We start from the raw sequence: 143,867 nt of genomic DNA, 5'->3' as shown, positions 1-143,867 counted from the left end.
TTACTTTTGTCATGCATCAATTGCAACATGTCACGTTCTCACGTTACCAATTGAGAAAACAAAAGTAAAAATTTTGTTTCCTTATTGGACTACAAACAATCAAACCATCATTTGGGGATCCCTACGAAATACTCAATAAATAATTACAAACTATTAATGTGATCTTTGTCAAGGGAATGCATTTATTTATTTATTTGAGAAGTGTCATGGGAACGAACCTCTGAATATAGCTTTGTGAAGACAATCAAATTTACTAGTACCAGAAAGATAACAATATTACAAAATTTGTAAAGTCTCTTGTCAACTAGTAATAATATTACCAAAAAAATTCTAAATGAGAGTAAATTCCTATTAACTTAACTAGTAAAGTCTCTTGTCATCAAATAAGAGATATGAAGTTCGAACTCTGCTTACATTAAAAACCATTTGATGTCTTGATCAGATGATAAAGATCAATCATCATGGAGCGGATGCCATATGTTGAAATTCTATTCTATCTATTAAAAAAATATTTATTTTCTTAAAAGACTAAATATTTCCAACTTAATATTAACTGAAAAGAAATGTTTTTTTTTTGGAGGAAAAGTTGAAAAGAAAAGTTTTTATTTTATTTTATATTTTTTTATAGAGAGTTTCAACCTATGACGTTCGCTCATGATGATAGCTCTTTATCATTAGACTAAGACACGAATTGGTCTTTGGTGTAGGCAGGAATTGAACTTCTAATCTCTTATTTAACTATTAAAGATTTTATGAATTGAGTTTATTAGAAACAACAGTTGAAAAGAAAAGTTGAATACATAGCATATGCACAGTAGCCAAAAAAAATCTTAATATTATAGTTTGTCAAAGAATATTAATTTAGGGGCATAATTGTCACTTTAGAAAATAAAATTCTTCTAAGCCATAGAAATGTGGATGCCCATTTTTTAAAAAGGAAATTCATAAATTTCCAAATTGAGAATCCAATTGCCCATAGACATGGATTATCTTTACCTACAAAGATTGAAATCCTTGGAAATTTGAGAGGATTTACCCTAAAACAAAGGACTAGCAAGATAATATTAATTCTATTCCATTCCTCCAAAAAATGGGAGGAACACTCGTAAACAACGTTATAAATATCATTTCAAAGAGCAATGCGATTTGCATAAGGGAATAGAATGTTTTAGTAGTGTTTTACTACTCATTGATATCATGTACCTTTGGCATATATATTTGATAAAGCCCAAATAGCATTTTTTTTAAATTTTTTTTCTTGTATTAATCAAAATATCAATATTAGCTCAAACATTTGAAAAATCTTCAATACGGTTGTATAATTTATCTATAGGGAACATGCTCCCATTGATGTGTCAAGTACCTATTGGGAAAACTACATTTCAAACCAAGGTGGTTGATACCATACTAGTACCGGCCGTACTGATATTGAAATGCCAACGTTTCATACCGGTTTAAATAGAGGGCGTATCGGCCATGTACTGGGCGTATCAGCCGATTTCGGGTGTATCGGCTGGTATAGAAAAAAGATATATATTTTTTTTTAAATTTTATTTTAAGTTTTGTAATTTTTGAATTTTTGTGAGGGTAGAATGGTAACTTATTTGCATTAACATATTAGTATTATTTATTTTTTTAGTATGCAATGAACAATTAAGCTTTCTGTCTTTTATATTGTGTTTTTTTTTCTTTTCTTTTTGATGATGCTAAAGTTTTTTTTTTTTTGAGAGAGAGAGAGTTGATGCTAAAGTTTAAAACCATGAATTGAGGTAATGCTTTATGATAAAATTTTATATTTATTATAATATATATATATATATATATATATATATAAGGGGCTTCCCCTGTTTGGACCAGATTTATTTTTGTTCCAAAATACCCCTATAGCCTATGTTTAAGTAGGGGCAAAACTTTGTAAAAATGCTTCTTTAACTCCCACTAAAACTTTACCTATAAAAGAGGATCACTCTCCATTGTTTTCAAATTGCTTTATCCATTTATAAAAAAAAAATTAAAATTAAAATTAAAACAAACACACATTTCGTGTAATGAAAAAAAAAAAAAAAAAACACATATGCTGTTAATGCAAAAAAAAAAAAAAACTGTACACCCACATTTTAGTCACACACAACTCCAAACTTTTACTTAGCAATTTTAAATATTCCCATTATCATTAAGCAATTATTAAGCTGTTATGATGTTATCAAATTAAAATTAAAACAAACACACATTTTGTGTAATGATAAATTTTAAAAAAAAACACTGTACACTCACATTTTAGTCACACACAACTCCAAACTTTTACCCAGCAATTTTAAATATCCCCATTATCATTAAGCAATTATTAAGCCGTTATGATGTTATCAAATTACTTTCCATCTCCAACTCTCTACATATATCATGTTGCTATTTTTTTTTTTTTTTATGTGTATAATTCTCCCTATACCTGACTATCTAAAGAGTTCATTATCTACATTGACCATGGTCAATAATATTTCAAATCATTGGCTTCTTTCTCCTTCGGGTTTGTATCAGTTTATTTTATATTTTTCTTTTGTTTTTATGTAATTAATAGTGTACTTCATATATTGTAATTGTTTTCTTAATTTTATAATCACTATGAAATTAGAGGGTGGGAGAGAGTGACTTACTCTGGCTGTGATATAGGTCAATGATGGTGTTATCCTTAGAGAGAGCATGGAATTGAGCAACTTATCTCTATGTTGCTTCAAGTCTTTTCTCTTTCAGGTTTGCTTTCTTCTAAATTATCTTTATCTTTATCTTTCTTTTATAATTCTTTTGTTAGTATTGTAAAGATTTTCATTATTAACATAATAAAGCATTGTATTAAAGTTACCTAATATGTGTTAATACCTAATATATGTGTTAGATGAAGATGACATTGCCAATTTTATTTTTGTGCTGCAATTAGTTATATGATTTTATTCCAATGTCACAAATTTCATGTCTTTAATTATTAACTAGCCTCTGATCACGCGCTCACACGTGTGCTTAGACTCTTCTATTTTTTTTGGTAAAGATTAATAATTTACATCTATTATAAATTAAAATTACTACATTTTCCAATCACAAAAAAACCTAGGAGTGTGATAAATGTTATGTGTAGAGACATGTTAATAATTTTAATATTTGGTACAAATGCATAATATTTATCACACCTCCTAGGTATTTTGGTGATTGGAAAATGTAGTAATCCTAATTTATAATTGATGCAAATTATAAATCTTTAACAAAAAAATAGAAAAGCCTCTGAGCACGCGAATACGTGCTCATAGGCTAGTTAAAAACTTAAGATTTAATTTGTTACTTTCAAAACAACATGATTAAATTTGTTATTTTTTGAAATTTCAAAAAGCTTAATTTATTACTTCTAAAATTGTAAGATTTATTTTTTATTTTTTCTGAGTATTGTAAGATTTGGTTTGTTAAATCCTTTCTCAACCCAAAAAATGAAAAAAAAGAAAGAAAAAAAAAATTGTTACACCTCTAAAACTTCAAAGTTATATTAGCCATTGTCGACTTTAAACAGTAGTTTAGGACACTCATATGAGACGGCATATTGGGTTGCAGTTTATTTTTTTAGAACACAGCTGATTCCTCTTCTTCTTTTTAGACAGTCACAGACTCAGAGTTACAGTGCAAGACAAGGAGCAAAGTTACCGAGGCTTAGTTTTCCTTACACCGGTAGTCCCTGCTCCTTAATCGCCGATTGAAATTACTGCAAAACCGAAAGGTACCCTTTTGTCTTTTTTGGGGTTTAGCCCATATTTTGTTGCAATTTATTTTGTGATATATCTTATGAATGGTTGTAAAATTTTTGATGATTGATGATGGGCATGAGTGTTTGTGTTTCGTTATACATTGCTCTTCTCTAAAGTTTATAGAAACGTTTTAAGACGGTTTTAGATTTGCAATTTTTTTGGTCTCTCTGGTACTTGCAAACCAAATTTTTGTGGGTTCGAGTCAGGTTAATTGATAAAATCTCTTGTCGTCGAATAAAGAAAACCCGGGATCGAATCCGCCAGCACAAAAAAAGAAACTTATTGGTTTATTGACCTTGTAATGAGAAATCATGATAGAGCGGACGCCATGGGTTCAAATCCTTGTAGAATGATTTGTTATGCTTCACTAAGTCAATGTCCTTAAAACAGTTTAAAACCTTAAAAATTTAAACATGGCATTCGGTGTCTCGGTGAACTCCTCAATCATCTATACACTGTCAAGGTTTTGATTGTTTGCAGTTACAAACTTCTGGTTTAATCCCTTTGATAGATACAGTTCTATATATGATTTTAATCTTTTATTTTTTCAAACTTTGTATTCTTATAATCATATAGTGCCTGGTTTAACGGCAGGGAGTTTCTTTTAGTTGTATTTCTCTAGAAATATCATCTAGATTGCAATTTTGTGAGAAAAGTTGGGCCAATTCTCTGTTGTCTATAGGCTACTAACTTCTATTTCCGGTGCATAAAACAAGTGGATTACCCATTTTAGTCCTCCTAGTTTCAAAATCCCTTGGTTTCCTCATTGAATATATATGATTTATTACAATTTCTCATTCTGTTAGTCCTCCTAGTGGATTGTAAAGCAAATAATAAGCTATTCAAATAACCCAATAACAACCGTCTTATTGTTTAACAAACAATTATTGACCAATTGTGAGATATTATAATTCTCTCTTAATAACATTTTTTCTGTCCCCACCCCTACAAAATGTCTTGTAGCACAGATATCACCTGCTAGTTGCTACAAAGTACAAACTATAGAGCCTTGAAGCCAGCCTTCCTAAAAATCTTACATCTATTTCCAAAAGTGCCCTGGAACTTCCTAAAATTTGGTTTATGTTTATATATATATATATATATTTTTTTTTTTTTTTCTACGTTTATATTATATATATTTTAAAAAACCAAATTATGATCATATATGCAGAGAAATGAAGTTTCTGGATTGGTACTTAAAGATTGCGTTAGTGTCAGCTGGTATTGGAGCTTCAATGGAGTTTTTTATGATCAAAACCGGCTTCTGTGTGAGAACCCTCCTTTTCATTTAATTCTTTATGCACAATCTTATCCTTTTGTGTTCCTTTTTCATCTATGAACTTGATTGTATGATTTTAGCTAGAAAAATTCTTTAAGAAGCAAATTTGGTTTATGATTGTGTGAAACTTGGCCGCATTGAGTATTATACAGTCTTGGAAACTTACTTTGATTGATAAAGCAATCTGCTTTATTTTCCAATTTTGTTTGTACTGGTTTGCATCAAGTAACGAGAGACTTGTGGCTACAAAATGCCTGTTTCACTAATTAAAAAGATCGTATCCAGTGCATAAAGCTTCCACATTTGTGGGGTCTAGAAGAGGTGATTTGTAGGCAGCCTTATCCCCACTTATCTTTTGGCGCCTGTTTCAGTAATTACAATTTGAAAATTTCCAGAATCAGATTTTGAATATTTATATTGTCCAGATTATAGTTTGATTATAAATGACAAATCTTACTAATTATTAGAGTCGTATTGTCAAAGTGAAAACAGGTATTGTTTCCACTGAACCTCAGTCCTTGAAATTCACCTAGAACTAGTTGTATAACTAAAGTTAGGTGGCCTCATTGGCATATGGCATCACACTCGCATATTTTTTGTTACAGCATTCGATGATGGGTTGCTGGTTTCATGCTTGTGATGAAGCTTCATCTTTACCAATTGAATGAGTTTTCCACCCTATCCAACTGCCTTTTTATCAGAAAATTTAGTTATTGTTAGTGATATAGCTATTATTCTTGTCAAATGTCATTTGTTGTCATTAGTCTATTCCTTCAATGACCCATTCTGTAAAGATCATTTGTTACATTCTGTCAATTGATTCTTATTCTAACAATGTTATTATGTTATTGTGCAGATGACAAAGTGACTGTTCTAGAGTCAGAGAAGAGGGCTTGGGAGAATTCCCCAGAAGCTCAGGCTATCAGAGAAGCACTCGATCCTTGGAGAAATAATGATGCTCAAGCAAGAAAAAATTCGTAGCTTTCTGCTGTTGCAGTATGCTTTCCTCAGGTTTATTTCTTTGATGGTTTAACAGCATTTTAGGACCTTTCTTGTGGATACCGATGCATTTTCTCACAATAATTGAACAAAACTAGTCTGTCTGAGTTTCAATGTTTCAAGCATAATGGCCCAAATTGATATCTCCAGTGTAACCAAGTTTTCTAAGTTATGAGACTGCTCCACAAAACAAAATAAAAATAAGTATCGTTCAATACAGAAGGCTGTTTTTATCCTTTTCGTGGTGCTTTATTTTTTATAATTCCTGTATACCTTAAGAAAAAATTTGATCTTAGTGGTTTTCTCCCTTCACCTAAAATTAAAGACCCTGAGAAGTCCTTGCATTACAAAATCACAACCTAGGAACTACAAATAACAACTACAACTAGGAAACAGGTTACAGAACTTAGAGTGACTCTCTGCCTCAGTTACAAGCTAAGAACTAGCAGGGTAAAAAGGATTTGCAGAATAGAACCATCAATCTCAATTCTCAACTCTTATATTAGCTATAGAACAGGGCTTACTACATCGACTGCTGATGTATTTATTATAGATAATTTCCAAAGAGTAATGAGCAATGCTAGAGACTAGAAAAAAAATTCTTTAACTTGCTGAGGTGGGTACATGTGACTTAAGACAAGCAATAGGGTGGTGCTTTAGTTTTAGGACTAGTTGATGCTAAAAAAGTCAACTCAATTTGAAAAAAAGTAACTGTCTCTACCTTTGTTTTAATTGGTTGAACCTATGCAGAAGAGCCGAAATTGACCCCTCAAGATCAATGTAATTATCTGTAGATATCCAAATTAGATCTATAATTTTCTCTTTTTAATACATTTTAATCAAAATTTGGCATATGGTTAGTAAATCAATAATCAAAGTTATCAATTTGTAATGTTTAAAGATGATAGAGAAAGATTTGTAATATTGTTACCTTTCTGTTACAATCTGTCAAGATTTGTAATAATCAATGACCTTTCTGTAATATTTTTACCTGTCTGTAATATGGTGGTTATTTAAATTGATTGTCTTCACAAAGCTATATTTAGAGGTCATTACCTTGACAAAAATCACATTAATAGTTGAAATTATTTATTGAGAATTTCATATGGATCAACAAATGGTGGTTGATCATTTACAGTTTAATAAGGACACTAAATTTTTACATTTTTTTTAAACAATTGGTAACAGAATATGTTGCAATTGATGCCTAACAAAAGTGATGTTAGTGACTAGTATTTGTAAAAGCAATGTTACTCTCACAACTTGCTAGTGTTGTAAGTTGTGAAAAAGGGTTTTGAAAATAATTGTGTTCCTATCATTGCCTTCTACAGTCATGCATATTGATAGATTTGGTGTTAAAGTTAAACGACATATTCTCTTTACACAAATCTGACAAGACATGACATGTAAGCTTATTGTTGAGTTTGTTAATGATACTCGATGCCCCATCGTTATTAAAGAGAAATGAATGCACCTATCATTTGCAAGTATTAGTAAGATTTCCAACTGATTTTTCATTATATGTATGCATACAAAAGTAATACAACATTCACGTTTCACTCTTCCAAATCTCAAGAAAGCAGATGATGATCCCAAACCACAAACTCCTTTATTTGCAAACCTGAGGCAGTCTTGGCAAGCCATAAAACAAAATAAAACCCACAACCTTAACTCCTTATAGTCACGAATACAAAACACACACACACACACACACACACACACACACACACAAGGTTAGTTGTAGGCATCAGGGTGTGCCAAGAGGTAGGCCTCAATAGCCTTGAAAAGTCCTGCAGCCTTTTCTTTTCCAGCCTTAACTTGCTCTTCCTTGATTTCATGTTCTCCTTTTGTGTGGTACTTGCTGGTGCTCTTCAAGACGGATCCTCCATCAGGGCTTGCCACAATCTTGATCTCATATGAGATTTTCTCGAGTACTTCACTCAAAGCATCACCCTCAATCACACTGTAACCATATGTGAAGTTTGCGTGGTCAACCTCATCAATTCTATGCTTCACATACTTGAATTGACTGCCTGAAAAAATATAGTAAAAACACTTGTTACTTACCTCTTCTCTAGGATTCAAATCCAGGTTATCCATTTATAGGAGAATCAAATAATGCCATTGAATCACAAAACTCTTTAAAGAATTTTTTTTTAATTTTTAAGAATGAAAGATGATAGTAATGGCATTTTTTTTCGCCTTCTAAAAAACAAGATAAGTACTTTTAAATTGCTAAACAAATGATGTGTAGGAGATGAGAATAGAAACGAATTACCTTCGCCAAAGGTGATCTTCTTGATGGTTCCAGGGCCGCCATTTCCTTCAATGATTTCAGCACTCTTAATGGCATGAGGTGCAACCTTTGGGATGAGATTGTCAGCATCAAGGACAAAAGCCTTGAATAGCTTGGCTGGTGGGATAGCAGAGGTGGTCTCAGTCTCGTATGTGAAGACACCCATGATGACCTTGAGAGTTTGAAACTGGAAAGTGATGAAATGAAGATTGAAAGGAGGGTTGACTGAACTTGGGAGTGTTTGAGTTGGCAAGAAGTGAGAACTAGAGGGTGGTATTTATAACCTAAATGACGTCCTAATTATGACGAGGGTGATAATTTTCTAAGAAAAGCATTTATAATTTAGTCAAAGAAAGCACATTTGCAAATTGGTCTAATAAAATACACCCCATTTGATTCCAAATGCCGTCTTGACCACATTTTATTTCCGAGATATGTAACAAAAAGTCTCTAAAGACATGTGAAGAGAACAAACTTAGGATCTTGTGAGCTAACAGTAACAAGATAAAAAAACAAGATGAAGGAACCTAAGTAGTATTTGGATTTTTAGAACTTCATAAGTTCTTTCTGCCTTCTGGCATATAATTTATAGATTCATGATCATATTACAAATCATTCATTTAGAGTTACTTGAGATAGATAGATAGATGACACAAGCCAGAAGGTAAGATCATCGAAATACTTTTGGCCAGCTACATGTTGCAGCACCTCTTTATTATTATTATTTTTTTTATACAGGATATAAATTTTACTCTAACTTAATTTAAGTGTATATGTTGTGGGTTCCAGTTGGTTCAACTGGTAAAGTCTTTGATAGTTGTATAAGAGATCTGAGATTCAATCTCCGTCGAAACCAAAAATTGATTGGTGTCTTAGTTTGATGATAAAGAGTTATTATTAAGAGTGGATGCCATAGGTTGAAACTCTAAAAAAGAAAGTATATATGTATGCGAAACTTCCTCCTAGAGACTTAACCCTCGACCCTTGCCCTACCCACCTCACAAGAACTTTGTACTTGTGGAGTAACCATCACGGCAAGGATGCACGGTGATGATATTGCAGCATCTAAAAAAAAAGATATATATGTGTGTGAAACATTTTCTTGGAGACTTGACTCTTAACCCTTGTCCCATCCATCCTGTAAGAACTTTATATTTGTGGAGTGACCATCATGCCAAGGTTGCGCGGCAGTCATGTTGCAGCATCTCAAAGCAAGAGGAATGGTCAAAGTAAATTGACATCTCAGCAATCACGGCAAAAGTTTTGCAAGAATGATCAGACTTGAAAGAGAAACCATATATGAGGGTGTAGATGAATCATGAATGTATTTTTTTTTTTTTTTTTGGGAGCTAAGATGAATGTACTCTTAAAGTAAAAATGAGCTGAATTATATGTGTTGATAATGGTGAGAATTTATTTCAGTATTAAGATTTTTTAATTTAACAATATATATTATTACTATTACATCATTTAGAATTTTAATTGATTTGATTCTAAATACACTTTTAAATTTGTAAGATTTAATTTGAACATTAAATTTATCTATTTAAATGGTAGAGTATCAAGTTTTAAAAGTTAGTTAAATGTTAATAATTAATTTAAAATAGGAAGAATTAGAAATTTCTTTAAAAGATGAATGTTGTGTCGGAAATGGTAAGCAATATGCCGTAGAAAGTAAGCAATATGCCAATATCTAGAATGCCCAGCATTGAGGTTTTTCAAAGTCTTGCCCTCCTAAGAACGACTATTTTTTTTTTTTTTTTGAGAAACATCCTAAGAACGACTTGAAGCTTGACTTTCATTCAGCAATATATGGCTGGCACCGGTCAGTATTGGCCATCCTTATCCTATTGTTTTCACAATAGTATTTTTTGACAATTGAAATTTTAGCCAATATAATAATGAACCCATTCCCATTAAACGGCTTAAATTGACCAAGTGTAAAGAAATCTTCTATTTTCTCCGTTGATAGACTTATTTTTATTTTAAGGGAAATGTTAATAGATGCCTTAAGGACATTAATTTAGAAATTATTTTTAGAAATATTTTATGAAAAAACAATAAAGTAATTAGTATTTCTGACAGCTTTTTATAATTCTCATGAAAGTAGTATTAAAACTTTCCTAATATGATTTATTAACAATTATCTTAAAGGTATTTGTTAACATGACATTTATTTTAATTGTGAATGTAAGTTATTTTGTTTGGGACTTGAGAGTAACATAAAAGGACTGAAATAGAATCATTTTATAACATTATTACTATTATACTTTTTTTTTTTTTTTCAATTCATTTTTAATTTTTAAATTTAAATAAATGGTTAACGTTAATGCAAGAAAAATCAATAAGCCAATTGTCTGAATGTGGGTTCTAGAAGACCTACAAGAAAAATTGCTCATGGAGTGTATTAGTATGATATCTGTGAAGGACCTTCCAATACCCAAGTTAGAACTTCAAAGAGATCTTTTACAACTCTGAACATGCAAGAGTTGAAATATTTCACTTGTACCTTTGTAATTGGCAGTGTGATTTCACCCATTTTCCTTATAGGAGGCGTAGTGAGGGTGTGCAATAATTGGAAATGTGATCTTTGGAGATTATTTTTATAGGAAAATGCTAATGAGTGTCCTTAGGGCACTAGTTAAGAATCCAGTTAAAGAAAATTTTTATGGGAAAAGAAAAAAAAACAATTAATGTTTTGACAGTTTTTTTCATTTCCCATAAAAGTGATGTTAAAACTTTCCTAAAATGGATTGTTAACGAGTGCCCTTAGGGCACTCGTTAGCATGACCCATTTTTATATTCAGAGAAGCCAACAGAGCTGCGGATAAGCTTGCAAAGGAAGGATGTTCTTCCACTTTTGATTTTGTTATTTTAGATTATCCCAACTCTGATGAATTTATAATATTTTGGATTTTGATGTAAAGGGTTTGTACACTCTAAGGCGCTCTGCCAATACTTCTGCTGATTTGAATTGATAATGTAATGCTTCCTTTTAACCAAAAAAAAGATAAAAGATATGGGATGGTGGAGGATCTTTAGGCGTGGTGCTCAAGTATCGCTTTGGTCATGTGACTGTAGGGTAGTAGTTCTTGATGCCTAGATGGCTGAGACGTCCTTGGATGACCTTCCTAGATAGACATGGCCTTTTAGACAAGGTATATGTTGAAATTTATTCCCTATCATCATTAAATCTAAATCCATTTACTTAGATTCCTCTCAATATTGAAAGGAATGAAAATTTGAGTTTTTGATGAGGGAAAATGGAGAAATGGATGTCACCTCATATTCATTTCATTCTTTCTCACTTAGGGTCCATTTAAGAATCACTTATTTTGGTGGAACTGAAAACTTTTTGTTGAAAGTATGTAGAAAAAAGCTAAAAGCTAAGGGCAATGAGACCCACTTTAGGAGCAAAAATAAGCTAAAAAGTAAAATAAGCTAACATTTTCTCAAATTCCAAACGCAACCTTAAACTTCCAAATAAAATTAAAACTCCTAAATAAGGGAATGAAAGAAATATTTTAAAATTATTCATTTACCTCCTCCCAAATGAAGGTAAGTTTTTTGTGATTAAATCTAGATTTTTGATATTTAAATATAGAAAAGTTTAAATAAAGATTATATATATATATATATATATATTAAAATGATTCACAAGTTATAAAAGGAGAAAATTGTAGTTTAAAATATTAATGAAGCTTTAAGTCTGTTTTCCTCAATGTAAGGATTAATTACAATCACCCACTCTACACAATAGGAGTATCTGTAATTTGTACCATAAATTTCAAAATTTTGCATTCAATAACATAATTCATATTAAAAGTTGTAATGTCCATTCTAAGTTGACAGCTAATAAGTGTAAAAATTTTCAATTTAGTGGATAACTATCTACCTCAAACTATGATAGATATGGCAGACAGTTTTTATTACACTTAAGGTGTTACCCAAATAGTCAACACTGAAACCCAAAGAGAATCAAGAGAAATTTGGTAGGCTATGCTAGTGGGTGGTTGCCATTATTGAATGAAAGTTTTGGTTTTGAGATCTGAATGTAAGTTAATTTCTTAAAGGTTCTTTGTTTGACTAAATGACAAAATCTTTTCTAGAAAATTATGATTCTCTTTGGACGGTGGGAACATTCAAAAAGAAAAGCACGTTATCTACATTTTTTGATCAACGAGGTCACATTATTACAAACGAAACCCTTTATTCTCAGTCTATAAATACCACCCTCAGATACTCGAGCTTGCAAACTACCTAAAATTCAATAAACTCATCTACTCCTTTCATTCTTCATTTGATTACTTTCATACTTATCTCTAAGGCCAACATGGGTGTTTTCACTTATGAAACTGAGACCACCTCAATCATTGCACCCGCTAAACTATTCAAGGCTTTTGTTCTCGATGGTGACAACCTCATCCCAAAGGTTGCACCTCATGCCATTAAGAGTGCTGAAATCATTGAAGGGAATGGAGGTCCCGGAACCATAAAGAAGATCACCTTTGGTGAAGGTTCGTTTCTATATCCTAATCTCCAATGTGTTAATTTCCTCCTTCTCAATTACATAATCAAGGTACTAATTATTAATATGATATTTGGCTCTCAAAAATAAGAATTTTACCTCCAATGTAAAAAAAGGGATCAGATACAATTGCTATTTTATTTTTTTGGCTCTCATAGCAACATATGTAGATATTCTAAAGAAGTAACAAAATGTTTTCTCTAAAATTTTCAGGTAGCCAATTCAAGTATGTGAAGCACAGAATTGATGAGATTGACCATGTAAATTTCACATACTGCTACAGCGTGATTGAGGGTGATGCTTTGAGTGAAGTACTCGAGAAAATCTCATATGAGATCAAAATTGTGGCAAGCCCTGATGGAGGATCCATCTTGAAGAGCACCAGCAAGTACCACACAAAGGGTGAGCACGAGATCAAGGAAGAGCAAGTTAAGGCTGGCAAAGAAAAGGCTGCGGGACTTTTCAAGGCTATTGAGAGCTACCTCTCAGCACATCCTGATGCCTACAACTAAACCTTGTGTTGTGTATCTGTCCCCTCAATCATGAGCAAATCTTGTGGCTTTCATATTTTATTTTTAGCCAATATTAGTTTTGAGCTTGCTAATAAAGGAGTTTTTGGTTGTGATTCTTGTGATATTCGGGCTGGAAGGGCTAGAAGTGAATGTTATATTACACTTTAAATATATAAATGTAATTAAATCATCTTTAAATTAAAGTACTACTTCTTTCTCCAAAAAAAAAAAAAAAAAAAAAGGTACTACTTGCAGATGATGTGTGCATGACTCCCCCAACCCCACCATAAGTGTGTGAATGACGGATGCCCTAGGGGCATTCGTTAATGAACTATTAAAAATGTTTATGAAAAACGAAAAATAGTAATTAATTTTTTTGACAATTTTTTCAATTTTCCATAAAAATGGTATTAAAAAATTTCTAAAATAGTTTATTAGCAAATGAGTATTTGTTAACTGGACTCAAGTTATAATTAGGATTCTTCATAATTGTTACTGTGATCACGATTTACCTAGTAAATATTTGATGTGGGGCTTAATACACTTGTGCAACATATACAATTATTTAATCCTATCCAATATTTAATCCAGTTGGGGTACCAAGGTTAAGTCCATATTTTTATGAAAAAAAAATTTGTAAAATTAAACTTAAAATAAATAAAATCTTTTTGAAAAACCCCTATGCTTCACCCTCGTTCAAAAAGTAGCTTTGGTTCAAAATTTTGCAAAACCCCTTTTTAGATCCAAATTAAAATACAAGTGCTTCAAAATATATATGATGACGAACTGATTGTCAGTTCGTTATGATCGTCCAGATGGAAGCTGTCCCTCACCAATCCAATCTTCTGCAATTCGTGGACGAAAGAAAGGAAATAGTTCGCCGGCGTTGTGCCTGCAAAAAAGTCTCCGATGCCAAAGTCAGAAAGATTGACAAAGGAGAGCAATGAGAATAAAGTGTTAGAGTATTTTTTCTTACCCCACCCCTTTTGGGGTTCAGTCTTTATATATGTGTGCTTGCAGGTGATTTCTTCTAGCCGTTGGTGGAGTCTTGATGGAGGCTTTAATCTTGCCTAGTAACGCCCTTGCTGGGTGTTAATGATGAGCTGCCATTCCCAACGGTCTGAAGGTTGATTAAGGTCTTGTAACGGTTACGCGAAGAGTGGGAACGAGTGTTCATGTCTTTGAGCGACGACCTTTTCCCTCTGGACGGTTTTAGTAAGGTCGTCCCTGTCCTTCATTGTATGGATGATTACCATTTTGGTCGGGCGTATCATATATATATATATATATTGTGGTTTGGTGGGGGGGGGGGGGTAAAGGCAGTTTTCATTGTAACTTATTAATAATTTCTAAACTCATAAGTGCTAATGATGCAGCTCACAAACTTATTATATTACAACACTTACACATAGGATTGCCATGGGTATTTGGTGAAAAAGTACATTTAGTTGCACCAATCATTAATTAACGCTTAAGCATATTGTGGATTTGGATGTGTCTAGAGTTTTTCTTGTTATTTTGGGCTTTAGGATTGATACTATAGCTATTGAGTATTTTTTTTGTGAAAGTTTCAACTTATGGTATCTGTTCCTGATGATAGATTTTTTATTATTAGACCAAGATACTAATTGGTTGTTGGTGTAGGCGGGGATTGAATTTCAGATCTCTTATTCAACCATCAGAGATTTTACCAGTGAAGTTAACTAAAACCCATAGCTATTGAGTATGAATGTGTGAACTAAAGTTTCACAAGAAAGAAAAATAAAATTTTTTAGAAGTTAAAAAGGTATCTAATTGTTTTATATGAGAAACGTATGCATTAGTATTTTACATATAATTATTTTAAGCTAAATCATTATTACAAAGGGCGGTTTTTAAAGCATTAATCAAAAAGCGCAGAAAGTAGCACTCCTAAAGTTCAAGTAGAAAATGTTCTTATCGAAACGAGGGGCTCAACTTTTTTTTTTTTTTTTTTTTTTTGAGAATGAGGGGCTCAACTTTAATATGAAGAATGTTTAACTTTTGAATAAGAACTTAATCGAAATGGATGATGACCATTATTCTAACAGTCCCGACCATGTGCCCAGACTCTTGATAAGTGGAATATTTGTTTAGAAATTTTAAAGTAATTTTCTTATCCTTCTAGTATAGTTTTGGATTGTTTTGAAGTTCTTGTTATTACTGTTCTTGTTACATTGTTGTGTTTAATTAATTTTTCATTCATGAAAAAGTACTTATCTTAATTTTGAGAAACAATTATAACCTTGCTAAATATTTTTAACACATTAGTTACAACTACTTATTATTATTATTTTCATGTGGCATCATATAAAAAAAGTGACAAGTGCTTTTCCATGCAGGCAGCCAATTTCACTATGTGAAGCTAAGGATTGATGAGATTGACAATACAAACTTCACACATGGCTATAGCTTGATTGAAGGTGATGATTTTATTGACACACTCATGAAAATATTGTATGAGATCAAGCTAGCGGCATTCCCTGATGGAGGATCCATCTTGAAGAGCACTTAAGGGATTCAATTTTGTATTAGAGGCTGATGCGGGTTGGTTAAGGGAAAGAAATATTTCGCTATTGCTAACAACAATGGGGCATCATTAACAAACTCAAAAATTCACCCCCACCCCCCCCCCCCCCCACTTCAAAAAAAAAAAAAAAAACAATAAGCTTACATGTCATGTGTAAAGAGAATATGTCATTTAACTTTAACACCAAATCTATCAATATGCATGACTGTAGAAGGCAATGATAGGAACACAATTATTTTCAAAACCCTTTTCACTAAGCACATTTGCAAATTGGTCTAATAAAATACACCCCATTTGATTCCAAATGCCGTCTTGACCACATTTTATTTCCGAGATATGTAACAAAAAGTCTCTAAAGACATGTGAAGGGAACAAACTTATGGATCTTGAGAGCTCACAGTGACAAGATAATAAAACAAGGTGAAGGAACCTAAGTAGCATTTGGATTTTTTAGAACTTCATATTAGTGCTTTCTGCCTTCTGGAATATAATTTGTAGATTCATGATCAAATTACAAATCATTCATTTAGTGTTACTTTAGATAGAAAGATAGATGGATGACACAGGCCACAAGGTAAGATCATCGAAATACTTTTGGCCAGCTACATGTTGCAGCATCTCAAAACAGAGGAATGGTCAAAGTAAATTGACATCTCAGTAATCATGGCAAAATTTTTGCAAGAATGATCAGACTTGGAAGAGAATCCATATATGAGGGTGTAGATGAATTTTATTCATGAATCTATTTATTTTTATTTTTATTTTTTGGAGCTAAGAATATACTCTTAAAATAAATGAGCTGGATTATACGTGTGATATTGGTGAGAATTCGTTTTATTATTAAAATTTTTTTATTGAACAATAAATATTCTGTTGTGTCATTTAGAATTTTAATTGATTTGACTCTAAATATACTTTAAATTTGTAAGATTTAATCTGAACATTAAATTTATCTATTTAAAATGTAGTGTATCAATTTTCAAAAGTTAATTAAATGCTAATAATTAATTTAAAATAGGATTTTTTTTTGAGAGAGAGTTTCAATTTATGACATCCACTCTAGATAATAGCTCTTTATCATCAGACTAATATGATACTTGCTTGATTGTAGTCAGAGCTGGTACGGGGATTAGGCATCCCTGCTTCTTCCTCTCTTCTATCACTGGTGCCACCTAGGTGCCTCCGCTTCTTCTTCTCTTCCATCACTGGTGCCACCCAGTTGCCTCTGCTTCTTCTTCTCTTCCATCATTGGTGCCATCCTGACGTGCTTAGTTACTGTTAGGGCAAAATTTTGAAGGATTTATCGTTCCCCTGTATCTTTTTCTTTTTGCTTCTGTATTTAGCTTCTGGTATAGGCTTGTTTAAGCCCCTTATTGTACCCTGTACTGCTTCTTTGTCTAATAAAAGATGACCTTATCCCATTTTGCGTGTTCTTTCTTTTCTGCCATAATTGTTTTGTGAACGGATGTGTTGGTGTCCTTTTCTTTTGAATAATACTTAGGGCCGAAACCCTTGTTAACAAAGAGCTATTACTTTGAACTTATTAAAACTGACGGGCACAATAATGCCAACTTGAAGTAGGTTAGCCATACGAGACTGACCGAGATAACCGCTGAATGTTCTGTATTGCATATGGGGTGATCACCCGAGGATGGGTAACCTAAAATGAACTATCCGTGAGGGTCGCCGAGCACTAGGGTGCTTTGCCACGTTCCTGACAATATTCATAGCCTGAACCTTTTTTTTGGCATCCAGTCCGAGGACCGAGGTATGATTGTACCGGGTCTAAACACTCGGTTTATGTTAGTTTCCTTAGAGTTGGGGATCCGAGGGCCGTGCGGGATTTCCATTCTATCTAGGACTTAAGCCATTTTCTAGCGACTAGTTTCCCTATAGGTTTGAATTTGAGGACTATGCAAGATCTTGGTTCTGTCCAAAACTTAGATTTTTTCTTTAAGTAGTTGGTTTCCCCATAGGTTTGAGTTTGAGGACCATGCAATACCTTGGTTCTGTCCAAAACTTATAGTTTTTCTTTAAAGTAGTTGGTTTCCCCATAGGTTTGAGTCCGAGGACCATGCAAGACCTTGGTTCTGTCCAAAACCTTATAGTTTTTCTCTGAAGTAGTTGGTTTTTCCATAAGTTTGAGTCCGAGGACCATGCAATACCTTGGTTCTGTTCAAAACTTATAGTTTTTCTTTAAAATAGTTGGTTTCCCCATAGGTTTGAGTCCGAGGACCATGCAATACCTTGATTCTGTCCAAAACTTAGATTTTTTCTTTAAGTAGTTGGTTTCCCCATAGGTTTGAGTTTGAGGATCATGCAATACCTTGGTTCTGTCCAAAACTTATAGTTTTTCTTTAAAGTAGTTGGTTTCCCCATAGGTTTGAGTCCGAGGACCATGCAAGACCTTGGTTCTGTCCAAAACCTTATAGTTTTTCTTTGAAGTAGTTGGTTTCCCCATAGGTTTGAGTTCGAGGACCATGCAATACCTTGGTTCTGTCCAAAACTTATAGTTTTTCTTTAAAGTAGTTGGTTTCCCCATAGGTTTGAGTCCGAGGACCATGCAATAATTTGGTTCTGTCCAAAACTTAGATTTTTTCTTGGTGAAAAACACATTTTGGTTCCTACATTTTCGCACGATTCTTACTTTGGTCCCTAAATTTTATTTTTACCGCTTTTAGTCCCTGTTTAGAAAAACGCCTTCTATTTTAGTCCTTTCCGTTAGTGCCGTTAGGGCACTGACCTACGTGGCAAACGAAATTATTAAAATAATAATAAAAAATTTTATTTTGTCATTAAAAAATGCCAAGTCAGCATTTAAATTTAAAAAAATAATTTATTAAATTTAACTAAATAAAAAAAATAAAAAACAGAAAAAAAAAAATCACACTAATTAAGATTAAAGTGTTCTTGAAACCCAGAACAACAAGAACTCATACACAAACCCAGAAATTAAAATTCAAAAATTAAAATTTGGGTTCAAAATCATCACATACACATGAAAATTAAAATTTTCAAAATCATCACATACACATGAAAGTTTGGAAATGTTCCAATCGGGGCCACGTGAAAGACAAAATAAACCGTAAAAACAACCCAAACACACACTGTACATGACAAGAACATAGATTCAAACCCAGTAATGCTTTAAACTTTAAAAAGCAAACCCAGATATAGATTCAAAAAAAAAAAATTAAGTACCCATGGAAGAAGACTAGGGTTTGGTTGGGTACCGTAGGCGGCGGCGGTGGGCTTCCACTCCCTCTCGATCTCAACCTTCCCTCCTCCAACAGACTCGTACTCGGTGAGTTTTTACACACCGGCGTTCTCAAAGACATCAACTGTGTCGCCACCGAGTCTGACCCGTCTTCCTTGTATCAAGTTAAGCGAGAACCTCAAGCTTCCGCCTCTACTGTTACTGTCGCTTCCGCCGGACCCACACATCATGTCCCTGAGAGCTCCGCCACGGCGTCGTTTCTGGGTCTCGTGCGGCGTGGTTTGCCTGTTGATCTCAACGAGCCGCCTCCTTTGTGGCTTTTTTTTTTTGAAAAAACCTCCTTTGTGGCTTTGAATGACATGAATGAATGCTGGTTTGACCTATTTTATTATGACTGTGTTTTTCACCCCTTTAATTAGTTCCTTTGTCTTTATTTATTTTCTCTTTTTCTTGAGACTATCTGAGTCTAGTAGTATTAGACTATTAGTAACGTGAAAACAAAAAGTTTCAAGAAATGTATATTTTGAACCCAAATTTTAATTTTTGAATTTTAATTTCTGGGTTTGTGTATGAGTTCTTGTTGTTCTGGGTTTCAAGAACACTTTAATCTTAATTAGTGTGATTTTTTATTTTTATTTCTGTTTTTTATTTTTTTATTTAGTTAAATTTAATAAATTATTTTTTTAAATTTAAATGCTGACTTGGCATTTTTTAATGACAAAATAAAATTTTTTATTATTATTTTAATAATTCCGTTTGCCACATAGGTCAGTACCCTAACGTCACTGACGGAAAGGACTAAAACAGAAGGCGTTTTTCTAAACAAGGACTAAAAGCGGTAAAAATAAAATTTAGGGACCAAAGTAGGAATCGTGCGAAAATGTAGGGACCAAAATGTGTTTTTCGCCTTTTTTCTTTAAGTAGTTGGTTTCCCCATAGGTTTGAGTTCGAGGACCATGCAATACCTTGGTTCTGTCTAAAACTTATGGGTTTTTTTTTGTTTTTTTTTTTTTTTTTTTTTTTTTTTAAAATTAGTTGGTTTCCCCATAGGTTTGAGTCGAGGACCATGCAAGACCTTGGTTCTGTCCAAAACCTTATAGTTTTTCTTTGAAGTAGTTGGTTTCCCCATAGGTTTGAGTTCGAGGACCATGCAATACCTTGGTTCTGTCCAAAACTTATAGTTTTTCTTTAAAGTAATTGGTTTCCCCATAGTTTTGAGTCCGAGGACCATGCAATACCTTGGTTCTGTCCAAAACTTATAGTTTTTCTTTAAAGTAGTTGGTTTCCCCATAGGTTTGAGTCCGAGGACCATGCAATACCTTGGTTCTGTCCAAAACTTATAGTTTTTCTTTAAAGTAGTTGGTTTCCCCATAGGTTTGAGTCCGAGGACCATGCAATACCTTGGTTCTGTCCAAAACTTAGATTTTTTCTTTAAGTAGTTGGTTTCCCCATAGGTTTGAGTTCGAGGACCATGCAATACCTTGGTTCTGTCAAAAACTTAGATTTTCTTTAAATAGTTGGTTTCCCCATAGGTTTGAGTCCGATGACTCGAGGGTTAGCCCCTTGACAAAGGTGTGGGGCATTGACTTGATGTTGGAAGCCCCTAGAACTGCCCGTGCCACTGGCACTTCGAAGGGTAGCCCTGAGTGGGAGCTGAGTTAGGACAACAACTGCTGGAAATGATGGAGAGGCTTTCGCCTAGCTAGCCCCACCACCAAAACTACTTCTTTTGAGGGACCCTTGTCGACAAGGGCTTGATCCCACCATGACTAATTGCCGCCTGTGCCAACGCACAAGCCTTCCCACATACGGCGCCAATTGTAAGGACTCGATTTGTGACGACCCCAAATTGGTTTATTGAGTTCGAACGTTAAAGGCCTAAATAATAAAATTTGTAGAGAGTGGGCTAAAAGGCTAGGCCTTGATCACCGGACAGTGGTTAGTCATGATATTCGTGATAATCGCACAGAGGTGAACCATGTTTGCCTAAGAAGTCTTTCTCCTTGGCACGGCCTGGGAGGCTCTAGTTCTTGGCCTTTTTCCCCAGCCACTTTTTTGGATTGCTTCCTTCTCCTTTTATACTAGCCATTACCCTCCCCTTAACGTCCACGTGTAGGCTCAGCTTTCTGGGGCTGATACTTGTCCTATCAGCCCATACCCAAAGTGGTTGGGGGTGGTTGTAAAAGCTGAAAAACATTACTTTGTCAGGTGTAGAGTACTTAATTGCGGTAATGACAGCCTTTCCCTTGTCTTTTGTCGCCACATTGTTCAGGGGTCCTTTCCCCATCAATGCGGAGGTGTTTAGCTATTCCTTGAACCACTCCTATATCGTACTCGCCCTTTTTTCTAGGAGTGCTTTGGGATGCCAAGGACAGAATCGTCCTCGGCTGTATCTCTAGGCCATTTGGACTTTCGTTGCATGTCCTCGGCAACGCCTATCCTCGACGTGGGCCTTGGGCCCTAATGCAAAGTGGGCCGGGATTACAAATTCTTTGGCCTCACAGTTAATATGTAGAATGTTTAACTTTTGAATAAGAACTTAATCGAAATGGATGATGACCATTATTCTAACAGTCCCGACCATGTGCCCAGAGTCCTCTTGGTAAGTGGAATATTTGTTTAGAAATTTTAAAGTAATTTTCTTATCCTTCTAGTATAGTTTTGGGTTGTTTTGAAGTTTTTTGTTATTACTGTTCTTGTGTTCATTGTTGTGTTTAATTAATTTTTCATTCATGAAAAATACTTATCTTAATTTTGAGAAAAAATTACCATATGTGACCATGTAAAATATTTTTTTAACAAACTACTAACAATGTGCTACTTATTATTATTATTACTAGTGAGTTGCCCATGCGATGCACGGATAATTTTATGATGTTTTATGTAAGACAGTTTTGGATAATGTTGTACATATATTATATATATATATAAAAAAACTAAATCAGAGTAAAAGAAACATATACATTTTGAGATATTAAAAATTGGTTTAGTAGCTTCACTGCATATTTGTAGCATTTTTAAGGTAAGATTAATTTTTTTTAAAAGAAAAAATAATGAAACCAAAAAAAAAAAAAAATGCAGAAGAGTAACGGGACCATGAAAATCAACTAATTTGTGTTGTGTTCACATATTTCATACCATGAAATGAAAGTATGCCCAACTCTTTGACCATCTTTCATTCATTGATAGTGCGACATTAAGACATGGTGTGGGCAAGTGTATATGCATGTGTCTTATAGATGATTTAAAATTAAATCATGGTAGAATATGGCTTTACATTGCGCACCAAATATTCTCCCTAATATACCCAAAACAAAAACTATCCAACCAAGTTACCTAAACCTAAATCATATTTAACCCCTAATTTAAAAAGAAAAAAAGAAAAAAGGAAAATACCCGTAGGGGTTTCGGCATCTTGATGGTGGTGGGAGGCCAGTATAACGGAGGTGGTGACCCCTCAGATTCCTCCCTCTCTCTTTCAAATGTTTTGTTAGTATTTTATTTTGGTAATATATAGTGAAATAGTGCGTTTTATTTAACAATCCACAGTATTTTTGTGTCTCTCTATCTCTCTCTAGGGCCTTATTTGATTAGTTATTACTAATAGTCCTTACTTAAAAAAAAAAAAAAAACTAAAATAGTGAGTATGCTAAAAGACATTTAAAATAGAGAAATGTGTGGTGTAAGCTTAGGCAATTGATGAGATATTAATGAGATAACAGTAATATAAGTTAATGTGAACTTTTGGGTAATAGTAAAAAAAATTTTAATGAAAGAGGTAAAAAAGGTTAAATGCAAAATTAGAGTGCTACTTGGCAGGATATCATGCACTCCCGCATGAGGTTTCTGTTTATATATATATATATACACACACATATATTATTTTCATGGCATCATATAAAAAAAGTAGCAAGTGATTTTCCATGCAGGCAGCCAATTTAACTATGTGAAGCAAAATGAGATTGACAATGCAAACTTCACACATGGCTATAGTTTGATTGAAGGTGATGCTTTGACTGACACACTCAAAAAAATATTGTATGAGATCAAGCTAGTGGCCTGATGGAGGATCCATCTTGAAAAGCACTTAAGGAGTCAATTTTGTATTGAAGGTCGTTTTGGTTTAGTCAAGGGAATGAAATATTTCGCTACCAATTGATATTGGTGACCTATTTCGTGATTACAACTATTTATATATTTCTATACATATATATATGTTTGTATTTATTTATGTGATTATGAATTTATATATATTTAACAACATAAAATTTAAAATCCACATATTTTATAACCCAAAATATTAGTCTAAGTGCATTAACTAATATATTAGCTTTAATAAAAATAAAATTTTTAACATTTTTTTTATTGTACCATCTAAAACGTCAATACCGGCCGAAACACCTGAAATATGCTTGGTACGACCTGATATTTTTTCGGTACATTTTAAATGAGTACCAGTATCAAGTCAATGGCAAGTATGATTTATTTTCCTGGTATGGCCAGTACTGGTACAATATTGATTTCCTTGAAAGCACTTGTAAGTACCACACCAAAGGTGACAATGAGATTAGGGAGGAGCAAATTAAGGCCGGTAAAGAAAAGGCCATGAGACTTTTGAGGTTGTTGAGGGCTACCTCTTGGCAAATCCTGATGCCTATAACTAAAGCTTGTTTTTATTTCACCTTTTTTTTTTTTCTTCCAAAGGACGATTACTTAAGCTTAATAGCCATTACATTAACCCTTTTCATTAAAAATTGTAACTCTTGAGGCTCTACACCATAAAATAATCTGTATAAATAAAATTTTACATTAATAAGTGGCATTAGTAACTTTCCATTAATGTTCATATCCAATAAATGAAAAATATATTCTTAGTTATACTTTATATTAGAATCCCTAAATATATAACACTCGTCATTGTTATCCTCACACAAATCATAACCTCCTCTTTTGTTATTACATAACATACACTTTTTGTTATAGTCTTGTAACACAAAGAAGTAGTACTCCAATGGTGATGACATCTTCCAAGTGCTTCATCTTAGCTTTATCCATTGCAATGTCCATCTTGAGCATTGATGTTAGCTTTACAACTTGCCATATTTTACAATCTTCTCAATCCACTACTCAAACCTTGCCAATCATACCTACGTTGTCTAAGCCAACACTGCCACCTTTGCTTTCATTGCTTACATTGCCACCTTTGCCTTCATTGCTGACACTGCCAAAGCCAACATATCAACCTTTGCCTCAGTTGCCAAAGCCAATACTACCAGTACCACCTTTGTCTTCGTTGCGAAAACCCAGATTTTCTTCTATCCCTACCATTCCAACTCTGTCAAAACCAACATTGCCAACCATTCCCTCAATCACAAAAACCCCAAATACAAATGCTTAGTCTAAGTTCCTCAGGTAATTTAGATGAATTACAGGGTTTGCAATACTCAAAAATAAAAGAAAAAGCTATTGCATAGTACAAATGCATTACGATATTGAGGGATTCCTTGTTTCTAGTATATAATATATATCTCAAATGTTATGCGAAGATTTAATTTATGATTGTTTGTTATTTTATCGTGTTTATTATGTATCATCCTAGAGTTTGATTTTACGTTATCATCCTTAATAATCAATTTCTGCAATACCTTTTTAAAATTTACGATTACCATTTCTCCTAATTTTTATCGATGTTATTAAGAAATGAGAACGATGCCTATCCATTAATATTGATATTGGTTGTTCAATGTTGACTTATATAATATTAAAGTTTAAAGGCTCGAATAGGAGACAATTAAGAAATGTATACAAAGTTACAAATTTAGACAATAACATATGAAGAGCCAACATGAGAACAAAAGAAACTAGTCGTTAACCTGTGCGACACACAGGATAGTTAAATAGAAATTAAATATATTTATTTTGTTCAACGTATTGACTTGAAAATATATGAAACTAAAAACAATTTGTTCAAAATAAAAGTTCACATAAAAAAAAAAAAACATAGTACTTATAGAAACCTAAAACAACATAATTTCAAAAGATCACAAAAGTAATACATGTAAAATTTCATAAACTTAGAAGAGTAGGTGTTATCAATGCTAGTTGAACGTTACTTTTATGAACACCACCACAAGTTGAATATTTCTTTTATGAACACTTCTTAGCAAATCTATCATTGTACATGGACATTTGTCCATTTGCATATTCCATATTTCTATGGTTTATGAAATGGTTCTGCAATTGTGGATGTGAAACTTATGAGATATTTGTCTTCTTGTACTCATTTCCTCCATGAAAGCAGGATCATAATTGAATTGGGTTATCTACTTTTTGTCAATGCTAAATCAAACCTTTCATACCTCTAGGAAATATCAGCAACCCCTTGTTAAAAAAAACATTATATACAATACATTTTTAATTGATAAATAGTAATAAGAATCAAACATAGCTTACCTTGATTAGATCAACAATAGAGCATCACATTTCTTACCTATCTTTCTCCTTACAACTCTCCATGTATTATGGCTTCTAGAACTCATAAGAAATTTCATCAAACACCTTGTGTACATGTAAAAGAAACAACACTTAATGAAAGTGAACATTATTAAAAATGTCCATACTCAACTTTAAAATAGTAGCATAATAGTCATAAATCATTGCAAAACTATAAATGTAACAAGAAAAATCACTGTTCAATTCAAAGATTCAACTTAAATTAATCAAGGAAAACCCAAGAAAAATCACAAAATTAACACTAAATGTATTATGACTTTGAGAAAAAAAAAAATAGTAATGAATTGCTAATGGTGACAATTTGGGGGAAAAAAAAACTTTATAGGAAAAAAATAATATGAAGAATTAAACAAACTTCACAACTTTGTAGATAATTCTTGTCATCTTTAGAGATCTTAAACCAGCTATTTTCATTACAGAAACCAAAATACACACTCAATTGTTCCACTACTATAAACTATATAACAAACTGAGCTATAGCAAATGTTGGTAACACAAAATCTCATAAAGGATGTAAAAGCATATTCTAGAAGGTAAAAAACAACAAATTTTTAATAGATGTTTTCTTAAAGAATACAATCATATGAAACTTGAAAGCAAGTTCAAAGAATAGGTGTAGCACATAAAAGCCAATCATTCGTTTTAAGTTGGAGAAACAAAATCCATCCTGGTTCAATTGAAAAAGCATAAGAAAAATGAGTGGAGTTCTTTACACTATTTATATAAACCATTCATGCTATCCCTCATCCAAAATCATATATGGACCTTTTTTATGTCATACCTACATATCGGATCATAACAATTTTGTAACCAAGGGCCTATTATTAACATTCAATACTTTACCATCAAATCTGAAGCAAAAACCACAGCAACCAATTCCAAATCATGAGTTTGGGTAATTTTGTTGTTCAAAATTATTTAATCGTCTAGAGGCATATGCAACCTAGCCAGTCATTTTTTTACATCGCAAAAAATGACATTGAAAAAAGAAGGCCGACAAACACATCTCAACCTGATTAAATCAGCAACATAGCATTACATTCTTTACTTATCTTCTTCCTTACCAATCTCCAAGTAATATGACTCCTAGAATTACCAAAAAAAAAAAAAAAAAAATCACATAGCATTTTATCAAACAGCTTATGTACATGTAAGAGAGATGGGGATACTAAACACATCCAAAGAAATAGTTGTGTGCTTGAGGAGCTCTGGACACCCATGTTAGGAAGAAGTAGTAATATTAGTCTGTAAAGTTCCAAATTTCTAGTGCTTGTACTCACAATGTCAATCAAACATACTTGTTAAAATACCATGCTAGCTTCAAGAATATAGGCCTATTGTCAACATCACATCCACCTAGTGTCGGGGCAGTATAATTGTGCTTGATGGGGCAACTAGTCCACAGCTACCTAAAAAGAGAAAGTACCCACTCCAAGTGGTTACTAGCTCAGCAATTACTTCAAACCATCCCACTTGAGCTCAGAGAAGTTTAGGAGAAAATTGTCTTATAAGTTAAAGACATCTGTCATCTACTCAATTATAAATTTTGAGGCTCTATTTATTAACCATGGCTCTTTTTATTATTATTATTTTTTTAATTTTAGAAATTGGATTGAGAGCTTGAGTCAATTAAGGAAAAATCAATATCAGCCACAACAATCATCTGCATAAATGGGAGCATATCATCTGCAATTTGTAATATATAGTTAGCCTAATTGCATCTTGCTATTGGGAAATTAGGTTTTGAGCAAAAAAAAAAAAAAAGTGTAAAAATCATTGAAAAACAGAGAATTGAAGTTGGCTTAGAGCCATGATATGATTGTTAGTATGAACATAATATTGTAAGGTGATGGGCGTTGTTTGTAATGTTGGACTGCTTCCTACTGCACTAGGCTTAAGTTTTTTCTTGATAAGAGAGTTGGGACCGGTCCAATTGAAACCCACCTTGGTTCGACTTGTGCACAAACTACACCACATCTGCCAGGCTTTGGTTACATGCCCATGACAAGCAGAGCTGCTATAAAGAAGTTATGACAGCCAGATATAATATGGATAACACAAGAAAATATGGTCACTACTTTTAACTACAATAAATAAAAGTGAGCAACAAAAGGCTCTCCGTACACAGAATATGCTAAGTGAAGGATAAACAGAGTTAGCAAAATCAAAGTGTTAGTTTGCCATGCCAAGTAATACATGGGATTAAAACTAAGAAAGGGACGACCGTTCCCTCAACACGAGTAATCTTAGAGAAGAGATTAATTGTTTTGAGAGAACAGGCCTAAATGGTCTATGCCCAAATATAGATCTTTTGCCTTTTATAGAGAGCAAAGCTGTTGAGGGAGAGAGAAAATCAACCTATTGGAGCAAGCTTGCCGTTCTAAACTCTTTGTTTTTCTTTTCCTCTCCTTCCTACTTCTTAGTTTTCTTTTTCTTTTGTTTTACTCCCTTTTCTTTTCAATGTTTACTTCTGGGTTATGTTTTTCTCTAGAAATTCTTATTACTGTGATTTTTCAAATCTCTTTCTCAGTGCACAGCAAGGGGTCCTTTATAGAGCTTGCTGTGACTGGTATTTACTGTTTTAGCCCTTAACTGCCTTTGTTTGGTGTGGGTGTCCTTGCCGACCACTTACTGGTCATCAGTCGTTCAGCCACCACCACTTACCTATGCTGGCTATGCCGCTCCCCTCTACTAAACAAAGAAGGCTATTTTGTTCATTTGCTTGTTGTGGCTTTTCTACTCGATACAGTGTGTGTGCTCTCTCTCTCTATCCCTCATGGCATGTACTTGGTGGTTCCAACTCATCCTTGCTTCTTTTGGGTGGCATGTCATCCCAGCAGGACATTAGAACCTGAGCAAGAACCCTAGAATAGGTTTTTTCCCTCTCCCCACCGCCAGACCATGCCCTCTGACCCATGACCCACCACTTCTTATATTGGCTGGGTATAGGTTGGTGGTGCCTAGGTCTTGCGTGTGCTTCACCTTCTTCACCCACTGCTCATGCATTCGTCGTGTCTTGGAGATTGGTCTATACGTTCTGCCGTGCACTTTTGGCTTTTTATGGCGTGGGTTGTTTTCTGATCTGCCATTCTTTATGACTTACTTCTTTTGGGGATTAGGCCTTGTTGGATCATGGGCCTTCCTTACCCCGGCCTATTCTGTGTTCACTCCGTGGCCTTGTTAGCATTTTCCTGCCGTTCCATTCTGCTATTCCTACTGTAATGTTGTTTGATTCAATCCTGCTGGGCCTCTTTGGGCTTGCTGTTTATTTCCCTCCTAGTGACTCAGTGTGTTCACTAGGCCTTTTCTTACACTGTTTGCAGGCTCCTGTGTTCCATTTCCCTCTTGGGCATCCTTGGTCCATTTGCTTTCCTTGGGCTTCCTTGGCCATTTTCCAATCCTGCTTTCTCATGGGCCTTTACTAACTCTCTTGGGCTTCCCTGGCCCAATTACTTTATACTTCATCCTTGGGGCTGATGGGTCTTCCATTAGCCCCTTACTTTCTTTGCTTGCATTACTTTGGGCCTGCTGTGGCCCATTCTCGCTTTTCTACATATTACCCATGGGTTTGCTTCCTCTCTCTTTCTGGGCCCATTCAGGCTTGTTTGCTTCTTCAGGACCCACTTTATGAGCCCGTGAGCCATTCATTCTTGCCACTTGGGCTTAATGGCTTTTTCTTGCTTGCTAACTTTGGTCTACCCATGTTGTTGGGCCTTTTCTCTTACTGGGCTTGCCAAAAATGAGCCTTAACAAATATTTGCTAATATTTTGATTGAGTTTGCTAAAGGATTGCAAGCATTTGCAGATTTGCATGCACCATAATAACCAAATCATGTTGAAATAATAAACTTTGTCCTAGTATGCGGGGGTCATTACTCATTAGTTTATAGTCTCAATCTCCATGTTAAAAACATACTTGTTAAAAACCAATAAAAATTGCATACAAAGAAAAAGGGAAAAATAAAGTCCAATACTAGAAATCCAATCCAAAGGAAGAAGAAGAAGACATGGAAACTCTACAAAAAAAAAAAAAAAAAAAACTAAAATTACGACAAAAGAGAAAGAGGAATGATATGCAATGCTAGTTATGTAATACTAAAAATAGAGTATTACACAACCAATGATAAAAAAGAATTCTAACTAAATAGTTGAACTTTTTCTTTTTCCTGATAGCCATAGCAAATTCATGTTCATTTGTAAGTGAATTTAATATCAGGGTTTGAATTATAATTTGTGTGCTTGATTGAATAATTTAAAAATGGAAAATAAATTGAATATAAATTAAGTCAAATCAATGTCAAGACCATGTAAGAAAACATTTTTTTTTCACATTAAATTCAGTAAAGAAAATTGAGTATAGCAGATACACAGCAAACTGAATTAGTGAAAAAAACCTTCAACTGATCCAAGTTCAATCAAACATAAACTCTATCAATTTATTTAAAATAAAAATCAGACATAGTAACTTCATTTTTTGGCTTAGCATCAAGACAATAAAATTTACTATTTAATTCCCACGTTACTATCATAGTATCATCGTAAGAGAATCAGACTAAATGTTATAAAAGGATAACATGAGTAAGACCTGGTAGTTGAAGGAATTGAGTTTTATAAAAAATTTGTGAAAAAAAATCGGTTAGAAAATTATGAATATTATCCTGCACCCATTATAGATTAGCAAATCTGGCCTTAGTGTCATATAAATTAAGTACCAACACATAGTGAATAAGAGAAGGGAGGAATAATTTGTACTTTTTGACCAATCTGCTAGTGTCGGGTCCTCCCAAGCTTGGCTAGCAGCTTTGTGAGGAACTACTTTCTTCTTGGTTTCTGCATTGTGCTCAATCTCACTGCTTGCAAGGGTAGCCTTTACGTTCTCAAGTGCTTCTAGTGTAATCGTTTGTGCATGTATTTGAAACAATTGTTGTGCTTGTTCAAATACAACACTTTTAATTATAAAAATATAATATTTATTGATAAAGTAAAGAAAAACAAAGATCAGAAACCATTTAATTTGATTTTGGGTAGAAATAAACCCAAAGACCCATCTGCATGATTTAATTCTCCTTTTCCTTTGGTTATAGACAGATTGGTGCTCTTCCCAATCATTAAAAAAATTGATTTCATGTCACAAAGGTATGGTGGTTTGGGGAGTGGGTGTGGCCGTGGGTCTTTGTTTTGGATGAAGGAGAAGGGGAATGGTTGAGGAAGGTCAAAGGGTTTGCATTTTGTCTCTCAAAAGTGGAGATCGGTGGTTTGGGGAGCGGGTTTAGGCGTGAGTCTTTGTTTTGGAGGTAAAAAAACATCTATGACAATTAACAATATCAAAATTTTATTAATATATATATATATATATATATATATATATGAAACAGAATGACAGCCAGTGCAAATACACAACTAAAACTACAAATACAAAACAGAGTCAACAGACTCAGGAATACCCCCAAGTTTGAGATAACCAAGAAACTTAAATATGCAATCACATTCCAATTTCAAATTCTTTCTAGAAACATATTACCAATAAATATGCAAGAAACAAAATAGAATAAAGAAAAGGTAAATACCTGACTTTCCTCGACTTGTAGTACAAAGAATCATATGTAACCCCTCCTTAATCATGTTCAGCTACAAACATGAAAAAAAGAAAAAAGAAAATGCAAGCACCTGCAACAAAAGTGAAATAAAATAGAATACCATAGAAAAATCTTAGTAGAAATAACATAAAGTAATTCACAATTGGCAAATTAACAAAGCAAAATTCACAATTCACAAAAGTTCATTGTTTTTGTTTTCCTTAACACCTAAACAGATGCTCAATTTGGTTAAGTTTGTCTGATCGTGAAAATACTTTGGAAGCTTTATATCAAGCAAATGGTGTGCGTCTATGAAAAGTGAAACTATTTTGATTCTAGGAAAGTTAACTAACCTGGGTTGGAGGAGAAAGATGAAGAAGAAGAACATGATTTATCAACTACGAAATCAGAGAAAGAAATCAAATTAAAAAAAAATTAATTTAACAAATTCTTAGGTGTAAATTAATTGAAATCAACAATAATCAAATTGAAAGCAACTCAAACATTAACGAATTAGTAAAACTAAATAAAAGTTAAAACGTTTCACAGTTATCTGATGTGATTCGTACTAACAGATTTAATCGTAAAGAGAGAAAAGAGTTACCTTCTTTGGAAGAGTCGGCAATTTGGGATAATACCTTAGAGAGAATGATAGAGAGGATTAAACCCAGATTTTGAAAGAGGGAGTGTTTTACTTTTATTGGGGATGAAACCTAGAGGTCTGCGTTAGGAATGGGTGAAGTGGTTAGAGAGAAGAAGGTTTTGGATGAGTATACTTAATAGACAGAGGGCTGAAGAGATAATCAAATGGTGGGGCTTCAAAAATAGAATGTTTAGAAACAAAATGTTTATGGGTGGCCGACAAATATAAAGCTGGAGAAGGGTGGTGCCGGAGAAGGTGGAGCTGTTGAGTTGTGGGAGAGAAGGACTGATGGTGGCCTGCGTTTTGGATTGAAGGTGAAGCCGTTGAGCTGTGATTTGCGTGTGGGGAACGGTAGAGCATGGTTTGCGTTTTGGAGGAAGGAGAAGGTAGAGCGTGTTAGGGCTTCTCTGATTTTGCGTTTAAGTTTTTTTTTTTTTTTTTTTTTGTGTTTATGATTTTTTTTTTTTAAATATTGTGCTGGCATGGAAAATTGTGAGAGTTTTAGAGGTTTCAGTTGTATATATATAGATGGGCCAATAGACATAATATTTTTATAAATTATTAGTCTCTAACCCACATGATGGGCAGCAAAATTTACCTAAAGATAATAAATATAAGCATTATAATTCATAAATTTTTTTTTCATGATTAATGTTAGGGTCATAATTTATTATAATTGGCTAATTCTTTAACAAAATGCACTTTACTTGTAATTGGGTAGATCTAAGATAGGGTTAGTACTTCAAGAAACATGTTGTTCAAGTCAAGTATTAAAGACATGAAGATTGGTCCAAGAAACAAGTGAAGAAAAGTTGTTCATTAAGTCTCGATAGCAGTTCGATCTATCAAGAATTAAGATTTCAGAATTTCTAGATCTAAAATTCGGTCCAGTCTTGTATATTTGTTTAGAGTTTCTTTTTTCACAATCTTAGACATATATAAGGCTTATTTTTTAGAGCTTTCATACATGGATACAAAGACCAAGAGACATATGATATGTACTCAAATTCTCACTTCTGAAATAGCTAAATATTAACCTAAATTAAAATGAAACCTAAGTTGAGAGAGAGAGATTAACATTATTTAGCCTTAAAAACTTACATCTAGAGCATAAAACCCTTAATGTCTATATCTTTCTTTACTATCAAACATTTTGTATATTATAATTAACCCAAATAAAGGCTCAGGGCAGTTGTAGTAGGCATAAACCTAAACTAATAATAAACAAATTATGGTTACAATACTTGAACTACAAGTAGAGGATTAGTAAGGAATAAGGAATGAATGGGAAGATATTTCTATCAAGAATTAATAGAGAGACAAAGTAGACTGAAAAAATATTCATATTAATATTTGATGGCTCCTAATAATCTCCTCTTCCGTTGCTTCTTTTTATGCACCATGGAAGCATCTTTTTTAGGTCTGAAGCTTATATTGAAGAGAAAATTACACTAAATAGATCTTATTGTTGAATGAATAGAAAATTTATTGGTGGCCTTTGTTGGCTTGTGGTAGTCTGCAGCGAGCGAGCCAGCCATCCTTGAATATTGAAAGTCAATTTTCAATATTCAAGTTGTTGCACACTGTCAAGCTTTTTAACAAAAATGGGTATCTAATTGTTTTACACGCCAAATATGTGCTTTGGTTTTACTTATAAACACAGTAACTTATTACGTGATCACTCACAAAGGGTGGTTTCAACTTTCAAGTTAGGCATTAAGCATAAGTTAGGGTCCAAATTAAAGGACTAATTAATATACAAAGTTCAAATAATCCGAGTAGAAAAATTTACATCACCTTATTTTAATTTACCATTATGCTAATTATCCCTCATGATTCCTAATTATGTTCTCTTCACATGTTTATAAGAGCTTTTTTTGTTTATAGCTAGGAAATAATTTAGGATAGTACAGCATTCAGTTGGGTTATTTTATTGAACAATTTCCAAAGGTGCTTTCTTTGACTAACCACAAATGCTTTTCTTAAAAAATTGTAATCCAATTGTTATAGTGGGGACATCTAAAAAGGAGTATTTGAAAACTCCTAAAATTCTTTGATCTAGATGGTCATATATACTCCCATACATGCAAGCAAACCTTCAGTCTATAAATACCATCCTCTAGTTCCCAACTTCTCACATCTAACAAGCTCAAAAACTAGTTCACTTCCAAATTCTTTACTTCATCATGGGTGTTTTCACTTACGAAGCCGAAACCACCACCGTTATCCCATCAGCTAGGCTATTCAAGGCCTTTGTCCTTGATGCTGACAACCTCATCCCAAAGATTGCACCACAAGCCATTAAGAGTGCTGAAATCATTGAAGGAAATGGAGGGCCAGGAACTATCAAGAAGGTTAACTTTGGCGAAGGTAAGTTTATGATAAATTATCACTTGTCCAAAAGTTTATGTGGATTAGTAATGATGAATTATAATTACTTAACTCTTATTTTAATAATTTCAATTTCTAATGTCTAAGGTGATACTTGTTTATCATTTTAATTTTAGAAGTATTTATTATATTTATTGGTTCCTATATATTTTTCAAAAACAACTAAATTAGAATGCTACTTATCTTTGTCACTTTCATGGCATGATACAAAAGAAGTAACAAGTGTTTTTTTTTTTTTGTTATATATGCAGGCAGCCAATTCAACTATGTAAAGCACAGGATTGATGAGATTGACAATGCAAACTTCACATATGGCTATAGCTTGATTGAAGGTGATGCTTTAACTGACAAACTCGAGAAAATCTCATACGAGATTAAGCTAGTGGCATCCCCAGATGGGGGATCCATCTTGAAGAGCACCAGCAAGTACCACACCAAAGGTGATCATGAGATTAAGGAAGAGCAAATCAAGGCTGGTAAAGAAAAGGCTGCGGGACTTTTCAAGGCTGTTGAAGGCTACCTTTTGGCAAATCCTGATGCCTACAACTAAAGCATGTTTTCATTTTTGAGTGTTGCCTATATCTTTGAGTTAAAGTGAATTTTTTAATATCCAGCCATTATGGCCTTGGACTTGCTAATATATAATAATACGATTTCTGGAGTTGTAATTGTCTTTCTTTTGATGTTCTAGTTTGGAAAAGTGAAATGTCAATGTTGTATCACATTGAATACATAAAATAGAAGTCATCTCAAAATCTTGATGTTACTTGCAAACAGGCTTTTTCATTAGAGTAAATGCATAGTAGCTTTATAAAGGGGATTCAAGAGAGTAGGTTATGCCATTGAATTATAAGATTCTTGACAATCTTGTACTCTTGTACTATTAGAAATTAAATGGATTCCACTTGTTAAGTGTTATCTTTTAATGACCAAAATTACCTTATAGAAATTTCATATATAATATAAAAAAATCCAATTAAGGCTAAAATTGTTGCATAATAAATTAACAAATCCTCAAATTTTGCACATGATCTCCAACAGATTTCTAACTTATCTAAATTAATTTTCATTTTTTATTGACACAAATGAGAGTATCTAGACTTTTTCAAGTATCGAAGATTATTCTCTCGGGTATATACAATCCCCCATCCTATAAGCACCATATTATTACAAAGAGAAATCTCTTGAGTGGCCCCAAGATGTGGGAAAAAGGTTTCGAATCAAAGATCTTATGGATATTATAAGGTCTTAGAAACTACTTAGCCAACCTTTTGGAGTTTTCTTTCTCACATAGTTATTGATCTACATCTTTACACAATATTTAATCAATTTCAACATTAACTTCATGTTAATTTCAACAAATTCAATAATGCATTATTGCAAAACTTGAAACTTTTCCGATTCATTTTTAAAGATATTTTTAATGTGTGAAGAAGTTAATTTAAATGAATTTGAATTAAAAATATTAGGATCTTTTATTTCAACTTTCAAGTTAAAAAACTAGCATTAAATTCATGCTCATAGGCTTATAGAAATTACAAAAAAAAAAAAAATAAAATAAAAAATAGAAACTAATTTTTTGAGTGCAGGGGCATGGGATGATGGAACTCTTTGATTCTTTGAGGCGATCCAGTCACCTAAATATAGACCTTTGGTAAAGGTTTCAAGGTTTATTTATTAATATTTTGTTGTTGTTGAGGTTTTGAGACCTTTTAGGGAAATTTTAGATGAAAAAGTTCACTATGGTCAAATTTCTTACCATAAGCATTTAGTAAATTAAAAACTAGAAGAATGTGACACCGGAATGTCTCAAATTCCAGCAAGTCCAATTTGATGCTATCCAACAAACTATCATTCCGTATTATATTCCAGCCATCTAATATTCCCATATCGGATCAGGTTGGATTTCCTCTTACAAATTTGGTATCAGAATGCCCCCCCAAAAGTAAAAGGATGGAGAAATTCTTTTATTTGCTTCTTGTTAAGCCAACATTTTAGTTTGAAATTTTGACTCAAGCAACATAACTAGAATTTTCTTAACAGAGTAACCAATGTCGTTACCAAATAGTTTTCTTAAGTAGAGTGTTAGATCTGTAGAGACGATCTCAGCCGCCTTAATAGTTTTCAATGCAATATTATTGCACATTAGTTGAGAGGTCATAACTTTGCAGTTTTCACTACATTGTCTATCTGACATGAAGCTTTCTATAATCAAATCTACATTTTCAAGATCTACATGTAGAAAAGCTTTAAATAATGATTCACAAGGTGATTCAAGGAGAAAATTGTAGGTCAAAATATTAATGATGCTTTAAGTCTTAAATTTGTGTTCCTCTATGTAAGGGTTAAATACAATCATCCACTCTACACGATAGAAGTAAATGTAATACGTACCATAAATTTCAAAATTTTGCATTTAGATACATAATTTATGTAAATGGTTTGATTAACGAGTGCTCTTAGTCCATTTGTTAATGAACTAGTTTAGGAAAATTTTAATACTACTTTTATAAGAAATATATAAAATTATAAAATAAATCAATTACTTTTATCCTTTTCCAATAAAAAGTTTCTAATATTTTTTAAACTAATATCCTTAGGACATTCATTAGCTTTTCCCTTCATTTTTATTTGTAATGTCCATCTAACAGCTAAGAAGGGTAAAAATTATCAATTTAGTGGATAACTATCTACCTCAAAACTATGATAGATCTGGTAGACAATATTCATAACACTTCCAGAAGGTGTTATCCAAATAGTCTTGTAAGGCAACACTAAGAAGTGAAAACCAAAGAGAATGCAAGAGAAATTGGTAGGCTATGATGGTCGGTGGTTGCCATTATTGAATGAAAGTTTAGGTTTTGATATCTGAAAGTAAGTTAATTACTTAAAGGTTCTTTGTCTGACTAAATGACAAATTATTTTCTTAAAAAATTATGATTCTCTATTGACAGTGGGAACATTCAAAAAGAAAACCACGTACGTGGTCACATTTTTACAAAAGGTATCATTTATTCTCAGTCTATAAATACCACCCTCTGATACTCAAGCTTGCGAACTACCTAAAGTTCAATAAACTCATCTACTCCTTTCATTCTTCATTTGATCGCTTTCATACTACTCTATCTCTAAGGCCATCATGGGTGTTTTCACTTATGAAACTGAGACCACCTCAGTCATTGCACCTGCTAAACTATTCAAGGCCTTTGTCCTTGATGCTGACAACCTCATCCCAAAGGTTGCACCTCATGCCATTAAGAGTGCTGAAATCATTGAAGGAAATGGAGGTCCCGGAACCATCAAGAAGATCACCTTTGGTGAAGGTTAGTTTCTTTATCCTGATCTCCAATGTATCATATATTTAGTATTCTAAAAGTTTGGTCTTGTACATTTATTACTGTTTTGATTTGTCCTGTATATATTTATTTCTGTTATTTTCGTTCTTCTAAATTTCAAGATTAAGGTACCAAATTATTACTTTGATATTTGGCTCTCAAAAATAAGAACTTTACCCCCAAAGTAATAAAGCGGATCAGATACAATTGCTATTATTTTTTGGCTCTCATAGCAACATATGTAGATATTGTATAGAAGTAACAAAGTGTTTTCTCTAAAATTTTCAGGTAGCCAATTCAAGTATGTGAAGCACAGAATTGATGAGGTTGACCACGTAAACTTCACATACGGCTACAGCGTGATTGAGGGTGATGCTTTGAGTGAAGTACTCGAGAAAATATCATATGAGATCAAGATTATTTCAAGTCCTAATGGAGGATCCATCTTGAAGAGCACCAGCAAGTACCACACAAAGGGTGATCATGAGATCAAGGAAGAGCAAGTTAAGGCTGGCAAAGAAAAGGCTGCGGGACTTTTCAAGGCTATTGAGAACTACCTCTCGGCACACCCTGATGCCTACAACTAAAGTTGTGTTCTGTATTTGTCCCCGCAATCATGTAGCTTTCATGTTTTATTTTTAGCAAATACTGCCTTTGGGCTTGCTAATAAAGGACTTCGCTGTTATAAATTGTGATTCTTGTGATGTTCTAGCTGGAACAGTTAAGAGTGAATGTCTTTTTACCCTTTGAATACATAAATGTAATGAAATCATCTTGAAATCAAAGTATTGCTTGCAAATGATGGGTGCATGACTGTTTTTTTTGTTTATTGTTTTCCCTTTCAACAACTGGGTGTGAATTTTAGACTTTAGTGGGATTTGTATTTTATAATGGCCAAAGCCTTGTTGGAGTGTACAAACATTACAACGTTAGGAAGGACTAACCACATTATGCTATACTCCAAAAGAATTAATTAGGTTATAATTAGGATTTTTTGTAATCATTACTATAATCAATATCTACCTAATATTTTCTCCTCAAAAAAAAAAAAAAAAAAAAACCTACCTAATATATAAACATTTGATGTGATCAACACGCCCATGAAACACACTTATTTAACCCAATCTAATATTTAATCCATTTGGGGTATCAGTTTAACTTATATTTTTAAGAAAAAACGATTTGTAAAATTAAAAAAAAAAAAAAAAAGCATTTGAATAAACACTATGCTTCACCGTTGTCCAAAAATTACCTTTAGTTTAAAATTTTGCAAAAACCGCTTTTTGATATGATATACCAGGTGCTTCAATATATATATATTTTTTGGGCAAAGGAAGTTTTCTTTGTAACTTATAAATAATTTTGAAACTCATTGAGGTGCTACTCTGGTGGCTATTAATAGATTACAACACGTACACCTTGACATAGGACCATCGTTGGCGCTTGGGGAAAAGGTGAATTTAAATACACTATTCACAAGTTGATGCTTAAGCATGTTGTGAATTTAGGCATGTTGCTAGAGTTTTTCTTGCTATGCAGCAAATAACAATGTCATCAACGGTGTGTGCGCTTTTGGAGTGCGGTAAATGACAATGTCATCAAGGATGCATGCATTAGGAGCTGGGATAAGTGTTGCATTGCATCGCATAGGAAAACCCAAAAAAGCTATAAGGAAAGGGTGAAGCAAAACTCCCTTTTATTATGTTTATTAGTTGTGCTAGGGGAGGGGTGGGGGGTGGTGGACTTGTTACTAAAGTGTTGTTTAATTTCCACATATGGTTTGTTGCTTTTGTAGCTTTTCTTAGTGACTGCAAATTAAAAAAAAAAAAAAAGAAGAAGAAGAAGCTGGTTCTCCAATCATTTCTTCTTCGGCTGCTTCTTATTATATATGTATAATTAAAGAATCTTTTTAGGTTTGAAGATTTATGAAGTCATAGAAGAGAAAAATATAAAAATAAGACCTGTATTTGAATAAATAGAAGATTTATTAATTGGACAGGCCTTTTCTGGCTAGCGGCAGTCAGTAGCCATCATTGAATCAAAATTTTATTTTCCTTATAAAAAAAAATTATTTTCAAGTGTTAGAGAATTGCACAATAATGTACGGAATTGAGTCCAAATCTTCTATTTTACTTTTTATATATTACTTTATACTCCATTTATAAAAACTTACCGTATATCAGTCTATTTCATTAAATTTTATTATAATGACTTTTCCTATTTTAACTATCTAAAATAAAATGAAAAAGCCCAACACCTCCTGCCACCACGACCACTCCACCACGGCACCAGCCACTGACAACATCAATATCATCGGACATGTCACGGACAGCCACTGTTGCCTGGGTTAATTCGATAAATTGGTTTTTCTTTGTTGTTAGGATTTTATGATTTTTGCTTGGGTTTGAAAGATGGGTTTCGGCATGGGTCCGGTGGGTCGTTTTTGATTATCAATACTAAAAGCTAGTTTTTCCAAGAAAGACACTGGCTCCCTTGTTTGTTCTTTGCAGTAACTCCATTCCAGTACTTAAGGATGGAGGAATGGAGTTGTTTAGGTTAAGGCATGAAAATGAAAATGGTCTGTGTGGAAGTTTTATAAGCACTATTTCTTGAAGTCTCATTTGCTGGCATAACTCAGATACCTCCTAGTCCTTATTCTAGATTCTAGATTTTAGATATGGTGGATTTGGCGTTTGAGCGGGCCACGAGATGTGGATTTATAAACTTTATAATAGTAAAAACCAAACACTGATAGACTAGAAATCAGATCTAAGAATGAAAGGAATCAAACTCTCAATAAAACAAAAAATTAAATAAAAGGAGCGGCGAATCAGAAAGTCGTCCCTGAAAAAAGTGAAGTAGAGGAAATTCCAAAACGGTTCAGACCAGCGATATTGACGGGTCAGTGGCCGGCACCCGCAAAGATTGGTAGTGGGGTGGTGGTGGGGGAGGTGTTGCCTTTTTTATTATATTTTAGATAGTTAACATAGGAAAAGTCATAATAATAGAATTTAATCCTCTTTTGTGCATCAAGGAAGTGATGGTCTCATGTGGGTCTATTCCAATAATGGCTTATTCTCAATCCAAGCTGCCTATCTTCTTGCAAGGGGTTTAAACCCCCTGAACCTGGATACTTACTCATTTAAATGGGTTTGGAAGTCTGAGACTTTGCCAAAGATCCATTTCCTTATTTGGCTTTGTCTTCATGATAGTCTTCCTACAGCTCAAGTGCTGGGTTCAAGAGGTTTAAGCCTTGATCCTCTATGTAAATTGTGTTACAAGCATAATGAAACTATAGAGCACTTATTCAGGAGCTATGAGGTTGCTCACCAATTCTGGTCGCAGCTACAAGTGCCCCATTGCACCAAAAATTCATTCACTCTTCCCTTTAAAGCTTGGTTGGAAGTCAATTGTAATGATGGTATGAATGTCTCTGTTAAAGGAATTCCTTGGAAGGTGCTGTTTCCTATGGGATTGTGGCATTTATGGACTCACAGAAACAATTTCCTTTTTAGAACTGGTGTTGTGGATCCTCAGATATGGAGAAAATGCATTCAAGCCGGTGCTGAATTTTTCGCTATTGGGTTTGCTTCTAAGATCAAACAACAAAAATCCATTGTTCCTGTGGGTTGGGAGAAGCCACCGAGGGGTTGGTTGAAACTCAATACCGATGGTTCAGCTATGAGGAATCTAGAAAGAGCTGGTGGAGGGGGGTTAATTAGAGATCATGATGGGGCTTGGCTGAAAGGTTTTGCAAGAGGTCTTGGGTTCACTAATAGTGCCTTGGCTGAGCTATGGGCACTTAGAGATGGGCTGCTGCTAGCCAAGGAAATGGGCATTCAGCAACTTATAATAGAACTTGATGCTTTAAGCATTGTTATTCTAATGAACAATGAATCTGAAAACCTCTTAATGGAGCCTCTCTTTTCTGATTGCAGGAGCCTCTTGAAGGAAATTCCAAACAAGTGCGTGATCCATGCATTCCGGGAAGCAAACCAATGCGCTGATGCATTGGCTAAAATAGGAGCGTAATCTTTGTAAAGTTTTGTTACTTTTTATAACCTACCGCTGTGGTGGAGGATATATTAGCTTTTGACAAGGCTAATTTACGTTGTAATAGACTTGTGAATTCCTAAGTTAATGTTTAATCATGTTTTACCGAAAAAAAAAAAAGAAAAAGAATTTAATCAAATAGGTTAATGTGTGGTAAGTTTTTATAAGTGAAGTATAAAGTGACACATAAAAAGTAGGACATAAAATTTGGACTCGTACGGAACTTAGAATACAATTCAAGCTTTTTATTAACAAAATGGGTATCTTTTCCTTCTAAAAATAAAGGTATCTAATTGTTTAATATGACAAACATATGCATTAATTAGTACTTTTACATATAAACACCGAACGTGATAATAACAAAGGGCGATTTCACTCATTGCATTAATTATCAAGCGCAGAAAGTAGTACTCCTAAAGTTGAAGTAAATTTTATTTTATCCCTCATTTTATAATTTACTTGTATGGTCAATAGTTCATCAAAAAACTTGTATGGTCAATATTAACAACTGTACAGCATTTGGAATCAACTGGGTTATTTACTTATTTTATCAAACAATTTTTAAGGGTGCTTTCTTTGACTAAACTACAAATCCTTTTCCTAGATAATTTTGTCCTGTTGTCATAGTGGGAACATCCAAAAAGAGTGTTTGAAAACTCAAAAAATTCTTCAATCTAGAAGGGTAGACTAGACTCCCATACATTCAAGCTAACCTTGAGCCTCAGTCTATAAATACCATCCTCAAGTTCTTAACTTCTCACATCTAGCAAGCTCAAACTAGTACGACTAATCCTCATTATTCTTCCTTTGTTTACTTCCAAACTCTTTTAGGTCATCATGGGTGTTTTCACTTACGAAGCCGAGACCACCACTGGTATTTCACCCGCTAGGCTATTCAAGGCCTTTATTCTTGATGCTGACAACCTCATACCAAAGATTGCACCACAGGCCATTAAAAGTGCTGAAATCATTGAAGGAAATGGAGGACCAGGAACCATCAAGAAGATTACCTTTGGCGAAGGTTAGTTCCTATAATAATCTCTTAAGATAATATTAATTTGTTTAGCATCTTAGAAGTGCTAGTCTTATTGTTGAGAAAATTTTACTATGGAGTTGCTATATATACTTTTACAAGTACCAACAATATAATACTTGTATATTTTTCGCTTTGATAGCATCATATGACAGTAGAAGTAACACATATTTTTATATATTTTGCAGGTAGTCAATTCAACTATGTGAAGCACAGGATTGATGAGATTGACGATGTAAACTTCACATATAGCTACAGCTTGATTGAAGGTGATGCTTTGACTGACATAATTGAGAAAATCTTATATGAGATCAAGCTAGTGGCATCACCTGATGGAGGATCCACCTTGAAGAGCACCAGCAAGTACCATACCAAAGGTGACCACGACATCAAGGAAGAGCAAATCAAAGCTGGAAAAGAAAAGGCTGCAGGACTTTTCAAGGCTGTTGAAGGCTACCTCTTGGCAAATCCTGATGCCTATAACTAAAGCTTGTTTTCATTCTTGAGTGTTCCCTCTGTCATGAGTCATGACTTCATGAGTTGAAGTCCGCTTTATTTTTATTTATTTTTTCTTTTTTATGATATCCAGCAAATATGGTTTTGGGGTTGCAATTAAAAATAATACTGTTTTTGGTGTTGTAATCGTGTACTTGGAACTTGGAAGAGTGAAAAGTCAACGCTGTATTTTTTTTTTTTTTTTTGAGAAATAATGATGTATCATTTTGAATACATATTATGGAAGTCATTGGAAAATCATAACGGTGCTTGCAAAATATATAACGTGTTTTTTGAAAATTGTTGGTAGTGTTATCGACGTTGCAATTATTATTATTATTATTATTATTATTTTTATGAAATGCGATTATTATTATTTAAGCTTATATGTCATTTGTCTTCCAATTTGGCCAAACGAACATGTTAGAGCATCCACATCAGTGCTTCTAAAATCTTGTATAATAGAAAAAGACACAACTTTTACACATTTTGTCTCAAAATTGCTCCACATCAGTGCTTCTAAAATTATGTATAATCTTGTATATTTATCCACTAGCTATAGTAATCGTGTATATATACACGGTTACTGTAGTATGTGTATATAATATTTTAATAATTTCTACTTCGTTTTTATTTATTTATTTATTTTTATTTTTTATTTTTCTCTCTTCTCCATCTGCAAAACTAACTCTCCATCGTCATGTTCTTTCTTCCCCTGATACACACACTCCCACAGACACAAAATCAGAAATCAACTACAAACATCAAAAATCAACCACAAAATCGACAACAAAATTAACCATTAGAACAAAATCGTTGGATTGGTGATCGGTGATTGTGGATCGTGGATTGGAGAGGCGATTTGGATCGGTGATGTGGATCGATGTTAATGGAGATTGGTGATGGGTTGATGTGGATCAGTGTTGAGGGAGATCGGTGATGGGTTGACGGAGATTGGTGTTGATGGAGATCGGTTTTAATGGAGATCGGTGTTGATGGAGTGCTTGTGATGGGTTGATGGAGATCGATGTTGATGGAGATCAGTTTTGTGGATTGACGGAGATTGGTGTTGATGGAGTGCTTGTGATGGTGCTTCTGGGTTAACGGAGATCGGTGGATTGGAGAAGCGTTGTGGTGCTTGTGATGGCTGTAGTGTTGATGGAGTTCTTGCTCTGGTGCTTCTGGGTTTTGAATGTGAGAGAAAGAAGAAGAAAGAAGAGGAAGAAAAGAAAGAGGAAATGGCAAAGATAAGGAAAAAGAAAGAAGAAGAAAGAAAAGGAAGTATTGGAAAAAGAAACGGGTAGGTAAAATAATATTAAAAAAAGAATAAAAAAATATTATTTATATCAAATATAGTGTATAATAGATGGACTGATGTGGGTATTTTGTAAAATTGATTATGTAAAATAGAAAAAGTAGATTTTTGGTGTAAAATAGCCAGAATCTTTTGCATCCACTGATGTGGTTGCTCTTAGGTAAGATAATTTGATAAAATCAATAGTAAATCATGCTAGGGGTAGCAGTGCTTTTCAGAATATATCTTATATATATATATATTTATATTATTGTACATTTTAGCAATACACATTGGGAGTTGGGACTTGGGAGCATGGTCAAAATCATTTGGAAAACCATGTCATTTAAAAGGAAATGGTTGAATTCTAGTTTGGACCCACGCGTAATTAACTAAATAGCAGATATATTGATGGATTTCATGTAAATAATGGATTCTACGCACAAGCAAATATCAACCCCGGTTATGGGCTCACCAAATCGGAAGTAATAAATATGATAAACAATAAAATGAATTCGTGGTCAAGGTGAGAAAAAAGGTTTCCTCCATCTGAAATGAATCAATTTATGATTTATATTAAATATTATAAATCTAAAAATGTATCTACTATCTTAATATTTAAAATTTTTAAATGATGTGACACTTTACACATTATTATTTTTTGAGTAAACAATAATACTTATTAGAATACACATGAAAATTGTAATATTAGTATTTTAAACTGGGTTATAATACATTATAAAATCAGAGTACAACTACAATAGGGCATAACTACACTTTATACATTATTAGATTCAAGGGATGAAATATGAATCATGAAAATTCATCATGGTCGTCCACTTTAATGGAGAACCTTGTGTCATTAGTAGACCATCAAGGAAAAAGATGCAATCATTCAAGCACATTCAACACATTAATGATGACCATTACTTATCGACCTTAGACTCCAATCAAGACAGAAACCATTACACACCGGGAAATGACCACCTACAATTATGTATATGAAGACATTTATGAGCACAAAAGCTACCCAAGCTACCTATGAAAGGGGCAATCTGTCCATTTGCTAAGGTATGAGAAAAATACTACAAAATAATATCTGCATACATTATACATAGATGAAGACTAACTTAAGTATCGGAGGCTTTCTGTCGGGCACATCTTGGTGGTTTTTCTGATCAACTTACTTTTTCTTGTAGAATTTTATAGAATTCTAAAAGACATTCTAGAGCTCCAGATTTTGATGAGTAACCCAATTGGTGATTTTTTGGCATCAACAAAATAAATACACATTGACATAGAACCACCATGGGTACTTGGTGAAAAAGTGGATTTGAGTGTACTAATCACAAGTTAACGCTTAAGCATATGGTGGTTTCGGGCGTGTTGCTAGAATTTTTTCTTGTTATTTTGGGCTTTAAGGTTGACACTACAAGTTGTTGAGTATGAACATGTGCCAATATGTTGTACTACAACTTCAATTGAAATCTCCCCCAACAATCCATATCATAGTAGATGGTGGTCTTTCTGTCCAACTCTACACTATTTCCCTTTGCTCGCCCTCCCTCTCCCCTCATTCCAAAGGACCATAAATGACAATGTCATAAAAAATGCATGCATTAGGAGTTAGGATAAGTGCTGCATCGCATAGGCAAAGTTTAAAATGGAAAAAAAAATATATATGGTAAATTGTAATTTTTTTTTGAGAGATAATTACAACATACTACTAATCCTACAGCTTGAACCCTTTCCACCCTAAACCCCCAAGCACTTTGTACATGGAGAGGTGCCAATTCAGCTATAAGGCCTTTGGCATATGGTAAATTGTAATTTGTAGAACATAAAGTAGAATACAAAAAATAGTACAGAGGATTTGTATTCGTTTTAATTTTTTATACATCTTATGATATTTGGACACTGAGTTCAAGCCCCATTAGCCCCCTTTCCCCAATTTGCCTAGGGGGAAAAAACTTGCTACTAAGTGTTGTTTAATTTCCGCATATGGTTTGTTGCTTTTGTAGCTTTTCTAAGCATTTGGAAATTAAAATCATATATATGAAAAAATATTTTCATTAGGTGGCTCTCTAATCATTCGTTAATATATATATATATATATATATATTAGGCTCTCTAATAATTTCTTCTTCGGCTTCTTCTTTTTTATATATGTATTATTAAAGAATCTTTTTAGGTCTGAAAATTTGTGAAGTCATAGAAGCGAAAAAAATAAAAATAAAACCTGTATTTGAATAAATAGAAGATTTATTGGACCGGCCTTTTTTTGCTAGCGGCAGTCCGCAGCCATCGTTGAATCAAATTTTATTCTCAAGTGTAGGAGAATTGCACAGTGGTGTACGGTACTAGTCAAGCTTTTTAACAAAATGGGTATATTCCCTTAAAAAAAAAAAGTATATAATTGTTTTATGTGACAAACATATGCATTAGTACTTTTACATGTAAACACCGAACATGATAATACATGGATCTAAATCTATAATAACAAAGGGCGATTTCACTCATTAATTGCACTAATTATTTAGCGCAGAAAGTAGTACTCCTAAAGTTGTGGTGGAAAAAGTTTTGATCCCTCACTTTACACTCTATTGGTTTCGATGGAAAACCTTGTGTAAAGATAGTTTTCTGTGTTTTTCAGTATTTGGTAGCATAAAAAAAAGATGAGTTAAAGGAAAACTATCTTTGGTCAACATAAAAGTATGATTTATTTTTAGACATTGTTTTCCAATAATTTTTTTTGGAAAACAACTCTATCTCACAGCAAGCTAAATAAGGGAAGTTATGAGATTGTTTTTCAACTCATTTAAAGTTGCTACCAAATAATGATAAATGAGATAGTTTTATAGAAAATAATTTTTGAAAAATGACTCATTTTCTAGAAGACATCATTACTGAAACAAACAGAGCGTTATAATTTACTTGTAAGGTCAACATTAACGACTGTACAGCATTTGGAATCAATTGGGTTATTTACTTATTTTATCAAACAATTTTTGAGGGTGCTTTCTTTGACCAACTACAAATTCTTTTCCTAGATAATTTTGTCCTGTTGTCATAGTGGGAACATCCAAAAAGAGTGTTTGAAAACTCAAAAAATTCTTCAATCTAGAAGGGTAGACTCCCATACATGCAAGCTAACCTTGAGCCTCGATCAATCTATAAATACCATCCTCCAGTTCTTAACTTCTCACATCTAGCAAGCTCAGACTAGTACGACTAATCCTCATTATTCTTCCTTTGTTTACTTCCAAACTCTTTTAGGTCATCATGGGTGTTTTCACTTACGAAGCCGAGACCACCACTGGTATTTCACCAGCTAGGCTATTCAAGGCCTTTATTCTTGATGCTGACAACCTCATCCCAAAGATTGCACCACAGGCCATTAAGAGTGCTGAAATTATTGAAGGAAATGGAGGACCAGGAACCATCAAGAAGATTACCTTTGGCGAAGGCTAGTTCCTATAATAATCTCTTAAGATAATATTAATTTGTTTAGCATCTTAGAAGTGCTAGTCTTATTGTTGAGAAAATTTTACTATGGAGTTGCTATATATACTTTTACAAGTACCAACAATATAATACTTGTATATTTTTCGCTTTGATAGCATCATATGATAGTAGAAGTAACACATATTTTTATATATTTTGCAGGTAGTCAATTCAACTATGTGAAGCACAGAATTGATGAGATTGACCATGTAAACTTCACATATAGCTACAGCTTGATTGAAGGTGATGCTTTGACTGACATAATTGAGAAAATCTCATATGAGATCAAGCTAGTGGCATCACCTGATGGAGGATCCATCTTGAAGAGCACCAGCAAGTACCACACCAAAGGTGACCACGAGATCAAGGAAGAACAAATCAAAGCTGGAAAAGAAAAGGCTGCAGGACTTTTCAAGGCTGTTGAAGGCTACCTCTTGGCAAATCCTGATGCCTATAACTAAAGCTTGTTTTCATTCTTGAGTGTTCCCTCTGTCATGACTTCATGAGTTAAAGTTCACTTTATTTTTATTTATTTTTTCTTTTTTAAGATATCCAGCAAATATGGTTTTGGGGTTGCAATTAAAAATAATACTGTTTTTGGTGTTGTAATCGTGTACTTGGAAGAGTGAAATGTCAATGCTGTATCATTTTTTTTTATTGAGAAATAATGCTGTATCATTAATTTTGAATACATGTAATGGAAGTCATTGGAAAATCATAACGGTGCTTGCAAAAGATTGGTCGTTGGTGCATAAAAAATAACATATTTTTTGAAAATTGTTGGTAGTATTATCGACATTGCAATTATTATTATTATTATTTAAGCTTATATGTCATTTGTCTTCCAATTTGGCCAAACGAACATGTTAGGTAAGATAATTTGATAAAATCAATAGTAAATCGCAGTGCTTTTCAGAATATCTTTTTTTTTTTGTTTTTTTTGGATAGGAAATTCATGAATATCTTTATATATATATATATATATATATATATATATATATTATAGTACATTTTAGCAATACACATTGGGAGTTGGGAGCGTGGTCTAAATCATTTGGAAAAGCATGTCTTGTAAAAGGAAATGGTTGAATTCTAGTTTGGACGTAGTTAACTAAATAGCAGATATAGTGATGGATTTCGTGTATATAATGGATTCTACACAAAAGCAAAATATCAACGCCGGTTATGGGCATACCAAATCGGAACTAATAAATATGAAAAACAATAAAATGAATTTGTGGTTAAGGTGAGAAAAAATATTTCCTCCATCTAAAATGAATTAATTTTATGATTTAGATTAAATATTATAGATTTAAAAATGTATATAATATAGCATCATTCCAAATATGACATTTTATACCTTACTGAATTTAAGAGATGAAATATGAATCATAAAATGGATTCTTTTTATTTTATGTGAGATGGAGAGGATCATGTCAATAACGGTAGACATTCCACCCATTTCGTTGAATTTAAATGTTTAGTAGAATGTCTTGAAAAGAAAAGGAAAAAAAAAAGTCTGATATGGATGCTTCAAAGTTACTATGCTAATTTTTTGAAGAGATTAAGTTGAATACCACATTGGTTCAAACCTTACACCCAATGATTCATTGGTATGTATATTATTAAAGATATCAAGTCCAAATTTTAGTCAATGCCTAAATCTATTATATAAAACAAGACATGATTTTTGTATCGTATGAATACTATTAAATTTTTGTCTTAGAGATATCTAAACCTTAAAGGTTTGAATGTCCGATATCTAAACTAATGTATAAAACTAAAATATTGTTTCTAAGACATGATTTTTGTATAACTATAATTCTATTAAATTTTTGCGTTAAAAATATTCAAACTCTAAAGATTTAATTGGATGTCCGATATCCAAACTGAGATGTAGAATTGAAAATGTTTTCTTAAGACATATTTTCTAAACAACACGAAAAAGATTTACAATAGTGGGAGACCATTCAACATTGAGTCATTGACTAAGTCGAGATTTGGCCATGGATGTTAAAATCTGACCACAGGGGTTGAGATCTTCCTCACAGCCTCCCTTACCTACAAACCACTTTCTATAATCATTGACACGCCAACCGAGAATATAATGGATCCAACCATTAAACTTGTAGAGTCATTCAATTGATAACCTGATGATGATTGGTCAATGGTGGTTTGGGTTGGGAGTGAAAGGTTGAGATTCAACTTCAATCCATTCGAATTCTGATCAATGCTAACCAAAATCATTAGGGTTTCTTATATGAGAAAACCATCCAATAACTAAAATTTGCAAGAGATTTTTTCAAATATATTTCGTCCACATGATGTTAAAAAATCCTTTTGTTTAAGACATAAGGGTATCAACCTGTAAAAATAGAAATTTGAGTTTTGGGTATTTTGGGTTTTTTGAAAAGGAAATCAAAAGAGGGAAATATATATTGATGTGATGAAACAATCTTCTAATTTCACCCTCACTTTCCGCCAAGTATCTACATTGTTTACTATTTAGCTTTTGATGTCAAAGTTGCTCTAAGTTCTCTTTTTTGTTCGGAATTTTCTATTATTTCTAAGGATGTGATTTCATTTCTCACAATTTGGGCTCGTTAGGTTGCTCTTTGGGCTTTTTCTACAAAAAGATTGAGATGGGTTGGGTAACTTCTCTGCTATCTTTATAATTATCCTAATTTATTGAAAAAAAAAAAAGAAAAAAAAAAGAAGCAGCATCCAACCTAATACAATCCACTATGGCACGCTCTTGAGACAACCAGTGAAGTCACTCCTTCGATTCAGTTGCGTATCCAACTATGGCACGCTCTGATTACCAGTCCTAAATTCACCAGAATATTACTCTCTCAAAACCGCATGAACATGGTTGTTTTGACCAACGATTGCATTCCTCAAATCTTTGATTATGAAACACTATTATATCCTCCTCAAAACAACAACAGTGATGATGATGATGTTGTTTGTGACGAGGGATCTGAATTTGGAGCGATTGATGAGGCACTATCATATCCTCAAAACAACGACCAAGTTGTTTATGACGAGTATTCTGAATTTGGAGTTGACGTTGGTTTTCCATTGAGGGGTGCAAATAATGAAGATGTTTACACAAAGTTGTCTTCTTGCAATGGTTTGGTATGTGTTGAATTCTTCAACTGGAAACGAGAAATGACCGAAGTTTTGCTTTGGAAACCATCTACAAGAAGTTACAGGGAAATACCAAGATCAAGACCAACACCTCTTTCCTCTGAGTACTTCTCTTTTGGTTTCGGCTATGATTATTCCACTGATGATTACAAAATATTAAGGCCCTACCGCTTTTATCAGAATACTTTTCAAAAGAGGTTGAAATTCAACTTAACAGCAGATGATTTTCAGATCGAGATGTTTTCACTCAAGACCTTTAGTTGGAGGACTATCCAGGACAAGAACAATATCTGTACCCAGAAATTATCTCCTAGCCCATATAATAATATCAACCTAAATGGGGCTATTTATTGGATAGTTAAACCTCACAATAAGCCTTCGATCATTTATTTTGATTTAGCGGAGGAAATATTTCATGAATTGCCATGGCCATGCGCAGAGATTTTTGACTGTCACTATTCAGAGTTGGGGATTTTTGGACAGCATCTATGTCTATCTGTGACTGATGAAATTAACTTATGTGTTGAGCTATGGGTGATGGAGTCTAGCTGGACTAGATTGCTCACTATTCCATATTGGAGGAGTCTTAAATATTGTCCAAGGCAAAATCAGCACTCATTTTCCAAAGAGTGGATGTCAACTTCAGCTTTCCAAATTCTATTGGAAGTGATCTTTGCAATCAACTTCATTTTACGAACGCTCTCGAGAGAGGAAGAAGCAGAGTTGGTCAGGAGCAATAAGAAGGTTAAGGATAGTCAGCATGTCGAGTTCAGTGAGGGTCCCAGAGAGGAGTTTCCTTCGTCGGAGTACCATCGGTAAGACTCCAATACCGGAGTTTCTTTCAAGGACAAGTTAGTGGGTGTTTTACCAGGTGCGTACGTTAAAGCTTTTGATTTTGATAACCTTATGGAAGAGGATGAGGAGTCGGATGGTGATAGTGAAGCAGGGGAAGAGAAACTTCGAGAAGGTTGGGTCTCTGTCCAGCTGACGAAGGAAACGAAGCAACGCCTTAGGGGTACTTGGTCGAAGGCCATTATTGTTAAGCTTGTTGGAAGAACCATTGGTCTATCTTATATGCGCTCCAAACTAACCTACCTATGGAGGCCGACGGGTAGGATGGACTGTGTAGACCTTGGTTATGGGTTTTTTCTGGTAAGGTTCTTCTCCAAGGAAGACCTGGAAGCTGTACTAATGAGGGGACCGTGGTTTATAGGAGACCATTTCCTCTCCATTAGACCGTGGGAACCTTTCTTTAAACCTTCGACGGCGAATGTCTCTCTTATAGCTGTCTGGGTCAGGCTTTGCGAGCTTCCCTTTGAGCTCTATGAGACCGAGATGCTTAAACAGATTGGTGAATCAGTTGGTAAGGTCCTTAGGATTGATTCTCACACGGCTTTAGAGGCTCAAGGCCAATACGTGAGGTTATGCATTCAGATTGATATTAATAAACCTTTGGTGAACACAATCCTCATCGGTCGTTTCGAACAACCGGTGAGCTATGAAGGTATCCAAAACCTTTGTTTTTCCTGTGGTAGACTAGGACATAAAGTTGAAGCCTGTCCTTTCACCATTCGCAAGGGAGTAAAGCAAACGGCCTCTGTGGAGGAAATGCAGGTTGGTTTGGCGGACGCTCCACGCGAAGAGCATGCAGCTCAGTGTGCTTCGGCCAAGAGTGACACGCCTAATGTGTGTGAAGCAGCAGAGGAGGAGGGTGTGTACGGACCGCGGATGGTAGTGAAGAGGAGGGGGGTTAGTATTAATCGATTTTAATGAACCACTGATTGAAGAAGATAAATTTGGTGGCAGGGGGGTTAGTATTAATCGATCTTTGGCTTTCAAAGATTGTCTGGATTTTTGTAGTATGGTGGATATGGGGTTTTTCGGTCCAAGGTTCACCTGGAAAAATAAGAAAGATATCAATAATCTCATTTTAGAGAGAATTGATAGATTTTTTATAAACCCGGCTTGGTGTGTTCTCTACCCGGATGCTAAGGTTACTCATCTCCCACGCTGTCATTCTGACCACTGTTCGGTTCTTATGGAAGTTCTTCCTCACAGAGCAATGCACCTCAATAGGCCTTTCAGATTTCAAGATTTTTGGTTGTCGGATTTGTCTTTTCCCAATATTGTTTCAAATGCGTGGGGCAGTAATAGGAACCTGGCGGAGTCTATTGATATTTTCTCCAGGGAGGCAACTATTTGGAACAGAGACCACTTTGGGAATATTCATCAGAAAAAGAGGCGAATTATGGCTAGAATCTATGGCGCCCAAAAAGCCTTGTCCAACCATCCGTGCACCTTTCTTATTACTCTTGAGAACCAGCTGCAGCAAGAGCTTGAGACAGTTCTGGATCAAGAGAGAGATTTGTGGATGTTGAAGTCCAGGATTAACTGGATGGTTCAAGGGGACCGTAACACTTCCTTTTATCATGTGTCTGCTCTTGCGAGGAGGAAAAGGAATCATATTGCTTCAGTCAAGGATGAGGGGGGGAGTTGGATTACAGAGGAGAGAGATGTCATGGAGCATTTTAGAAGAGGCTTCATTTCCCTGTATTCCACATCTCTTGTGGAAGGCTTTCGGTCCCCAAATCATGATGTTCAATGGAGAGTGCAACTCTCTGATGAGGATAAGAATTCCATTGGTGCCTTGGTCACCCCTGAGGAAATTAAGAATGCCCTTTGGTCCATGAAGCCGTATAAGGCTCCGGGTCCAGATGGACTCCATGCGGGGTTTTTTCAACGTTTTTGGCTCTTGGTTGGGGATTCTGTAAGGGAAGAGGTCATGAGAGTCTTCACCTCTAGAAAGGTTCCTGCCTACCTTAATGAAACTCTTATTGCCCTAATTCCTAAAATCCAAGGTCCTGAAGTGATTGGAAATTATAGACCCATAAGTCTTTGCAACTCGGTTTATAAGATTGTATCTAAAATAATTGTTGCCCATCTGAGACCTCATTTGGAAAATCTTGTCTCTCCCTGCCAAGTTGCTTTTGTTCCGAGCTGAAGAGGAGCAGATAATGTCGTTATTGTCCAAGAGCTAATTCATACCATAGGGAGAGCTAAGGGAAGGAAAGGTTATATGGCCATCAAGATTGACTTAGAAAAGGCCTATGATAAGATTGAATGGAGTTTTATCCGAGATATGCTCATCTATTTCAATTTTCCAGACAACCTCATTGAGCTTATTATGAGTTGTGTTTCCACGGTGTCAACATCGTTACTCTTTAATGGTGGCTGTCTTGAGTCTTTCCACCCCTCAAGAGGTATTAGGCAAGGCGACCCCCTATCCCCGTATCTCTTTATTCTGTGTATGGAATTTTTGGGCCATCTTATTGAGGAGAAATGTGCTACTAAGCTTTGGTCTCCGGTGAAAGCTTCTAGGAGTGGACCCTCCTTTTCGCATCTTTTTTTCGCGAATGACCTGGTTCTATTTGCTAGTGCTGATCTGGAAAATTGTCATGCCATCAATGATGTTCTTCAAGATTTTTGTTCAAGTTCTGGGCAGAGTGTGAGTGAAGCTAAGTCGCGTGTTTTCTTCTCTCCAAATGTGGATCTTGACCAAAGAGATCTTTTTTCTGGTATTCTCGGGTTCAGATCAACTCCTAATCTTGGCAAATACTTGGGGTTTCCTTTAAAGCACCCAGGGGATCGTAGTCATGATTTTGGCTTCATTCTAGATAGAGTCAAGAAAAAACTTGCTGGTTGGAAAGCAAACCTTCTCTCTATGGCTGGCCGGGTGGTTCTCATCCACGCCTCCTCCTCTACCGTTCCTAACTATGCTATGCAGTATGTGAATCTCCCTAGTAAAATCCTTAACGGTATTGATAGAGTTAATAGAAACTTCCTTTGGGGTTCCTCAGAGCAAGTTAGGAAGATGCATTGGGTTAATTGGAAGGAAGTAACCAAACCCAAGGAGGCAGGTGGTTTGGGGTTGCAATCTGCTAGGGGAAGAAATACGGCGTTGCTGGCCAAGCTTAATTGGAGGCTTTACTTAGAAAATAATGCCCTTTGGGCTAAGGTGCTTAAGTTCAAATACTGCAATAGGCAGAGAGTTAGTTCAAGGAATGCTGCAAATCTCCCGTGTTCCCCTAATTGGAAGGGTATCAAGAGAGGGGAGGATACTTTCAAAAAAGGAGTCAAGTGGGTTCCGGGCCATGAAAGCAGCCTTAACTTCTGGACGGATTGCTGGATGAACCTTGGACCCATTAGATCACGCATCCAAGGTCCTCTCCCTCAAGAATTTGCTGATTTACAGATAAAAAATGTCTTGTCTTCGAATGGTTGGAATTGGAATGCTATTCCTTTTGATCTCCCCAAGGAAGTGATTTCTGATATCCTGGCTGTCCCCACTCCCCTTGTAGCTAGATGCAGTGATAAGATGGCTTGGAAATTCTCTCCTAAAGGGGGCTTTGATATGAAGAGTGCCTATTTACTTGCTACGGGCTTAATGGATGATGAATCTTTTTCAGGCTCCTGGATTTGGAAATTACCTGTTTTACCCAGAATCCAATTGTTCATTTGGAAATGTATGCATCACAGTATAAGTGTTAAGGATTGTCTAGCTAGTAGGGGGATCAATCTTGATACCACTTGCCCGGTTTGTCACTTAGATTCTGAATCTATCACTCACGCTCTCCGGGATTGCAGGATGATTAAACCTCTCTGGCTCAAGTTAGTTTCTCAATGCTTACAAGCCAACTTCTTCTCTCAGGGAATCAGAGATTGGCTAATAGCTAATGCTAATCTTAAATCCTCTCAAAATGCTACAGGTGTTCCTTGGAATATTTTATTCTCCTTTGCTCTCTGGTTGATCTGGAAACAGAGGAACGATATTGTCTTTGCCAACAAGAGAGTTAATCCTTACCTTTTCAAAACTATTTATTCGCAAGCTTCAGAGTTCTTTCTTTGTGCTGCGCAACCTGCTCGTAATAATCTTAAGGTGTTGAGACAGATCCGTTGGGAGAAGCCGGAAGTAGGCTGGGTGAAACTCAACACTGATGCTTCCTCCAACGCTACTCTTGGTTCGGCAGCAGGGGGAGGTTTGATAAGAGATGATAGGGGCAACTGGGTGGTTGGTTTCACTAGGAAATTGGGCAGGATTAATAGCTTTACCGCTGAGACCTGGGCGCTTCGTGATGGGTTGCTCCTTTGTTATCAATTGAAGCTCCCAGCTGTCATTGTTGAGCTGGATGCTAAGGCCCTGGTTGATGCTCTTAGCAACCCCTCCTATAGTAATTCAGTGATTTCTCCTCTCTTTGATGATTGTAAGCTCTTGGCTAGTCAAATTCCCCATATTCGATTTAGACATATCTATCACGAGGCGAACAAAAGTGCAGATAGATTAGCTTTTTCTGGCCTCACTCAACTTCAGGATTTTGTTGTCCATTCTACCCCGCCTGTGGATTTGGTTTCTTTTGTAACAGATGACTGTCTGGGTGTGGCTTCTAATAGGCTCTGCCCTGCTGTATTGGCTCCTTGCTAGTTTTTTCTTTAATAATACTTCCCTTTTACCAAAAAAAAAAAATATTGTCCAAGGCCAATATTTTTGTCAAACAGAAACAATATTGGTGAGCTGTTAATGCTAGATAGTAATCCTGATATTTATTTGGGTATGAACTTGACAATGTACAATTTGAAAGAAAACACCCGTAGAACAATATTCCGACCCTGTCAACCAAAAGAAGCCCCGTATGAGCCTCCAATAATTGCGGTAGCTACATATGTTGAAAGCCTTTACTCACTCGACGCCACCTGATGTGGAAGTATAAGAAGGCTGTAGCAGACTACAAAGTTATGATAGAAATTTCTTTCCTTTTTTTTGTTTTTGGTGTGGTGATTGTAAGAGGTTTTTAATGCATTTGATTTTGATATTATCCTCTGGTTTGAAGATGACAATCTGTGACTTTTATGCAAGTTATTGAACCATAGGATTTTCAGTTGTGCAACGTTCTGTGATGTTATCTTCTCATCTAATTTTTTGTCCGATTACTGTACATGTGGTTCAATTTCAGGTAGCATTAATTATGACAATCACTAAGTTGTGTGACATAGTTTGAATTGCTACTATTTATAGTTTCTTTTAGAACTTTTCTGCATGTGGAAACTTCTCCGTTTAATTCATTGGCCTAGTGTTGTTTTAGGATCTTGTATTGGAGGAGTGGGGGCATTTTGTTCAGATGCTGCTTCACCTCTTAGTTAGCAACTTGGGCAAGTTGGAAATTCTGGATAAGTAGGTTAAGGGCATCTTGGATGATAAGAGTCAACTCATATCTCTGTAAATATAAGTTTTTGAATGATAAATCAAGTCTTAATGCTTTGTATAAATTGGCTTTTGAAAGTTCTAAATTCTCGACTTAATTATATAGCTGAGTTGGCTGCAATTGTTTTTCTGGTACCAAGAGAATATACTTTATTGTGTTCTGTCACAAAGTAGAGCAAGTGCCCATAATTTTAGTTGGGCTTGGATGAGCTTTCTAAAATTTCATAGGTTTATTGTAAACTCAACAAACAAAAATATATTGGAATGACATATTACATATATTCTATATATATGCTTCTACATTATACTCTTCTTAAGTTTTTGTCTCACTGCAGTTTCTTTAGCAGCTACTCTAGTGATGCCAAAAGAGTTGAAAGGAGGCAGTACAAAATTAAACAAGTAATTGATGAGATAAACTGTAAGAGGCCCCCGTAGGACCAAAAATGTAAACAACTCATCATCTTAAGTGGGTAAGAGGGAGGGACCAAAGAACTCTAGTATATACTTATTGAATCATTGTATTTGGCAATATAAGATTTGTTTGGGATTAAGTTGGAGAGAAAATAATGATAACCTCAAACGATTCAACTTTAAAGCCAAACATATTAAAGAGAGGTTAAAACCAAGTTCAGATTTCGAGTCAATGACTTCCAAGGTTCAAATTTTTTCCCATTAGGTTGCTTTATTTTTGTAATCTTGAGTACAATGTATTATAGGACATTCAATAAACTCTTATAGATCAGTAGATTTTATTGTAAGTAGGTACTTTGACATAAGTAAGATTTCTTATACTTATAAACTCAATTTCCTGTTAGTAGATTCTTTGGGAGTGGTGACTTAAATATCACCCAGTGAGGTTTTGCCTATGAGGGTTTTCCCCATTGTGATCATATTTCCGTATCAAGCTTATTTTCATGTACCCTTAATTTATTTTGGTGATATGATTGTGCTTTAATATGATTTGTATGTAATTTGAATAACTAATCAACTTGGTTAATTGGTTTATTAATTGGGATCAATTTATAACTTAACAATAATAATACCAATTACTTGGAAGAGTGATATGTCAATGTTGTATCACTTTGAATACATATAATGAAAGTCATTTGAAAAACATAATGGTGCTTGCAAAGGAATTTTGCATAATTTTTTTTTTTTTTTTGGGGTCAATTGTTGGTTGTATTATATTATCGACATTACAAGTGTTATTATTATTTAAGCTTTTTTTTAGGGAATATTATTAATTAAGCTTATATGTCATTTTTCGTCCAAATTGGTCAAAAGAACATGTTAGGTAAAAATAATTTGATAAAATCAATAGTATATAGTGGTAGGGGTCTAATAAAGTCTAAACAGTGCTTTTCAGGATATCTTATATAATAAATTTTTGCAACACACATTGGGAGCATGGTCCGATTCATTTGGAAATACATACCAAGTAAAAGGAAATGGTTAAATTCTAGTTTGGACCCTTAGTTAACTAAATATCAGATTTATTGATAGATTGACATGTATATAATGGATTCTAAACATCAACCACAGTTATGGTCTGAAGTAATGAATATGAAGAACAATAAAATGAATTTGTGATCAAGGTGAGAAAAAAGGTTTCCCCCATCTAAAATGAATAAATTCATGATTTAAATTAAATATTATAAATCTAAAAATGTATCTATTATCCTAATATTTAATAATTTTAAATGACATGGCATTTTATACATTATTAGATTCAAGAGATGAAATATGAATCATGAAATGGACGCTTTTTATTTTACATGAGATGGAGAGGATTATGTTTAGTAATGGTGGACATTAAACCCATTTCACTAAATTTAAATGGTTGGTTGAATGACTTAAAAAAAAAAGGAAAAAAAAAAAAAATCTAATTTAGATGTCTTGAAAATTGTTAGTAGTTGGCATATCCTTTAACAAAATGCATTTTACTTAAAATTAATACTGAGATTGAAGCTTTTTGTGAGTAATAGGCTGTTTGTGTCTAGTTGGAGGAGATTTTTGAGCTGTGGTTGTGTAGAGGGGTGAGAAGAATATCTGGGATTAGATGAGTGTAGGCTGAAGATGATGAGTGGTGAGCTTAAGGAGAGTTGAATCACTAGCAAAAATGGCCAACGAATACAAAGTCTTAGAGGAGGGTAGCTAGGTTGTCTTTCTGATTAGTTGCTTATGTTTTTATAATGGAGATTAAGGAAGCATTTATTGACAAGAATCCAAAAATGTATGACTACCCAGAGGTACTGAATCAAGGTCAGGCTTTTTTTATCAGAAGTAGGAAAATTCATTTTAGGGGTTGCCTTGCTTCTTTGGGTAATGATGGGATTTTAGAGTGTTTTTGCATTAAATGCCAGGATTTGGGGCAAAGCTTAATTATTATGATTGAGGTATGTATCAAGAGCGAATCTTAATACTGCAACTGAGATTCGGACCCTTGAGAATTAAGATTTAACACCCCCAAGCCAGGTGTCAAGCTTTAGTCTACTTCAGGGGATTCCGCTAGAGATCCTTTTATGCCCTCCAAACCATATGTTCCCAATTTTTCCCCTTTAGGATTCATGAGCTTGGCATATGAATCACGTCTTGAATGTTTTTAACATTTATAGCATCAATTTGTTGAAGTTTGGTTTCAGCTCCCCTTCCGCTGGAGGTGCAGTCTTGAGGAAGATGATGGAGTCCCTTCATCCTTTTGACTTCAGCTGATATGACAGCCCTTGAGCACTATTCACGTCAGGCAGAAGGTGGCAGAAAATTGATGGGACAGCCCTTAGTCCATTTTCAAAGGCTTGGTTCCCTTGTATGAGTACCCAGTTGCTCTTTTTGGTTATGAATGAACAAGGGCTGTTTGTCCACTCTCCTTTGCTTGCTGTTGGTGTTTTTTGCTTGGGCTTGCTCACATGGGCTGGGTTGTGTGCACATGTTGCCATGGGCTTTCATTCCTCATAGACTTTTATTAGTAAATATTTTGGGGTTTTTCATAAATACTTGCAATGGGCTTTTGGGCAATTAGTTGTAATGTTTGAAACAATAGGACAAGTTTCAAAATACTTTTGTAAATAATATTTACTTTGATGAATTCCATGTTGCAATAATGTTCATGGTTTCTAATAATCGCATCATAACTTAAATGATGATCTTGTGGGTTTGAATGTTTACCATTAGTGTCGAAGGCGTTTATTATGGATGTTGCGATGCAAATGATGTCCATGTATTTCATGGGTTTATAACATGAAATAAATATATGTCATGGGTCTAACAATCATAACTTTTCATGGGCTTTTACAAGATGATTGTCATGGGTTTTGAGAATAGATAATTCATAAATTCCATGAGCTTGTAATATTATAATAATATGTTTAAGAATTTAAAGTATTGTTCATTATCAAATTTTTAAGTGAAATAATTATGATATAGTATTTTGTCAAGTATTAATAACCTTGGGCTTTTGATAGAATAGTGCCAAGTAGTTAGCTTGGGTTTTTAATAGTGCCAACGCAAGTTGGGCTTTTGATATTGCCAGTGAAAATTGGACTTTGATATTGCCAATGAGAATTAGGCTTTAAATTATACCAATGTAAGTTGGGCTTTTGATATTGCTAATGAGAATTGGGCTTTGATGTTGTCAATGAAAATTGGGCTTTAAATAGTGCCAACGTAAGTTGGGCTTTTAATATTGCCAATGAGAATTGAGCTTTGATGTTGCCAATGAAAATTGGGTTTTGGATAAATAAATTGCCATGGGTTTAAATCATGGGCTTTGATCATGGATTTGAATCCCATTGATAAAATTGTTTTGTCATGGACTTGAATCATGGGCTTCTCAAATATTGCATAAGTATTCTTGAGCTTTAAATAGAATATGATAATAAAATTGGATAAGATATGAGTTTTCGGGCTTTTTTTTTGTGATATTTTATATCATAACCCAATTTAGATAATGAGATATGAAACATTTGTGATTAACATAATAATAGAGCAAAAAATATTTGGGAAAACCCAATAACTTATTAGTGATGTTTGAAAATAAATAGGTGGTACCCAAATAAAATTAGGTGTAAAAAGAAAGTACCCTAACAATCACAAATTGGAGATTTGTGCAATTGAAGAAGTCTTTACAAAGTCAAGTCCAATTTGGGATTGGTGTAAGGATTCTACTATATGTAGGTACTTTGGGATAGACCAGGAGGGCAAGATTCCTTATATTTGTAATCACTTCATTAATTAGTGGATTTTTAGGAGTGATGACCTGAAATTCACCCGGTAGAGTTTTTGCCATGTAAAGGTTTTCTCTATTAGTCAACAAATTACTGTGTCAAATTTACTTTCTACTACACTCTAAATTATTTGGTGATTTGTTTGTGTCTCCACGTTATTTGCATGTAATTTAATCTAAATAATCAACTTGAGTAATTGAATTAATTAGCTGAGGTCAATATATAATTAAAGTTTATAAACTAGGGTTAAACATGTTAATTCCTTGCGCTCTCTATCTCCTTGTCATCTTGCACTTTATTATTATTATTATTATTATTATACACTTTTTTTATTTTTTGAGAAACAAACACACATAGGAGAGGGAAAGTTTTCTTATATACTTGATCATGGTATCAAAGTAATGTTCCACCTTTATTATTATTATTATATGGTATTAGAGTCATGTTTAATCTTCGCTAATATATACTTTTCTATTAAAACAAAGTATAGATGTAATTATAATTTTATCAAATTATGTTGACAATTATTATCTTAAAACATTACGTTATAAGTCATCTTTACTAAGAACAGAATGTTTATGGTTCTAATTGATAAAATAGGATTATCTCTAGTGATGTAGTCTGTCGAGTTAATTTGTTTGAGCTTTGGCTGATAGATTGTTCTGCGTTTGTTGGTGGACTGGTGGGTTCTTCAGTGTGAAACCTGATCCTTTTTGGTGTGAAACTGCTCGACCGCATCTTCCCCCTTTTCTCTTTGACGGTCACCAGAGTTTGCAGTTGTGGGAGACCATTTGATGCCAATTAAGCTGAGATCTTCCTTACCATTTGATATCACCATCTCCTTCGCCTCTCTATACCTTGCCATCATTGTTGACTCAATTCGACAAATTCGACTATCAAATTGGTTGACCCTTTCGATTAATAACACAATGATGATCAATTGGCAATGACTTGTTTTCTTCCAACCCAATATGGTCGAGTCGAGTGGCATGTTAAAGTTCAATTTGATCCCTTCGATAATTGATCAGCCCTACCTCAAATCCAGGGTTTAGTTTATGAGAAAATAATGACTGAAATTTATATATAAGAGCTTTTTCCACATAATATTCTGCATGAAGGAAAGTAATCTTTTATAACAAGTCTATTGTCACAAATTTCACAATTATTGAGGCAAGAAATTGTTTTTTTTTTGTAAGTAAAAAGTTTATGTTAGTGGTAAGCTTAAATAAAAACCAATAAAAACATGTCAACTTAATTATTATGAAAAACTAATCGCAAACCTAGGCGATATTTGGGTAAATGAAATATAATTTTATAAGAATATAATGTAAAATTTGTTAGTTAAATAGTACGTGTGTTATTTAAAATAGTTACTATTTTATAAGTTTTGTGTAATGGAAGATATAATGAATTTTACATTCAACAACAATATACATAGTGATGTATAAATTTATATGAAAAATGTAATCTTGTAAAAAGATTTTACATCATTATAATATATTTTTTATAAAAATGGAGAAGATGTTATTAAAACAATTTTTTATTTAAATATACTATAATCAGTTGACTAATTTGATCATATCCAAGAATATTAAAAAAGAATGTACATCATCATTTTATGGAACACACGTAAGATGTTATATTAAGTGTGCATTTGAGTTAGGATTAAAAATTAAAATTATTTCACTATTTAACTTATTTTTGCTATTATTCATAAGTCTCACTGCACTTTTTGACACTATTCATGGGCCCCACTGTACTATTTCAACTAACTTTTATCTTTATTTACAATACTTTTAGCAATAATTTTTTAATGTTTGCAAAATAAGCAGTATCCAAACACACCTTAAGATTAAATTATTATATAATTTTACAATTGTAGAATTAATTTTTTCTTTTCAAATATAAATATAATTTCTATATTATTAAAACATAAAATTTAAGGTAATCTTTTGAATATTTATCATTTTTATAACTTTTCTAGAGCCCATATCTTTAATTTTTATGCTTATTTTATTTATATTTTTAGCCCAAAACTAAAGGGTTGGGCCCAAATAGAATAAAATTTCATATTTTTCAACCCAAAAATTAAGAAAAAATAAAAATAAAAATTTGAGCACAATACTGAAAAAGCAACCTACCAAAAAAAAAAAAATCAATATAAGTCCCGATTAATACAAATTCCAAAATGGACCAATAGACTGAATGAGACCGAAGTGGATTGAATTAGACCAAATTGGACTGCAGTGGACCAAAATATTACACTAACGTGGCTTGAAAGGAGCGTAACGAAAATAAATACTAGGTTTTAACTTTTAGATATTATATAGATGTTGTGTTTATAGCATTACTCAATCTCATTATTTGAGTTTCTTCTCAAAAAAAAAAAAAAAAAAAAAAAAAAATCTCTTTGTTTGAGTTGTAAGAATGTCAGCAAAAATTTCCACCTCTTGCAAAAATCTCCATAAAATATACTTTTACGTTGATCATATCTCTGAATAAATTTCCAAATCACAAATTACAAATACAGTTCATCATAATGTCAAGATCAAAACCAGGAGGTTGTTATTTTGGGCCTTAAGAGCTGACCAAAATTGACAATAGTTCCATGTTCCTAATTGCGAGTGTTGGGCTTTTTATTTTATTTTTTATTTTTTTTAGAATAAGCATTTCCAAACCAAAAGAAAAAATGAGGATAGGATTGTGTACCAATCACCTCTTCTTGAACTTGTAAAAATGAGAGTTTTGCACATTGGATACGATATTTTAATGTAAGCATTGTTCAAATAAAAATCATTTGTCCCACAATAGGTGTTTTATTTTATGCTTTGCTAAAAGGGGAAATACCTTTTTTTGGACGTGTGACATATTACAATTGGGGGAGCACCCAGATTAGGACACAGGAATTTTTATCAATATTGGCTCCTAATCATATCCTCTTTTTCGGTTGCTTTTATTTTTTTTTTAAGTAAACAGTTGTTGGGAAATTTAGACCCCGGTTGATAAAATTAACAAGTTTTAAACCCAAATTGTTAATTAGATTTATTATGAATAAAACTTGTTAAAACAAACAAATATCAATATCATGTCAAAATCATGCAGCGGAAAAATAAATAAGACAAGATATGATGACCCATGAAAACCAATAAAACAAACTAGTTTCACAGTAAAAAACTTGGGGGGAAACCTTCTTGAAAAGCAATTCACTATAGTAAAGAGAAGTTTCAGATCTAGTACAAAACCTTTGTCCCTAGATTCTACAATCCCCATAGATGAACTCACAACAGAAACCTTCTACCACTTCAGAACTTCTAAACTCTTCAATATACGAACGCCACCCTTTTTGCACGGATCCCAGTACATGACTAACCAATGATGCACGGCTCCCAGTACGTGACTAACACACCAACTAGAAGAAGATGTTGGCTGCAAAGTTCTTCACTTCATCAACAATGAAGATCAAGAAGCATTTGGTTACAAAACCCTAAAGGCACAAAGACGTAGTGGTTTCTTTTTAGAGAGAATAAGGCATCAGTCACCTTTTGCATATGTTCTCCTTGTATTCTCTTATGTGATGGCCTCTAAAATAAGTCTTATATATGTCTAGGGTTAAGAGAAAAGAAGTCCCAAAGACACATTCACAAATTCCAAGAAAACAAATCAGAATTTCTGATTCTTTCTTAAACCTCGACAGATAAAGAGGTATCAAGCAAGTGTCAAGCAGGTGTCGAGGGGTTAGAAATTTTCTCGATCGATCGACCTAGCTATCGAGAGGTGTCGAGATTGCGATAAGAAGCAACTAAAGAGCTCGACAAATAATCCAGGTGTTGAGAGGTGTCTAGTAGCTATCGAGCTTTAAAATTCAGCACTTTCTCACTTGATTCTTGGATAGACTTGCATGGTTTTAACACTTGAAATTGAAACTTTGTTTCTTGAAGTATTAAAAACACCTAAATCTACCTAATTACAAGTAAAGTGCGTTTTGTTAAAGGATTAGCCAATTACATAAAATAGTAACATATGTTCCTAACAAGTAAATCACATATGTCCTAATAGTAATAGTGTTTTAAACCAGGTTTATAATACATTACATAACCAGAATATAACTACAAAAGAGCCTAACTTTTGTAGTTGTAGACTGGGGTTATAAAAATTGGACAATAGACACACACAACCAATGTGAGATAAACATCCCTATTTTATTTTTTTGAGTAAACAGTAATACTTATTAGAATACACACGAAAATAATAATAGTGTTTTAAAATGGGTTTATAATATATTACATAATCAGAGTACAACTACAAAAGGGTTTAACCTTTGTAGTTGTAGACTGAGGTTATAAACAGCGGACACTAGACACACACAACCAATGTGGGATAAACATCTCTATTTTCTTTTCTTTTCTTTTTTGAGTAAATAGTAATACTTATTAGAACACACACGAAAATAATAATAGTGTTTTAAACTGGGTTTATAATACATTACATAATCAGAGTACAACTACAAAAGGGCCTAAATTTTGTAGTTGTAGGTTGTAATAATTATTAGAACACACACAAAAATAATAATAGTATTTTAAACCGGATTTATAATATATTACATAACTAGAGTACAATTACAAAAGGGTTTAACCTTTGTAGTTGAAGACTGGGGTTTTAAACAGTGGACACTAGACACATACAACTAACGTGGGATAAACATCCCTATTTTTTTTTTTTTTTTTTTTGAGTAATATGTACCATGGAAGCATCTTTTTTTTAGGTCTGAAGCTTTATGAAATCTTTTATATTGAAGAGAAAACAATAATAAATAGGCAAGTTTATTGGTGGGCTTTGTTGGCTAATAGATCTCGGCAGCCATCCTTGAATGAAAGTTAATTATCCAGTCTTGGGGAATTGCACAATGGTTAGTTTGTTAACAAAAATGGGTATCGACTTATCTTAATTTTTAAACACCAAGTGCATTGGTTTTATATATAAACACAGAACATAATACGTAGATATAAATCAATCATGAATTGCAGTTTTACATTAAGGAGAAGTTTGGCTTACCGTGATGTTATATTATGCCCTAATATTATATTATTGTAATTTTATATTAATATAATCTTAATACATGAATACAACATTACACTATTTAGGAATGTGATGAAATTAATTAAGATAATATGATATATTTTGTAATTTTAGATTATGGTAATATTAGAAAAAATAAAATAAACTAAAATCTTTAATGTCACATTATTGTAATGTGCATCATAGTGAATCAAATGCCCCCTAAGCCTATAACAATAACATTAGGAAGTACTCATCATGACCATGAAGCTCAAACAATTTATAAGGTTGCTCTTTTTGACTAAACTACGACTCCTTTTCTTAGGAAATTATACTACACTAGTTGTGGATCTGCATGGATCCGCGTGTTATGCTATATAATATTTTAAGGTGGTCTCATTAAATTTATTTTTTGCAATTTGGACAAATTTAATTAAGAGTGGTGTATTTCATATTCTTACTTTTATTTATTATAAGAAAAATCATAAATGTAATAAATATAATTTTTATTGTACCGAAATGAAAATAATAGATTTTTTCTTAGGAATTCAAAAAGTAAGTTAGTGAAAATATTAGTTTTTTAATAAAATTTATTTATAACGTTTTGTGAATTTTTAAAAAGTATATAGAATTTTGAAATTATTTTTTAGGTTTAAACAAACTTTCTCAAACCCAATTTTTTTATTGTGCAATCCGAAACACCAAAAAAAAAAATCTCAAAAATTAATAAAACTCAACAAAATTACAATTCAAAATAAAAAAGAAAGGGTAAAATAGAACTCACATCAAAGTGAAACTCATCCTAAATATGTAAAACATATCAAATGTGATGTGATCAAATCAAATGTCCAATGCATAATCAAATTAAATTTTTTAATAAGACTTTTGAATTCATGCAATAGAAATAGGTGGCTAATCCCAAGCAAAAGTAATGGTTGTAGCCCTATACATGATGATTACAATCTAATCCAAGAGTACAATTCCAATTAAAGAGAAAAGGTAGAGGAAAAGTTTTGAAAAAATATATATAAGAATTTTTGTGTAAATAATGTCGTAATTTAATTCAACATGTAAATAATGAATAGATAAATAAATAATTTTAAATACTAAATTGAATTTTTTTCCTTAAAAATCTATTTTTTTTTAAAAAAAGCTAATGAGATAAGGAAGATGAAGAACAATATAAATTATTTGCAAACACTTAAAGCAATTACTCAAGAATCTAGGAACATCATATAAAAAAGACATAACAATTTGTTGCCAATTTTTTAAATAAAATATTTACAAATAGTAAAATGAAATTGTACAAAGACAATGTTTTTCAACTGCACAAACTATTTTTCATTATATTGTCCAGACTATCTTATTGTTTTCCAAATTAACTAATTCCTGATGATTTTTCCCCAAATTAGGTCAACATCAAACACCATTTATTAAAAACATTTAGTATTGTAAATAAAATTATTAAAAAAAAAAAAAAAAAACTTGCATCAGGGAACACATATGAATTACTTAATAATAGGACAATGTGGGTACAAACTTCTAATATGAGATCTATAATGCGCTTGATTCGGATTCCCCTTATGGGACAGTTGTTAAGTAAGTATCTTTTCTACCATCAAAGATTAAGCAAGATTTGTGAATACCTTTTTATAGACAATTTTTGTTTTTTGATTCTTCAATGATTTCATTTTCCAATTATAAACATTTAAATTACAATAGATGAACATGTGAAGACAAAATTATATGTAAAGTTAAAGATGCCCAAGATGAATATGTATAAACAATAATTTTTTTAAAATTTATTATTGATTTATTATTTAGTTATAGCATCAAAATTAAAGTAGATAAATATGTAAAGTTAAAACCACCTAAGATGAATTTGTAAAGAAAATATATTTATTTATTTAATATTGTCAAAAAATTAAAGGTAAAAAATAAATAAGAAAAATAATAATGATGTTATAAAAGAGGTGGCTCAACGAAATCATAGCAACAATAATAGTGGGGAAATCCAAAAAAGGAATATTTGAAAAAACAATAAGATGACATTAAGCCTTAGTCTATAAATACCATATCCTCCGCTATTAGCAAAAAATAATACTAATAATAAATAAATAAATAAATAAGTAAATACCATGTCCTCTACCTTGAGTTCTCTCATCTACCAAGCTCAAAATCTCTCTAAAGTACAGCCAATCCTTCGTCACTCTTCTCTTATCAATCATTCTTTGGTCGCATCCAAAATCATGAGGTCATAATGGGTATTTTCGCTTACGATTTTGAAACGACCTCCGTAATCACACCAGATAGGCTATTCAAGGCCTATGCCATTGATGGTGACAATCTCATGCCAAAGGTTTGCACCACTGGCTGTTGAGAGTTCTAAAATTATTGAAGGCAATGGAGGCCTGGAACTATCAAGATGATTACCTTTAGTAAAGTTAGTTTTTGATAAACTATTGCTTATCCCAAAAGCTTAAAGTGATAGAAAAACATGATTTCAATCATTTAACAATTTTTTTAATACTATCTCATCCCTAAAATAGTATTTAACTTATTTATGAGAAAAAAAAAATTATACATGACCTCGCTATATATTTTTCATAAACAATTTAGAACATGATTTATGTTTTTCATTTTCATGGCATCATATAAGAGAAGTAACAAGTGCTTTTCTATTATACAGGGAGCCGATTCAAATATGTGAAGCAAAGGATTGATGAGATTGACAATGCAAACTTCACATATGGCTATAGTTTAATTGAAAGTGATGCTTTCACTGGCACACCTGAGAAAATCACGTACGAGTTCAAGCTAGTGGCATCCCCTGAAGGAGGATCAATTTTGAAGAGCATTTGCAAGTACCACACCGAAGGTGACCAGGAGATCAAGGAGGAGAAAATTCAGAGTAGTAAAGTAAAGGCTGCGAGACTTTTCAAGGCTGTTGAGGCCTACCTCTTGGCGAATCCTAATGTCTATAACTAAATAATCTTGATTTCACTTTTGAGTGCCCCCTCTATCTTAACATTAAGCTTAAAAAAAAAAAAAGGTTTCTCCAATTATCTTGCCAATACTGCCTTGGGTTGCTAATAAATAATTGTACTTTTTCCGGAGTTGTAATCGTGATATTGCTTTTGATGTTCTAGTTGGAAGAGTGAAATTTCATGTTGTATCACTTAGAATACATATAATGACAATCATTTGTAACCCATAATGTTACTTTCAAATAATGGGTACCTAAAAATAATTTCTTTTTGGGTAATTTGTTAGTACGTAGTATTATCAGCATTGTTATATATCATTCTTCATCCAATTCGGCCAAAGATTACTGTTTTTTTGAGAAAAGTTCAGATCATTTTATTAAGGGAGCCTTTTTAAATCAATCCAAAGTATAGATTCAACTTTTGGTGGAACATCTTCCATTCAAACTAACAACTGAGGACATAAAATTGCTCGTCGCACAAGTGAATGAGCAACAAAGTTACAATGCTTACCAAGATGAGAAAAATTAAAGGTTGGAAAAAAGAAAAAAAGAGGCAAGGTATTGTGTAGGGGTTTCCAAACAAAACCAAGACCCGACCCACCCACCCACCCAACTCGTCCGATTTGGCTCGAGAACCAGTCGACCCGATGCCGGTGATGGTCGACGGCAGGTCTTTGCCCCCTGAACCTGAAAACGATAGGTTGGTTGGTGGGTCTGAGACTAAGAAACCGATTTTCAACTGACCCGACCGTATACTGACTAGAAAGTCGCCGTTCACCATCTATAACAATGGTTTGTCGATGTTTTTTGTCTAATCTTTTGAGATCCAACCTGAACTCAAAGAGATCAGGCGAGATCTCATCGAGATTCGGCCTGATCTCTTCAAGATATGCCAAGATTTCATTGAGATCGGCCAGATCTCGTTGAGATTCAGCATGATCTATTCAAGATCCACCAAGATCTCGTCAAGATCTAGCTAGGTCTCACCAGATCTAGCGGCTTTTGGCAAAATCTGGCAGATTTTCTTACAACTCGAAACCAATTGAGGACCGATCGGTATCCGATGAAAATCCGACCACCTGAGCCAACTCCATTCACCGGTCAACGGTAGGTCTAGGCATGGGAAACCTGAAGTTATTGGGTCGGTTCCAAGTTGGACACAAACCCGACCTGGACCAACCCGTGGACAGCCTCAGTATTGTGCAATGTGAACAAACTATGCCAAGGAGTTCAAAACTACACTGGAGGGCACTGATGAGAATCTCATAGTCACCTTCCAATGTAACCCGGTGTACTCCTACTTGAAGGACAAATTCCAGTCCTCGTCTTGTTGAGATAGAGAGGCCATAACCAAACTTGCATCATTTTGTATCGCATCACTAATTCCAGCCCAATTATCTCAGTTGAGAAAGGCACCATCAAAATTTGCCTTGAACCATGATATATTTGGGGGTCGCCATGATGTGTTTGGTCTCACTGAGGATGAAGGTGCAGGAGTATGCTTTCGAGAAAATTCCAGTAGCTTTTCCTTTGTCTGTTCTAGCATTTACAAGTGTACCTGTTGTTTTTCCTAGTAGAAAGTTGTTCTGCCGATTTCATAGAGCCTGGACCACCATTGCGAACAAAGTAGTATCTGTCCTCTGAGAATGCATCCCATAATAACGACAAAACTTGAGCTTTGCCTCATGTTACTGTGATTCCAAAGTGGACTAGGTTCCATAATTCTTCAAGTTTCGGACAAAGATACAGAGAATGAGCCATATCTTCTTGGTGAGATTGACAAATCTTGCAAGTTCTATCAATTATCACCTGTCTCGCGACAAGATTTATTTTCCAAGGTAGAGAATTACAACATGCTCTCCAACCAAGTTTTTAACCTTACTTGGAATGTTTAGCTTCCAATTGGCCTGCAAAAAAGTTTTCAAAAGTACCTGAATCCGAAGGTCCTGGTTGCTGGCTCTGAAACTCGGTTTATAAAAAATTGTAACCTTATTTAACAGTGTATTCTCCATTTGGGTTCTGAGGCCAAGTTAAAATATTACCCTGTTGTGTCCGACACAAAGGTATAGATTTGACAATTTTAACTTCAAAATCAAAGAGATACTTTTTCAGAACATCCTCCCTTCACAAATGATTTTCTTGGTCAATGAATATGCTAACCTTGGCTTCAGAATCTTCATCCAAGCAAGGTGAAATAACCCATGGCTTATGCTTCACTGGGTGCCATTGTCCCTGAGTCCCCCAAAGTCCAAACTTGGATGGAATTGCAATCTCCAATCCTCCATACGAACCATACTGCCCTCCGTATTACTTCTCTTCATTTGATGATGCTTTTCCAAGCATAAGAAGCCGAGTTTGGTTTATGGCCAAAGAGTACTGTCTCAGACAATACATTTTTAGCAATACATTTAGTACCATGGTCTATTACAAATTTACAATTGTTTTTTTTTTTTTTGGTGGAAAAATCCAATTACCTTGGACTTGAGAAAGCAAACCAAATCTTGCTTTAAACTCCGACAATATAATAAATCTTGCTTATTCATATTGGAACATCACAAATTAATAAATAGATTGTTGATTGATTAAATTTGTTGGCAACTTGCTACTCGTGGACTTTACACCAGTTTCCTCAAAATTTGAAAGGTGGGTAGAATGAACCCAATTATTTTGAGATTATATCTAGTATTCAAAGATTGCTTCGATTTAGTATTGCTCTCGCGGCCCACACTAAAACAATGCTTTTTTCACTAGATAACTAGTCAACTAATGTGCCTTAATGCATTTCAAGGAGAACAAACTAGCTCTGGGTATGTCTCAAAAAAAGAAAAGGATATCCCAACATTTATATAGGGTTATTAATTTTGATCAACTGTGCAAGGCATATATTTATATATATATATATATATATATATGTTCAAATAAGGTCAGCAGCAATCATTAGCATGTATATTCATGCCATAAAAATTAACAAGCTAAACATGGTTGGAATTTCATCAATTTTTTTTTTTTTTGTGTTTTTTTTTTTTTTTTTTGTATTATTAATTTTAATCAACTGCGCAAGGCATATATATGTTCAAATCTTAAGGTCAGCAGCATTCATTAGTATGTATATACCCGCCATAAAAATTAACAAGCTAAACATGGTTGGAATTTTATCAAATTAAGTTTCCTTAATAAACTTAAAAATTATTTGGTCCATTCACCACAAACAGGCTGATTGGGGGGTTAATAATTGATGAAATATGATTACCTTTCATTATATAGCCTTGAACCAAATATTATAAAGAATGACCTAAAATTAATAAATGTTACACTTCAACTTTTAGATACATATATAAATATAGATTTGTCATATATAGTGGGGACATCCGAAAAAAGAGTATTTGAAAATACAATTAGGTGACATTGAGCCTCAGACTATAAATACCATGCCATATCCTCCATCATTAGCAAAATAATGATAATAATAAAAAATAAATAAATACCATATCCTCTACCTCGAGTTCTCTCATCTACCAACCTCAAAACTCTTGTAGTACAACCAATCCTTCCCCACTCTTCTTATCAATCTTCCTTTTATCACTTCCAAACTCTTTAGGTCATTATGGGTGTTTTCACTTATATATGAATTCGAAACCAACACCGTAATCCCACCAGCTAGGCTATTCAAGGCCTATGCCCTAGGTGGTGACAATCTCATCCCAAAGGTTGCACCACTGGCCGTTGAGAATTCTGAAATCGTTGAAGACAATGGAGGGCCCGGAACCATCAAGATGATTAACCTTGATCAAAGTTAGTTTTTGATAAACTATTGCTTCTCCCAAAAGCTTAAAGTGATAGAAAAATATGATTTCAATTATTTAACAATTATTTTAACACTATGTTTTACATGTGGGCTAGAGTACTCCCTTTTATATATGTTTCATTCCTAAAAAGGTATTTAATTTATTTATGATTTATGTTTTTCATTTTCGTGGCATCATATTAAAGAAGTAACAAGAGTGTTTCTATGTTATACAGGGAGCCAATACAACTATCCGAAGCTAAGGATTGATGAAATGGACAATGCAAACTTCACATATGGCTATAGTTTGATGGAAGGTGATGCTTTAACTGGAAGACCTGAGAAAATCTCATACAAGTTCAAGCTAGTGGCATCCCCTGAAGGAGGATCAATTTTGAAGAGCATCTGCAAGTACCACACCAAAGGCGACCAGGAGATCAAGGAAGAGGAAATTAAGGCTGGTAAAGATAACACTGCGAGACTTTTCAAGGCTGTTGAGGCCTAACTCTTGGCGAATCCTGATGCCTGTAATTAAATAATGTTGTTTTCATTTTTGAGTTCCCCCTCTATTGTAACATAAAGCTTTTATTTTTTTAATGGTTTTTCCAATTATGTTGCCAATACTGCCTTGGGTTGCTAATTAAGAATTATACTGTTTACGGAGTTGTAATCATGATCTTGCTTTTTTTTCTAGTTCGAAGAGTGAAATTTCATGTTGTATTACTTTGAATACATAAAATGAAAATAATTGGGAACCCATACAGTTACTTTCAAATGATGGGTTCCTTAAACTATTTTATTTTTGAGTAAGAGAGGTGCTACATCCACAACATTTTCTTAACATTTTTATAACAAATTATAGGTGGTTAGTTGTTATTGGTTCAAATTTAAACCTAACACTAAGATTACTTTTTTGCCCCAACAATAACAACCAGTAACAACCTGCCTCTTAGGATTTGTTGCAAAAATGTTGTGAAAATATTGTGGACATATCATTTCTCTTTTGGATTATTTGTTAGGGCAAAGAGTACTACTTTTTTGAGAAGTTCAAATCATATTATTAATAGAGGCTTATTAAATTAGCCTGAAGTATAGATTCAACATTTGGTGGAACATCTTTCATTTAAACTAATAACTAAGGACATAAAATTGCTTGTCAAGAAAGTGAATGAGCAACTGAGTTACAATACCTATGAACATGAGAAAATCTAAAGGTTAGAAGAAAAAAAGAGAGGCAAGGTATTTTACTTCCTATGCAATGTGACCAAATTGTGCCAAGGAGTTACAAATACAATGAAGGGCTTTGATGAGGATCTCATAGTCACCATTCAATATAACCCTATCTACTCCTACCCCAAGGGCAAATTCTAGTCCTCGTCTTGCTGCTAAAGCCTTGACCTCAACGACCGTGGAAGGAAGTGGAATCTGTTGAGATAGAGAGGCCATAACCAAACCTGCATCATTGCGTATCACAACACCAATTCTAGCCCGATTTGCTCTACTAAAAAACAAGCACTGTCAAAATTATCCTTGAATCGTGATGTATCTAGGGGTTACCATGATGTGTTTGGTCTCACTGACGATGAAGGTGCAATAGCATGGTGCAAAGAAAATTCTAGTTGCCTTTCCTTTGTTTTTTTTAGGATTTGCCTGAGTGTACCTGTTGTTCTGCCCTGTCGAAGGTTGTTCCGCCAATTCCATAGAGCCCAAACCACCATTTTGAACAAAGTAGGATATTTGTCCTCTACGAGAATGCATCCCATAATATTGACAAAACTTGAGCTTTGCCTCAAGTTACTATGATTCCAAAGTGGGACTAGGTTCCAAAATTCTGCAAGTTTCGGACAAAGATACAGAGCATAAGTCACATCTTCTTGGTGAGATTGACGAATGTTGCAAGTTCCATCTGTTATCACCTGTCTCTTGACAAGATTTATTTTTGAGAGTAGAGAATTACAGCATGCTCTCCAACTAAGTTTTTGACCTTATCTAGAATGTTTAGCTTCCAAATGACCTGCCAAAAATGGGGGAAATTACACTTTACCACCATAAACTATGCACCATGTTACACTTTGCACCCTAACCTATTTGAACGCACACTTTGCATCCTAAACTATCATACTTTGTACCCCAGTGTTACTTTTGCTATTATGTTTAATGGAATGCTACTGCACATGACAAGCACATGCATCTTGCTTAGGTGGAACAAATTTAAAAGACTAAAACACCCCTTTTCAAAATCAATTAAAACAAAACCCAATTTTTTTCACATCTCTCTCCCTCTCTCTCGTGCATGCAACCTCTTCCCCAAATCCAGATTTTTATAAACCCTAAATCCCCAATTCGAAAATTGCTTCCGCCCCACCACCGCTCCACCATCTCTCCGCTGTCCTCCACTACCGCCTCCATCCCTCCACCATCCCAAATTAGAACCTTCTTAAATCACTCTCTTAGCCTCTCGCTTTTCACCAAAAAAAAAAAAAAAACAAAAAAACAAAAAAAAAAAAAAAAAAAAAAAAAAACAAACAAACAAACAAAAAAACAATAACCAAACCTGAATGTTTTTGGCATTCGTGGACACTCTTTATTACTGCAAAACACCAGTTGGCAAATGGCTAGATCTAGTCATGTTATCGAATTGGGCTACTGACAAGTTAAAAGGAGGAACCCAGTCATGTTTCACGTCTAAAAGCTACAACCATGTTGCAGAATCTACAGACAAGTATAAATGACTTAATCGTGTGTGATTCTGAAAATGAGCTTCAATTAAGACACCTTCCCAATGATTATTGCTAAGATCCAAAAAAGTAAGCATCGATACTTTTCCCATACTTTTCGAAATAGTTCCATTGAACATATTTCCAGCGAGGAAAATTTTGTTGTAGATACGACATGTTTCCTATAGAATCTGGAATTGAACCTCAAAAGGAATTAAACTCGAGGTTTAAAGTTTTCAACATCATGAGAGTGCTCCCAAAGAGTACGGCAATTTAGCCCCAAGCAATCTATGAAAACCCAAAAGTAGCCATTCTAGTTTGCTGTTGAAACATTGCGACAATCCATCTACAAACTCAGTTATCTCCCCACTTATACCATTGTTCGTCAAAGCAAATGTTTGCAAGTTGCAAAGTTTGCCAAATGAGAATGGTATCTTACCAGTAATGTTGTTTTCAGATAAATCCAAATTGCTCAAGTTGGTTAGATGTCCTAGACCAACTGGTAACTAATCTTCAATATAATTATTATCTAAAAGATCAAGCTCTCGTAAAATTAGCAAATGCATTCGGAATGGCACCTCGAAGGGAATTGGACCCAATATTAAGAATTGAAAGGCCACTCAAATTTGACAACTAGTGAGGTATTGATGAGCTAAACATGTTGTGAGAGATATCAAGGAATGTAAGAAATTAACATGAAGTTGATGGAGGAAATAGACCGAGGAAGACTAACAAGTCCACAACCACTTTAGATCTAACTCCAACAAAGAATTGGGATTTGGGGAAGAGGCTGCACGCATGAGAGAGAGGAAGAGAGATGTGAAAAAAATTGGGTTTTATTTAATTAATTTTGAAGTAAGGTGTTTTAGTTTTTTAAATTTGTTCAACCTAAGCAAGATGCATGTGCTTGTCATGTGCAATAGCATTCCGTTAAACATAACGGCAAAAGTAATACCGAGGTGTAAAGTATGATAAGTGTGATAAGTGTGATAGTTTAGAGTGCAAAGTGTGCATTCGAATAATTTAGAGTGCAAAGTGTAATTTGGTGCATAGTTTAGGGTGGTAAAGTGTAATTTCCCCCCAAAAATGTTTCAAAGCACCTAAATCCAAAGGTCCAGGTTGCTGGCTCTAAAACTCGGTTTGTAAAAAGTTGTAACCTGATTTAGCAGTGTATTCTCCATTCAGGTTGTGAGCCAAGTTAAAACATCACCTTGTTGTGTCCGACACAAAGGTATAGATTTGACAATTTCAGCTTCAAAATCAAAGAGATAATTTTCCAAAACATCCTCCCTCCACAAATGGTTTTCTTCGTCAATGAACATGCTGACCTTGGCTTCAGAATCTTCATCCATGCAAGGTGAAATAACTTGTGGCTTATGCTTCACTGGGAGCCAGTTGTCCCTCCAAACTCGGATGGAATTGCCATCTCTAATCCTCGATCCATACTGCTTTGCTCCGTATTACTTCTCTTCCTTTGATAATGATTTTCCAAGCATAAGAAGCTGAGCTTGGTTTGGGGGCAAAGAGTACCGTCTCATACAGAACATTTTTAGCAATACATTTAGGACCATGGTCTATTACCGTGGTTTTACTTTTTATTTTTTTGAGAATCCAATTACCATGGACTTGAGAAAGCATGCCAGATCTTACTCTAAACGCTGACAATATAATAAATCTTGCTTATTCATCTTGGAACATCACAAATTAATAAATAGATTATAAATTTGTTGGTAACTTGCTACTTGTGGACTACTAGCTTCCTCAAAATTTGAAAGGTTAGTAGAGTGATACTTTATTATTTTGAGATCATATCTAGTATTCAGAATTTGTCTTAATTTGGTACCACTTTCACGGCCCACACCGAAACAATGCTTTATCTCTAGATATCTAGTCAATTGATGTGCTTCAACACATTTCAAGGAGAACCAATTGCAAAAGGCATATATTCGTTCAAATCTTAAGGTCAGCAGCAACCATTAGCATGTATATTATTCATGCCATAAAAATTAACAAGCTAAACATGGTTGGAATTTTATCAAATTAAGCTTCATTAATAAACTTAAAAATTATTAGGACCATTCACCACAAACAGGCGGATTAGGGGGTTTTAATAATTCATGAAATTTGTAAGTTCCAATTAACTCAACTAGTAAAGTCTCTGATAGTTGTATAAGAGATCTGGGGTTCAATCCCTGCCTACACCAAAAAACTGATTGGTATCTTGGTCTGATGATAAAAAACTATGATCAGGAGCGGACGCCATAGATTAAAACTCTCAAAAAAATAAAATAATAATAATTCATGAAATTTGATACCTTTCATTACGTAGCCCTAAACCAAATATTATAACTTAAAGATTGGCCTAATTAAGCTACTTGAGCATCGAGCTCGGTAGTTGATAAGTGGCACAGTTCTGTGGCTAATGGATTATTTTGCAGGCCCATGAGCGTCCCCGCCCATTGGGCCTTTAATAGTAAATCCTCTATTAGATATTAAAAATATACTTTCCCTCGTCTATTACTTTACGGTATATAATTGCAAAAGACATTTCCATGTGTGTAATAGCGCAAATTTTAGCTATATAATTGGTTGTACTATAAGATTATAATTTTACTCAATATCTTTTTATTAGTGGGTTCCAGTTAACTCAACTGATAAAGTCTTTGATAGTTATATAAGGGATCTGGAGTTGCCATAAGTTGAAACTCTCTCAAAAAAAAAAAAAAAATCTTTTTATTGGAAGTAAATTTTGACAAATTCACTATTAGATTACATCTTCTTATATCCTATATGCTTGCAAAATTTCTAGAAAATTGTTTAAATTGTTCAATTGCAAGTTTTTATAATTTAAAATTATGCATAAAATATAAGCATATAGATCATATAGTAAATAATATCTAATTGACACAAAATTTGACACATGTATTAAGAGTGTAAAGAATATGTAATTGATCAACAGTTTGATTTTTAAAATATGAAGTAATATTTATTTTATTAAGTAAAATTGTAGCATAAGACTATAATTAATTTTGTCCTATGTAAAAAGAGCTTCTCCAAAAATCAAACATTGGCTTCTCCGCAAGTTCAAAGGATCGAATAGAACGTCCAGATTTTTTTCCTTCTTGTTGATTTTATTTTCAGAAAAAAGATATATTTTCCTTTTGTTTATGTTTTATAAAGTATATTCCAATCAGACAATAATAAAGTTTAAGCCAATAGATGAACAACACAATGAAACAAACCAGAAAAACACAACAGGAAACAAATAGAAAGCCAAATAAATTTTAAAAAAATCACTCTTTGGCAAAATGGAATATTATAATTAAGTTGACAAGTGTCCATTAGATTGAAAAGATAATATAAATTGTGAAAACATAAAACAATTAGTAAAAGGCTCAAATGTCGGATAAAAAAATGTCTGTCATTTTTTAATTTGGAATGCAATTTATAAAAAATAAAAAAAATTTACGACGTGACAAAAGTGTAATGGAAGACTTTAATTAGGGGTGGAGATGGAAGTTTCCCGTGTATTAGGTGAGTATATAAAAACTTTTAAAAAATTCGTAAGTAAAAGCTTATAACCTTATTGGATATGGTTTACAACCGTTGAGATAATATGAGGCAACCGCGGTTTTAGGAATTTTTTTTCAGGGTGTTCATTAAAAAGCATTAATTACACATTCTAATAAAAAGAGAAATTCATATATTAACAACAACAACAATAAAAAAACACGCAAACACATAAAGTTTACAGTTGCCTTTTACGAGTTTTCATATTTTGAAATCATTGCATGATAGTCTCATTATCAATGCTACAAGCTACATCTCTTTCAATGCACACAACCAAACAATCATTCATCTACTGATCTCTCATTCAATTGCGCAGTTCATTCTTTATATATTTCATTGCTGAAAAACTTCTTTCTATTGTAATAGCGACAGGAAGGGTCAAAACTAACTTCACAAGCAAATAGACTAATGGATAAGTCTCATGCTTCCTTGTCTTCACTAATATTTCAGCAAGTTCACCAACTCCCTGAAGCTCTAAAAGCAAGTAATTGTTACACATATCAAAATTTTAATTTTGAAGTTGAGAGCCAAGTGCCAAGATATCTGTCCCAAGAAAATCAGATGGATAGAATTTTGCTAGACGTATCAACTTTTCCTTATCAAAAGCCACAAATGAATTACTTGGACTCAAGCAAGCCATATAAAGTAGCAAATCGGTATTCGTCTATGAAAAACGATTGTTAAGCTCTTGAAGTTGCAAATCTATGACTGTGTAGAATAGTTCAACACATTAATGATGTAAATTTGTATTTTGTTGGGTATTGTGTCGTGACCTCCCACTAACTACAAATATTCATCCATGTTTAAGATAGGAATATCATGTGTGGTACAAAATTAAGATACTTCAGTCAATAAAGATATTCATTCATCATCTCTCATCACTTGCAATCGTTGCTTAGACACTTTAACAAGATCTATAGCATTTACTATATCTTGATTTTTTTTTTTTTTTTTGGCAATGCTATTGACAACTCATTTGTGATCCCTAAAATGTTTTTCATCAAGTGTAGAGCAAAGACAAATTCAAAAGATAGAATTGACCTCATAATAGATCGAGCTTCAACTTTTTGGTCGAAGAGGCCATCTTCTTCAGTAATCTCAAGTACATCAACAAAAGCAAAGAACATCAAAATCAAGTTGAGAATAGTCTCATAATATGATCCCCAACGTGTATCACCAGGACGTTTAAGATTTGTCTCTTGATTTAAACCTTTCCCACTTTTACGTACACATTTCTCTAATTCTTCTTTAATTTTGGCAAATTGTGCATCTCAAAGAGCATCTCCTCTTTTACAAAAACCTCCAACAATAGTTACTAAATTACTAACCATATAAAAAAAATTCAACAATGTTAATGTGATTTTTAGCAACGACAACAAGAGTCAATTGAAGTTAATGAGCAAAACAATAGACCTAAAATGTTGACTTATTCTTTTTCAAAATTAAATATTTGAGACCATTGATATCACCTTGCATATTACTAGTCCAGTCATAACCTTGCCCACATAGTTTCAATAAACTCAAATTATATTCACAAAATAAACATTCAATAGCATATTTGAGTGACAAAGCGGTGGTACTTGCTACATGTACAATACCAAGGAACCGCTCTATAATAATTCATTTTTTGTTCACATAACGAAGAACGAGGGCTATTTGCTCTTTCACTGAGATATCACGTGACTCATCAACTAATATTGAAAAGAACCCATTGTCAAGATCCTTGATAATGGCTTTGGATGTTTCACATGCAATTGTATTCACAATATCTTTTTGAATTTCATGGTGGGTAAGCTTGCAATTTTTTAGAGCTTTTTGCAACACTTCATTGATAGATTCATTGTGATCCCCCAAAAATTGTAGAAGCTCAAGGAAATTTCCTTTATCACTTGAACCTTGAGATTCATCGTGACCACGAAAGGCTAATCTCCAGCATAAAAGGAATTTTATGCAATCAACTATTGCATTTAATTGAACCTGATATTCAATTTTATCTTGATTTGATTGCTTAACAAAAACACTTTGAATGTGTTTCTTTTCCTTCATTAGATCTTCACTATTCTTGACAGCTTAGTTATGAGCACTATTAACTCCTCCAACATAGGAATTTAACTTCTCTTTCTGATTTCAAAGTTTGAATCCCTTCGTTACAAAAGTCTCACCTCCTCCTTGCTTATCAAAATCTTGCCCAAATTGGTAGTAATATAAACAAAATACTGCATCCTTGTCTATACTATAGTCTAACCACTTTCTATTTACATACCATTCAGATCTAAATCGATGGGGCCTTTTAGAAAAATCTATTAGAGGGTAATCATGGTTTTGGAGAATAGGTTGACAAAGGACTTTTTGTAAATAAAATCTTGTTATTTCATCATGATTATTAGGATGATAAGATGATATCTTTTCTCATATCCCAGGATCTGAAGGAAGATTTTCTAAGTTAAAGTTAACATGAATTTGCTTAGAAGACGAAGATGAATCTTACATAGGAGATGAATCTTGAGCACGTGGTTTTCTTATCAAATATTTGTTCATAATTCTAGTAAAAGAATAAACAATAAACTATAAGTTCATTTGAAATATTGATAAAATTATTAATTATTGTTTTTTAGTTGTTTCATTAATTTGTTTGTCTTTTATAAACTATAATTTGTTGTATTGTTGTTTCATTAATTATAAAATTATTAATTGTTGTTTAGCCTAACATAATTTAATTTGTTTGTCTTTTATAATGTTTTGGTTAATTAAATTATTTATTATTGTTGTTTAGTTGCTTCATTATTTTTCTTTACTAACTGCTAGTAGTCTAGCACACACCCCACTGTGCAGTAGCACACACCCCATTGTGCATTAGCACACACTCCATGTGCATTATTCACGGCTCAACCCACTGTCTAGTGCTTAACATAATTTAATTTTTGTCTTTTATAATGTATTGGTTAGCCTTTACTCCCTTTGCATGCCTTTACTTCCCTAATTCAAATATCCCACTTCACGGCCACATGGCCCCCATCCACCCCCCACTCAATAGGCAAGAGTCACAAGAGCCAATTAGGTAAATTCACAATACACAAAAAGACAAACTCACCAACGGATAAAGTCAAAATAGGGGCAAATAAAGTTATAAAGTAAAGCTGTAAAGGCAATTACAATTCAAAGAGAAAGAGAGAGAATCAGATAAAGAGAGAGAGAGTCTCATTTCAGTTCAAAGAGAAAGAGAGAGAGAGAGCTCTGCTCTTACTCTCAGACCATAGCAAACCCAAAGATGTAAGAGAGAAAGTATAAAGAATTGAAATACCTTTGAGGGAAGCCTGAGGGGCAGCACTACAACAGCACGTCGAGGCGAGGACTCAAGGCCAAGCGTTGACGTCGCGAGCAAAGCAATCTCTGGTCTGATCAGACCAATCTCCGATCTCTGATACCCGATGTGCTCTGTTGCTTGAGTTTGAGGCCTAATGCAATGACTGATGTGCTCTATTGCTTGAGTTTGAGGCAGAGGCGCCATCGCGCGACTCGTGCCGATGTGCTTGGTCTATTAGTCGTTAATGAGGTTTTTTTCCTTTAGGTTAGGATTTCTGATTTCAGTTTTGCTTTACCATTTGATCAATCGGCGGACGTGAATTGGGTTTTGGTTTTTTTTTTTTTTTTTTTGAGTATCCGTTTGGGTTGGCCCGGTTGGGTATTTAGTTAATAAAAATTTAATTATTTTGATTTAAATATATGTTTGGGGTTAGTTTTGTTTAGGATTAATGTTGGGTTTTTTTCACCTGGGGTAGGCTTGCTATGTTACAATTTTATTTATTTATTTTAGATTTTAGTTCAAAATTTTTTTTTGGGGGCTTTTTCTTTTTGCTTGAAAGTAGAACAAATAATCCACCAAAATTTAATTTTATTGGCAAAAAAAAAAAAAAAAAAACTGAGGGTGTTCTTAAATTTTTTTTGAAAGGTAGACAAATAAAAAATTTTAAATTATTATATATAAATTTGTTTTTTTCAGGTCAGGGTGGTCCTGAACATGGCGCTACCCTAGATCTGAGGACAAATTCGGAGGCGAAATTAGAAAATTGAGAGATCGTTGAGACTTGGGACAATTGGTAGAGAGCTTTTTATGAAGTTTTCTAGCCATTGATGATGGGGCAATAGGAGCACTCTTATCAAGATTCTAGGCGGATAATTAGAATGTATATAACAATCAACATTCAAATGGCTAGGAATGATGTAGGTAATATTAACTAAATTACATTTTACAAGAATAGTAATATATGGTAGGATGATAAAGCATGCATGCACAATTTACTAAATGAAAATCTGATTTTTTTTATTGCAAAAAAAAAAAAAAAAAAAAAAAAAAAAAAAAAAAAAAAAAACACAGATTCCATAACTTGAGCGGCACAAAGAGAGATTCCACCAGCCTACTGCCTACTGCCTACTGCCGAAATCTTTACTAGTAAAGTTTTGATTATATTCCTATTTAAATACAATATCATGGTTCTAGTCAATTACAATCATCTATGTTTCTATTTGCCACCCTCCATACACCAATCTTCTATTGGGAAGATAAATATCTTGGGAAGCTTCCTTGCATAATTAATATAACATATAAAGACACTTTATCTCAAGTAAGCATTCTTCATATTATCTAAGAATAAGTCAATCAAATGACCAAACATTTACTAATATCATACTCAAGTTCACTTTTTCTCCCAAGTTCACAACTGGTGGTTCTTGAAGAGCATGGGTGATGGAGGTTGGCTGTGTTCTTGAAGAGCAAGAGAAGGCTGTAGTGGCAACGGAAGAGGTGGGCTCAGCTAAAGACACAACCCTCTCTTTGCCCTAAGGGCCCAGCCAAGCTTTTCCAGAGAGGAGCTATTATGGTCATGCTGAGCTTCTAGCTTAAGGGAATGCAATGGGCTAATTGAAAATAAACATTTGGGTTTTGGGTGAAAGCTCACTGTTATTAATACTAAAGCTAGTTTAGATCGCCCAATTTTTAAATTACAGCTTAATTGTTTTTAATCTACTCAATTAAATGCGGAATAAGAGTAATCAATACGCAATCAACTGGGACTACTACCTAATGCATGGGTATACATAATTGACAATTAATTATAAAACACAAGGAGTAAAGGGAAGAGAGAAGTAAACACAAGATAACACCATGATGTGTTATCAAAGAGAAAAGCTGAAGTGCTTGGCATAAAAACCTCTCTACGGCGCTCCATGCTGAATCGATCTACTAGTAAATAAGTTGGAGTACAAAGATAACAATATAAACCCTCCAAGCGTAGACTACGCTCTGTACTTAGACCCTCCGAGTCTCAGCTACCAACGGGCTTCACCAAGCTTTGTCTTCATTAACTTTTCGTATCTTGCAATTATCACCAATTACATCCATAATAGAATGGCATGACCTAATACTTCCTAAAAGCTCCAAAACAACTCACAACACTCAGAATTGGTGTGGTTTGTGTTTGGGCTAAGAACCTCTCAAAAGATATGGAATTAGAGAGAAAAGAGAGTAAATAAAACTAAGAGAAATGTGTAGAGGATTGTAGTTTTGCAATCTCTAACTCTCAAATGGATTTCTAGGGTCTTCTCTCTAAAACTCTCCTTACAATTTCGTGGGCAATGTGGGTTTTTATAGTGTAGGTAAAGAAATGAGGAATGCACAAAAAAAAAAAAAAATAGTCTGTCAGTGTATCTTGTGGGTTGGCCAAGTTGCTAGACACTCGCAAACATACCTGACACTTGAGTCGTTTGAACTTCCTTATGTGCTCCTCACATGGCTTTTCGCGGGTTGCACCAGTCGCGAGCCAATCGTGAGATACTCTATCTTCACAGTTCTTCACCAATTTCTACACTAAGCCCTTCACATTTGATCCTACAAAAATATAGGGAAATGATTGAAGAAATACAATCAAATTTGACACCTTACAACTTTACATTGGGTATTAATGGGTTTTTGAAAGGGAAGTCGAAAGAGGAAAATCTATATTAATATGATAAAACAATCTTCTAATTTCACCCTCACTTTCCCTAAGCATCCACAATTTACACTATTTAGGTTTTGATGTTAAACTAAAATTGTGTTTATAAGGCATTATTTCTGTAACAAGAACACTATTGTATTTTTGTGTTAGAGATATCCAAAACTTAAAATTTTGGATGTTTGATATCTAAATTGCTATGTAGAATTGATATACTGTTTCTAAGACACGATTTCCATATAACAAGAATTCTATTAAATTTTTTGCTTTAGTGATATCTAAACCTTAAAGATTTGGATGTTTGATATCCAAACTGATATGTAGAATTGAAATTATGTTTTAAGACTCGTTTCTAAATAACATGAATGATATTGAATTTTTGCCTTAATGGTGGTTGTTTAATATCCAAACCCATATTTGAATTGAGATGGTGTTTCTAAGACACGACTTCTATATAAAATGAAGAATTTTTGCCTTAGAGATATCCAAACTGATTTGTAGAATTGAAATAGTGTTTCTAAGACACCATTTTTCTATAACATGAATTCTGTTGAATTTTTACGTTAAACTTTTTTGATGTGGTACTGGTATATGATATATTCATTGGCCGTTGGACTAAAACTTGCACACCACTTCATTGCATGACTCACTCCTTCAATAGTAAGTAGGCTTAAGTCAAAATAGTTATTGGGAGGAAAAATTAGACCTCTTAAATGATTTTACAACAAAATTGATAATCAACTTGTTAAATTAATTCTTCCTAAAAAAAAAAAAAAAAACATTGTTAAATTAATCATGCCACGACCTTTTGAAATTTCCAATTTCTTGATGTAGTTTTATTGTATTGAAACTGCCTCATTTTGATTTTACTTGGCATTTAAGGGCAATGTCTTCTTTTTTTTTTGAGGGAAGGATCCGAAAAATCCAAATTTTTACCCTGAACTTGCAATTTAACCTTTTCATTTATTCGTTCCGCCAAAAAAATAAAAAAATAAAAAAATCCTTTTCGTTTAATTTTGTTCTCGATTTATGAAAGCATAGAAGATAATAATAAAATAAATAAACCACTGGATGAATAGAAATATATATATATATATATATATATATATTTATATTTATATATTTTGTAACTGGACATAACCATTTGATGTGAAAAATTAAAATATTAGAATAAAAATATTTTCTAATATTACTGAAAACAAAAGGCTACGTGGGCCATGAAATATGCTGGCGAGCGCCAGCCTTTGTTGAATGAAAGTCGGTCTTCTTCATTTTATTTTATTTTTTAATTTTTTTTTTCCCTTCGAATGGAAGATAAAGGAAAGTCGGTCTTCTATTGGCATTCACATTAGTGGACCATAATTTTAGTTATTTGATACTATCAAAAATTACTTTATTTATTTTATTTTTTTATTTTTCAAAACATTTAATATCAGTGGTTTTATTTTAGCTTTCAACATAATAAAATAATATAAATAATATAATAAAATAATATATCTACTACAATAAACAACAATCATAACCATAACTGCCCGCTACAGCCTCCGCAACCATAAGTCTTGGATATTTGTTTTTTCTTTTTTTATTTCAGAAGAAAGTCTTAAATATTACATTCTAAAAAAAAAAAAAAAAAGTCTTAAATATTAGAATATTGCAAAACGACAAAATGTGTATTCATTTTTTTTTTTTTTTTTTGGTTGAGAATGAAAATGGGTATTATTCAATTGTCAATTTCTATATACGCCAATAATTTTTATAAACCAAAAAAAGGGGAAAAAGAAAGAATGAGTTTTTAGTTTTTACCTTCCAAACACATGAAAATCCTAAAAATGCAGGGTTAATAAAACACTTGTATCAAATGACCTCACTTTAGCCACTAAGCGCAGAAAGTACTTTGTATTATAACAATCCAAGTACTAAAATTTCACATGGTTTGGTTTTGATAGCAGCTTGTACTTTAATATTCAGCAAATAGTTGTGGTTAGCAACAACATTTGGAATCAATTGGGTTATTTTAATTAAAACAATTTCTAAAGTTGCTTTCTTCGACTATAAATTATTACAAATTTCATTCATTGGAAATTATTATTCAATTTTCATAGTGGGAACATCTAAAATAAATAAATCGGAACTACCGGAAATTCTTTGATCTACTATGGACACTTTCATACCAGGTGACCTTGAGCCTACTCCTCACTCTATAAAAGCTACCCTCTAATCCTCTAGTACTCACATCTCTCACATCTTCAAAGCTCATCAAAACACTCCTCAATAGTTAATTTTTTTCTTTGATCACTACAAAACTCTTTTAAAGTCATCATGGGTGTCTTCACTTATGAATCTGAGAACACCTCTGTTATCCCCCCGGCTAGGCTTTTCAAGGCCTTTGTCCTAGATGCCGACAACCTCATCCCAAAAGTTGCACCACAGGCCATTAAATCCACTGAAATAATTGAAGGAAATGGAGGACCTGGAACCATCAAGAAGATTACCTTCGGTGAAGGTAAGCTTCAATATTAATATCTAAGATGTTATTTGATGGTATTTAAAAGTACTTTTGAGTGAAATTTACATAGCAAATTACCATATGTGACCACAAGATATATAAAAGTCCAAATCTACAAACATCATATTAGATTTTTTTTTTTTTTTTTTGAGGGGCATTTTTGGCATATGATAGTAAAGAAGTAACAAATCTTGTCCATATTTGCAGGCAGCCAATTCAAATATGTAAAGCACAGGGTTGATGAAGTTAACCATGAACACTTTACATTTGCGTACAGTGTGATTGAAGGTGATGCTTTGTCTGACATACTAGAAAAAATTTCCTATCAGACCAAGATTGTGGCAAGCCCTGATGGAGGATCCATCTTGAAGAGCACCAGCAAGTACCACACAAAGGGTGACCATGAGATCAAGGAGGAGCAAGTCAAGGCTGGTAAAGAAAAGGCCTCTGGACTTTTCAAGGCTGTTGAGGGCTACCTCTTGGCACACCCTGATCTCTACAACTAAACCTTGTGTTTATTTTTGTGGCAATTCAGGCTGTCGCTTTTTTTTTTTTTTTTTTTTTTTTTTGGAGTCTAGTCAAGATTTGCTAATTTGGCTTGCTAATAAAGAAGTTTGTGGTTGTGATTATCAGCTACCTTGTGAAATTCAAGTTGAAAAATTGGAAAGTGAGAGTTGTGTAATAGTTTCAATGCATATATATATATATATATATATATATATATAATGAGAATGAATCATGGTATTGATTACAAATCGTGAGTGCATTCATTTCTCTGGGGAAGTTCAAATAAAGATAATAAATACCAAGGTTTGAACAATTTAAACATCTTTGACATTTAGGTGCAGAGCTCTGCTTTGCAGCACTTAATAATAATACATAAATCATGATTTCCAAGCTAGTATTAGCTATGAAACTAGTTGGCCCAAGAAGTATCCGTAAATCATGATATCCACACTATTGATCACTAAACTAAGTACTCAAAAACTTGCAAGGTCAAGTCAAGGTGGTACTGAATTTACTGATAGATGGGGAACAAGATTTCTCTCCAAACTTATATTTTTTTATTAGATGTGAATTTTTAAAATCTAACCGTTGAATTGCATGCTTCTTATGTTATTAACATGTAGATCAAATTTTATTCAAATTGGATATTATTTACTATTCAATCAAAAAAATTATTTTTTATACACAATTTTAGATTATAAAAACTTGAAATTTAAATATTTAAATGGTGACATAGCAATTGATCTTTGATTTTCTTGGAATTTTGTGAGCGTGAATGATATTATAAGAACATATAATCCAACAGTTAGATTTTTAAAATTCACACTCAATATAAAAATACACTTTTATATTGAGGAATTTGAATGGTAGTTTGGAGAGAAACATTTTTTATTAGGAGGAGTAGCATTTTGTTAAGAGTACACCATTTACCATATCTTTAAAATAAAGTAGATGTTTGTTTAAAAATAAATAAATAAATAAAGTAGATGTCAATTCGTTGTCGGTTGATTGATTAAAAATTTCATTGCAAAGCAGGACTTTATATCAACTTGTATTAAAGTTAAAATAAGAAATTGCTTAGAAGATGAGGCTGGCTTCTAGAAATTTGGCCAGGTCTGATTCCTATCCAAAAGAGAGGAAAAGCCTCTGTAGAGTGAAGACAAAAGCAATGCAACTGATCACTTACTCCATCCTTCCATTACATCTGATATTCACTTTTACGAGTAGGGCATGAAATGTTACTATCAGTGATGTGATTCTAGGACACTTGTTACCGCAGAGGGAGAAACAGAAACTACTCGTGTTTGTACAAGAGAGTTCCAAATTGACATGAATGTTTTAGTTGTCAAATTATGTGTATCATATTCACCTTTCGCAAATTTGAGGTTCAAAACACACTGTTAATGTTGATCTTAAGCCATTGTCTTATCACTTAACCAAAAAAGCAGAGACTAAATACCATAAATTATACTTGACAGCAGTATCCAAAAAAATCCCTTCAGTTTTGTAAATGAATGATAATAATTAAACTTTGTAATACACTCAACATATCTAGGGGTATTGACATGTTAGTCAACCATTGGAGAGGTCCCAATAAAGTTATCTAATGTATTAAAATCGAAAGATAGATTCAATGTATGTGGATAGGTTTTATCACATAACCTGTCTAGGTGCATTGATCCAAAATTTTCAGTAAGATAACCAAGTAGATTGCCCTGGCCTCTTTTCATAGTTAAAGCCATTAGCAAGATAGTAATTGTAGGGAAATTTAGACACTAGTTGATAGAATTAAATAGTTTTGAGGCCAAAGTTATTAATTAGATATATTATGAACAATCCTAAGTTAAACAAACAAACATCAATATCATGCATAACGGAATAGTAAATAAAACAATGTTAAGTTCTAAGTAATTAGGAACTAATGTATTAAAACTTCATTTTGTATGTTGCCAAACCATGATCAAAATAGGTTTAGTCTTGTTTTAGACTAGCTCAAAGTATAGGCCTTTTATGTAAAGTTGGAATCGAGTTACTGCAGATTGAGTGTGCAATTCTGTCTGGCTTGATCAATCGAGAATTAGACTCAATCGATCGAAAGTCGTACAGATTGTTTTTTCTGCAGAATTTCCAACTCAGCCTTAAGCCCATATGACGTGTAGGGTTTTATATTTTGCCCTAGGTATAAAAGGGAAACCCTAGCCATATTTTTTATGTTGCTCCTTATGCTGTGTGTGTAAATCTTTTTTGAGATTTAGAGGTGTTTACCTTCACACATACTTAGGGTTTCCAAGATTCAAGATTATGTCAAGAACTTAGTGATCATTCAGTTGCTGCATTCAAGAAGCTTAAAGATACATAACCTGGTGTGCTTGTACTTGCTGGGAATCCAAGAAAGAAGTAGTCCGTGAACTCAAAGTTGTCACGTGGTCGTGGTAGTAAGTTTCCTACTCGAGATAGCAATAGGATGTTAGTTGTCTAAGTCGCTATTGTGTAAACTTTAATTCTTTTATAGTAGATTCAAGTTTACCTTGAGGATAGTTAGGTTAAATCCTCCCCATATTTTTACCGGTTTGGTTTCCTGGGTCATCATATCTTTGTATTCTTTATTTTCTGCACTTTACATTGATATGATAATTTTGTGTTAACCTAGATCTGATAATTTGATTAAATAATCACTTAGCTAAATACCTAGGTTAATCTAGTTGTGTTTTAAGGGATTTAAAAAAAAAAAACAAACAAACAAGATATGATAACTTAGGAAAACTAGTGAAACATATTAGTTTCATGGTTAAAAAAACTGAGAGGGAAACCTTCACAAAAAACAATCCACTATAATAATGAGAAGTTTAAGATCTAGTGCAAAACATTCCCTAGACTCTACAATTCTATTAGATAAAGTTACAGTAAAAACCTTTTATCGCATTAGAACTTTTGAACTCTTCAACATATGAATGCCTTCATAGATGACACACCCAAAATTATAATCAAAACCTCAGACTGACACCAAGAAATTCTTGATAGTCGGTGTGGTTGCTACTTGCTATGACTTTAGGTTTTTCATCAATAGAATTTCATAATTACTTGAAACTCACTGGTATGATGAAATTGAGAGAATTTTTTTACAAAAACCCTAGCCACACAAATGGAGTTTTTCTCTCTCTAAAAATCCTTCTAATAGATGGGTTATAATGTCCTTTAAACACTAGTTCAAACGGATCTCGAATCGGGCTTGAAACGGACAAGTTATGGGTTTTTACGCATTGTTGATTTTCGTTGAAACGCGAAACTTGATATATCGAGAGTTATCAAGAGTACTATCAAGATGTATCAAACTTGCTATTGATCAGACCGAAAGTGGCCTAGAGGGCTCGATGTATTGAGAAGTATTGAGGAGGTATCGAGGCATATGCTGAACATTCACTTTTCTTAAACTTTTCTTGAGCAGACTTTGTGTCATAATCTTGATATTCAATTACAACTTTAAGATATATTAAAATTCAATTAAAGACACATAATTAGGCCTGTTTGACAATACCAAAATAAATGGACCTTACGGTAATGACTATGATAACTTTCAGAGTAACTACTACCAATCATAATACAGTTTGTTGATTTATATCATCATCTCTATTAATTGATATATATATATATTTTTTAATTTATGTTTTTATTAGGTAAAAATATAAAACTGACCCTCTAACTTTTAGCCTTTGTCATTTTAGTTCTCTAACTTTGAGTTTTGTCATTTCAATTCTCTAAGTTTCAAGTTTTGTCAATGTAGTATTCTGTTAGGTATCAATTACTTCTCCCGTTAAGTTTGGCCTTTTTTATTATTATTATTATTATTTTTTAAATAATTTTCGTAATTAAAAGAAAATGAAAAGAAAAAAACTGTTAAAAAAAAAAAAAAAATGTAAGGGGAACAACGTTGTTCCGCTTCCCGTAAAATCAAAACCGGAAAACGGAAAATTCTCGATCTCTCTCTCTCAAATCCACCATCATATATGCATTATGCTTTAAAGCAGACAACCACCAAACATGGAGCTTTCTCTCTCTAAAACCAGAAGAGAAAGTCTCTGTTCTTCTTCGTTGCTTCTATCAAGTAAGGTTTTTTCTATAAGATTCAAGTTTAATCTCTATTTCCTCATCGTTTTCGTCACTTTGATCTATATCTGAAGTTTCGATTTCAAAGAAATCTTATTATTCTGTTATTTTTTTTCAATTTTGTATAACAAAAGCTGTAAATAATGAAACGGAAATCATTTTCTCTGTGATTCTTATCAACAGGAAAAGTAGTAGTTCAAGAACTGAAAAAAAAAAAAAAAAAAAAAAAAAAAAAATGCAAACCGACTCGTCGTCGAGCAACGTCACTGCGAACACCATGTCCGCCTCGCCGTTCAAGTGGCAACTATTCCACCTAAACAATGTCGTTTACAACTCTCTCTACTCTCCTTCGACCTACTCCTCCGACTCGGTGAATTCAAACTCAGTCTCCAACTCCAACTCCAACTCCAACTCCGACTCCAACCGCCTATACCACTCTCAGACCCTACAGGAGCAATAGGAGATCGTGAACAGGAATTTGCTGTACCTCACTTGCCTTCGCGAGGCAACCGGAGAAGTGGAGGCTCTCCGCCAAGAGAACAGCCACTTCCACGTCGTCAACCGCGAGCTCAACAAGCAACTCAGCCTCCTCATCCACGCTTTGCTCCGCTCCTCCGCCACCTCCAACGACTTCACCACTGCCATGTTGTTTTCTACTCTCGATGCCGCGTTTCGAAGGTTGAGAATCGAAGGAGTTGGAGGAGGAATGAACGAAGGAAGCGATCACGATCAGATCCCCTAGGATGACATGGCGGCAGTGCCAGATCTGATTAAGAGTCCGACGAGCGTGATTGAGAGCGGAAGGCTCCAGAACGCTGACGTGGAGCCTTCCGCTGAGGATGACTATCGGATTTGATGATCTTGAGAAAAATGAACATTTATCTGGCTGAGGATGAAGACTGAAAGGGGACCTTCCATGTTTTTGTTTTTGTTTTTTTTTTTTTTTTTTTTTTTTTTTTTTTTTTTTTCAGCTTTTTTTATTTTCTTTTAATTACAAAAATTATGTTAAAAAAAAAAGGGCCAAACTTAACGGTAGCAATAACTTAGACCTAACAGAATACTACATTGACAAAAATTAAAATTTAGAGAACTGAAATGACAAAACTGAAAATTAGAGGACTGAAATAACAAAAACTAAAAATTAAATGGTCAATTTTACATTTTTACCTTTTTATTATTATACTTAACATAGACACTTTGAGTCTGGAGCTACCAATTAAGATTAAGATGTTGAAATGAACCATCCTATGATATTTAACATCAAATGTTTAGTTTTTGCTTCTTAGCAAAAGATAAAATAAAATGAATTCTTATTTCAATATATGTTTTTTCTTTTATAAGTCAATATATGTTATTTATAAGGGGGTATTTTTACCCCATAATTCATATCCTATGTATCCATTCATCGATTTCAATGACGCATAGATTTGGCAACTATGACAGTGTGATATAAAATATTTTTACAATAGTAAAGTCACTTAATATGGTTGGTGTATAATAAAAAGTAAAATAATACTACAAACATAAACTATTTTACAACATTTTTACAAACTGTGGATATTGTTTTAGCATTTTCTAAATATTTATTGTAAGTAAAAATGTGATGTTAATGATTGGCCCATATTAGAACTAGTAAGAATTTGTCACATCAGCAGATTGTAAAAATGTTGTAAAATAGTTTGTATATGTAGCATTAGTCTAAAAAGTATTAGCCACAACTATATTATTAGGCAATATTTTTAAAATCAAAACTCTTTTTTAATAACATTAGGATCACAATTTAATACCTTGATAAATTGTGGAAAAAAAAATATTATGAAAATTAGTATTACTTTAATTGAATTATTAAAAAAAATATTATAAAAATATTCCTATGGGTTTTCGTGAAATAACAAAAACTAAAAATTAAATGGTCAATTTTACATTTTTACCTTTTTATTATTATACTTAACATAGACACTTTGAGTCTGGAGCTACCAATTAAGATTAAGATGTTGAAATGAACCATCCTATGATATTTAACATCAAATGTTTAGTTTTTGCTTCTTAGCAAAAGATAAAATAAAATGAATTCTTATTTCAATATATGTTTTTTCTTTTATAAGTCAATATATGTTATTTATAAGGGGGTATTTTTACCCCATAATTCATATCCTATGTATCCATTCATCGATTTCAATGACGCATAGATTTGGCAACTATGACAGTGTGATATAAAATATTTTTACAATAGTAAAGTCACTTAATATGGTTGGTGTATAATAAAAAGTAAAATAATACTACAAACATAAACTATTTTACAACATTTTTACAAACTGTGGATATTGTTTTAGCATTTTCTAAATATTTATTGTAAGTAAAAATGTGATGTTAATGATTGGCCCATATTAGAACTAGTAAGAATTTGTCACATCAGCAGATTGTAAAAATGTTGTAAAATAGTTTGTATATGTAGCATTAGTCTAAAAAGTATTAGCCACAACTATATTATTAGGCAATATTTTTAAAATCAAAACTCTTTTTTAATAACATTAGGATCACAATTTAATACCTTGATAAATTGTGGAAAAAAAAATATTATGAAAATTAGTATTACTTTAATTGAATTATTAAAAAAAATATTATAAAAATATTCCTATGGGTTTTCGTGACCCATATTGTTGGTCATTTTATTCAACTTGATTTCAATCAAATACAAACTTTTTCTTTTTTTTGGTTGAGAATGATCAAATAGAAACTTGACAAACGTGATGTGTCAAATTTGTATTTTATTGCCAATAAAATACTTGCTTCTAAATGAGTTGTCTTTGCTTTGGCAAACTAGGATCCTGTAAAGAATAGATTTCTCCTTAAAAAAATTTATAAAAAAAGAAAAAGAAAAAAGAACTTGTGAAGAAAAATTATTACCTTCACAATCCACACTCCTTATACATCCATATTTTTCACATGGTGTGCGTAAAGAATAAATAATTTTGATTTGAAACAATCTTGGTCCTTCACTAATATATAAGCAAAAATCCAGATTTTCCAATTTAGGTTTATGAAATGGTCAATGAATCTTGTCTTCAATCGTAAGACCGCCTATGCTTTCGTATTCCAGGTGCTCCACTAATAACTCCTCCAGGATTATCACAAGAGTTATGGTACAACTAGTTTTCCTCCAAACTATACCTAAAATAAATCTAGAAATGCGGAAAATTTCACAATTGTTTTTATAACTGTTGACGTGATCCATTGTGATTGATATGTTGAAACTTTCATCCCAGGTAACCTTGAGCCTCCTTATCACTCTATAAAAGCTACCCTCTACTCCTTCAGTACTCACATCTCTCTCATCCTCAAAGCTCATCAAAACGCTCCTTATAGTTCACATTTTTCCTTTAATCACTACAAAATTCTTTTAAGTCATCATGGGTGTCTTCACTCATGAATCTCAGGAAACCTCAGTTATTCCCCCAGCTAGGCTTTTCAAGGCCTTTATCCTTGATTCTGACAACCTCATCCAAAAGGTTCTACCACAGGCCATTAAGTCCACTGAAATAATTGAAGGAAATGGAGGACCTGGAACCATCAAGAAGATTACCTTTGGCGAAGGTCAGCTTCAATATTAATATCTAAGATGTAATTTGATGGTATTTAGAAGTACATTTGAGTGAAATATACAAAGAAAATTACTATATGTGACCACAAGATGTAAACAAGTCCAAAACTACAAACAAGATATTAGATTATTATTATTATTATTATTTTGGGGTTTCTTGGCAGATGGTAGTAAAGAAGTAACAAATCTTGTCTATATTTTGCAGCCAGCAAATTCAAATATGCAAAGCACAGGATTGATGCGCTTGACCCTGAAAACTGTACATATACCTTTAGTGTGATTGAAGGTGATGCTTTGACTGACATGGAAAGTCTTTCTACTGAGATCAAGTGTGTGGCAAGCCCTGATGGAGGATCCATCATGAAGAGCACCACCAAGTACCAGCCAAAGGGTGACTTTCAGCTCAAGGAGGAACATATCCAGGCTGCTATAGAAAAGGCCACTGGACTTTTCAAGGCTGTTGAGGCCTACCTCGTGGCACACCCTGATCTCTACAAGTAAACCTTGTGTTTATATTGGTGTGTCCCATTGGCAGTTCAGGTTGCGGCTTTTTCTTTTTCTATTTTTGTCGAGTCAAAATTTGTTCTTTGGTTTGCTAATAAAGAAGTTTGTGGTTGTCATTATCTGCTACCTTGTGAAGTTCAAGTTGAAAATTTTGGAAGTGAATAATGTGTGATTTTTTCAATAAATATATATAATGAGAATGAATCATTGTATTGCTTACAAATTGTGAGTGCATTTATTTCTCTTAGGAAATCCAAACAAAAAATTTAATTTCCAAGTTTGAACAATTTAAACATCTTTGACATTTAATTAGGTGCAGAGTGCATTGCAGCACGAAATAATAATACATAAATAATGATTTCCAAGCTATTAGCAATGAAACTTGTTGGCCCAAGAAATATCCGTAAATCATGATTTCAACACTATTGATCACTAAAATTAGTACTCAAATATTTGCAAGGTCAAGTCATGGTGGTACTAATAAGTTACTAACAGATTATGAGGAGCAGCATTTTGTTATAATATTTTCCAGGACTTAAGATCAACTTGTATTAAAGTTCAAAATATGAAATTGCTTAGAATATGAGCCCGGCTTCTAGAAATTTGGCTAGGTTTCATCCCTATTCCAAAGAGAAGAAAATTCCTGTAAACTGTAAAGGCAAAAGCAATGTAACTGATCACTTACTCCACTACTCCTTAAAATCTAATGCAAAATGCACTCAACCATCCATTACATCCGATATTCACTTTTTTAGAGTAGAGAATGAAACGTTCCTACCAGTGATGTGATTCTAGGACACTTGCTATCGCAAAGGAAGAAACTACACTTGTTTACATCAAAAGAGTTCCAAATTGACATGATTTTTTTGGTTGTGAAATCATGTGTATCATCATATTCACCTTTCACAAATTTAAGGTTCAAAACTTACTGTTAATGTTGAATATCATAAGCCCATGGTCTTATCACTTAACCAAAAAAAGAGAGGACAATACCATAAATTATACCTGACAAAATAGTACCCCAAAATTCCCTCCAATTTTGTAAATGAATGATAATAATTAAACTTTGTAACACACCCAACTTCATGAGGATCCCAAATAGGAGAAATCCCTTAAATAGTAGTGTGTGTGTGTATATATATATATATATATATATTATAAGATTAGTAATCTAAAAACTCCTAACTTTTAGCTAAATTAAAAAATAAAAAAAATTCTCAACCTCCACATTTCTCTCCTATGTTAGTTGTCAAGTACTAATATAACTTTTTCTTTTTGAAAAAAAAAAAAAAAACTGCTTTTTTTTCCCCCACAAACGTACCATTTCTTTTTTATCACTAAACTGTTTTTTTCTCACCTCCACGTTTCTCTCTCACATTAGTAATCATATAGTAATATAACTTCTTCTTCAAACAAAAAATAAAATAAAACTGCCATGAGTAAAATGTGTAAACCCAAAAAATAAAAAATAAAAAATAAACTTTTTTTGCTTGTGTAGATGAGGCTAGTGTGTGCCTCTATATATATATATATATATATATATATATATATGAGTTAATCGGCCTTTGTTATTATACATTTATGTCGATTTCAATGACGTATAGATTGACAAGTATGACAGTGTGATGTTTCAAGAATGATGGAGATATGCATTACAAATGAATGAGGAAGTTTAAACTTTTAAGATATAAAATATTTTCAGAATTGTAAAGTAGCTTAATATGATTGGGATATAATAAAAATAGTATTAGCAACATCTCTTAGACAATATTATTACAATCACAACTCTTCTTTAATAATATTACAATTACAATTGATTACCTTCATATATTGTGGAAAAAAAAAAATTATGAAACATAACATTACTTTAAATGAATTATGAAAAAAATATTATAAAAATATTCTTATGGGTTTTTGTGACGCATATTGTTGGTCATTTTCAACCTGATTTCAATAAAATACAGATTTGACAAATGTGATGTGTCAAATTTGTATTTTATTACCAGTAAAATACTTGCTTCTAAATGAGTTGTCATTGCTTGGCAAACTAGGATCCCGTGAAAGAAATATTATTACCTTCACAGAATGTCGATTCGTATTTGTGGTACTAAAAAGTTACTTCCTCCGTTCTACTTTATTTATCTTCTATTTTATTTTGAAATATCCTAAAATATTATTCTGTTTCTAAAAATAAAAATCATTAATTTACTAATATTTCTATTATACCCATATTTTATTAATAATTTAATTTTTTTAATAAATTTATTTAAGGGTAGTTTTGGAAATTTATACATTTTTAAAAGGTAGACAAGACAATAAATGATGTTCCCTTAAAAAATTTGACTTTTCAAACAGGACAAACAAAGTGGGACGAAGGGAGTATATTACTATTTTTAGCTTCACCAAATATCAAAATGCGACCATATTGGTGGAGTCAAAGCCATATTTTTTGGCTCCACAACTACAGCGTATAGCTACTTTTAGCTATGCATTATAGTTGATATGTAAAAAAATAATAATAATAAAAAATTATTAAATTGTTGTATTCACATTGCTTTTTAATTTTTTTTTTTTTTTAAAAAAAATCTCTTTTGGTTTTGTTCAAACAGCTTTTTAATGAATTTTTTTTATATTATTTTAATCAAATAGCTAAAAATTTAGATCTATTGATATTGGATGTATTGTAAAGTGAGAAGGTAAAATAAATAAAATAACTTTTTGTAGAGTCATATTGCTAAATTTATGACTCCACCAAATTGAATGCTAGTATAAAATTTGTACATCAAATATATCTACATTTTTTTAGAACATCCATACTTTTCACATGGTGTGCCGTGTGCGTAAAGAATAGATAATTTTGATTTGAAACAGTTCTTGGTCTTTTACTAATATATGAGCAAACACCCATATTTACCTATTTAGCTTTCTCTTCCTTTTTTTTTCCTTTTTTTTTTTTTTTTTTTTGGAGAATAGATTTACCTATTTAGTTTGATGACATGGTCAATGAATCCTGTCTTCAATCGTAAGACCACCTATGCTTTCGTATTCCAAGTGCTCCATTGATAACTCCAACAGGATTATCACAAGACATATGGTACAACTAGTTTTTCTCCAGACTATACCTAAAATAAATTTAGAAATGCGAAAATTTTCCCAATTTTTTCACAATCTGTTGTGGTTGATACGTAATAAAGATAAATAATGTTAATAATAGACTCGTGTGAAATAAATACTAGAATTTCACATGGTTTTGACTATAAAGTATTATTGAAACTTTCATGCCAGGTAACCTTGAGCCTCCTCCTCACTCTATAAAAGCTGCCCTCTACTCCTTTAGTACTGACATCTTCAAAGCTCATCAAAACGCTCCTTATTGTTCACATTTTTCTTTGTTCACTTTCAAAACTCTTTTAAGTCATCATGGGTGTCTTCACTCATGAATCTCAGGGAACCTCAGCTATCCCCCCAGCTAGGCTTTTCAAGGCCTTTATCCTTGATGGTGACAACCTCATCCCAAAGGTTGTACCACAGGCCGTTAAGTCCGTTGAAAGAATTGAAGGAAATGGAGGACCTGGAACCATCAGGAAGATTACCTTTGGCGAAGGTCAGCTTCAAGCCTTCAATATTAATATCTGAGATGTAAGATGGTCTTTAAAAGTAAATTTGAGTGAAATATACAAAGAAAATTACTATATGTAACCACAAGATGTAAACAATTCCAAAACTAAAAACAAGATATTAGATTTTTTTTTTTTTGGTTTCTTGGCATATGATATTTAAGAAGTAATAAATCTTGTCTATATTTTGCAGGCAGCAAATATAAATATGGAAAACACAGGATTGATGTGATGGACCCTGAACACTATACATGTTGTTTTAGTGTGATTGAAGGTGATGGTTTGTCTGACAATATAGAGAATATTTCTACTGAGACCAAGATTGTGGCAAGCCCTGATGGAGGATCCATCGTGAAGAGGACCAGCAAGTACCAGACAAAGGGTGACTTTCAGCTCACGGAGGAGCACTTCCAGGGTGGTAAAGAAAGGGCCACTATGATCTTCAAGGGTATTGAGACCTACCTCGTGGCACACCCTGATCTCTACAACTAAACCTTGTGTTTATTATGCTGGTGTGTCCCATTGGCAGTTCATCAGGTTGCGGCCTTTTCTTTTTCTATTTGTGTCTAGTCAAAATTTGTTCTTTGGCTTGCTAATTAAGAAGTTTGTGGTGGTCATTATATGCTACCTTATGAAGTTCTCAAGTAGAAAAATTAGGAAGCGAATAATTTGTAATTTTTTCAATAAATATACATAATGAGAATGAATCATCGTTTTGCTTACAAATTGTGAGTGCATTTTTTCCTCAAAAAAATAAAAATAAAAATATTTGTGAGTGCATTTGTTTCTCTTGGGAAATCCAAACGAAAATTTTAATTTTCAAGTTTTGAACAATTTAAACATTTTGACATTTGGGTAGAGAGGTCTGCTTTGCAGCTCATAATAAATATAATACATAAATCATGATTTCCAAGCTATTAGATATGAAACTTGTTGGCCCAAGAAGTATCCGTTAATCATGATTTCCACACTATGATCACTAAAATAAGTACTCAAATATTTGCAAGGTCAAGTCATGGTGGTACTAATAAGTTACTAACAGATTGGGAGGGATCAGCATTTTCTTATAATATGCCAGGACTTTAGATCAACTTTTCTTTTTTTTTTTTTTTTTTTTTTTTTTTCTAGGTAATTGTTTATGCAGGTGCTAGGGCTCGAACCCCTGAGTTGAAGGTCACTAGGGAGACCGGGTACCACTTGGGCCAACAGGCCGGTGGTGGACTTTAGATCAACTTGTATTAAAGTTTTTCCTCCCAAAAAAAAAAAAAAAAAAAAAAAAAAAAACCTTTTATTAAAGTTCAAAATATGAAACTGCTGGCTTCTAGAAATATTGCCAGTTTTGATCCTTATCCCAAAGAGAAGAAAAGGCCCTGTAGAGTAAAGGCAAAAGCAATGCAACTGATCTCTTTCTCCACAACTTAAAATCTAATGCAAAATGCACTCAACCATGAAATGTTCCTATCAATGATGTGATTCTAGAACACCTGTTATCGCAAAGGGAGAAAGTACACATGTTTACATCAAAAGAGTTCTAAATTGACATGATTTTTTTAGTTGTGAAATCATGTCTATCATCATGTTCACCTTTCACAAATTTGAGGTTCAAAACATACTGTTAATGTTGAATATCATAAGCCAATGGTCTTATCACTTAACCAAAAAAGAGAGGCAAAATACCATAAATTATACTTGACAAAATAGTACCCAAAAAATCCCTTCAATTTTGTAAATGAATGATAATAATTAAACTTTATAACACACTCAACCTTACTAGGGGTCTTGACATGTTCTTAGTCGACCAAGTGGAATGCCTTGGCCTCTTTTTATTGATAAATCAAGTAGCAAGATAGTTATGCACTATGTTTATGCATATCATCAGCTCTATTTATCAACAATTTTATTATTATTATTATTATTGGATGGCGAAATCCATTGGGTAATGGAAACCAGACCCTACCTAACCCGCTATTTTTGGGTATTACCCAATTTTTAATGGATAGAGGATAATCGAGTTACACAACACACACACACACACACACACAAAAAAAAAAAAAAAAAAAAAAAAAAAAAAAAGAAAGCCTGAAAGCTGGAGTATATCTAATCAAGTAGCGGAAGTCATGGACAATATGTCAATACATACAACTAGCTAGACTAAAAATATTATGCTATGCATTTTATAAAAATAAATACTACCTTCGTCTTAGCTTGTTTGTCCTCTATTTCATTTTGAGATATTCCAAAATATTGTCCTGTTTCTAAAATTAAAAGTCATTAATTTACTAATGTTCCTATTATACCTTTACTTTATTTCCAAAACCATTTGAAAAGAAAACCAAAAAATATTTAAAAAATCAATATTGATTAAAAAGATAAACTAGAATTTGTATTTGAAGTAATCCAAAATTGCTTGGAGTCAATACCCAATGCAGATTGTGATAGTTGTAGATTTTTCAAATTTGATTAAGAGGATAAGTTACAATTTGTGCTATGTAATTTCAAAAATGCTAATACCGGTAAAGATTAGATTTTTATGCCTGTAATTTCAGATTTAATATTCTTATTTTTTGATAAATTTATTGAAGGGTAGTTTTTGAAACTTATACATTTTTTTAAAGCAGAAAAAATAATAAATGATATTTTCTTAAAAAGTTTGATTTTTGAAATAGGACAAACAAATTGAGACCGAGGGAGTATGTTTTATTTCCCATTGCTTAAAGCCCCACTCTACTACAACAAAATTTAGGCCATTTTGTAGTAGTACTTTGGGTTAAGCAATGTGTTTGACCTTGGTGAAAGAGTGTAATTAAGTGTGTGTGTGTTTAATAGTTAGTTTGCTTCTAAAAAAAAAATGTTTTATAATAGCAACTTCCAGCATTTTATAGAGGAAGTCATATACCATTTATTAATATATATATATATATATATATATATATATGGGTTAGATTCAAGTTACATTTAGTGTAACTCTAAACAATATTACACTAATCAATATTTTTTAATTGGATGTGAATTTTGACAAATCGACCGTTGGATTACATTATTTTTCTATATTCTCCATACTTGCAAAATTTTAAGATAATTAAAGATTAATAGTCATATCATCTATCAATTGTATAAATTCGAGTTTTTGTAGTTTAAAATAATGTATAAAAAATGAGTTTATTAATCAAATAGTAAATAACATCCGATTGATATGAAATTTGGCATGCATGTTTAGAATATATAAAACATGTAATCCAACAATGGAATTTTCAAAATATAAATTCATTAACAAGTTATTGGGTGGCGTAACATTTCTTAGAATTACACCAGGTGCAACTTGAACCCAACCATATATATATATATATATATATATAATTATTCAAATTATATATAATTGTTTTCTCTAATTTATTCAAAATGAGGCATATGCCTAATAAAACAAAGAAGGAGAGATTATTGAATTATTGAAGTTGGATATAGGTAACTGACAATATGCCATAATTTTCATTTTATACAAATTATTACAGTTTGTAATAATTATACATATTAAGCATGCATTACAACCATGTCAAACTATCTAACGTTGATATATGAAAGATCAAGGGAAGGAATCAAAAAAAGAAGAAAAACAAATTCAATTAGCAAACATGGCACATTGACTCTATCGGTCACATGGTACATCTGACCTTGTCTCTCCAAGACAATGGCATTAATAATATAAGCCTACCAACTTATAGATCACTCTTTTTTTTTTTTTTTTTTTTTTTTTACGAAACTTATAAATCACTCCCTATGATAATTATACATATTAATCAAGCAATACCACCATGTCAAATATCCAAAGCTTGTATAAGAAAGATTAAGGGAGTCAAAACTCAGAAAAATCACTTAGCAAGATACCCACAATTTGTTGGTCATATGGTACATCTAACCTTCATCCTCTAAGATAATGATATTAATGACATTGTAGTGTTGAATTGGTACATAGATCATCAATTTAAGTCTGAGCATAACATCAAGTTTATGTTATTCCCAGTAACCATTTTTGACATGAAACATTGGCTACACCCTACCAAACTCATCATTATCATTATCATTTTTTTATAACAAAATTATTTTTGTTTAATCAAAACTTAACAAAGAGTGAAACTCTATCTTTCTAATAAGTCTAACTCAAACTCAAACGTTGATAATCTATATAAAAATAAAAATAAAAATTCTAATAGGACTAAAATAAATAAATAAATAAGACTCACCTTAGATTAAGGAAAAGAGAGAAAGAGTCCTGTTAGGATTCTCTCTCCCCTCCTCAAAGTCCTAACAATTATCACCTCGAAACCCTAAACTTAACTTAACTTTAGGATTCAAAAATAAAAAATAAAAAAGAGAGAAGGACTCCTGTTAGGAGTCTATTTTCCCTCCTCAAAACCTTAGCAATTTCCACCTTAAAACCCTAAACTTAACTTCACTATAGGATTTATATATATAAAAAAAACAGAGACTAATGTAAAAAATAAAAATAAAAATGCAAGCAATCTGATTCAACTTTCTTCTTTAATTAATGAATTTTATGTCGAATTTGTTTATATTGTTATTATTAATAAAATTTCAATTCAACATATGTGGATATTTGTTTATATTGTTGTAAGGACGCGATTCGTGGCGGACCGTAACAGTGTCGGGTTCGCACGTGAAAAGGCCCCTAACAACATCATTTGTAGAGCGTGGGTTTGGAAGGCTAGGCCTTGATCGATAGGCGGTGGGTTTTTCGCGGTGTTCGTACCAGTTTACGTTTTCCTACACCCCTGGAGTCTTTCTCCTGGAGATGGGCTGGGAGGCTCTGGTTTTTGGCCATTTTTCCCAACCCCCTTCTTTAGGTTACTTATTTTTCCTTTTATACTCGCCTGCGTCCACTGTCCTTCGCCTGCGTCCACTGTCCTTCGCCCACGTATAGGGTCAATCCTTCCAAAATTGATACTTGTCCCATCAGCCCATATTCAAAGTTGTTGGGAGTGGTTGTAAAAGCCAAAGACTGCGGCTCTGTCAGGTTCAGAGCATTGAATGGCAGTGAGAGCAGCTTTCCCTGGATATTTTAGATCTTTCGTCCTGATTTCGGTCCTATACCGTTTTTACCCTTCCTTCAGGGGGGGGACTTTGGGTCTGCCGAGGACTGAACCGTCCTCGGCGATATCCACAGGCTATTTTGTCGAGCTTGGGCCATAGCCCTCCTCGGCTTGGGCCTTCGGATTTTCCCCAGGTAGATGGGCCTGGCCCGTAAATCATTTGGGCCCCACAATTGTTATCAATGAATTTTATCATTTATGTTGGATTTTTTATTTGCTTTCATATGTGCCTGAGATTTTCTTTCTATCCTATTCTTTTGTTTAGAATTGATTTTCTTTTGAGTATTTGGGTTAATTTCCATATTTATATTGATATTGTTTTCGTGGGTTTGGTTTTTGAGTTGAAATTTCTACTAATTATTTTTATATATTGTATATGGCAAATAAAGCATCTCAATTTTTTTGAAGAAAAATCAAAGTTGCAACCTATGTCCTCCAACTTAGGGAGCGATAAATTTTTATTTGGTATGTTATATATAAATTTGTTGAATTTGGTTTGGTTTTGAAGTAGAATTTGGGGATTCTATAAATTTTGAAGTTTGAATTCTTGGGTTTTTTGGTATTATGTATCAGTAGATTGATCTTTTTTTTTTTTTTTTTTTTTTTTAGAATACAAAGTATTTTAACACACACACACACACACACACAAAGAGAGAGGAGAGAAGGTTTTAAAGAAACTGACAGTGGTGTATATCCAAAAGGGCCAGTAGGTTAATCTTAATTCTTCACCTTAAATACTTTTTATTTAGGTTCATGTGATTTTTTTTTTCTTATTAAAAGCTATAATTTTTGGTTGATTAATTATTTGTTTGGATTCAAAATAAAAGATAATGGAATTAGGTATTATAATTTTGATATTGTTCCATGTTTTGATTGTCTATATTGTTATTACTATGAGAAAGTCATATTGCTACTCAAATTTAAAACTTGGTGTGTTATCCTCATATTATGGTCTTTGTTTATATATTTGCAGTTTATATTATTTTTGAGTGTGTGTGTGTGTGTGCACATGTGTGTGTGTATAACTATTGGGAGTTTTGCCTTATTAATTTAAAAATTATAAATTACTTTGTAGGTTTTGGTAACCATGCACTTGCAACTTAATAACGTTCAATGTTAGACAGCACTTCTAAACTATGGAAAAGTATAAAAGTTAAATATTTCATAATTTTTTTTCAAAGTCAATAATTTTTCTGTGCATCATACGGATTAGCAACTAGTTGGCCAAAATGGCAAAACACCCATTTCTTACAAACTTTCCAGCAAAATGCCCCCTGTCTGAAACTATTTAGGGATATGCCCCTGTGTTGAAACTTGATTTTCTAAAAATCGAGTTTCAAATGTAAAACTTGATTTTTGGACACTCGAGTTATAGCAAAATAAATTTTTTTTTTTTTTTTTTTAAAAAAAAATTGTGGAACTCGAGTTCCATGAACTCAAGTTCCATTCAAGGAACTCAAGTTTCTAGTGAGGAACTTGAATTCCTAGAAAATATTCAAGTGGAACTCGAGTTCCACAAATTTTTTTTTTTCAAGTTTTATTTTACTATAACTCGATTGTCCAAAAATCAAGTTTTACATTGAAACTCAATTTTTATAAAATCGAGTTTTAAAATAGGAGCATATCCCTAAAGAATTTTAGACAATGAGAATTTTGCTAAAAAGTTTATAAAAAATAGGTAAATCCCTATTTTGGCCGCAACTAGGTAGTATAAAATTTGTACATCAAATATTCTTTACGCACACCATATTTTTCACATGGTGTGCGTAAAGAATGGAAAGTTTTGATTTGAAACACTCTTGGTCCTTCACTAATATATGAGCAAATACACATATTTATCTATTTAGCTTGATGACATGGTCAATGAATCCAGTCTTCAATCGTAAGACCGCCTATGCTTTCGGATTCAAGATGCTCCATTAATAACTCTTCCCAGATTGTCACAAAACTCATGGTACAACTAGTTTTTCTCCAAACTATACCTAAAATAAATCTAGAGATGCTGAAATTTTCACAATATTCTTATAACCGCTGACGTAATCCGTTGTAATTGATATGTAATAAAAATAAATAATGTTAATAATAGACTCGTGTGAAATAAAGACAAAAATTTCACATGGTTTTGATAGCATTTGGAACAACTTCTAAACGTGCTTCCTTTGACTATAAATTATTATCGAAACTTTCATGCCACGTAACCTTGAGCCTCCTCACTCTATAAAAGCTACCCTCTACTCCGTTACTACTCACATCTTCAAAGCTCATCAAAACACTCCTTAATAGTTCATTTTTTCTTTGATCACTACAAAACTCTTTTTAAGTCATCATGGGTGTCTTCACTTATGAATCTGAGGATGCCTCTGTTATCCCCCCAGCTAGGCTTTTCAAGGCCTTTGTCCTTGATTCTGACAACCTCATCCCAAAGGTTCTACCACAGGCCCTTAAGTCCACTGAAATAATTGAAGGAAATGGAGGACCTGGAACCATCAAGAAGATTACCTTTGGCGAAGGTCAGCTTCAATATTTATATCTAAGATGTAAATTGATGGTATTTAAAATTACATTTGAGTGAAATTGACAAAGAAATTGCTATATGTGACCACAAGACGTAAACAAGTCCAAAACTACAAACAAGATATTAGATTTATTTTTTTTTTTTTTTAAAAAAATTTTCGGGTTTCTTGGCATATGATAGTAAAGAAGTAACAAATCTTGTCTATATTTTGCAGGCAGCCATTTGAAACATGCAAAGCACAGGATTGATGCGCTTGACCCTGAAAACTTTACATATAGCTTTAGTGTGATTGAAGGTGATGCTTTGTTTGACAAGCTAGAAAATGTTTCTACTGAGACCAAGATTGTGGCAAGCCCTGATGGAGGATCCATCGTGAAAAGCACCAGCAAGTACCAGACAAAGGGTGACTTTCAACTCACGGATGAGCTAATCCGGGGAGGTAAAGAAAAGGCCTCTGGAGTTTTCAAGGCTGTTGAGGCCTACCTCGTGGCACACCCTGATCTCTACAACTAAACCTTGTGTTTATTTATGTTGGTGTGTCCCATTGGCAGTTCAGGTTGCGGCTTTTTCTTTTTCTACTTTTGTCTAGTCAAATTTTGTTCTTTGGCTTGCTAAATAAAGAAGTTTGCGCTTGTCATTATCTGCTACCTTGTGAAGTTCAAGTATTGTAAGTGAATAATGTGTTTTTGTTTCAATAAATATATTTAATGAGAATGAATCATTTATTGCTTACAAATTGTGAGTACATTTATTTCTCTTGGGAAATCCAAACAAAAAATTTAATTTCCAAGTTTTGAACAATTTAAACATCTTTAACATTTAGGTGCAGAGATCTGCATTGCGGCACTTAATAATAATACATAAATCATGATTTCCAAGCTGTTAGCTATGAAAACTGCTGGCCCAAGAAGCATCCGTAAATCATCATCCCTATCCCAAAGAGAAGAAAAGTCCCTGTAGAGTGTTGTGTAAAGGCAAAAGCAATGCAACTGATCACTACTACTCCTTAAAATTTAATGCAAAATGCACTCATCCATCCATTACATCTGATATTCACTTTTTTAGTGTAGAGCATGAAACGTTCCTATCTGTGATGTGATTCTAGGACACTTGTTATCGCAAAGGGAGAAACTACACATGTTTACATCAAAAGAGTTCCAAATTGACATGATTTTTTTTAGTTGTGAAATCATGAGTATCATCATATTCAACTTTCACAATTTTGACGTTCAAAACATACCGTTAATATTGAATTTCATGTTCTACATGTTCTTAACCAAAAAAATAGAAGCTAAATACCATAAAAGGTAAACTACATATTTGGTCCCTATCATTTACACCATATTTCAATTTGGTCCCTAACCTTTCAAATATGTTAATTTGATCATCTAACCTTTTCAGTATCATGTTAATTTAGTCTCTGTTATTATCTCTTGGATAGAAATTGTTGACATAACAAACAGCTAAAATAAAAAATTAGTTTCCATTGATGTGGCAATAAACTAAAATTTTATTTTGACTGTTTGTCATATCAGCAATTTTCATCTAAGAAATAATGGAAGGGACTGAATTGACACAACACTAAAAGGTGAGGGACCAAATTGACACAATTGAAAGGTTATGAACTAAATTGCAATATGGTTGTAAAGGATAGGAACCAAATACATAATTTACCCTACCATAAATTATACTTCACAATAGTACCCAAAATAATCCCTTCAATTTTGTAAATGAAGAGTAATAATTAAACTTTGTAACACACTCAACTTTACTAGGTCCCCTCAAAAAAAAAAAAAAAAAAAAAAAAAAAAACCTTTATTAGGGGTTTTGACATGTTTTTAGTTGACCAAGTTATCTAATGCATTAAAATCGAAGGATGGATTCACAATGTATGTGGATAGGTTTTATCACATAACCTGTCTAGGTGCATTGAACAAATATTTTCCGTAAGATAACCAAGTAGATTGCGTTGGCCTCTTTTTATAGGTAAATCCATTAGCAGGATAGATAGTAATGACTGTGATGAGTTTGAGAGCGAGCATTGGTTCCTTCCTTTCACTCATTTATTCATTTAAGCTTAAGGGTATCCCCCCGAAGCCCCTAGGTGCTTGTTCCCTACCTGCCCTAGCACACAACTGCTTCCACTGTCTATAGGATACTAATTAGTCCCTTCACTTCCTAATTTCATAAGTGACTATTGAGACTTCAAGTGACACCCTTTAAGAAACTAAAGGGATGTTCTTAAGGGAATCATAATCGCATTATGCAGTCATCTCCCGTGTATTACGCTTGAAGACAAAAAGGTAATAGTTGTCCTAGTGATAGGGCAAAAATCGGGGGGAAGGACAAAGGAAAGAGCGATGCCTACATTAAATCAATTGATTCGTCATGGTAGAGAAGAAAAACAGCACATAGACCGTACTCTAGCTTTGGATCAGTGTCCTCAAAAGGAAGGAGTATGCCCACGTGTTTCAATGAGAACACCAAAAAAACCTAATTCAGCTCTATGTAAGATTTCACAGAATCGATCCCCCCCTTTTACTGTACATAAATATGTGGAGCTCAGCGTGTTTGGAAACACGGGAGAATGTTTTTTTGCTGATATTATTACTGACATTCAATACTGGGTCATTCGTAACAAACCTATACCTTTCCTATTTACTCGACGAATTAAGGGGGTTGGTTTACGGGTAAAACCTCTGTAACTTCATGGTACAGATTGGCAAGTTCCTATTTGGAAGGTTGCAGCTTCTTTCTTAACCACAGAAGTTTCTACTTCTGCTAGGTCTTTCTTCCACCCATGGGTATCGCCGACATAGACTAAGGTCGGGTGGTCAGGAAGGATGTATGTGAGGCCAACTACTTCCTATTCATCAAAGATGAGTGCAACTTTCCAATATGAAGAGAAGGAAGTCCGACTGGTACCAAAAAAAAAGCAATTGTGAATTGAGACCTATTCTTTGGCCTGTTTTCATGTAGTTTCAGAAAACTTGCAAGTCACGGATTAGTGCGTTCTGCGCCACCAGTAGCCTAAAATCAAAGGTGGCGTGGGTTGATCTCTCTGGTTAAGGCTGCATTCATTTATTCAACTTGACACGTGTGAAAGGCTTACTCTCCTAGTGGCTCGGTTTGGTCTTGCTCCTTCCCCACTAAATCACAATGCGCTATGTTAATGTATATCATCACCTCTATTTATCAATATATTTATTATTATTACTATTATTATTATTATTATTATCATCATCAATATAAACAGTTATTGATTAAGTGACTAACATATATTAAGTTCACTTTGATTCAGGTGCTACCAATTAAGATTAAGATGTTGAAATCAACCATGATATGATATTTAACTTTTAACATCAAATGTTTTGTTTTTGTTTCTTAGCAAAAATTAAAATAAAATGAAATTGTTGTTTCAATAAATGTTATTTATAAGGGGGATTTTCAATGCAACTATTAGGCAATATTGTTACAATCACAACTCTTTTATAAGTCACAACTGAGAGAAAATTCAATTAGATTTCAAATTGGATTTCAATTAGAGTCCAATTTTTCCCCATGTATCCCATCTAATCTAAGTCTTTAATTTTTTGTGCCCAGTGAGTTAATTCAGTGTAAAATTAGATTTCAATTAAAGTGTAATTTTGTGCCACATGTCCCATCTAATCTAAGTTTTTTTTAATTTTTGTGTTAAGTGAGTTAAACCATAAAAAACCTAATCATATATCTAACTCTATATATAAAATTAGAGAAAGAGAGAGTTTGAATGAATTTATATTTATGAGCCATTTTTTGTGTAAGTAAAATTAATTCAAATTTAAAATTCATTTATGTAATATATCATCAAAATTGGACTTTACTTTTGTTAGTTTTTCGATACAAATTTAATTGTTTAGATTTTTGCTGTTATTTTTTCTTTGAACTGATGAGCATATTTTTTATACTGATTCTATTAAGATATTTTGTATGTGAAAATCTTGGACATAACAAACTTTAATTGAGTTTAATGATCTCATGCGCCTATCTCCATATAATTTAAGAAATACAATTGAACCATGATATGATGTTTAACTTTTAAAATCAAATGTTTTGTTTTTGCTTCTTAGCAAAAATTAAAATAAAATGAAATTGTTGTTTCAATATATGTTATTTAATTATAAGGGGGTTTTTCAGCAACAACTATTAGGCAATATTATTACAATCACAACTCTTCTATAAGTCAAAACTAAGAGAAAATCCATTTACATTTCAAATTGGATTTCAATTAGTGTCTAATTTTGCACCATGTATCTCATCTAATCTAAGTTTTTAAGTTTTTGTGCCCAGTGAGATAATTTAGTGTAAAAATTAGATTTCAATTAGAGTGTAATTATATGCCACACGTCTCATCTAATCTAAGTTTTTTTAATTTTCATGTTAAGTGAGTTAATTCAATGTAGAAAATGAAGAGTCCAATATAAATAAATCATAAAAAACCTAATCATATATCTAACTTTATATATAAAATTAGAGAATGAGAGACTGTGAATGATTTTATATTTATGAGCCTTTTTTTGTGTAATTAAAATTAATTCAAACTTATAAGTCATTTATGTAATATACCATCAAAATTGGACTTTGGTTTTGTTAGTTTTTCTATACAAATCAAATTGTTTAGATTTTTGTTGTTATTTTTTATTTGAACTAATGAACATATTTTTTACATTGATTCTATTAAGATATTTTGTATGCGAAAATTTTAGAAATAACAAACTGTAATTGAGCTGAATAATCTCATGCTCATATCCCCATTCAATTTAAGAGAAACAATTGGACTAATTTATTATTTTATTTTGTGTTGTATTTAGTAGAATTTCAAAGGCTGTGATTGTGAATTTTTTTTTTTTTTTTTAGAGGAAACGATAGTAGATTTTATTAATTAAGAAATATGATATACAATGGGAAAGAGAAAGAGGGACATATGACCCCCTTTTTCCTCTTTTGCAACACTAGCATACGCTAAAGTAGCACGATTACATCATAAACAAAGAAAGAAAAGAAACAAAGGAAAAAATTCAAAATCCAAACTACTGTAAGAAAAACGAGTCTTCTCTTGAATGCCCAGAAAACCTGAAAAACTACCAAACGACATCTTCCTGGTATACATGGACATCAAAAAGAAGAGTTTTTTTTTTTTTTTTTTTTTTTTTTTTTCATGCTCAGCATGGCTGCCCTGCAACCTCCATTGATCCCATAGTTGACACAACACCTTGCTCATTCTCCACAATTTTGTGTTTCTTTTTTTTCATAACACTAGTAGCCTCCTTAATCAAATTTTCTACTTGCTTCCTTTTATGCCCAAGTTCCACATCAACAATTGAAGAATTAATAAGAATCTGAGATATTGTGGTAAGCCTCTTCCAATTCTTCATTGTTTTCGGGCTTCCAATTGTAGACTCCTCCACAGACTCAACTTTTTTTGGGCTATACAAAGATTGACTCACACCTTTATCTTAATTATCACTTCTTTTGGGCCAGCTCTTACCAGTATTCTTGTTTCCTTGCACGTTACCACAACCAACCTTAAAACCTATCTTTGATCCCTCAAAACCCGGTGGAGATACTTGCTCACCTTGTTTCCCCTATTAAGTCATGATTGAGGATGACAGTATCCTCATCCATGACTACCACCTTAATCAAATTAGAGGAAATCACACTATCAAATGGAGTCACTTTTGAATTTGAAAAATCTGAATCAATTTGATGGTGCCATTGTGGTTCATTCCCTTGATTCTCGACCTCCACATTTATGGGTTTTGATGGTTCAATAACTGCTCCCACCATGATTATAGAGTTAGGCAATAACGCACTTGGAGAGGATATTATTGAATCTTTATGAAATAAATGTTGTTGTGCAATTGTCAAGCTTTCCGTTCCAATTTCCTTAAACTTCACCATTTCCTTATCTGTATTCATGCTCCGTTTAGGCCTAGCTGTCATCGGCACAGTATCAGTTTGGACGTTCGGCTCTCCTTGTAGGCGTGGGTTTTGCTGGTCAGTTCTTGAAGTCTCTACTCTACCCCAAAATCCTGCTTTCATCCATTCCTCGTATGGCCTGTCTTTCGGTATCATGTGTACTCACTTTTCGACATTCCTTTAATTCATGCCCAATTCTTCCACAAGTGAAACACACCCTACCAACCACTCATATCGAATCGCAACTCGGACTTCATCTCCCTCCGGGCTAACAACCTTCCCCCCCCTCTATAGAGGTTTGTCCAACGGAATCTCAATGCGAACCCTAAGAAAGCGAGCCTAGTCTGATTTGGAGGCCTTACAATCCACGTCAATAAACTTCCCTAACCCTCGACCAATATCCTGATCGGCTTCTTCATTTATGAGATCAAAGGGCAAGCCCCATATGAGATCTTCTATTACCTCTCAATAGTTCTAAGATCTCGGGATTATGGCATACTAGTCTCTTTGTTTCTTCTCTTCTCAAACAGAGCTCACGAAGATCTGTTCTTGGTAGGAGCTTTTCTTCTCACTCCAGGTGAACTCTTTTTCTCTTTTTTCCCTGGCTTGTCTAAGGGTGAAAGAGTTGTGGTCATTCAAGTCGTTTCAGCCTTCGGAGTGCCAATATGGACTCGGAGTTCTTGGAGCATATTCAACAAATGAAGTTAACAATAGATGAAGAAGAGTCTATAATTGTACGCCCAGTATGGAGACAAGAGATTTTGGAGGAGTACTCATTAAGTCTTATAGGACAGTTTCTTACTACCAGGTCCATCAACTCTAGGGCAGCGAAAAACTTATTACGGTTTATGTGGAAACTAGGAGACAATCTGAAGATAGTGGACGTCGACGATGGGCTCTTACAATTCAAGTTCTCAATTGAAAGCCAATTATTGTGGGTTTGGAACAATGGTCCTTGGTGTTTTGACAACCAAATCCTAGCTCTCCGGTGATGGGAAAAAGGCATGACTGCTAGGACAATGAGTTTCACGCATATAACAAGCTGTGATTATGAATTGATATTGTATGTGTAGTATCTAGTAGTGATTTTCAAAATTATATATGTAATACCAGTGTAATGAAAAACTTGACGTAACTAATATCATGAAAATTGGAAAGAAAAACCATTTTAGTAACTCCAAATGTCCTGGTGGAACTAAATGTCCTATATGTTTAATAATCTAAGCTAACATTAATAGCATCACTACAATTCACTATTCCCATACATAAGCACAGGTACATACTAGTTTTTTATAATATTGCAATCATAATTTAATACCTTATAAAATGTGAAAAAAAAAATGAAATTCAATATTACTTTATATGAATTATGGGAAAAAAAATTATTTAAAGATACTTATGGGTCTTTGTGAAGCACATGGTTGGTCATTTCATTCAACTTGATTTCAATAAAATACAGATTTGACAAATGTGATGTGTCAAAATTGTATTTTATTACCAATAAAATACTTGCTTCTAAATAAGTTGTCTTTGCTTTGGCAAACTAGGATCCTGTGAAAGAAAAATTATTACTTTCACATTGCACACTCCTTATACATCATTAGTATAAAATGTGTACATCAGATATCTACATTTTTAAAGAAATATCCATATTTTTCACATGGTGTGTGTGAAGTATATATAATTTTGAAGTATACGAAAGCATAGGTGTCCATGAAGTATATCTATTTTTCACATGAAAATAAAAAATATAATAAAAACAATGTTAATAATAGACTCATATGACAATGCTATAAATGGTAAATACTTCAACCAAACTTGTCATGTTATGAAAAATATTTGAGAAAAATTTTATCTGTAGCATTAAGAAAGACTATGTTAAGGAGTACGAAAAACAGTTGTTGGAATTTTTCAATTTAAATTCCTTATGAGACACATCCTCTCTAAAAATAGATAAATCCCTTATACGACTGTCGTTTGTTCTCCTTCACTAAACCATATAACAGAAACAACTTTGCAATTAGCTTCAAAAGCTTTCAATAATAAAAAATTCAGAATAATATTGTTGTGAAAATACAATAATCCAAGATATGTTTATAGCCAATTATAGTCCTTGGTGATTGAAATTTGAAACTTTTAAAAAGTTTTCAAGTCGTTTATGACCAATTGTAAATTTGGGACTTTGACAATTTGCAAAATGGTGCCAGGTTGCATGTGGGTTCAATCAGTAGCGTCCATATTGATCCATACGGTCCACACGGCAACACTTGTTGCGTGCTTCAGCAATGTCCTGCTTCTAGAATTTCTTCTAAAATTTGCCCCAGCTAGCTTGGATAATGATATTCAGAGAGTTTTTTTCCTGTCAAATTTTCACATACTTTTGACTTGCTTTGAACGATTCCTCTTGCTTTGACATGCTGCAATATTCAAACAGCACCATCCATATATATATACGGCTATAAATTAACATCAATTTGACAAATTACGATTGCTCTAAAACTATGATATATTATTGATAATCTTTAAAGTTTAAATATATAAAATTGTAAATTTAGTCATTTTATTATTAATTCTAACAATATATTTTTTATTGTTTTCAAAGTTTAAATTGATAAGAAATTATTAATTTAATCATTTAATTACTATTATTACTATAATGATAGTTGTCTAGCATTAAATCAGTTGACTTTCTTTTTTTTTTTTTGAAGTATTTTCCAAATGTAATTTTTTTACTAATATAAAAATTCCTATAAAACGTTATGATGTTGATGTCCTAGTCATATAGGATAAATTCAATAAAAAATATTATTAAAAAAAAAAGTAACTCTCTGATTTAGAGGGGCCACTTTCACACTGTGAACCTTTGCGCCTTTGGCCTCACTGCCTCAGCCTACGAGTAAAATAAAGTAACTCTCTGACTTTCCCACATCCCAAAAACTACAAATCAATCTAGCATCCCAATTCATCCTAGGAGGCTAGCTAGTACTATCATTTTCAAACCATCAACCAGATAATCATGGGTGTTTTCTCTTATGAAACTGAGATCACATCCGCTATTCTCTTTTTTATTTTTTAAAATAAAAGTTAATAATTATGGCAGTTAGTAGGCATTTATTTTGATTGACTTTGCATAACTATATGTTTTGTCAATTAAAGAAAACTAGTTGCAGACACATGCAAGAAAATAAACAATAAGTTTTTATTGTAATTTTATGTGTAATTTTTTTTAAATTTTTTTAAAGATAATTTGTTTTCTCTAAAAAATAAACAATTTTTATTCGGTCCAATTAGGTCTATTTCGGTCCAATTTGGTCCAATTCAGTCCACTCAATCAATTTCGGTCCCCCTTTAGTCCATTTTAAACTAATTGGTTCTTAAATTAATTCTTTTTGTAGGTTTTCTTTTTAAGTTTAACTCAAAATTTCTTTTTCTTTTTTTCTTAATTTTTGGGTTTAAAAGTATGAAATTTTATTATATTTGGAGCTAAACTCTTTAGTTTTGAGTCATAATGTATAAACAAAATATTATTCGGTCCACTAAAGTTCTATTCGGTCCATTCAGTTCACAGTGGCCCTATTCGGTCCACATTGCTCCTATTATGTCTAGTTTAGTCCTATTCGGTCCATTATGTGCACGTTGGTCCTATTCAGTCCATTTTGTCTACTTTGGTCCACTTCAGTCCTATTAGGTCTATTATGTCCATTTTGGTCCTATTCAGTCCAGTCTGTCTACTTAGTCCTATTTGGTATAATTTGGTCCTATTCAGTCCATTATGTCCATGTCGGTCCTATTCAGTCTATTCATTCTTATTCGGTCCATCCAGTCCACCTGTTCCTATTCGGTCCATTTGGTCCTATTCTATCCATTTGGTCCAATTCGGTCCGTTCGAATCACTTCAGTTCATTTTGGTTCACTTCGATCTATTTTTGTGCACTTACATAATGGGAAAATATAAATCTCAAACTTGTAATATCTAAAATCTAAGAATAGCATTTATTGCTGTGACGCTTTTGTTAAACCATATTAATATAACATTTCAGTCCACTTCGGTACAACTAAATTTAAGTAAAAATCTTTCTATAAATATACAAATGTAATCTTTAGGGCAGATATTCATTTGTTTTAACATTGTTACTTTTGAATGAATTGCATGAGGTTGGTTATACATTTAAGCAAAATAAATAAATATATACATATATGTATGTATGTATGTATGTATGTATGTATAATTTTTATTAAAATAAATTGTTCAAATTATTCATTCACTTAAAAAAGATTATCATAATAATCAAAACTCATATCAAACTTATACTGAATATGTATAATTTATTCTCTAAATTTTATTGTAGAGAGAAACAGAGACAGAGACAGATAGAGACTGCTTGTGATAGGAAACTAAAAAATACAACATCAAATCGTATGAACCCAAAACAGAGTTTCAAAAATCACAATGATTCATCAATATAAAGTAGAGTTGCAAGAAAAAAATTTAAAAAAAAATCAAGAGAAAGAGAATAACAATTTTTCAATAGAGAATATGAAAGAGAATAATAAGAAATTTATAGAAAATAATATAAGAAAAAAAGTATAAAAAAAAAATAGTAATAAACACCGAATTATCCACGTCATGTTAAATAATAAAATAACATTTGTGGGGCCAGAGAATTTGTGGCCCCGGCCCACTTTCCATTAGGGCCCAAGGCCCGCGCCAAGGAGAGTAGTTGCCGAGAACAAGTAGTGAAAATCCAAATGGCTTAGAGATGCAACCGAGGATGACCCTATCCTCGGCATTCCGAGGACCAAAAGGGAATAACGACACGTCATCAAAGACAGCCTCCAAAGCGCTCCCAGAAGAAAAGGCGAGTGGAATGGGACTCGTACGGGAGTGCAGTGTGGGAATGGTTCAAGGAAAAGACGTCACCTCCGCATTGAATGCGCCAACAAACGTCCTAGTCACATTAATGGGAAAAGACCCCTGAACAGTGTGGCTTCGGTTATTGCAACTAACAGAAAGTGGGAGGAGGCGGCTGATGGGACAGGCACTCGAGTAGTTACCTACCTGATTGACAGATGGAAGGTCAGGATCAACTGAGGAGGGCTATATAATGTAAGGATTCATGCGCCAAAGGGGGGAGGGAAAGAATTGTACCCAGAAAGTGAAAGGAATAATAAGAACAGTAAGTTCAATGGACAAGGTCCATGGACAAACTTAGTTCACCTCTATGCGTCCACCATGACTAACCTCTGTCCAGTGACCAAGGCCTAGCCTTTCAGCCGACTCTCTACAAATTTATTGTTTGGGCCTTAAACGTTTGAACCCAATAAACCAATTTGGAGTCGTTACAATTTGAGTCCTTACAACATTATATTCTACTATATTTATAATGCAATATGATAACATCTATGAAATCAAAGAGAATAAAAAATATAGCAACTTAAAAATACAAAACATAATCACATCAACCCAAAGTAAAGTTTCAAATAATACAAGAATTCATTAGCCTAAAGTAGAGATGCAAGAAAATATAATAAAATCCACCAAAAATGAAGGAAAAAAAATGAGAGAGTGAAAGAAAGAGAAATAACCTTTCGTGTGTGAAAAAAAAATGAATAGAATCGAAAAAAGAATTGTAAATTTATAGTAAAATGAGGGAAATAAGAAAAGCAAAAAATAAAGGAAGATAAACAACACCACTACAAATAACAGTAAATTTATAACCAAAAAATCATGAGCATAACATCAAACAAACACAAACTATATGAAGAGAACTTAGGGATTGGGTTTTATTTAGGAAGATGGACAAAAAAGTAAATAAAAAAATTTTATAATATATTTTTTAAATATTAAATATACGTGGGTCAGATCGGGTTAGGCAGATTTATGAATCTTATGACCTTAACCCAACCTGAACCACTATTAAAAAAAAAAAAAAAATTCATAACCCAACCCAATCCACCGATCTTTAAAAACCGACCCAACCCGGCAGGTTTGCCACACACCTCTAGGCATATTTAACAGAATTAAAAAAAAAAATGTTTAAATCTACTTTTTAATAATTTTTTTGTGCATCACACAAATTAGCGACCGGCCAAATATTATTAAAATAAAACATTATTCTAACAACTTATTATAACCACCAGCTGTTTATTTTTTATTCAATTAGAGTTAAAAATTATACGATCTTTTGATTGCACTGTACATGTATAACTATTACCACTTCACTCAATGCTTCACCAAATTCTTCAAGCATCTGAAAACTATCATCACCATTACTCAAAAAGACTATTCTTTCTTACTTCCAAAAAAAAAAAAAAGACTTCAAACATTCAATTTTATCTGACTGAAGGAGCTCAGAATAATTTCACAGAAATGGTCAAGTTGGCTGAAGCGGTGGCTTAATAACGAATATCTGTCTCGTCTCTCATTTTTGGCCGTTCTTAGATTTGACTGAATACATAAAATGGTGGGTAATTGCGTGTATTTATTTATAAATATTAGTCTTGGTTTGATTCTTCAGAAATCAAATGTTCTACGTTTGAATCTTCTTACATTTAGGGGTTTTTTTTTTTTTTTGAGGTAATAGATAGAACATTATTTGATGGAGGTATTGTGCATATCAGCTTCCTTCAGTCATTCAAAATAGTAAGTTAGGCACGTTTTCAAACAATTAAGAAAACTAACATCTCGAGTTTTAGAAACTCGAGATCCACATTATAACTCGAGTCCAAAAGACTCGACTAGCGAGTGTGAAAGTGCGACATAGATCTCGAGTCTTTAAAACTCGATTTCCATGAAAAAAATTTCACCTATAGTGGCGTTTTTAAGCCTTACAGTGACGTTTTAAAATCCTATAGCGGCGTTTTTCTGCAAAATTTTATAAGTACAGGTTTAGGGGGTCCTATAGTGGCGTTTTTAAGACCTATAGTGACGTTTTACAGACCTATAGCAGCGTTTTTTCTCAATAAATGCAAATCGAGTTTTTAAAACTCGATTTTCAGCCTGATTTTTTTTTTTTCCACTTTAACTTAATTCACTTACAAATCGAGACTTAAAAACTCGAGTTTTAGACACTCGAGATGCTAGTTTTCAAAATTGTTTTGAAATGTGACAATTAACTAAATTTTTTAATATTTATTGTTATTTACAAAAAAAATTCTTATTTGATGTAAGAAACTATAATCAGGTACATGTATGGCCGTGTGTCACCAGACCGAGAATATTACAAGTAGCTGCTGAAACATGACACTTTGGTTGCATAACAGAGGGACCGTAGTAGCCAAAAGAATAGAAAACTAACACTGTGTTGTGCCTAGAAAGAAAAATAATTTTAATACATGCACTACCCCACCATACCCTTGAAAGCAACCACCAAACAATCAAACCTTTCCCCCAGTCACGTAGTTGCTTGAGTAGCCGAAAGGGTCTGATATCCAGCAATCAACTGAAGGGCCCCTTCATATATCACTTTGGGTGGTGACTGAACATTTTGGAAGTAGGCTTTGTTCCTTGCATTCCATATCGCCCAAGTTGTAGTGCACCACTGGTCCAACTCCTCTTGTGTCAGTTTCTCTTGCATCAACTTGAAGAGCTGGAAAAAATCTTGCGCATTGTTGCTGCATTTCTGCACTCTTCCTTTAGCCAACGCCCACACATTGCGGGCAAAGGAGCATTCCCACAACACGTGAGCTTCCGTTTCATGGTGTTGGCGGCAGAACTCGCAGGTGCTCTCCACAGCCACTCCTCTCCGATACAAGTTATCTCGCGTCGGCAGATTATTGGACACAGCCCGCCACATAAAATTTCTGATCTTTGGTGGCACCTTGAGGTCCCAGATCATCTTCCACAGCTTGCCTTCCTCCCTAGCTCGTGAGTGTTCTGCTTCCACCCCTTGTTTCAGTCGAAGAGCAACTTGGTAAGCCGACTTAACGGAGAACTCGTGCTTCCTGTTTTCCTTCCATATTAATGTGTCTCTCCGTAGGTCTCTACTGAGTGGGATGGCCATTATCTCATCGCATGTTTTTGTGGCAAACATCCCAGCCACCTTATTTCTATCCCACTGCCAAGAATGTTTGTCAATCAGCTCTGCAACTCTTAGGCTTGGTTGCACATCCCCTTTGAAGACAGGTTTATGCGAGAGCCACTTGTCTGATTCAACCATAATATTGACTCCATTTCCCACCCTCCACCTAGAGTCTTCTTGTATCACCTCTCTTGCAGCCAACAAACTCCGCCACACATATGATGGGTTGTGGCCCAACTCAGCCTCCATGAAAGAACACTATGGAAAATATCTCGCCTTATATACCCGGTAGAACAAAGAGTGTGTATGGTGTAACAATCTTCAAGCCTGTTTAGCCAACATAGCTAAATTAAAAGCTTGTATGTCTCGAAATCCCATTCCTCCCTTCTTCTTTGTTGTACATGATTTCTTCCAATTTATCCAATGTAACTTCCTCTCATTTTTTGTTTGCACCCACCAATATCTCGCTATTGCAGAGTTGATAGAGTGACAGGGATTTCGGGAGTTTGAAGAGACTCATAGTGTATGTGGGAATGGCTTGTGCAATAGTTTCAACCAATATTTCCCTACCAACCTTGGAGATAAATTTTTCCTTCCATCCCATGACCCTCTTTCTAATCCACTCTTGCATTTCTTTAAAAGTAGTGACCTTAGATTTTCCACATGCCATTGGAAGACCAAGGTATTTTTCACAATCCTTCATAATTCTTGCCCCCAACATTTGTTGAATCGTTTGCTTGACCACCTCTCTTGTATTTCTGCTAAAGAACAATGAAGTTTTTTGCCTGTTTATTGCTTGACCGGATGCTGCTTCATAAAGGCCTAAAATGTCCATTAGGCGCTAACATTCCTCTATTGATGCTTCACAAAATAGTTGGCTATCATCAGCAAACAATAGATGGGATATGCACACTCCATTTGGGCTAGATAAGACCCCATGTTGCTCTCTATTTTCCACAACTCTTCTTATCATTCCAGATAGACCTTCAGCACAAAGTAAGAATAGGTATGGTGATAAGGGGTCCCCTTACTTAATACCCCTTGATGGTTAAATAAACCTTTCGGCTTCCCATTTATCAAGATTGAGTATGAAGCCGTACTCACCATCTCCATTGCCAATTGGACCCATTTCTCATCAAATCCCAATTTCTGCATCACATGTCTAAAGAACCCCCATTTCACCCTATCATATGCTTTATTGATATCTAGCTTCACTGCCATTTGTCCCTTTTTTCCACTCCTCTTATTTCGCATCATGTGTAACACTTCAAAAGCTACAGTGGTATTGTCAGTAATCAGCCTCTCAGGTACAAAGGCACTTTGGGCATCAGATATTACATTTGGCAAAATCAATTTCAGCCTATTTGCAATAACCTTTGATATAATTCTAGCTATCACATTTTCTAAACTAATAGGCCGAAAATCAGTCATATGCAGTGGTTCATTATTTTTTGGAATCAATACAATATGTGTATAATTCATTTTATGTAGCATATGACCCGAATGGAGGACAGGTAGAACAGTATTTGTGACATCAACTCCAACAATATGCCAAAAATTTTGGAAGAAAAAATAGGACATACCATCAAGACCTGGAGATTTTGACGGATGCATCTGAAAGAGAGCTCTTTGGACCTTCTCTACTGTATAGGGTTGGAAGAGGCTTTGGTTCATCTCCAGAGTGACCACCCTATCCATTGTACTCAAAACTTGATCCAATTCTAAAGGGATTGCCAAAGTGAACAACTCCTGAAAATAATTTTCAGCAACTAATGCTATACCCCCATCAATTTCCTACCACACACCATCTCTATCAAATATTCCTGAAATGTTATTTTTCTAGCGTCTTTGGCTTGCTTTTTGGTGGAAGAACTTTGTATTCTTATCTCCTGCCTACAAACATATAGATCTGGATCTTTGTCTCCAGTGGATCTCCTCATGGTACAATATTGTATTAATTTCCTCCTTCACCCTCCTCATTTCCTCCAAGTGCCCTTCTATATTGTCCCTAGTCAATTCCTCCTATAGCCTTTGCTTCTCTTGGATTTTACTTTTTGATTGACCAAAAGTGACCCGACTCCACCCCACTAAAGCACTCCTACATTGTTTAATTTTTTCAAATAAACAATACATAGGGCTGCCTGTAGTCACCGTATTAGTCCAAACCTGTTGGATAACAGCTTCACAATCATCGTATGTCACCCACTTCTCCTCAAATCTTCGTGGGATTTTTTTAACTCGATTTTGTTGGCTTAGAGGATGTGTGGTGAGGAGGATAGGGACATGATTAGAGTAAGAAGCTTGAAGATGAGAGACCCAAGCCTGTGGGAATAATTCTTTCCACTCCATTGTTGCACATGCCCTATCAAGCCTTAACTAAACAAAAGCATCACCCTCCCTTCCATTATTCCAAGTAAAAATGTTCCCACTATACCCCAAATCAAGCAAATCGCAGTGTAGTAGTGTGTTGCGAAAATTATTCATAAGCTGTAGTGATTTAGGCCTTCCCCCTTCCTTTTCCCTTGATGCCAAAATCTCATTATAGTCCCCAATACACAACCATGGGGCTAAACTCTTTGATTTTAGATGCTTGAGCAACGACCAAGTTTCATGCCATAGTTGTTCCTCTGGCTTACCATAGAAACTCGTAATTCGCCATGGTGAATTTTGATTCGACATAATAAGGGCATCTATATGATTTTGTGTGTAGGTTTGGATATGTAGATCCACTTCATTCTTCCAGAGCATTGCTAGGCATCCTCTTCTTTCTAGGCATGGAACAGCTAACATAGAATCATAAATTGTATATATATAAATCATATCAAAAAAAAAAAAAGTATATATATAAATAGTTGCTATCCAAAAAATAGTAAATAATTCTAAATTGGGTGTTTTTATTAAGATTAGCCTTGGTTTAAGTAACACTAGCGTAACCAATATTAAATAGTCCCTATTTGATTCTTAAATCTGGGTCAACATATGCTAGTTGGTAATAAATCACATAAGTACACGTATTGGTATTTGTATATAGTTGGGTTGGGTTATATTTCAAAGGTTTTTCATTCTGTATTTTAGCATTTTAAAATTAAAAACACTCACGTTATATTGCTCAATAAAATATCCTTAAATCCATGAGATGCTGGAAATATGTTGTTGTCTAGCTAATGGAACCAGATAATTATATGTTCACCAATATTCATATTAAATGAGCATAAAGTATATATAAAATTCGAAAATCGTACATAGATTGAAGGACTTCTACTTTTGTTTGTATTTGATGCTCATGATTCTCAATAAGTCATCGATTATGTTCTCTGCACATGTATGAATGAAATTTTATTAAAAATAATCAATTTGGGATTTTTATTAAAAATTTTGAAGGTGATTTCTTAATTATGAAGTTTAGTAGCTCATCAATCGGAATCAATTTGGGATTTTTGAACCAATCCTTGTAGGTGCTTTCATTGACTGAATAAAATATGATCCATTTTATAAATTATAAAAATGTGTCCATCACTCCATCACGTTGGAGATGACACAACTCTTTGATCTACAAATTTGGGCATATTTCTCATCACAAGGTAAGCTCATTCTATAAATAGCACCCCTAGTACACTCATATATGCACAACACAAAAGCTCCATCAATATCCCTCTAGTATTTGTCATTTCTATTTCCTCGATCATTTTCAAACTCTCCTAGTTAATCACCATGGGTGTTATCACTTATGAGTCTGAGGTTTCCTCACCAATCCCACCAGCTAGGTTGTTCAAGGCCTATGTTCTTGATGCTGACAACCTCATCCCCAAGATTTCACCACACACTATTAAGAGCACTGAAATTATTGAAGGAAATGGAGGCCCCGGAACCATTAAAAAGGTTACATTCCATGAAGGCGAGTATATATACACTAATTTTTCACCCAATAGTTTTTTTTTTTTTTTTTTATCATTGTTAAAAGTGCTTAACTTGTCTTACTTTTGGTACATGTTACCAATTTTTTGGTCCTCCAAAGCAAGAAAATGCTTGTCAGATAAAATTTATTAAAAAAAAAAACAATACCCTTTAACTTTTGTTTCAAAATCATCCTTACACTTTGGATTAATTGTTTCAATTTAATCCCTATACCTTAAAATTTATTTTAAAAGAGTCCTTATCGTTATGTGGTAGATGGAAAATATGACATCGTAATCAGAATTCATGCTATGTTAGAATTGGCCTCAGTGTCCTGAATTCATTTGTTATGTTAGAATTTTTTATTTATCGGATAATAACAAGGACATTTTTAAAATATCTTACAACATAAAGATGATTAAAAATAAAGATAGAAATAAATTAGAAAAAGTCAAACATTGAGGGCAAAAAAATGTGCAATGTAACTTTCACTTATGTGTACGTGCGCACGCAATCGCGCAAAATATACTAACTAGATTTGTCTTTTTTTTTCAATTTCCACAGGGAGCCATTTCAAATTCCTTAAGCACAAGATCGATGCCATAGACAAAGAGAACTTCACCTACAATTACAGTGTGATTGAAGGTGGACCTTTGTCAGACAAAATTGAAAAAATCTCATACGAGACCAAGTTAGTGGCATCCCCTGATGGAGGATCCATCTTTAAGAGCACCAGCAAGTACTATGCCAAAGATGATTTTGAGATCAAGGAAGAGCAAATCAAGGCTGGTAAAGAAAAGGCTGCAGGATTGTTCAAGTCAGTTGAAGGCTACCTTTTGGCCAACCCTGATGCTTACAACTAAACCTGCTGCTGATAAGAGTGTTTCTATTCCCTCTATTACTATATAGAGGTGTGGCTTTCATGTCTATATTGATATCCTGTCTAGTCAAAACTCAGAACTGTCTTGGTCTTGTAATAAGCTTGGATATTCTTGTTGCTTGTAATGTTCCCTGTCCATTGTAATGTGACTCTTGTATTGTTATGAGTAATATAATAAAAATCGTATGGTATGTTTAAGGTATTATTTGCTATTGATGGATGTGGTTATTTCTTTTGCGTAAGTTATTGACTTTCTTCTTATTAACTTATCTTAAGAACAAATTAAGATCATCTAGAGCTTTTAAAGTAACTTGATCATAACATTCTTAAGATCCTAATCCTCTAAAGAACATACAACCACTATACTTTATAGCTCTTTTTACAATAAGCCAATGGGCACACAAAAAGAATATATATATATATATATATATATATTTATTCCCGACTATGAACTCAATCTATTGTGTTGGGTGTGTAATGAAAGTGACGTCATTGGTAGTCCATATAAAATTATGCTATCAGCTATTCCAATTACTTACCAATCTAACAAGTAGTGAATAATGTTGTATCTATATCCTTTCTCAAATTACAAATGTAACTAACTCATGTCCCATAATATGTTGTGGCATTAATTTGCCCAAGTACCTAATAGCACAGCCAAACCTCATATTTCCTAGTATTTGCAAATTTAAAGCAAATTTCATTCATTTTCAACCAAACGGAAGGGAAAATAAAATTAAAAACTACAATTTTAAAATTTACTAAAAATATATAATTTAAAAAATATTTCAGAAGAAATGGCCGATCCAAAACTAGTATTTTTTTTCTATAAAATTAAAAAATTTTAAAAAAAATAAATAAAAAACACTACTAATTTTTTAATGATAATTCCTCCTCTATCCCATTCGAATGTCCATGAGATGTGCAAATTTATCTTTATATTTAAGTCAAGTTGGCCAATAGCATTCATAAATCGTGTAATTCACATCTTAGATCACGTCCTGTGCGGAGTTAAGTCATTAATGAGCACAAACAATTTTATTTATATCAAACCCTTTCATAAAAAAATTAAATATACCATTACAAAACTAATTAATTCATAATTATTTGATTGGATTTTTATTCTTTGAACTGTGACTTGTTTCACAATTGAAACTTGAAGCTGCTTCGAAGATTAATCTAACATCTAGAAAGTTGACCAGGTTTTGCATCCTTCTTAATTAAGAAAAGAGCAGGAAAATTTCACAAACGACAATTATAAAATAAAGCAAACCAGCCCAAACTGTCACTAAAATATTGAGAGTTGGTAGGTTGGGTGACTTCAGCCCATTGCTGATGGCTCAATCCAAATCAGTTGACGGTGATTTCTTTTTTCTTTTTCTCTTTTTTTTTAGAGAAGAATTGATCTCTTCCTCTCACAAAATATGACTCTTTGTGAAAAAAAATATATATATATATATATAATTATTGCAAAAGTATTTTAACAAGTGCATTCTTCTACCCATTATTATTATTATTATTATTATTATGGTACCATTGCCCTTTTTTTTTGAGATTTTTTTTTTTTTTTTTGTTGGATAGGACCCATTACCCTATTATTGAATTGCCGCATTCATCATTAATAAATTGTCTACTTGTTTCAAGGTCCACCAGCAAAGTACTTCATAATTTCACGCCGGTCCTCCACATTTTTGGGCTATTTAAGCTAAGAAATAAGTGAGAGTCCTTCAAAAATTAAATAAATATAAAATAAAACAAATAAGAAAAAAGAAGCTAGAAAATGAGAGTCCTTGAACTGAAATCAGTATTGCTATTCAAGCCAAAAAAAAAAATTAAGTATTGCTAAGAAGTAAGCAAAACACATTTGGTTGCCCTATTAATTACATGCCACTATTGCAACTCTTGTGCTACAAAAACCACACAAAAATAAGACTTTAATATTATTCAGCTAATAGTTAGGCCCATATCATGGTCTATTTTTTAGCCCAAAAATAGAAAAGTATTACTGGAATAATGTTTCTCGAGTTTCATTGTTTAGAAGTTTCCCATTATTTGTCAATGCTTGATTCAATTAAATGAAAAAACTAAATAGAGTATTACTCGAAAGAATAAGAGAGAATTTTCAAAAAAGACACAATAAGGTGATTTGTTATTGCACATATTTATAGAAAATTGGGCAAATTGTGAATGCTTATTAGATTTTATAACGATAATCAGTTCTATTAAAAAATATTTTAAATTTGAATAAAATAAGTATTTTATATAATATATATATATATATATTTCTCTATACTATATATCAATGTATTAATTTGGGCCCCAAAACCGAAATTTCTGCTCCGGCCCTTGTGCACGTACCGTTACAACTATCTACTGATAGGGATAGGCAACTACTAATTGTTACTTTCACTTGTTATTTAATTTTTTTTTTCCCCAAAAAATAGAAAATAAAAAACCTTAGTCGAAGCACATATGAACATAGTAACACTTAAACAGTTACTCTAGTATCGTCCTCAGTCCTCATAATCTATAAGTAGCACCTCTATTCTACACCACCTTTCCCATTCCAAAATTCTCAAATTCCAATTTCCAATTAGTAGCTCAATTCTCTGCTTCTCCGTACCTTTTTGTCTCCAAATTCTATTATATCATGGCTGTTCTCACTCTAACTGATGAGTTCACTAGCCCCGTTGTGCCGAAAAGGGTGTTCAAGGCCTTGATCCTTGATGCTGACAACCTCATGCCCAAGCTTATGCCTCAGGCCATTAAAAGTGTGGAAACACTTGAAGGCAATGGAGGGCCTGGAACCATCAAGAAGATTACCTTCGCTGAAGGCTAGTTGCATTTTACATACATATTGTTTTACACTATCATACTATTTATACCATAATCTTAAAAAAATGGGATTGAATTTTTTTTCATGTCCCTCTCTGTATGCAGGTTCTCACATTAAGTACGTGAAGCATAGGACTGATGCACTGGATGAAGAGAAATTGACATACAGTTACACTTTGATAGAGGGTGATGATTTGTTGGACAAGATTGAATCAATTTCTTATGAAATGAAGTTTGAGCCCACTCCTGGTGGGGGATGCAAAGGAACAAATGTGAGCAAGTACCATCCTAAACCAGGAGTCCAGATCAATGAAGAGGAAGTCAAGGCAGGCAAGGAAAAGGCCATGGCTATTTACAAGGGTGTGGAAGCCTACCTCTTAGCCAATCCCAATGTGTATGCTTAGAGTTTCCTTTATGAGACGCCATTTCTCATCTATCATGCATGATGCTACTAAAATGAATCCCAATTTGCCGATTTTGGCATAATAATAATAATAATAATAATTTTTATGTATGATAAAATTGGCATAATAATACATCAATCAGAATCTTTTCTTTTCTTTTTTTTTTTTTTTTTTTTTTTTTTTTGGAATCAGAATCATATTATTGTTATTATTTGATACCCGGATTGTTTGAATTGGATTGTACGTGTGTGGACGTTTGCTAAGAAAGCGATTATGAGAAGTCCTAATACTATAGTAAGTTCACTAGTTTTTTTGGGCATAGCGCAGAAATTGTTAACACTTTGTGGGGTAGTGATAAGATTAAAACTTGAAGAGGCTCTAGCTAATTGATGCCAACTATATTATATTATTAAATTCTTTTTTTTTCTTTGGTACCACCATTAGTTTGGATATAACTTGTTAGGAGATTATGATAAGAGATGTGATCGTGTGATTGTATAAGGGACTGAGGTGGCAGTAATTAGTGTAAGGGGCGAAAAAATTTTCCTTCCGACAAATGAGATTTATATTGGGTTGGGGGCCTAAACCGAAACTTGACAATAGGTTTGATGTACGGCCCAAAGGCTATCAGTGAAGATCCAAAGAATTCACTGTATTTTATGCCTTGGGCCTAGATTGAGACTGACAAGAATGGCCCATAAACAATCCCTACAGTAGACCTGTCAGCATGGTTAAAAAACATACTGTTAGAAATAACCCAACAATAAAATGTTTCTTCAGAAAATAGCCTAACAGTAAAATGTCCCAGCGGTAAAGTAAGACCAAACAGAATAAACTTCCAATTATTAGCTATTTCATAGATTAAGGTAAGTATCCACATCTTCAAACTCATCATCCATTGGCTCTAGAGAAGAGTCTTCTAACACAATAATATGAGGGAAAAATTCTATAGTGATAGCTACATCATTACCTTCAATAGTAAATGAGTAAATGAATATTATGGGTTCCATTATAACAAATAATGAGAAAAACTTAGTGTGAGATGAAGGGAGAGAGAGAGAGATTCCAACTAACGCAGCAAGATCATTGTGGTGCCAAGGCATGCTCGTGGATATAGTATAGGTAGTGAGTAGAGAGAGTCATTTGTGAGTAGTATGAGTAATAAGTGAGTGTGTATAGTAAAGCTGCTGGGGCTTTCTGCTAGGGGTAGATGAGTGTTTATGAGTAGAGCTATAAGGAGTGTTTGTAAGCTAGGAGCTGAGGAACTTAGTTTCTAAGCTTGAAACTAAGAACTCAGTGACTTTTTCCGAGCCTAGAGAAGGCTTAAACAGAGAGGTTAAGGAAGAACTCCTTTCTATTGGTGTGTCCCTTAGTGTATATTGGTATCTCCCCTTAAGTGTTAATGGAGAGTTTCCATTTATAGTTGAGTTTGAGGGGGTAATTAGCAAATAATCTATACTAAATCTTTCTCAATCTTCAGAAAACCCTTAGAGAATCGTTCCTAGGATTTTGGCTAAGAGTGGTAAGCTCAACTTTTAGAAGGTTCTTGCTGTTTTGGGTAATAACAACTGGGATTTTGACTTAGCATTGAATACTGATTAACCTTGGCTAATGGGATTAGAGCATGCATTAGGTTAATGATCTTGGTTATGCTGCTGTTAGAATCAGAGCTCCCTAAGGCAGATTGTATCACCCCAAGCCAAGTGTCAATCTTGGAGCCTTTGTTGGGAACTCTACTGGGATTCCCTTAGTGCCCTCCAAACCACATTTCTCTAAGTTTCCCCATTTGAGATTTATGTGCTTGGTCCATGAACCAGAAAATACACGTTTTTAGTATGAAAATGAATTGATTTCAAGTTGTTTCAGGAGCTTTAATGGCCTAGTCATGACTGCTCTTAGTTCTTGACCGAATGGGTTGGAGAAGAAAGAAGGGACAACTAACTGAAGCTTCCTAGCTTTCTGTCATGTCACTTTTAGCTTTATGTCACATGAGAAATGATAGAATTTCAGCTTGTGAAGGAAGGGTTTAACCCCTGAAGGACACGTGTCCCCTTCTAATCTAATTGGACAAGTTGGGACTTGATGGGAATGGGCTCCAACTATTGAGTTGTGCTAAAATTTGGCTGGTCAACTTACGTGAGCTTCAACTGCTGGGATTTGTGTATGGGCTGGGCTGGCTCAGCTGGGCTTTTTAGTTGAGCTTCTTTGGGCTTGGTTATCCCTACAAAATGAAGAGTTTTGTCATGGGTGATATACATGGGCTTTTATAAATTTTGTAAGAGAGATATTTCTTGAGGGATGAGTAATTATATTTCTCATGAGTGAGGGATTTAGTATATGTAAAACAAGTGTTAAAAAAATATTTGAGTTTTGTAAATATATGCCAAAATAGCATTTGTGCTTTTATGAAATAGTGTCAAATTAATATTTAGGCTTTATTAAAATAGTGTCAAATTAATATTTGGGCTTTGTAAAATAGATGCCAAATTAGCATTTGGGTTTTGTTAAAATAGTGCCAAATTAGTATTTGGGCTTTGAAAAATAGGTGCCAAATTAGTATTTGGGCTTTGGGGGTGCAGTATCATAACGAGCTTTCAAGGAGCTGTATCATAACTAGCTTTAAAGGAGGTTTTGTTGGGCTTTTTCAGATTTTGCCCACAAGTTGAATGATTTTGGGCTTTTTTGTGGAGATAGCATAATTTTGTGGCCCAATTTTGGTAGCAATATGGTGAATATTTTTGTGAAAACCCAAGTTGGATAATATGTGGGATATAATGGGTAGTATTTATGAGAGCTCAAGTTGGGTAATAATATGGAGAATGTTTGGGTAATATATGGGGAATATTTATGTTGTGCTCAAAATAATTTATAGGCTTGTGTGGGAATTTTTTTAGGGAGTGGGCTATTGAAATTAGGGCCCGAAAATTCGTACCTCAACAATTAGCTATCAAGATTAGTTAATGGCAATTAGTTAGTTGTTGTGTTGATGTCAATAGTTTGCTATGTTGATGTCAAGTTAGTTAGTGGCAGTTGGTTAGTTGCTGTGATGAATCAAGAATCAAGCTAATTACTAGTACTAGAGTTGTAATTAGCTAGTACCTATAAAAGGGGAAAACAAGAATGTGTAATAAGTGTTGAGGACTCTTTTTTTGCCCCACATGGCACTACTTCATTTGCAACTCACGCCACATCAACATATTATTGATTTTTTGGGTAAACCTCTTTAAAGCCCAAAATAAGCTTATATCTCATGGATTGGGCTCACATGACCCACAAGATCCTTACTTCAAGAGGTGGATTCATGACCCCACGACATCATCAATATCAACATATAGATCAGGCTTAAGCAATGAATCAAATCTCATAGCCCATATTACTTCTCTCACACTGATGGAAAGCGACTTCTCCAACAAAATCTCATATTTACACAAAATGATAACAAAACCCAAGGTATTTCATCTCATCTTTGGCTTATGATCCAAGCTCATAAATTTCTTTGCGGAAACCTTAGGAGTCGTGGTTTGGAGGGCCAAGAGGTATGTTCAGTAAAGCTCCAGCGATTTAAAGTTGATAAAAGAAACATGTTGCTTGGCGTGTCTTCTCCAACTCCTTGAACTCTGACAAGTCCGTGTGTAGCAGGTAACATATAGTAAGCATCTCTTATCACATAGTACTTAAGATGATAAAACTCCTCATTGCTCTTTCCTAAAATTTAGTATTCATCATATGACAAATATTCAATATCTCCAGCCATCTAAATGCTAAACAAATAACTATTCATTCAACCTCTAGCTGTTCCTATACAAATTTAGAGACTTTATTATATTATTCTACATAAATTACATTACTACTTTCAGCTAAAATCCAACTTAAACACATGGCTTAATCAGATTGGCTATCTTTAATCTCAAAATATATAAAATATTCATAATATCTCTAATATCTAGCTGCTATCTACCACAATCAAACCAAATATTCCTCTGCTAGCTGTTAAAACAGAGCATTAAATGCTCTTCTTGCTCACCAAGATTAAGTCACAACACAATGAGACCTTGACTAAATCTCTAAAGTTTCATTAACTTCCAACCAATCATTCTATTACTTACTAAAAATGTGTTGTAATAAAATCTTGAACCAAAAACACAAACACCCAAAAAATGAAACATTTCCAACAGAACACCAACAGTGTGTTCAGCACTTGACACCTGGCTGAAAATGATATCACCAGCCATTTAATGCTCAAATCCCAGTAGCCTGACATCTGACCTCATCTACTTCTTCCCCAAGCAACAGCTATCTTATGATAGCTATAACAACTTTTCCTAACAGTTGTGACAGCTTTTTCAGAATAGCTGTGACAGTTGACTCAGCAGCCTTAACACTACTAATTTTCCTCATTTAGCTAAAAACTAAAACCAACTAAAGAAACTATCTTTTTCTTGTTAAAATACTTTCCTTTTCTGCTACTCTTTCCTCCAGCAGCTATTACCCAAAACAACAAGAATACCTTAAAGCTAAACATATCATTTTTGGCAAAATCTTAGGATGGATTTTCTGTAGATTCATTGTTGATTGGGACAGATTTTGGCTGAGATTTTTTGCTAAACACCCCCCCCTTAAACTCAACTATAAATAGAGTCCCTCATCAACACACAAAAGGACACTAATAGAGAAGAACAACTCTCATAAACTTCTTTATTCTCTCTCCCTCTAATTATCTTCTTGAGCTCTTAATGAAGTTCTGAGCTTCTGAGTTTTTTAGTTTCGAAATTAGGAACTAAACTCTTCAGCCCTTAGCTCATAAATGCCTTCATTAGCCCTCATCCATCCTTCAGCAGAAAATCCCGATAGCATTACTAAACACACTACACCACCATTACTCTTCTCATACTCATTCTCTCACTCTTCATATTCAGAAAATACATTTATCTTGCCGCCTATATCTCTAAACATCTCTTACTCCATTTCTCTTACACAATCCTATACACACTACACCATTACATATAACACACCACAACGCTTCTAAGCTCCACTCTCATACTTTCTCACTTAAAAATTCTACTGTTTTGCTGCCCATAAACACATCTCAATACACTTCTCCACCTCTCTTATAAAAGCTCTTCTCATGGAAGGCATAAACTTCTAATACTAAAACCCTTCTCCTAGAAGGCACCAAGGCCTCATGTCAAAGCCCTTCTCATGGAAGGCATAAATCTATTTTACATGAAGCCCTTTTCTTAGAAGGCACAAATTAAATCTTACAAAAGCCCTTCCTATGGAAGGCAATCTTATTTATAGTTTCACAACAACCAAAAAAGCATTGTCAAGGGGAAACTCATTTAAGTGCATGACAAAAGGGATAAGCTTAACCAGCCTCTACACATAGCTGGACATACTCTCTCTCTCTCTCTCTCCAGTTGCACCCATTTTTCCCCTTTAATCTTGAAGTTATCATGGCAAACTGCCTCTCCACCGCTGGAGTCATTCTGTTGGAATACTATCAACTCATAGATGCTACACAACTGGAGCTACAAACCATACAAAGATAAGTGACTTTGCTTCCATATCTTTAAATTTACATCATTGAGTACATGATTACTTCACATTTAAATACATATTACTTTATTCCAACTACTATTACAACTACTAATCAAAGCTATTATATCAAACGCATATTATATATTTATTCAACCATTATCATGATTGTTAGACTTTGGCTTTAATGGTTTTGTAAGCTTAAAAATATGCCAATAGCCATTGGACCACGTGGCTCAATGTTGAGTTCCAGATGCAACTCCCCAAACGCAACCCGAGCCTAGCAAGGTCACCCCTCTAGCGGACAAAACATAATCGAGCTCCGAAAAAAGGCCCCCGAACAATAAGTTTTTGGCATGAATAACAGAATTCTTATTCTTATCCTCTCTCTCAACCTCTCTATTTCTCATGAAACCCGATTCTTTTTAATGTTCTTCCTTTTCCTTAAATTCATTCAATTATTTCAAGAACTTGTAAAATCCTATCAAATTACTTAACTCCTATTGAGATCTTAATATAACATATTAAGGCAACTAAATCTCACATCAAGTATGTATTAGGTCAATTTGATATAAGCGATTATAAGAAACTCTAATTGTTATTTGATTAGTCCTTTTAATATTTGGTAAATTACACATAAACTATATCTCATTTTACACTGCCCCCTGAAGTAAATGCAAGATCAACCGAGTAGCCCCCAAATCGAAAACTTTGTAATTAACCTCCAACTATTTATTTTGGTGTTAAGTCTAATAGAATGTAGCATTAAAAGGCCAATTTACACCTATACCATTTGCTTTGGAGAGCGTAAATTGGTCTTTGCTACATTCCATTAGACTTGATACCAAAATTGGTGGTAGGGAGGACATTGAAAATGAGTTATAACTTTCGGGGGTTAATCATGCATTTCAATAGTTCATGGGGGAAATTGTGAAATGAGATATAGTTTAGAATGGAAAAATGTAATTTCCCTTTAATATATAGAACAGATCTTGCTAACACTTCCCCAAATCATGACAAATTATATCAAAGATAACCTAGTAACCCTATATGTCTTAGGGGCACTACAACACAAGGGATTTAAGTAGGGGAGATTTTGATATCCCAAATAGATTGTACGACTATGTGATGCACGAACATGTACCAAGTACCACATCGAATGTGTACTTCGTCATTCTAGATTATATAAGCGGTTATGAGGAGTACCAATTATAACTTGACTAGTCCTTTTAGGATGTGATGCAGATATGACTAACACTTCCTTGGGTTGTGATGAGATTATACCTTGGGTACTCCAAGTGAGGTCAACTATATTATATTACCCTCTCAAATTATTGTTATCAGGAAGATTACACCTTGAGGAAGCTACAATTTAGGCCAACTATATTATATTAAGTACTTGAAAGTTTTATGTTTTTTTTTTCCTTCGGTACCACTGTTGGATTTTATATCAATTTTAACGGAGATAAAGCCTTAAATTAACTCTAATTGAGATCTTAATAAAACATATTGAGGAACCAATTAACTCAAAATTCAGGAGCATATCATCTGTAGTTTTGCAATATGTAATCCCTACAATTTGACTTAGTTGGTACGATCAAAACTAATCACGTCAATTAAAAATATCCAAGTCCCCACCACCTCAGCAAAACTAATAGAATAAATTCTTTTTTATTTTTTTTTAATTACACATTTACTCCTCAACCTTTGCCCAACGTTTAAAAATGGTCATCCCTTTGAAATGTTTTAATTTAGTCCTTATACTTTTAAAGGTCTCTGCTATTAATAGTTGCAGTGAATTATTTTTTTTTTTTTTTTCAATCTTCAAACATACATAATAAAAGAAGCAAGCAATGTATTTGAAAAACTAATTATTCTCTACTTTTGTTGCTATCAAAATCTTTGGAATTTCGCTAAACAATCTCACCTCCAATCAATGTAAGAATTAATAGCACGGATCTTTTTTACACAAACTTAAAGTATAAGGAATTAAGGACTAAAATAAAATATGTCAAAGGATATGAACCATTTTAAAACATGAGACAAAGATTGGGATGTATGGGTTCAAGTATGGCAAAGGATGAGGGAGGGGCCAGGGGTGACGACGTAGTTGGAGGAACAGGAGGAGGAAGCGAATGGGAAAGGGGAAAGAGTTGTGTTAGTTTTATTGAGGTGTAATTGACTTGAATTTTTAATTGACGTTGTTTATTTTAATTGGTCCAATTAATTAAGTTGAATAGTAGGAATTACATCATATATTATATGTGGGTACCTAAGGCATGCTTAGGCATGCTTGCAACATCCTAGGCATGCAAGCAATGTCCTTGGCCGTCCTCGGCATGCTATGCAACGTCCTCGGCATGCTTGGCAATGTCCTTGGCCGACCTCGGCATGCTTACAACGTCCTAAGCGTCCCACATCGAATAGAAATCCCCCCCACTTTCTACCTTATAAGTTTTGAAGCGAAAGAGTAGTGTACCACTACTTTTGCATGCCTAGGACGTTGCAAGCATGCCTTAAGTACCCACACTATATAATAAAAAAATGACTCCTACAAGTTGTGATTGCACCAGGTGGATATTCTACCTGATTACCACAGGTGAATGTCCTATGATTTTTTTTTTTTCCTTACCATGCAATTATCTACCGTCACAACATTTTTATAAAATTAGAAAATGAAGGTAGATTATTTTGTTCTCAGCATGTATTGACATTAAAAAGAGTTACAGATTTTGTAAAATCATGTATGTCATAAGCAAGGTGAGGCATTGTCTAATATAATAGCCAGCTAATCTGACCCTTCGGATAGGATCAGGGGATATACTTGAGGACATAACGTAATGTCCAATATCCCTGAAATTTCCAACAAGATGGGGACTTATTGACAAACATCCTAAACTCCAACCAAATAATCTTTATCAAAATGGGACATGCCGATATGTCACATCCTCTCCCAGGCTTCTCAAATTACCAATAGACCTCTTAAGTTAATAAAATCATTGTTCCTGCCGGACGTATTATATTATGATGTAAGAGGTCCAAACTCATAATCATTGTTCTTCGTGATGGATGTCGTTCCTGTCGAACGTATTATGGTATAAGAGGTTCAAACTCATTATAAGCCCAGATTAACCTTAAGGTTAAATACTTGAACTACAATTAACATTTGGATTACTTTTATTGTTCTATAAGTTTATAACTGTAAAGAATTATAGAGCTATAAAGAATTTCTGCCTCTTAAGACATAACATCTGTAACAGTTTCTTTTACATCCTTCTGAATTAGATGGCAACTACAGACATCAAGATTCAAGACCTATTTATTCCTAAAAACTGAATATCCTTTTTTTTCTCTCTAGAGGAAGGGAAAGCAAAGTAGATTATTCTATTTTAGAAACACTGAGTGAGGTAAATTAAGAACCACATGCCTTTATCTCAAGTAGCAACGCCACTGTCAATTCTCCTTAGTTTTCACTCTCATGATGCCGGCATTTGTCTTAATTTACATGCTTCAGGTTATTGAGATGAGATCCATATTTTTGTACGCTACTCTTTATTAATTAATCTTAGGATGACGATGGAATACTCTTCCAAAACAAAAAGGGAGTTATGAATATTAAATATGACACCACCGAGAGGTGTGGCCTAGTGGTCAAGGTGTGTGATCGCTGTCTTGAGGTCCCATGTTCGAATACTAGCGGAGAGTGAGGTTGCCTCTTGCAGTTAACTCCTGATTTACTAGCTCTCTCATGAGACTAAGGTAAGGTCTGTGGTCACCTCCAACCACAGTAGCTATGACTCAATCCAACATTCTTTAACGGGGGTACCCCTATGGTCATACCTAAGGGGGTGAGTCACAATAGTCGCCCTCGCCCCCCTTCTCATTTAGCAAAAAAAAAAATGAATATTAAATATGACTGGATCCATAGTTTTGTTCTTTGCATTTGTATTAGCATAGCATTAAGGGATCTTTAATGGAGCCAAAAAAAAAAACACATTAAGGGCTTAAGACGGTCAAGGAAACTAGAAAACCCTTTTGAAACAAACTTGTTCTCAACTCTCCCTCTCTCTGATCTTAGGAAAGATAGCCTTGAGAATGACACCCCTTTGTGTTGTCATTATTTAATTGCACATCAGGACAATGCCTTAGAACCAAAAGGAAACCAGCTTAGTAACAAAAATGCCTTAACTTAAACCTATAAATACCATTCCCCTACTATCTTCCCTGCCAGACATAAGAAATTCACTTCACTCCTAGTTCATTTTCCTCAAGTTTCCCAACTAATCACTATCCATTAGCAAATCATGGGTGTTATCACATATACTGATGAGTACACCTCCTCAATCCCTCCATCCAGGTTGTTCAAAGCCGTGGTCATTGATGCTCCCAATCTGATCCCAAAAATCTTTCCCCAGGTTGTTAAAAGCATAGAAATCATTCAAGGTGATGGAGGGATTGGTAGCATCAGGCAGATCAATTTCGCTGAAGGTAAAGACACTGCATATGATAATATATTTACAAAAGTTTCACTTAAAAGGTTAAAACTTCCACCATCACAAATTGTTAGTCTTATATTCTACTATAGGACGTCCCAAAATGTGATCTTTTTCAAAAGGAATATAATGTTGGTAGATTTCTTAACTTACCTTTACTATATTCAAAAAGTCAATACCCTTATTTTATTAGAGCCTAAATTGAGGGAAGTTTTGAAAATTTGCACCTTTTTATTTGAAAGGCAATAAATTTTGGCCTTAAAATGATATTCCCTTAAACAGTTGGATTTTCTAATTAAACCAACCTAAGAGGGAGGGAGTGATAACATTAGTCTTACTTGTATGTAACATGATTGCATTCCATGCAGGCAGCCAACTTAACAGTGTTAAAAACAGGATTGATGAGCTTAATGAAGAGAATCATTCATACAAGTACACTTGCATCGAAGGTGATGCCTTAGCGGACAAGCTTGAATCTATTGCTTATGAGGTCCAATTTGAGCCAACACCTGAGGGTGGCAGTAAAAATAAGATGACAAGCAAGTACTACACCAAGGCTGATGTTGTGCTCAGTGAAGAGGAAATCAAGGCCGGCAAGGATAACGCCTTGGAGATTTACAAAATTGTGGAAGCCTACCTCCTCCAAAACCCTGATGTCTATGCTTAGTACTTGTGATTAAAACCATTGCTCGTCAATCCATGCTTATGCCTCGTGTTTAATGGTGTGGCTTTTGATTTTTTCTATATCTATAATGGTCTTATGGAGTGATAATAAGCCTCAATCACTTGTGATTGTTGGTTGATTGTAATCATGTAATGCTTCTCTCAATAAAGACACTCCTTATATTTCAAAAAAGAATTATGGCTTTGATGTTGGACAAAATAAATATGGTTAGGATTAGAGGCTGCTGGAAAGCATCGTTGTGTGCTTTGCCAGTTTATGCTTCATTGCTTTTATTTTACCACCTATTAGGGAGAGGAGAGACAGAGGAACGACTACAAGAGAGAAAAACATAAAACAGAGAGAGAGAGAGAGAGAGATGCAACATCCAAAATTTATCTTCTACTTTGTCTTCTTGGTGGCATGCAATTGTTAACTTGGAAGTAGAAATCTCGGCATTGTTAAATACCACTCTGGTCCACCTTGGTCGGTTTCAGTCCATTTCGATCTATTTCAGTCCATTCGGTCAATTCGGTCCACTTCCGTCTATTTCGGTACACCTCAGTCCACTTCGGTCCATTCGGATCATCTCAGTCCAGTTCAGTCTACTTCTATCTATTTGATCCATTTCAGTCCCTTCTGGTCCACTTCGGTCTTTTTGGTCTACTTTGATTCGTAAGGTCCGGTTCGGTCTGTTTAGTCCACTTTGATCCAATTCGGTTTACTTCAATGATTCTTTGGATAAAAGGTTTATGTAAAAAGAGGAGGTGATTCATTAACAATTATGTCACATTTTCAATGTAATATTAGTATATTCTTGATAAAATTATATTTTTCTTATATAATTAAAGTCTTGTATTCTTTTCTAGCTTAAGTGATGAATTTACTTATATATGTTTTCTCTTATGTCATTCAAGACAGATAGAGAATGAACCATTTTTAAGGAGTACTTAAAAGTTATGGATTTTTGCTTATATATGCTTCCTCTTTAAGTCATTCAAAACGTACAGATGATAAACCATTTGTAAAAAAACATTATAAACAAATTTCAACCACACAAAATTTTATTTACAAAATATCTTGACTTATATGATAATTGAATATAAAATATATTATGTTTTCTAAAAAAATAACAAAATTTGAAATATTTTCAAATAACAAGAAAATCTAATATATTTTATTAACTATATTTTATTTTAAAATAATAATCTCATCATAAAAAGTGTATGGGACTAACACGTATAAATCTTTTCTACTATTTTCATTTTTCACTTAACAAAATAACAAGTCATTAAATTTTTAATGCTTCATTACATGACATGTCTATGACTAGTAAGAATTAAAATCACATATGTCTATATTGAAAACATCATGAGATATAAACCAGATGAGTTACAAAGTATTTGATCTTTGAAATTGATGCAATTGAAACTAAAATCAAACATGGACGGTGTACATTTATCATTCCAATTACAAACTTTTCAAAGTCCATAGCATCTTGTCCTTCAAAAGCTTTAACACAACCTTGCATTCCTCAATGGCCTTAATATCCGCGCCGTTCCTCACCAGTGGGGGCAAAAACAACCAATTGGCGGTGACCACCACGAACCCAATGGTCAATGGTCCAGCCACTGCCCAATGCAACCAACACCCACGTGCCAATAACACATTTTTCACCCAAAGCTCCACCACCAAACACACCCCATGGAGCACAAAAAAGCACGTGACTTCCCACATGGGATTCACACGTGTGACGTAGAAGAATATGAGCTCGTGCATCAGACCAGAGACCATGAAAGTCACCAACACGGCTGGCAGTGGGGCCCACTTTTGCTTTTGTTGTTTGACCAACACGGTTTCCGAGATTGACCGAATGGGTTTGTATATTGTGTAGCGCAGAACATTGGTTACCATGAGGTTCCACCTCCTGCCCCAGAAATCTTGTAGCGATGTTGAAAAGTAAGGCTCATTGGACGGTAGTTCTAGCTCAATTCCAAGAGTGGCACGCACGATAGCATTGCACAAACCCAAAACTATGTCCACGAGGAAATAGAGCAAGCAACAATATGATCCTAACACAATCGTTGGGTGCACATGTTTGTAATCTATGGCAGCCACTAATAGAGCAAAAAGCAAGACTTTGGTAGGAAAATTTAGAGACAATTTAGGGGGTGCCTTTAAAATAGGAGATGAGTTTATGTGTTTCTGGGTGTTTTGGTGAGATGGGTATTTATCATTTTGCTTGATTTTGATGGGGAAGCAAGCAATGGAGATGAAGAGAGGGAGGGACTTTGGTGGGTCAGATGAAAGTGGGCCTAAACCAAAGGAAAAGAGGATGAGCTTGAAGTTGGCAAGCCATGTCATGAAGAAGGCGGTGATGCCTGTGGGGAGGACAGTGGTGAGAGAGAGAGGGAGGATGGTGAAAAGGAAGAAGACTGGGATTAGAGAGAGGAGCCTGAGTTTGCCTTTTGGGATTTTTGAGGCAATGAAATAAGTGTAGCATAGAGAGGCTAGGACTATGAGCCATACCATGATCAAGTTCTTGAGTTCACCTTCCATAATATTGGCTTAATTTGTTTGTGTTTTTTTCTTTTCTGTTGCTCACTTCATCTTGAAGTCGAATGATTCTCTGATTCTTCTTCTTCTTTATTTTTTGGGGGTCTTCCTAAGAATAAACCCAGCACAAATTTATTTCCCCGTCTTTATTGACCCCATTACACATTTATTGAGTTAACCACGTTTTTTCTTCCTTACATAAAGAAAAAGTGGTCATTTATTTTGTCATTTAATTGTTTTTACATTTTAGAATCAGATCAGAATTAATTAAAGAAATGCTAAATCAACGTGAATAACGATCTCCATCAACAACAAAAATATAAACTTTCCTAAATAATGCATGGGCTAGTGTATTTACCTTTTCTATTTTCTACTTTGTCCAATTAATCAACACCACCGCAGGGGTTGAATGCACTTGCAGCATCTGCCAACAACAAAATGC

The 143,867-nt window shown here is 33.6% G+C and overlaps 17 protein-coding genes and 3 pseudogenes across 17 annotated transcripts; 18 read left to right on the top strand and 2 right to left on the bottom strand.

The window, feature by feature from the left end:
- Positions 1-3,480: 3,480 nt before the first annotated feature.
- Positions 3,481-6,279, top strand: LOC115994390. Its single transcript, XM_031118524.1, has 3 exons — positions 3,481-3,754; positions 4,954-5,048; positions 5,918-6,279. Exons 2-3 carry the CDS (start codon positions 4,958-4,960, stop codon positions 6,040-6,042), a joined length of 216 nt encoding a protein of 71 aa, XP_030974384.1. The 5' UTR covers positions 3,481-3,754; positions 4,954-4,957; the 3' UTR covers positions 6,043-6,279.
- A 1,261-nt stretch (positions 6,280-7,540) lies between these two features.
- LOC115994388 (major allergen Pru ar 1-like) lies at positions 7,541-8,639 on the bottom strand. Its single transcript, XM_031118522.1, has 2 exons — positions 8,339-8,639; positions 7,541-8,093 (listed from the first exon to the last, which is right to left on the bottom strand). Exons 1-2 carry the CDS (start codon positions 8,520-8,522, stop codon positions 7,795-7,797), a joined length of 483 nt encoding a protein of 160 aa, XP_030974382.1. The 5' UTR covers positions 8,523-8,639; the 3' UTR covers positions 7,541-7,794.
- Positions 8,640-12,599: 3,960 nt separating this feature from the next.
- Positions 12,600-13,506, top strand: LOC115994389 (major allergen Pru ar 1-like). The gene is made up of 2 exons (XM_031118523.1): positions 12,600-12,873; positions 13,098-13,506. The coding sequence occupies exons 1-2, from the start codon at positions 12,690-12,692 to the stop codon at positions 13,394-13,396; spliced, it is 483 nt and encodes a 160-aa protein (XP_030974383.1). The 5' UTR covers positions 12,600-12,689; the 3' UTR covers positions 13,397-13,506.
- A 20,553-nt stretch (positions 13,507-34,059) lies between these two features.
- LOC115950646 (major allergen Pru ar 1-like) lies at positions 34,060-35,010 on the top strand. The gene is made up of 2 exons (XM_031067867.1): positions 34,060-34,263; positions 34,536-35,010. The coding sequence occupies exons 1-2, from the start codon at positions 34,080-34,082 to the stop codon at positions 34,832-34,834; spliced, it is 483 nt and encodes a 160-aa protein (XP_030923727.1). The 5' UTR covers positions 34,060-34,079; the 3' UTR covers positions 34,835-35,010.
- Positions 35,011-37,337: 2,327 nt separating this feature from the next.
- LOC115950247 (major allergen Pru ar 1-like) lies at positions 37,338-38,362 on the top strand. Its single transcript, XM_031067477.1, has 2 exons — positions 37,338-37,607; positions 37,908-38,362. The coding sequence occupies exons 1-2, from the start codon at positions 37,424-37,426 to the stop codon at positions 38,204-38,206; spliced, it is 483 nt and encodes a 160-aa protein (XP_030923337.1). The 5' UTR covers positions 37,338-37,423; the 3' UTR covers positions 38,207-38,362.
- A 4,069-nt stretch (positions 38,363-42,431) lies between these two features.
- LOC115993792 (major allergen Pru ar 1-like) lies at positions 42,432-43,473 on the top strand. The gene is made up of 2 exons (XM_031117766.1): positions 42,432-42,693; positions 42,894-43,473. Exons 1-2 carry the CDS (start codon positions 42,510-42,512, stop codon positions 43,190-43,192), a joined length of 483 nt encoding a protein of 160 aa, XP_030973626.1. The 5' UTR covers positions 42,432-42,509; the 3' UTR covers positions 43,193-43,473.
- Positions 43,474-47,698: 4,225 nt separating this feature from the next.
- Positions 47,699-48,702, top strand: LOC115993793 (major allergen Pru ar 1-like). The gene is made up of 2 exons (XM_031117767.1): positions 47,699-47,960; positions 48,161-48,702. The coding sequence occupies exons 1-2, from the start codon at positions 47,777-47,779 to the stop codon at positions 48,457-48,459; spliced, it is 483 nt and encodes a 160-aa protein (XP_030973627.1). The 5' UTR covers positions 47,699-47,776; the 3' UTR covers positions 48,460-48,702.
- Positions 48,703-50,866: 2,164 nt separating this feature from the next.
- Positions 50,867-51,967, top strand: LOC115949818 (F-box/kelch-repeat protein At3g06240-like). Its single transcript, XM_031067092.1, has one exon. The coding sequence runs from the start codon at positions 50,867-50,869 to the stop codon at positions 51,965-51,967; it is 1,101 nt and encodes a 366-aa protein (XP_030922952.1).
- Positions 51,968-52,054: 87 nt separating this feature from the next.
- Positions 52,055-52,918, top strand: LOC115949817. Its single transcript, XM_031067091.1, has one exon. The coding sequence runs from the start codon at positions 52,055-52,057 to the stop codon at positions 52,916-52,918; it is 864 nt and encodes a 287-aa protein (XP_030922951.1).
- A 15,905-nt stretch (positions 52,919-68,823) lies between these two features.
- On the top strand, positions 68,824-69,805 carry LOC115950944 (annotated as a pseudogene).
- A 510-nt stretch (positions 69,806-70,315) lies between these two features.
- LOC115949816 lies at positions 70,316-74,110 on the top strand (annotated as a pseudogene).
- A 13,790-nt stretch (positions 74,111-87,900) lies between these two features.
- LOC115993939 (major allergen Pru ar 1-like) lies at positions 87,901-88,919 on the top strand. Its single transcript, XM_031117942.1, has 2 exons — positions 87,901-88,232; positions 88,443-88,919. The coding sequence occupies exons 1-2, from the start codon at positions 88,049-88,051 to the stop codon at positions 88,739-88,741; spliced, it is 483 nt and encodes a 160-aa protein (XP_030973802.1). The 5' UTR covers positions 87,901-88,048; the 3' UTR covers positions 88,742-88,919.
- A 4,069-nt stretch (positions 88,920-92,988) lies between these two features.
- Positions 92,989-93,731, top strand: LOC115951021 (annotated as a pseudogene).
- A 2,426-nt stretch (positions 93,732-96,157) lies between these two features.
- On the top strand, positions 96,158-97,070 carry LOC115949603 (major allergen Pru ar 1-like). Its single transcript, XM_031066883.1, has 2 exons — positions 96,158-96,440; positions 96,653-97,070. Exons 1-2 carry the CDS (start codon positions 96,257-96,259, stop codon positions 96,946-96,948), a joined length of 480 nt encoding a protein of 159 aa, XP_030922743.1. The 5' UTR covers positions 96,158-96,256; the 3' UTR covers positions 96,949-97,070.
- A 3,241-nt stretch (positions 97,071-100,311) lies between these two features.
- Positions 100,312-101,271, top strand: LOC115950703 (major allergen Pru av 1-like). The gene is made up of 2 exons (XM_031067930.1): positions 100,312-100,555; positions 100,762-101,271. Exons 1-2 carry the CDS (start codon positions 100,372-100,374, stop codon positions 101,058-101,060), a joined length of 483 nt encoding a protein of 160 aa, XP_030923790.1. The 5' UTR covers positions 100,312-100,371; the 3' UTR covers positions 101,061-101,271.
- Positions 101,272-107,915: 6,644 nt separating this feature from the next.
- LOC115950507 (major allergen Pru av 1-like) lies at positions 107,916-108,898 on the top strand. The gene is made up of 2 exons (XM_031067699.1): positions 107,916-108,183; positions 108,403-108,898. The coding sequence occupies exons 1-2, from the start codon at positions 108,000-108,002 to the stop codon at positions 108,699-108,701; spliced, it is 483 nt and encodes a 160-aa protein (XP_030923559.1). The 5' UTR covers positions 107,916-107,999; the 3' UTR covers positions 108,702-108,898.
- A 16,871-nt stretch (positions 108,899-125,769) lies between these two features.
- On the top strand, positions 125,770-127,145 carry LOC115949592 (major allergen Pru ar 1-like). Its single transcript, XM_031066874.1, has 2 exons — positions 125,770-126,062; positions 126,626-127,145. The coding sequence occupies exons 1-2, from the start codon at positions 125,879-125,881 to the stop codon at positions 126,922-126,924; spliced, it is 483 nt and encodes a 160-aa protein (XP_030922734.1). The 5' UTR covers positions 125,770-125,878; the 3' UTR covers positions 126,925-127,145.
- A 2,301-nt stretch (positions 127,146-129,446) lies between these two features.
- Positions 129,447-130,336, top strand: LOC115995150 (major allergen Pru ar 1-like). Its single transcript, XM_031119601.1, has 2 exons — positions 129,447-129,775; positions 129,882-130,336. The coding sequence occupies exons 1-2, from the start codon at positions 129,592-129,594 to the stop codon at positions 130,178-130,180; spliced, it is 483 nt and encodes a 160-aa protein (XP_030975461.1). The 5' UTR covers positions 129,447-129,591; the 3' UTR covers positions 130,181-130,336.
- A 9,683-nt stretch (positions 130,337-140,019) lies between these two features.
- On the top strand, positions 140,020-140,875 carry LOC115994327 (major allergen Pru ar 1-like). The gene is made up of 2 exons (XM_031118418.1): positions 140,020-140,203; positions 140,577-140,875. The coding sequence occupies exons 1-2, from the start codon at positions 140,020-140,022 to the stop codon at positions 140,873-140,875; spliced, it is 483 nt and encodes a 160-aa protein (XP_030974278.1).
- A 1,305-nt stretch (positions 140,876-142,180) lies between these two features.
- LOC115950536 (probable long-chain-alcohol O-fatty-acyltransferase 5) lies at positions 142,181-143,628 on the bottom strand. The gene has a single exon (XM_031067726.1). It carries the CDS (start codon positions 143,426-143,428, stop codon positions 142,340-142,342), a length of 1,089 nt encoding a protein of 362 aa, XP_030923586.1. The 5' UTR covers positions 143,429-143,628; the 3' UTR covers positions 142,181-142,339.
- Between the last annotated feature and the right edge of the window lie 239 nt (positions 143,629-143,867).

This window comes from Quercus lobata, chromosome 6 (assembly GCF_001633185.2).
Source record: "Quercus lobata isolate SW786 chromosome 6, ValleyOak3.0 Primary Assembly, whole genome shotgun sequence".
Classification (NCBI taxonomy): Eukaryota; Viridiplantae; Streptophyta; class Magnoliopsida; order Fagales; family Fagaceae; genus Quercus; species Quercus lobata.
This window is presented reverse-complemented; position numbering and strand designations above follow the sequence as displayed.

Coding starts and splice junctions, on each gene's coding strand:
- LOC115950247 (XM_031067477.1), top strand. CDS start 37,424: ATGGGTGTTTTCACTTATGAAACTGAGACCACCTCAGTCATTGCACCT. Junction 37,608..37,907: donor GAAGATCACCTTTGGTGAAG/GTTAGTTTCTTT, acceptor TAAAATTTTCAG/GTAGCCAATTCAAGTATGTG.
- LOC115994388 (XM_031118522.1), bottom strand. CDS start 8,522: ATGGGTGTCTTCACATACGAGACTGAGACCACCTCTGCTATCCCACCA. Junction 8,094..8,338: donor GAAGATCACCTTTGGCGAAG/GTAATTCGTTTC, acceptor ATATTTTTTCAG/GCAGTCAATTCAAGTATGTG.
- LOC115949592 (XM_031066874.1), top strand. CDS start 125,879: ATGGGTGTTATCACTTATGAGTCTGAGGTTTCCTCACCAATCCCACCA. Junction 126,063..126,625: donor AAAGGTTACATTCCATGAAG/GCGAGTATATAT, acceptor CAATTTCCACAG/GGAGCCATTTCAAATTCCTT.
- LOC115950507 (XM_031067699.1), top strand. CDS start 108,000: ATGGGTGTCTTCACTTATGAATCTGAGGATGCCTCTGTTATCCCCCCA. Junction 108,184..108,402: donor GAAGATTACCTTTGGCGAAG/GTCAGCTTCAAT, acceptor TATATTTTGCAG/GCAGCCATTTGAAACATGCA.
- LOC115994327 (XM_031118418.1), top strand. CDS start 140,020: ATGGGTGTTATCACATATACTGATGAGTACACCTCCTCAATCCCTCCA. Junction 140,204..140,576: donor GCAGATCAATTTCGCTGAAG/GTAAAGACACTG, acceptor CATTCCATGCAG/GCAGCCAACTTAACAGTGTT.
- LOC115993793 (XM_031117767.1), top strand. CDS start 47,777: ATGGGTGTTTTCACTTACGAAGCCGAGACCACCACTGGTATTTCACCA. Junction 47,961..48,160: donor GAAGATTACCTTTGGCGAAG/GCTAGTTCCTAT, acceptor TATATTTTGCAG/GTAGTCAATTCAACTATGTG.
- LOC115994389 (XM_031118523.1), top strand. CDS start 12,690: ATGGGTGTTTTCACTTATGAAACTGAGACCACCTCAATCATTGCACCC. Junction 12,874..13,097: donor GAAGATCACCTTTGGTGAAG/GTTCGTTTCTAT, acceptor TAAAATTTTCAG/GTAGCCAATTCAAGTATGTG.
- LOC115949603 (XM_031066883.1), top strand. CDS start 96,257: ATGGGTGTCTTCACTCATGAATCTCAGGAAACCTCAGTTATTCCCCCA. Junction 96,441..96,652: donor GAAGATTACCTTTGGCGAAG/GTCAGCTTCAAT, acceptor TATATTTTGCAG/CCAGCAAATTCAAATATGCA.
- LOC115950536 (XM_031067726.1), bottom strand. CDS start 143,428: ATGGAAGGTGAACTCAAGAACTTGATCATGGTATGGCTCATAGTCCTA.
- LOC115994390 (XM_031118524.1), top strand. CDS start 4,958: ATGAAGTTTCTGGATTGGTACTTAAAGATTGCGTTAGTGTCAGCTGGT. Junction 5,049..5,917: donor TATGATCAAAACCGGCTTCT/GTGTGAGAACCC, acceptor GTTATTGTGCAG/ATGACAAAGTGACTGTTCTA.
- LOC115950646 (XM_031067867.1), top strand. CDS start 34,080: ATGGGTGTTTTCACTTACGAAGCCGAAACCACCACCGTTATCCCATCA. Junction 34,264..34,535: donor GAAGGTTAACTTTGGCGAAG/GTAAGTTTATGA, acceptor TTATATATGCAG/GCAGCCAATTCAACTATGTA.
- LOC115995150 (XM_031119601.1), top strand. CDS start 129,592: ATGGCTGTTCTCACTCTAACTGATGAGTTCACTAGCCCCGTTGTGCCG. Junction 129,776..129,881: donor GAAGATTACCTTCGCTGAAG/GCTAGTTGCATT, acceptor CTCTGTATGCAG/GTTCTCACATTAAGTACGTG.
- LOC115950703 (XM_031067930.1), top strand. CDS start 100,372: ATGGGTGTCTTCACTCATGAATCTCAGGGAACCTCAGCTATCCCCCCA. Junction 100,556..100,761: donor GAAGATTACCTTTGGCGAAG/GTCAGCTTCAAG, acceptor TATATTTTGCAG/GCAGCAAATATAAATATGGA.
- LOC115993939 (XM_031117942.1), top strand. CDS start 88,049: ATGGGTGTCTTCACTTATGAATCTGAGAACACCTCTGTTATCCCCCCG. Junction 88,233..88,442: donor GAAGATTACCTTCGGTGAAG/GTAAGCTTCAAT, acceptor CCATATTTGCAG/GCAGCCAATTCAAATATGTA.
- LOC115993792 (XM_031117766.1), top strand. CDS start 42,510: ATGGGTGTTTTCACTTACGAAGCCGAGACCACCACTGGTATTTCACCC. Junction 42,694..42,893: donor GAAGATTACCTTTGGCGAAG/GTTAGTTCCTAT, acceptor TATATTTTGCAG/GTAGTCAATTCAACTATGTG.
- LOC115949818 (XM_031067092.1), top strand. CDS start 50,867: ATGGTTGTTTTGACCAACGATTGCATTCCTCAAATCTTTGATTATGAA.
- LOC115949817 (XM_031067091.1), top strand. CDS start 52,055: ATGGAAGAGGATGAGGAGTCGGATGGTGATAGTGAAGCAGGGGAAGAG.